General features: G+C 45.5%; 1 protein-coding gene, 1 long non-coding RNA gene and 1 pseudogene across 2 annotated transcripts; all 3 read left to right on the top strand.

Annotated features, from left to right (window-relative positions):
* Positions 1-67,662: 67,662 nt before the first annotated feature.
* LOC144100668 (uncharacterized) lies at positions 67,663-76,400 on the top strand. The gene is made up of 4 exons (XR_013307787.1): positions 67,663-67,764; positions 71,194-71,223; positions 73,364-73,381; positions 76,371-76,400. It is a non-coding gene; the product is annotated as an uncharacterized LOC144100668 (long non-coding RNA).
* Positions 76,401-84,321: 7,921 nt separating this feature from the next.
* Positions 84,322-137,807, top strand: LOC144100362 (uncharacterized). Its single transcript, XM_077633335.1, has 10 exons — positions 84,322-84,425; positions 88,549-88,684; positions 98,931-99,130; positions 102,499-102,733; positions 107,471-107,636; positions 108,766-108,869; positions 120,924-121,086; positions 125,232-125,432; positions 130,255-130,401; positions 137,522-137,807. The coding sequence occupies exons 2-10, from the start codon at positions 88,623-88,625 to the stop codon at positions 137,723-137,725; spliced, it is 1,482 nt and encodes a 493-aa protein (XP_077489461.1). The 5' UTR covers positions 84,322-84,425; positions 88,549-88,622; the 3' UTR covers positions 137,726-137,807.
* On the top strand, positions 90,265-94,004 carry LOC144101509 (uncharacterized; annotated as a pseudogene).
* Positions 137,808-144,179: the final 6,372 nt, after the last annotated feature.

The following is a 144,179-nucleotide window of genomic DNA, read 5'->3' as shown; positions in this document are numbered from 1 at the left end:
CAGACGCTCTGAAAAATATTTCCCTTGAGAATGCGTTTCTTCTGCTAGAGACTAGTGGCGCACGCCTTGCTAACGTGTTGCTACATCTGTTTAGCATTTTTCTCCTTTATTTTCAAATCGTCAAATACCCTTTTTAGAACCTGCGCCGAGTACGCGTTTTAGTGCTATTTTTCATTACCTATTCACACTGACTGGATATGCTCGTGAGAAAAATTTATGCCGATACCTTAAGGAAGCTATCAAAAGCTTCAGTTTCCTCAGCGTATGCATTCCTTTAGCTTACCTGTACAGTCTCTCTAGAACGCAGATGACTCATGTTCTTGCCGAGCGTTTGTTCCTTGCACGGTTGCATTGGCAGCCATACCAATAGTCTCTAGACTACAGTGTTTATACCGCTCAGTCTTACGCAAGAACGTTCTCTTTAAACTGTAGCTTCTAGCGCTTCGTGTACAGGCGCTGCTTGACGCCAAGATATTTCTTCTACGGTCAGCGAATTGTCGCCTTAGCTCATCTTTTTATTTGGTGTTGTGATGCGGTGCTTTTCTAGGACATAGCACAACGAAATCACAAGGCCGTTATGGCCACTCCGTACAATATAAGTTTTTTCCTTTTGCGAAAAATTGTGTTGTGCCTCGTGATCTGTTGTATTTATTTTACTGTTCAATCAGTCGAATACCGGTCTGTTGGACAGAAATGCCGCAAAACCACGACCATCGAATGCTGTGTTGCGAGGATATAATGCGCTTTCCTGCGGCAGTACATTATTCGCAGGAACAACTGCATAACCGGCTACTCTACCTGGATGCATATGCGTACTTACTAGAATTGTGATGTTGAGATGCAGCGGAAAAGATTAGCACAAAAGACTGCTACCTCGAGCGAAAAAAATTAGTACGTGTGCAATGTTGTTAAACCGAGTAGACATCCAAAAGCATACGTCCATTCTTCAATGGGAGGGGACTCTTTAAGCTCCGCCTTAATGTTATGACGCGATTGCTCTAGTGGTTAATGCCCATATATGCCGAGTTGTTCGCTCGCTACTTAACATTCATAGATCGCGGTGAGTCGTTGTACTACTACTACGAGCGCAGTGGCTCAGCGGTTAATTGATGCGCAACTGCACTATCAGATGGCCGTTTCTATCACAGCCACTCGCGGGGATGGTGCGAGCCATGATGCTCTTCCAGAGCAGCCTGTCGCGAACAATCATTAATTTAAAGGCCCGTGCCACACTGGTCAGTTTACTCACAATCCGGTGGGCAAGCTCTCATGACGCCACAAGGTTACGAGGCTAGTTTTATCTTTTTAATGGTGAAAAATGGCTCGCTACAGGGATCCCAACGACGGCCCCTTTGTACGCGAGGCGGATGCTTCACCACAGCGCCATCGCTCCCATCACCTTGTTTCAGATTGCTGCAGCAGGCGAGCGTAATCATGGTACAAACGCGCCGATCGGGATTCAAAGCAAGTGCTTCAGAGTACGCTCATGCCTCCACCCAATTCTTTATTGAAGCGATAGGTACATTACGGTTGCATTTAGAGCCATCAGCATGGTGGTGGCACGTGACCAACCACGTGGTGCGAAGCAGATGCTGCTGCCGGCGGCGTGGCGCGCCAGCGAAGCCGAGCTGCAACAGCTGTGCGCATGCGCGGAGTGACGTCATAGCCCGCAGCTCGTGTGCGCGCCTCACACACCGCCGCTGCGCCGACGGCGGAGCAGACGCCGCCCGCTACGTCAGTTGTGCGCATGCGCGGAGTGACACAGAGCATATAGCTAGTGTGTGCGCCTCGCGCCTACATTACGCTAGCATTTCGAGCCTTCAGAGTGGCGACGCCGTGGCCACCGTGGCAGCTGCCAGTAGCGCGGCGCGCCGGCGAAACCGAGTGGGTTAGGAGTGGAGGTGAGGAGAGGGGGGAGAGAGTGAATCCACGTCCAGGGACGAAGATGAAGAAGGAACGCCCAGCGAATCGGAGCGGCGAAAGACTGACTTTGCAATTCAACTCAGCAAGTTCCACTCGGCCAGTTGTAGGTACCGCGTCACTCGAGGTTTAACCAGAGCTAAGCCACTGCCAATTTTTTTTTTCAGAAATTCCGCACGAGGTTTTGCTGGTTAGGCCCGAACTCGATGGCCATAAACGCAAACTTGTTATATAAATTGCTCTCATAGCGGCACGTTTCACGACATATTAGAGGTGAGACGGAAGCGCTTTATACTAGACGCAGCCGCGGGCAACCCAGTCTTTTTGCAGGAGGCTTCGAAAGCCCACAAGGCACGCTTTCGGTTGTCCGGCGCCGGTTATTATCACTGGCGGATAGAGCGTGTTAGAGAAGTCGCTTCAGGTTCGGGTTCGTATCCACCCTCTATTCCGCAGCGGTTCCTGGAGGACGTTCGATGAAAACGCGAGCTAAAAGCATTAATTTTAAAGTAATTATACGTAATTTCCTACCAGCTCGTCTGAGCAGGAGTATGCTGAACGTAGCAAGAAAAGTTCGAGGTGTGTATTTTCTATCGCGAAACACACACACATGTACTCCGGGGCACCCACACTCCCACGATCAGACAAACACAAACCGATACACGCGAAAGCAAAGAGCCCGATGTTAACACGCGTGCCATTTAGCAGCCTCTTCAGCTATGCTCCACAAACGCAGCTCCGCACATGCTGCTTCCCGATATCTTCCTAAAGAGGCACATCTGCATGCCGAGTGCCAGCAGCGCTAGCTATATGAATTGAAACACGTTGCATGGAGCGAGTGCGGACGAAGAAGGAGGGTTACGCGTGGAATACAAAAAAAAACGTGTTTGCATCTACCCTTAGATCCGGAGTTCCCGGGTACGAAACCGACCGCGGCGGCTGCGTTCTTATGGAGGCAAAACGCTAAGGCGCCCGTGTGCTGTGCGATGTCAGTGTACGTTAAATATCCCCAGGTGGTCGAAATTATTCCGGAGCCCTCCACTACAACACATCTTTCTTCCCTTCTTCTTTCACTCCCTCCTTTTTCCCTTCGCCTTACGGCGCGGTTCAGGGTTCGAATGATATATGAGACAGATACTGCGTCATTTTCTTTCCCCAAAACCAATTTTTATTGTCACCTACCCTTACTACCATAGTAGGACTGTTTTGCAGAATTAAAAAACTGAAGTCTCGGCCCACTGCCTTTCGACTTGCAATGAGACCAACGAACGGCATGTTGCACAGTGAATAAACTACGTACTAACCCAAGCAACATATTCCGTAAGCTGCAGAGGTAGAGCAGCACTCACGCTCTCGTCTATCAAGAAGCACAGTGTGTGCGTCTACCACGGCCATTTTTGTTTAGGCTTGTAGCGCGTTTTCTAGAAAACATGTTCCAGTTACTGTTACAATATTCAATGCTAACTGTTGACTCATTAGTACCTAATGTTCCGTGAGTTTGAAACAAGGGCAAGCCGGGGGGCAACCATTTGCTTCCAGAATGAAGTGGCAGCCCTTTCTATGACAGCAGCATGCGTGAGATACACTGCATGCCAGGCATCAGAAGCGACATCACTGGCGCTTATTATTCGTAATGGAGAACGAAAAGAACTCTGTTTATAAAGATCGATAACCGGATGAAGCTCTAAAGTGCCGGCCGCATAAAACAGCATGACAAGCCAAAAACTGAAAGCTGCTGAACACGCAGGACGGCGTTTGAAATGGAGCCCACACTGCGTTATTTCTAAGGGCGCTTTAGCAAGCAAGTTATTTATTTGGCTCTATACCCAGCCATTCCGGAGACAAGAATTTGTGTACGGGAAATCATTTATGAACGCAATTTTTTTATACGATTTAAGATTTCACTATAAGAGTCAATATATCTACAGATCACTCGGGGGAATTTTTGTACCCGGCGGAAGTTTTATGTTAACGTTTCTGCTATAGTCAAAAGTGTCCCCCATTGGTTTCCTATGACAGTCTTAACTGTTCGATGAGATCGATGAATACACTTAAAGGAAGATTTTGCTACACATCAGAATAACGGACCACTGACTTCAATATTTCCGCAAGAGTGGCTTACAATTTTCCAATTTTTATGTTTTTTGCCCGAGAAAGCTGGACTTGTTCCTGGAGTAGAAAGTTAACAAGGGGTAATGTACTATCAGATACGTGCTTTACTACTGACCTTCATGAAGGCTTGAAAAAAAAAAGCGCCTAAACATATCATGAACAGAAAAACTCATTTCTGCGTAGCATTTCAACGCCCTCATCAGAGATCTTCAGTACTATTTGCGACTCGATGTATTTCGTCGGGATCTGCACGGCACCTGCTCGCAGCTGCATCTCATGCAGATGTGCTAGGCTGATAACAATCCACGACCTGTTTTCTCTGGTTAAGCCGTCGGTCATACCGGAATTGGCTCCACGAGAACTACGGCCCGATGGCAGCGACAAACATGGCATGTTACCTCTCTTCGCACTCCTCCCTCTACGTTAGGAGCCGGATAATATTGGGTTACGTCCGACCGGGCTGCAAGCTCTCTACCTCTGTGGTCCTCCCATATGGCAGGACTAACCTAAGAGCACTGCTCAGTGTGTCTACCTGCCTTCCCTGCAAGGGATACCTAACTAAGCCTATACAGAGAAGCTCCATGGGTCCTTTTCCCCTTTCATCAACATCCTTTCTACATATAGACATCACAATATACGTTTACAGAGGAAACGACGTTTCAAGGATCAAGGTTCAAGGTTCGTTTATTACATGTTTATGGTACAAGGTCAGAGAAAAATATTGGAATACAGAAGGAGGTCCCAAAGTCAGAGACTGTGGACGGGACCTCCTGTAAGAACAATTGTAAAAATGAATTACAGACAGCAGATGCAAAAAAAATTAAAGTTTTTGGCATCATAAATGAGCAGTGAGTGAAATACGAGAAATAATGCAAACCCTTATTTGAATGAAAAATGATTACACACCTAATATCATACAGACCAATACAAAAGACAACTCATTGAATAATATAAATGACAAAACTAGTACCATACACCAAGTAATATACTATTAGGGGGATGGTAAAAGCTGACGGAGAGCGGATTTAAAGGCACAGATATTAGGTGATTGCTTAACGCTAACTGGTAATGAGTTCCATAATGTGGTTGCAGTGAAACGAACTGTTGGCTTTCCATAATTAGTGTTAGGTTTAGGGAGGAAAAAGTTAATGTTATTAGAAAAACGCGTGTCGTCGCGAAGCGGATTTTGATCACTGCTAGTTAACGAAAAAGGCAGTAGATTTCTAACAAATCTTCGGACATTTCTTCGGACATGTGTAGCGAGCTTCCCACTGAAAGGCAGTGTATTGCGGTGCGCCGTTAACAGTGCTGCTTTTGTACTGGACCGCATAGAGAAGACTTCCAAATTATCAGCATTCGTCATATTTTGTAGTTGCTTATGAACCCCACGTCCCGTCGCAAAATCTCGTTCACGGACTTGATGCTTTTCTTGCGGCCCGCGAGTATAGCTCTCTTATTCCTGCTGACAGCGGCTTCGACGGCGCCAACTACAGCTCTGGTTGAATCAGTGGCAAGAGGGACACATGCAGGTATCGTAATTTATAGTTTATAAGGTTTATGGCCTCTTCCTGTGTCATGGAAACTCCATAACATATAAAATGACGGCCTTGGTTGTAGAAAAAGATTTGGTCACCATTGAGTGCTCTGCCAGATTGCTCTCGTCATTCAAGTAGGCGATGGCAGACCATGGCTTTTGAAGGGTTGCATGACGGTACTTGAATTAGGCAGTACGCTGTGCCGGCATCCAAGTACGCCTGTTGGCTACTCAGAGCTTTTATTAGGCACGCTACGTGACATTCCAGGCGAAAATGCAAAAAAATAAATGAACAAAAATTGTATAGAAACAAAGAATGAAATCCAACAGAAAAAATTCAGTCCCTACAGGCACCATGGAAAAAACCCGCGTTCTACAAAGTTTTAAGCCTTCGCATTTCTGCACGTCAGCAGACTTAAGTCCCCCCGAATTTTTTTTTCAATTCCGCGCAGCGTTGACATGAGAAATTAAGCGACGAAGTTGGGAATAAATATTGCAGCCATGCTGTACGACAGTGTGTTCTACAAAAGACGAAGTACAATTTCAAGCAAAAGCTATTTACTTGTACGTTTGTTCTGTAATTTACTGCGTTCTAGTTATTAATGTATTCTTAAAGACTTCCATTGCTTTACACGCAGCGGAAGGCGGGCATGGCCCCCATACTTTCCTAGGAGTCATACCTGCTTGAAATGTCTTCCCCGCGTGCGGACAGAAAAAACAAACACGCGCAACAGCCAGTACTCACGTAGTCCCTTTACTCTGCCCTTCATTAATCCCTGCAAACGTTTTGAATATGCTAAAAGCTCTAGAACAACGAAGTAAAATATGCAGGAATTATTAAAATTCCTTTAAAGAAGAGGTTCCAAAATTACCAATTTTTCGCGTGTTAAGTAAGGGAATTTTCGTTTATTCTATAAAAATTCACTGCAGTGCGGTTGTTGAAGCACAGGTTTCTGAAAATTTCTGTGATAAGTTACGTGTTAAGGAAGGGGTTTATTTCGGTCACGGGCGATAATATTTAGACCTTCTTGGCAATTGCAGAAGATACCGATATCCACGGCAAATTTGCCGAAACTATGCACCTTCCTCCGAGACTCAACACGAGACATGGCCAGAGATCACTGAATACACTTCTTTGCGTCTTTTTCTTTTGTATCGCTGCTTGAGGTTCGCAAGATGAGTGAAAGGCGCCGACTGCGTCACAGGCGCCATGCATTTGGAAGAGAAAGTCAGAAAAGAATTATCTTCACTTTTGCTAAAGATACACAATACAAAGTTTCTGAAACCAACCGAACTTAGGCAGCATTCTTAAAGGTCATACAGTATACATGAAACCAGTTCATTCACTTTAGGAACTGCATATATACAGTGGCCTAAGACCTCAATGTCCGGACCGCGTAGAACATCTGTTACGGGTCCAATTGGACTTATTTTTGGAAATGTGGCGGAGGGTTTGAAGGTTGCTTCACTTCCTCTACCGGTTGGCCCGGTATTGCGCTATCTCCGGGATCGGCCTTGTCTTTAGCGCGTCTTTACTATCTTGTCTTTCTATCCTATCTTTCAAATCTCCTACTATCTGCACGTGGTAGCGATTGTGGCTCGTCTTGAGCCAGTGAGCAGGCCTGTGCACTTTCTTTTTCTTTCTTCCTGGCAGCAAACGACAGACAGACTATGAAAAAGGTACTATGGGTGCCTCGGGTTCAATGAACAACCATTAGGTTACGTGCTTCTGGCACATTTTGACCGCACTAATAAGTATAATTACGAAGCTTTGGCCCCGGTATAACTTGTTATACATTGTCGATCTTCTGGTGTTCGTTCTCAGCCTCAAATTATGCAGTTCTACTGCAGATGTTTTGAAGCATTTCAAACTAGTACTTCCACCTATAACGACCTTCTCGAGGGAGAGAGAGAGAAGCAGAAGGAAATAAAGGCAGGGAGGTTAACCACGGTATTCCCGGTTGGTTAACCTAAACGTCGGGAGGGGAACGCAGGAATATAAACGAACGAAAGAGAGGCGACGAAATGAGCTTTTCACTATCAATCGACCACTATGAGAAGAGGACGGAGGGCGGACAGTTAAGCTTAAAGTTTATAGACGAGAACTCAACCCCGAGTCCTTTAAGAACTTTAGGATGGCCTTCACCGCTTTCCTTTGTGATGAAGGTTCATATTAAGGCCCCAGAACCTTGATTTCTGTGAAAGAACGAGAGTCCAAGTGGCGGAGTGTAGCAGCCAGTAAGGCACGCTCTCGCTCAAAACTAGGGCAGTCATGGAGTAGGTGCCTGATTGTTTCAGCGCAACCGCACTGCTCACACGCTGGAGGGTCTGCCATTGCGATGAAATGGGAATAGGCGTTGATGAACGCCACTCAAAGTCACAGGCGGTCCAGCAGCATAGTATTCTCGAGGTAGATTCCTCTAATTTCTAGGACCTTAGTCTCTACTTTTTATGTCCCCATACGTGTCCAGGAAAAGTAAGTCTATAAAAGATATAGCTCCGGTCGCTGTGAGGTTGACAAAACGGCATCGCTGTTTAGTTTATGGGGGCGACCTTATCAAAACTTCGTCGCAATACTTGGGTGGTAGCTTCAAGGGAAAGGCGGGCAGGCTTGATGAAGGTCGATATACCAGTGCCAGTTCTGTTAGTCTATGAAAGGACGAGACATTCTGTTAGCGTGGAGATCTACAAAATGCGAAGAACCAAGACATCAAAAGAAAAAGTACGATTTTTTTTCCTGATATACACAGGATCGGCCAAACACTATAGAATGCGGGTGCTTGTTTCCGCTGAAAGGCATGACCATAAAGTACCAGTGAAGATGTAAATTATTCTGCGCTATTCCTTCAAAATGCACCCCCGAGAACCTGGCAGTGTGGTTGAACAAGCGAATTCGTTGGTCTCTGGCATTAGTTTTTTTTTTTCAGGACACACCAACCATTACATTACCAATCAAATACCGAAACTCTGACACTAGCTGAAAAAACTTCTAGGCACTTGTTTTTGCGTTCGGTGTCATGTGGTAGCACCTCGGACATAAAGGGTACTTTTGTATGGTACACGAACTGGGATCACTAGACCAGGAAAAGAGTGGAGTTCTTTTCTATAAAAAAATTTCAACATCAGTATGTTAGCCGGCCCTCCCCAGAACTAGCTGCCAAAGAGTTCTTCGTCGTTCGAACCATCAAGAGTCGCTCACCATTGTTTTCGTTACAGAGGATTGCCGTGATATGAATAATGAGGCAGATTCAGGCACAGCAGTGGGCGAACTGTCAAAGCATCTGAAATCTGTTCTAGATACGTTAATCTTTGCCATTTAGATGTGCAGCCGACGCAAATGTCAAGTGCGGTTTGCCGGAAGGATATTTGATTAGCGACCGAGCTGTGCACAAAAACTCACTCCTAGGAGAAATACTTTCATATCCTTCAGCTGTGCCATGTTACAATAACATTCCGCATGTAAAGATTTCTTCCATGCAGGTCCTTTCTTCTCGCCCTTGTCGGTGCACGTACCTGTCAACACGATCCCGTTGACGTTCTCGAAGCGAGACAGTCATTCTGGGCGTTGCCAAACAAACTGAAGGGAACCCTATTCTTTCCGTTGTTAGCAAGAACTACATCCTCTAAGCTCTATTTGGATGGGCTGTTTTGACCACCGAAAACGCGCCGGTTTCGCCTGATTAGCCTAATTCCTGATCTGTGACAATAAAGGCACTGAAACCTTTTTACAGCATTCGGAAATGTATAAAGCGCGTGAAAGCAGCCATTCCTATTGTTTCTGTGCTGTCGTATTATCGTATTTACTGGCACACTTTGCGTCCGCGCATAATTTGCCAACCCCAAACATTCTATAAACATTTTCAAAAAAAAATTCTCATACTCGCTTATTTTCCCAATCTGCTGCGCCCATCAAACCAGCATGTACGCGGGTGAGCGCTAGGCAGGCTTAGGACGATCGGCGCGGCTGCGTCGCCGTGTGTGGGTGCGAAAGGTTGTGTTGGTGAGGGCAGGAATTGCACGCCGTTCAGCCTACTCGCTCGTGCTGGCGGTCGCTTCCGCGGACAAACAGTTGCCCGCGCGCCCGAATCCGAAACTATACGTACCGTTTGCTGTTCGATTTGCCGCAGTCAGCCGGGCCGCAGGCAACCGCGCGGCTTTATCGCCTATTACCTCCTCTGCCTTCAACTGTGGCTTACCGATTATATCCTCGCGCATTTATGGCTTTGAATTGCGGACGCACCATCATGCCCTCCCACGGGGGCGTCATGCCATAATAGGAGCGGGGCGGGCGGGGTATGCGCTTTATATTTTGAATCAACTTTTACCGCGAAACCGCTGCTTCACTACCAACGCTGAAAAACCTGAGGTACCGCCCCCCCCCCCCCGCCCCCCCCCCCCCCCCTTACCTCGCAATGCCTGCCTGCGCGCTGAGAGCTAGACTACGGCAGCGGCCGCCACCACCTCCGCCGCGGCTCACGCAACGCAGCTACGAGAGTGACGAGGAGAGGGGCGGATGCTCGTGCCGAAGGCGCTAGACTGACCATCGAGCTCTCTCTTCTGTTGCCCCAGGGAACTGACTCTTCACCTTGCTTCACGAACCCGCCGCGGTGGCTCAGTGGTTAGGGCGCTTGTCTCCTGAGCCGGAGTACCAGGAACCTGACCGCGATGGCAGCGTTTCGTTGGAGGCGAAACGCCAAGGCGCACGTGTGCTGCGCGATGCCAGTGTCCGTTACAGATCCCCAGATGGTGGAAATTATTCCGGAGCCCTCCACTACGGCACTTCTTTGTTCCTTTCGCCTCTCAGTCCCTCCGTTATTCCTTATCTTCCGTCGTCGTTCAAGTGTCCGCCGATATGTCAGACAGATACTGCGCCATTTCCTTTCCCCAAAACCAATTTTCAATTGCAACTCCTGCTCCGCCGTCCCCAGTCCCCGCTCCCGATTCGCAATCGATCGAAGCCGTAATCACGCCGCGTCCTGGATTTATACTTCTTCAATTGGTCTTCATCTTTCAGTGAGCAAAACCGCGTTCGTGCCAGTCGCCAACTGCTGGGGGCGCCGTAAACTCGCTGCAACACCAATTCCGGAAGTCCGGAATTCCGGAAGTGCAATATCCGGAACTCTAATTGAAAAAAAGTTCGATCGTAAAAATCTTGGCCTTGACAATGCAGGAGTCAGGAACAGAAAGTGCTTGGCTTTATAGGGCTAAAAAGCAAGCAATTCAGGAGTTGGGTCTGATTCGACGCATTGCTTCTAAAACAGGCGGAGGCCGCTCTCATGTTTCACGACAGTTGGTGCGGGCGGTTGTGCTACCGCGCCTCGTTTACCGATCCCAATTCCAGCATTTGACGAGGGCTCAATGGAATCGCCTTGAAGCTGTTAATCGAGAGGCCATGAGGGTCAACACTTGCCTTCCCCGCATCACCCCGATCGTGGCGCTCCAAGAACATGCGCTGCTGAATACGCTAGATGAGCTTGTGCAGCAAACACGCGATGCTCTCCGGCTTAAGTGTAACATTACAGACACAGCGTGTGCACTCATGGCATATGCTTCATCGCACTCCATTCTACAGCCGCTCCACCAGTTGTCCCCCCCTGGCGTTTTGTACAGCTAAGTGACAACAAACCAACTGATCTACGTCGCCCAACATCTACCCTCGCAGCATTGTCATTTCGCGGTCGAATTGCAGAACAAGACGCAATTGCAGAACAAGACTTTGAAACAAGTATCCAGGCCTGCGAAGCAACAACGGCAGTTTACTGTCCTTGCAAGCCTGCGCTGAACAAAACTTCAAGGTTTCACCTCTCAGAAGCTCCTTCCTCCTTCTGTGCTGAGATGCTTGCGGTTCAAGAGGTACTTTGCTCTGTGGTCGCCGTTCCCATGCTACCTACGGCCCGCACTGTCATTCGCATTGACACCATTCACGTCATACGCTTACTACGACCCGTCAGTCGCACCCCAGAAATATGCCAAGACATCCACCGTCTAGCGGCACGCATCCCGCCGCAAATCCGTATAGAGTGGGTCCCGCGTGACCTCCTGAGCGCACAAAGCCGTGCAGATTCTGCGACCAGTCTTTCGACCCCAACCTCGTTTTTGCCTCGAGTCCTCGCTCTGGTGACACCATCCTCCTTTTAACAAGAAAGGAACACCTCCGGCGCCACACACGTGCTCTAATCCCTCCGTGTGCGGTAACCCTCCTCCGTGATCTTACCCGTGCAGAGGAGGTTGCGCTTCGGAGGATACGGGTCGGGGTTGCCCTAACTCCAGCCGTGAGGTGGGTTTCCCGGCGCTGAAGCCGAATAGAATTCGGCACCTGGCGGCAGTGGGTCTCTGACCGAACATCCGGATTCATATATCGCTTGGACACAGGGACCATATCCTCGTTCCTTCCTTTATTTTATTAGATCAGCCAAACTTTTTTCATTTACTTAAGCGCCCTCATCATCCTTCATTTCATACCCTTTATGCCCTGGGCCAATAAATATAGCATAAAAAAGGAGCCAAACTGCACCTCATGCACCGCGCGTAAACGAGACGTATACGTAACAAGGAAAAAAATGTCATTTAGATGTTTAACGTCCCAAAGCGACCCAGGCTATGAGAGATGTCGTAGTGAGGTGCTCCGGAAATTTCGATCACCTGCAGTTCTTTAGAGTGCACTGACATCGCACAGTACACGGACCTCTAGAATCTAGCTTCCATCGAAATTAGGTTGCCCCGGTCGGGATCGAGCCGGCGTCTTTCGGGTCAGGAGCCGAGTTCCATAACCAATGATCTACAGCGGCTGCTCAAGGAAAAGAAAACCTGAGAGACAGAAAGAACGCACACAGCTAATCAAGAGCATTTGCACGTCCTGCTCGATTTAACTACACGAAACCGAGTTTGTGAGTTGACCTACACGCGGCAGCAGGACTCCTAGGGGGATCAGTGAATCGAGAAGCATTATTTTGTAAATTTTTCTCGCATATCTTGGTCGGGCATACGCGGCCCCGTACTCTCAGCGGCGGGCGACTACCATGCCCACGTTTTGTCGTATTTTTTTTAAAAAAGATCGCATTCGAAATGACGCTTGATGCTTTCAGATCCTATTTTAAGATGAACTTGCTTGTTCTTCATGAACGGACGGCATCATAGGTGTACCGTGAAATCATAAGCCTGCTTTGAAATTATTTACTTCCAAGTATTCCTAAGTGCGATAAGCCTACTTTTCACCCCTAGCCGAGTCCAGCTGCGGTGAACTCCCCGTGAGTATGTAAACGCTGTATTTGTCTATAGGCTGGTACGTCATACGAAATACGCAGCCTTGATTGGGATGGGCTGGGAAAAAGTGGTGAAGTGACATTGCGTCGTGGAAACAAACACGGAGGCTACACAGTGGTTCCGCCATGGTGGCTTTATGGTCATGGCACGCCGCAACTTAGCCGGAATTTAAAGGCCGAACCTGCCCGCTGCAGCCGCGTTTCGTCGGAGGCGAAACGCAAAAGGCGCCCGTGTGGTGTGCAGTGCAATGTGAGCGCACGTTACAGATCCCCATGCGGACGAAATTATTCCGGCGCCCTCCACTAAGGCACCTCTTTTTCTTTTTTCTTCGTTCAATCCTACCTTCGTTCCTTCCCTCTCGGAGGTTTTGGACCGCCACTAAGGCAACACTGGGAACTAGACTGTTTACTTCGTGCCTGCGGGCCCTGGAGTCCCTGCAATGTAGTGGCTACGCGATCGAACCGAAGCCAAAACGAAGGACGCCGAATATGCACCTGAAAATACAGATGCCAAAACGGGCCTGTGAGACCCCCAACCCGGCAGTGGCCTGTGAAATGTAAAACTGGGCCTGCCACACCAGAACTCTCGGCCACTAATGCCAATCAGCTTCCGCTAATTAACACACTTAGCTGGTGCCTTTAGAACTAATAATTTTTTCTTGCGCCGGATGCCTTTTCGCTCTCTTTTTGTGCGGCTTGCAACATCTCCTCGCGGTACCTGTGCTGTGCGACGTCAGTGGACGCTCGTGGAAATCGTGTTTCCTCATCCATTTATACGAAACTGCCCCACCACGCGTCAGGACAGCGGCGGCTTTAGCGAGGAGATTGATTTCCCCTGGGCAGAAGTGGGAGGAACGGCGGAGTACCTCGCCGACGGCTGCATGGAGTTCCGCACATCATGCTTGAGCGTCTGCTGGGCCAGCTTCAATAGTTGTTGTGGGCGCACGCTGTCTTCGCCTCCCTCGGAAAGCGCACGAGAAGACCGGTAATTCACTCCCGTTGTCATGGTATGGGTTTTTTTCCAATATTGCAGCGTGCATGGGAAGGCCTGTCCCAAAGGGCCGCTATTAACAGTACGTGCAAACGTTCGCCTGGGAAGTAGCACCTCTGCCCCAACCGGTCAGTTGGAAGCCGTTACATAGTCTCCTACTCACTAGGAATACCTCTGATGCTTTGTAGGGACCTGACCGATTGCGTGCACTGTATGAAGTGCGACAGATAACATCGGAGCCCACACACATTCTTCACTCCTTTGAGCCCGGACCACACCACTGTTGAGCGGGTGAGGGCTACGTCCCAGGAGTTGAAGCGGCATGGAAGAGCACCTCATATCCCGAGAACGGCGTCCAACTTGAGGCAAGCACTTCGGACACACTCAGCTTTGTGCGTGGAATGCCTGCCCGAACTTTAACAGCGTTAGGCCTTAATCGAATGTGGAGTTGCTGCCAAGACAAGTATAGTTTCATGGCAGCGAGGTGAGCTTACAAACAGTGGTCAATGGTAGACGCTGGTTGAGCATTTTTGTGTTCTAGAAAAACTGACAACGTCCAGACATGAGACCCTCAAATGGAGCGCTAGACCCAGCCTTCGGGGGGGGGGAGGGATCAGCCCTCTGTAAGAGAATAAGACATGAAGCCAGAATTGTGGCTCCGTTTTTCTTGTACATAGTCTACATATTGTCTGTTCTTTCTGTTTGAATCTGGTAGCCGGGTGCCGTAATCTGCTGGCTTAGCTGCAGCGGTGAATCGTATCGTTCAAACAACGCGTGAAGCAATAGTTACCGTTTGCTCAGCAGTTCCTGTTGTGGCCGCCACCGAATATGTCCACTTCGGTAGACACCTGGCTAGTGCGGACAAGTCTCGTTCAACTACGAAAAGCATGCTTGGTTCAAACATACTTGGCATTTTTGGCTGCGAAGGACGTGGAAATATTGCGCAACCAAAGACACCAATGCACTTCAAGTGAGCTAGCATTACGATTCCTGGGGACGTACTGAGAATTCTTGTTCAATTAAAGACAGCCAGCTTCGTTCAAATGAAATGAGTGTTTGTGGGCTGTGCAGTTTTGCGCACAAAAGTTTTGGGCAGTTGCATTGGCTTGTATTTTACCGAATGGCCATTTATGAGGTCTACATAGCGGTTATTTAGGGTTTTGGAGATTGCAGGGGAAAAATGCAGAGTCAGGCCGCCATGGCCTGCTGCCATTGTCTACGTTCCTGTCTGCTGCCCTGCTGCCGTGAGTCGTCTGTCCTGTGGTAGCGCTCCCGTACACTCATTCTATGGGAACCGAAGAGAAATTCACGGAAACCGCAAGACGTCATTTCATAACTGAAGAATTTGGAAATCCTCTTTTTCCCTCCGTCTGTGAGCGGCCGACCTTCACGCGTTGGCACAGTGCCGGCTGAGAATAGGAAGAATGAGACCAATTGCTTGAATATTTATATACACTCACCTTTTAGTTTTCCAATTTTTTTCCGAGAATGTTGGACATGAGACATACCGGATATCATTGTAGGTGGTCCAAATGCTGAGCTCTAGAGTGACATATTAAAATCACTGCTTTAGAAGAACATTGAAGTAACAGCGTAGATTATTACATTTCCGCCTGCTGAGGGGAAATACCTTGTCCCTCGTGACGTCTATGCGCTGGTGGGAATATTTATTTTGCGAAAGTACAGTATGTTGCACCGACAGGCTCAATCACTACGATCTATCGTCGAAGTCTTTTTCCTACAGCAGTGCGCTTTGGCGTATGATGTGCATGAGGTGCCGGATTAGGCCGCCAGGTGGCCACAGTAGCTTGAAGAATTTCATCATCATCATCATGATGAGCCTGAATACGTCTGCTGCATAACAAAGGTCTCCCAAGGCTCTCCAGGAACCCTGTCCTTTGCCAGCTGCGGCCTTGCATTCCCGCATAGTTCTTATCACCCACCCACCTAACTTTCTGCCACCCCCTGCTACGCTTGCCTTCCCTTAGAATACACTCCGTTACCCTTAAAGACCAGCGGTTATCTTGCCTTCGCATTACATGACCTGCCCAAGCCCATTTCTTCCTCTTGATTTCGACTAGGATGTTATTAACCGTGTTTGTTCCCTCACCCACTCTGCCCGCTTCCTGTCTCTTAACGTTACACCCACCATTTTTCTTTGCATAGCTCGCTGCGTTCTCCGTAACTTGAGCATGTGCATGTATGCCTCCCAAAGTTCAGATGTGTGTGATGGCATGAAAGGTTCGTATTTTATAGCCCGGTGATTTCAAGGCACAGTTGGCTCGAGTCTTTCGATTCCCGCCAGTTTTCCAGTGCAATAACTAAACAGAAGGCCGCCGCGACTTATTCGTTAACGGCCTCAGCCGACGCTCATTAGGCCAGTGGTTAGAAATTTAATACGGAACTGATTTTTCCTATTGTCGTGTTTAATATTTAAGTGCTCCGAACTTTTTTTTTCATTTTTCCAATCTTCGGTTTCTCTTCTGCGAACTAGGGCCGCGTATAAATACAGAGCTCCCTTGTATGAAAAATAGGCTGCTCTTTTTTTCGCGCAGGTCTATCTTGTACAATGAACCGGTACATCCATTCCTGCATAAATATCATGCCGTTTTATACGTTGAGTTGCACAGATTGACTTCTGTCCAAAGGTGTAGAGGCTCTTATTTACAACTGTTAATCAGCACCGTTGCATTTCGTCTCTTAGAACTAATATTTTGGCGGTTCTTCGCTGGGATTTCAGTATTATTGTTCTCGTTTCAATTCTTTTGAGGTTGCACTCCAGCCCAGATATATGAAAGCATTTTTCTACCGACAGGTAGGAACACCCGATTACATATATCATGCAAATCAAAGGAGTATTTTTCTGGTTAATTGAATTGGTGTTCAGAGAGAGATTCACCTCATCAAAAGGAGCCACGTGGCCCGACAAGTGGTGGTGCTCCTAAGAGCACTGTACGATCACTTTTCATTAGCGGAGACGGGCCGGCCGCTCAGCCTTTGTCCCGGCCTGCCAGCACTAGAGCTGGAAAATTACGTGATGAGGTGAACATGGGATGTGCTCGCTGGTAGCCTTCGGTCTGGCGTACTCGTTTTCCACATGACAGAACTGCCTCGCGGTGTAGCGAAGCCAACTGACTATTATGCCGTGTCGCGCCCGGCGTCCTTTGCTCTATTTGCTACCGCGGGCGTTATGGCAACCAACTGCACCCTAGTATTTTGAGACTGCATTTTATTTATAGTTGCTGGTAACATAACCATACAACTTGTAATAGATAATGAGTAGAACCAAATCTCCACCCATGCGGCTTCTATATAAAGTAGGATTGTTGAACTTTATTGTAGAAAACTTTTTAGTATTAAAAAAATTGTAGGGTACCGTTATTGAAATATAGAAGGTACTGGTTGGTTGCTGCTTATCGCAACAAAATATTTCATTTAAAGATTTTCCGTCGTTCGGATCGAGCAGTCAATACTGCTATAGAAAAACAAGGGGACCGCTTTTGACAATAGCAAAAACATTAATATGAAAAAAATCCAAAGATTAAAATATTGGTTGTTATTAAACTCCCAAACGGGCAGCGTCTACTTACATGCTGCCACTTGACTGATTTAGAACAGTTGCGCAAAAGCCTCTCGTTTTTCAAGCCCAGTTCCTATACTTGACAAAGGCACAATGGGATGGCCTTGCTGACCTAAAACGATAGGCTGCGATAGCCATTAAATTCATTCCCTACATCAACCAATTCTGGCGCAGTTTTAAAGAATGCATACTATAAGACACAGACTTGTGCTCAAATAAAAGGAAACTCCTATACCCTAAAGTCTACAGTTCGACTTGCATGCGGGCACTCATGGGTCACGCTTCGCAGTCCTTTCTGCTACAACCGCCTCTGGTTTAATCTTCATGGAATTTCACAGACATGAGTCGCGAAACGCGCACCGAAATTAGTCGTGCTGCATAAAATCATGCTGCGTCTTTTTTTTTCGCTAAAGCTTTATTGAGCAGGAGTCCCAACTTCGCCAGAGATAAATCGCTGCATATGTTAGATGCCGGCATCCGCGACTCTAAAACATCAAAACAAATTCGCGCTCCTGGCTAGCCTTCTCCTTATAAGACGGTTTCAACTAACGGAACAACAATCCTGGCTTTGCGTGTAGCTGTTAACTCTTTAGAATGCGCTTTCTTCTCTGGCTAGCGTTGCTTTGCTTGCTATGACAAGCTGTTTTATCCGGACCGATGTTCTTGCGCAACGCCTCAATAACATCCCTATGATCTGTGAAAACATTCACTATCTTGCGCATCGTATCCTTCGAGCGATACGTATTGAGTAGTTCCCACGTGACCACCTCAGTTTGCAAAGCGATGCCCATACTACGGTCATCCTGGCGACAACGCACATGTCGTTTCCGCCTCAGCCCTTCATCCAAATCCAAATCCACTTTATTCTTTCCAACCTACAAGTTGGGGTCCCCAGGCAAAAAGCTGTCACAGACAGCTTGACTGGGTCCGGGGGCCTACAGGCAGCATCACGCAGTGGACTACAAAGCACAATCAAAATGAATATGAACATGAAGCTTATACCTAGAGCAAATGAAGCGCTTACACTTCCTAAAGTGTTATACACACAGCAGATGTCAAAAATGAATATGAACATGAAGCTTATACAAATAGCAAATGCAGTGTTCACACTTCCTTAAGAGTTAAAAAGTGATATTTCAATATAATATATTAAATTTCAATACATTTAAAAAACCAATGCACGCTAGCACATTATGATGTAAACAAAACTTAATCGATTAAAAATCAATCAGTTGTACGTCGGTCGAGTAGTGGCCTGAGTTCTTATTGATCGGTGCCATTAATTTGGATCGCAGTAATATTCATTGCGTCATATGAAAATTGGTTAATTCGTGTCTAAATGTGCTAAGCGGGGCAGTAAAGTCAATGTGGGTTTTAAGTTTATTATACAGTGACGGTTTATTATAAAGTGAGTGTCTTTAGTTACCTACGTATGATGTTAGCATGCAAGGGAGGGTGTGATTATTTGGAAGGTTAGGTTTATTCATACAAAGAGACAGTTTGTAATCATGCAATTTAGTTGCTTTAAGCATATTATGCTTATTAACCGGGATCAGTAGATAGCTCGCTGGCGCTTCCATTAAAGTTCTCAAGAACTCGTATCGCCTTTTTTGTAGTCGCTCCAGTTATTGTAATTATGGATGGTTGTAACTCCCCAAACTAAAATGCAATATGAAAGACGAGAGTAGATATTAGCAGAATATATTGCTTTTTGAGCCTCACTTAAAAGTAATTTTCCCAGCGTATAGATACAGCCAACTGTTTTGCTTAATTATCGACAGCTTGCTAACATGCGTGTACCACGCCATGTCTTCTTCGAAACATACGCCTGAAAATTTTTCTGATGTCACACGCTGCAAAGCTGTACCTTGAAAATTTAGGACTAGGTCAGTGTCACTGGCTTTGTTATGTGACTTGAGAATAAAATACTTAGTCTTTTTATCCTTCACGGTTAATCTGTTTTTATGCAACCACTCTTCATGTTTGCAGAAATAACTACTTAATACAGTGTTCAATTGAGGTACGGTTTGTGCGGAGAAAAAAAAAATATTTGTGTCACCGGCGTAAATGAACAGTTTCGGGGAAAGAGGCAAATTGCACATGTCATTAATATATAGAAAAAACAACAAAGGTCCCAGGATCGACCCCTGAGGTACACCATGTTTAACCGTTGTAATCGAAGACGTCAGGTCAGCAAGTTTTACACACTGTATTCTATCTGAGAGATAACATTAGATAAGATCAAGGGCAACGCCACGTATGCCATAATCTTGCAACTTTATATTCATATATTTTGCTTTAGAAGAGATACCTGCTGGGCTAGTTGGTGGCCATACGTAATAAAAAGTGCTTTACCCTCATAAAACAGTTGAAGTGCGCACCCGTGGTGTCGTCGTCTTTCTTGTGTGTGTTGTTTTGGCGCAATAAGTTTTTTAGAATATATTATGGTTTACACAGTCAAATGGTTTCCTGAAGTCAATTAATAAGCCTACAGTGAATTCTTTATTATCAACGTTCTTAAATATTTAATCTTTGATTTTGCACTAAAGCCATTTCAACTGATTTTTCTTTGTGGAAGTCGTACTGCGAATCGCTGAAAGCTTGGTATTCAGTAAGAAAATTTGTAATTTGAGCATTAATAGCATTCTCAAAAACCTTAAAAAATTTGGGAAGAACGGATATCGGGCGATATTTTGATATATCACTAACACTTCCGCCTTTGTGGACCGGGGTTATACGCGCTTGTTTAAGATCAGAAGGAAAGATACCAGTTTCAATCATTTGATTGATTATAAATGCGAGTCGTACGGCTATAATCGGTGCTACATGTTTAATAGAGACACTGCTCAGGTCATCTAGTTCAGCAGCGACATTGTTTCGAATTCTGGCAATGAAGCTGATGACTTCTTGGGAAGTAACTGGGGAGAATATAACTGAACTCTCAAGCCTTTGGCGAAGCATCGAAAACGAATTAGCACGGTCTTCGTTTGTAAAAATGTATTCGCCAACGTTAGAAAAGGACTCATTCATTGCAGCTAACGCCTTTATATCAGTCTTGCCATCAGCAAAAGCTGCAATATTAAGAGGACACTTAGATTTAACGCTATTGGATAAATAATTATTTCCTGCCATAGCTTTCTTGGGTTGTTGCATATTTCAGCAAATAGACACTGATAGTAATACATATTTGCCTTCCTTAAATCGGCATTTAATTAGTTACGAAATGTCTTGCGTTGTTTTATTATAATAGTATCACGTGATTGAAGGAAAGCGTGGAACATTTTGTTTTTTTACTTTTATTCTCTTATGCAAGGTGGTCGTAATCCATGGCTTGCGTATTTTTATCTTCGGTTAGAATTGTGCACTAAGGAAAAATCTTTCTCATAGCAGGCGTTATATTTGCTAAGTAAAAGACTATACGCTTGACTAGGATCGTATCCGGCGCAGATACTTACCCAGTGAATACTTCCTATCGCGGTGTAAAATTTCTCGATCGATGCAGAGCTTATGTCACGATAAGTTGAGCTATAAGTGACTTTCTGTTTGGAAATCGCTGTTGACAAACATGTAAAATCCGGGAGGTGGTCAATGATATCAAGAGAAAGCACACCTGATAAGCACTGGTCAGAAGGTACATTGGCAATGCAGATATCTAGAAGTGTGGCACCGGTATCGGTAACAAGGGTGGGCAAGAAAATTGTATTTCAAAGAGCGAAAGTTCGAAGCGTGGTTTCTAGGTGCTCAGAAGATGAATCTTCACCAAGCATATTGATATTCACATCACTCGTAACTAAGAAGTACCCTTGCATTGAATGGAGGCTTGACAGCAAAGTATGCATGAATTTAAAAAATTAGGACTTGTGTCCTAATGGTGGCCTATCGACAGCTGCTATCAGAATATTTTTCAACCCTACCACAAGGTACTTAACACTGGGTGTAATGCATGTTAATTTGTTGAAAACTTCACCTGTAATTGAGGCCTTGATGAACATAGCAATTCCAGAGCCACGGTTTGTGGGCCACACAATGCTCTGATAAATATAATCTGGTATTGTCGGTGGACTATCAGTTACAGAAGCCGAGGATTCTGTGAATAACATAGCCTTAAATTTATCCCATAAATAATCGAACAACATGCGGAGATCGTGCATTTTATTTTAATGCTTCGTGTATTTAGGTGAAATGCCCTGAAGTAGTGAGACGGTACTTTAAATGCTATGTTGAAATTGTCAGGTTCATAGTATTTACACTCTGGTGCAGTAGCCATATCGCTGTTAGTGCGAAAATTAGTTTGGAAAACCATTGCAAGTCGTACTATTGCATTTTGTTCAAATCTTCTTGGCAGGTGGCTCTTACCATATCTGATGAATCTGTCTTCCTAGCACAAATTTTTCCGCCTCGTGTCCAAAAAAATTTACATCCTGCCTTTCGTTTCAGTGCTACTGCGCTCCCAAAAGCTGTTTGATATGCATAGTCAGATGTTCATTGACAAATCCAGAAGCATCTGTTTCGAAACAAATGTGTTGAGTGGAGAAACGTGCCTTCCTGGCTTTAGCCAATACAGAAATTCGCTTGTCACGTCGCACAAAGCGTACGACAATGTTCATTACATCAATATTGTTGGTAGGTACTCTGTGAAAAATGTCAACATCTTCGTGAATTAACGGCTCCCCTACCTTTTCGCAAATCTTCTGCACAGTGTTAAAAACATCTCCGCTATCAGGCACACCCTTGATTTCAAGGTTATCGGCCTTTGAGTACTGTTCCAATTATGTGATTTGAATGTGCAGTTCTTGATTTTCTGCTGCGAGTTCTTGGTTGCAGTTCCACATTGCGGCAATTTTCTCACCAAGAACCTTTAATTCCGCGGAGTGTGTGTTGGCACCGTCACAAGATGTACTACAATATTCTACACTCTGTTTGAAGGAGCGAAGTTCAGCACGAATTTCCCGTTTGAAATCCTCAAGCGTATTACTAAGCTCCTTCATTTGCACGACAGCACCCGTCCGTCGACCAGAACGGAGCAACACCGGCGCCGCACAAGTGCTCTATAGTCCCTACACATGCGTTAACCCTTCCGGGTAGTAACTCGGGCAGAAAATGCCGCGCTTCGGATTTTCCTGGTCGGCGCTGCCCTCACTTCCGCCGTCACTCGGAGGTGTTATTGTTTCGCTGCCGATGTGTCCAGTACGCCTATCCTGGGAAGTTGAATGCGACGTATAGCATCTGCTCTGCGTGTGCAAGATCGTGGATCAACCGGGAATCCGGCACTTCTCCGCAGCACACATCGCATCGGAACTCGGTACATCATCGGCTGGTTTACTAAACTATACTAGAACAGGCAGTGTTTTTTCTCTTGTACAAAATTTTGAATTTTTTTACTGTCCTATGAGGTATTTATTTATTTATTTATGACATACTGCAGGCCGTGAGGCCCAAGCAGGAGTGGATTACAGAAACAGGTCACCAATTGAGCAAAAAATACCTAAATGCAAACAGAACACGAGCCGCGGGAAAATGACATGAAAAGGCAAAAAACAAGCTAACACAACAAGCAGAAAAAAACAATATTCACTTATCAGGTCAAGAGACCATACACACGAAGCTGCTAAGCTGTTCCAATCACTGATGGTTTGCGGAAAGAAAGAGTGATGAAATAAGTTAGTCTTTGCAAAGGACGGGGTCAGAGAAAGGAACAGGGGGTGTCGAGTTCGTCTGGTGTTTTGTAGTATAAGATACGGTGAAGAATTTATTCCAAGTTTACGGTTAAATAACAGAAAAATAAGAATTTCAACCGAAGGAACTTGCGCCGAGACTGAAGGGTTGGTATTAAATTCGACTGCATTAATGCAGAGACTGAAGAAGTTCGATTGTATTGCGAAAACATGAAGCGCACAGCTTTCCTTTGGATCAGCTCAAGTGCTTTTATGTTAGTGACAGTATACGGATACCACACAATGTACGCATATTCCAATTTAGTCCTTAAAAAGGTTTCGTATGCCAGTTCCTTAACCTGAAGTGGTGTATCTTTTAGTTTATGGCGCAACAAACAAAGTTTACGTAAGGCAGACGAGCAAGTGTTAGAAATAAGAGTGTTCCAGCTTGGGTTGTTTGTTAGTGTAACACAGAGATATTTATATTCGTTTACTTTATTAATTTCTCCGGAACCCAGAAAAAAAGAGCATATGAATGGATTAAGTTTTCTTGTGACACGTAGTAGGACAGTCTTTTCAAAGTTAAGTTTAATGCCCCATCGATTACACCATGCGTGGATATTATTAAGGGACGTGTTTAGTACTGCCTGATCGTCAGCTAACCGGATATCATTGAATATAATGCAGTCGTCAGCATACATGCGAATCTGTACAAGTTCATCAACCACATCTACAATGTCGTTGGAATATATAAAAAACAGCAGCGGCCCAAGCACACTGCCCTGAGGGACTCCAGATGTGACCGAAAGAGCACCAGAATCATCTCCGTTAATAGCTACGTACTGTTGGCGTTGTGTTAAATACATTGATACCCAAGCTATAATAAAATCTAGCAGTCCTATCAGTTGAAGTTTCTCAATCAATTTATTATGGGGTACTTGGTCAAAAGCTTTGCTGAAATCCAAGAAAATTAAATTTACCTGGCCGGCCCCATCCACGACAGAAGCAAGAAGGTGACTAACTGCGTAATCATAGAAAATCCTTTCCTAAAGCCATGCTGGTGTTGCGACAGAATGTTATTTTCTTGAAGAAAATTTGAAATGAGGTTAGCCATGATGTGCTCCATGAACTTGCAAGAAGACCATAATATTGATATGGGGCGGTAGTTGGATAAAGAAAGTGAATCACCCGTCTTCAGGACGGGCACCACACACTCAGTCTTCTAATCATCAGGTATGGACGCAGTTCTAATTGAAGCTTGAAATATAACTACGAGAAATTTGCTCAGTGTTTCGGCGAAACGGCGAAGGAAAGCGCCTGGTATACCATCAGGTCCCGGTGAAGATTTAACTTTAAGTCTGAGCAGCATATTCAGCACTCCTTCATTTGGGAGTTTATGTTTGTCTGTTTTTTTTGCCTGAGGCCAGTTTTGAGGCAGGCTGCTCACCCCAATGGGCGGTGCGCAACCAGCCCAGCGTGTAAGACGGCAGCCCATTTAATTGTGAGAGGCTGCTCGGGAAGAGCAACCTGGGTCGCAGCCCAATCCTAGTCCCACTGATGGCAACACCTGGCATAGCGCCTGCTTTGCGCCACTCCGCCACTGCTCACCTGCCCACCAGTGGCTTACTTGCCAAGGCGTAGCCGGTGGTAACCAGGCGAGAACCTAGGCCACTTATTATCAGGCACCACCCCTAGGCGTACCGAGCTAAGTGGAATGGGCAGCAGCGGTTGGGAGGAGAATGCAATTGGAATGATGCTTGTACAGTAGCTAAACGGTAGAAAAATGACTGGTGATTATGTGGTAGCCTGGTACCACCTAGTAGGTCGTAGCTACAACCAACAATTGACGTCACGCTAGCGCACTTATCCGCATTCAGCCTAATTACCCAAATCAACTTACATTTTTAGTCACTTAGTCATTGCCGTTTTGTTTCCTTAAACAAAAAGCCTGTAAATAAAAGCCCGCCTGTCACACGAAGCGACTCAACTTGGACAAGATATTTTCTGAAGCCAGTTAATCATGTGAGCTGAAGTCAAGGTTTATTTCGTTAAATGTTTTATTCACACTGTGACAGTTTGATTCAGCGTCAGTGCATAAAACAAAAACATGTGCACTCGTCACCGAAATCAACCAGGCTGCATGGCTTGCCTCTGAGTCATAGAGTGGAACATTTGTGCGCCCTATCAAGATGTACAACTCTGTAAGGTAGGGACAACCTTTTATATTACCTTTCAAGACCTTGCAACTTTTAAGGAAGCAGTAGGTGCTCCTTTTTACGAGCGTAAAGCAAACCATGGAGCCTGTTTGAACCATAAAGGGTGCTTGGCGCCTGATGGCTTTATCTGCCTATGGGCTATAAAACACAACGCAATACATGAAGGCTGCTTACTTTTGGCAAAGACGGTACATAGTACGGCTCATACAATGTTTGTAACTTTTCATTTATTACGTAGAAAACACGTTCCAAATAGGAGAGGCAGATAAAATATGCACAATGCATGCCTATACAAAATCGAATGAGATGCATTCCACGAAAAAAAAGACGACATACTGGAAAGGAAACGACACGCAACGTAAACATTACGGCGCATCGTTCACAACACCAAATGGCGGTTCAAACAACTCACGGGTACAAGCAGAAGTGAATAATACAGAAGTACGTTCCAGTTTCATGGTATTAGAAAAAAATGAATAATTATAGACATTCGTACAAGCAAAGATAGGTTCAATATAATGTTCATTATAGAAGGACAGCAGATTGGGCGAGTTGGTGTTCCATGGTAACAAGAAAATGCAAACAGCGCTAGACAGCAGAACCAGAAAGAAAAGGAGGCAAACACAGCGCCGTGTTTGTCTACTCCTCGTTCTGGTCCTGTTCTCTAGCGCTGTTTGAATTTCCTTGCCAATATTGTTCAGCGCCTGTGACAAGTCTCTTTAATTGTGTGCTTAATTATGTATTCACGGAGATCTGCCCTCAATTTCGAAAACTATTGGCGACTGAGAAATAAATTTCAGCGATTTCTTGCCGTGCTTTCAAGCACTCTGGCTGTGCTTCATGTAACGTAGCAAACGGAGACTCCCAGGGGACACACATTTTAGGCAGCCTAAATTAAAATTTAAAGAAAAAAGGTGTGAAGAATACCACGCAAATTAACCGAAGAATAAAGAAGAGGAAGAAGAAGCATTCGTTGAGGTGGAGAGAGATGATTGATGGAGAAGCGTTCGGTGAGGTGGAGAGAGATGATTGGTGGAGAAGAGAAGAAGACGACGACAAGGCTTACGTTGACTAACACCGAGGTTATAAAAGGGCGAGTGAGAGCGAGGCACCAGGGGGGAACAGCAGAGAAGCGGAGGCTCCGGCGGGTCAGGGACACATCTGCTGGAAGAGAGTGACGCCGGCTACTGCTCCGGTGAGCTCGCGTTCTACGACATCGCATCGTGGACTTCCTGCCGTGCCTGAGCCCGTTCCGGGGAGCAAACGGCGGACGCTACCACCTGCTACGGCCAGGGGTGTCTCCAGCGCTGTTGCCACCCATCCGGATGGTGCCCCCAACGCCGACAACACCAGCATCACCTCCACGGGCGCTTGGACCGGGAGCTTGTAAGACACAGTCAGCTACGCCGCCAGCGACCCCAGCCCAAGCACGTCGAACGCCGCCAGCAAAGCCAGCCCAAGCACGCCGAACGCCGCCTCGACGCCGGATACTGGATCCATACAACGCCGCAGCCGCACCGAACCAACCGTGAGCACGAACGCCAACCACGAATAGTAGAACGATAGTAGTAGACGCTGGTAGTAGTGTGCCCGGGTCGTGTGTAATTATAGACTTTTGTTTTGTGGTAGTTGTGTCAGTTTTGTGTTCTTGTGTGTGTGTCACGTAGGCTGTATTAAATGTGCGTTTGTGTAGGTACACCCGTCGCCTAGTCCATTCTTTTGGTCCGAGTGTTCTCCGGAGAGATCCGTGACGAAGATAAGTGGCGAACCGGTGCCAGGATTCATTTCCTTTTTTCTTTTTTGCTTTGTCTCGGATTTTTCCGATCTCTCGATGGCAGAAAGTATGGATTTGGCAAAAACGTTAGAACTGGCGCTCAAGCTAGCGTTAAGCAAGAAAGAGGCGATGCGTCTCTATTACGAGGAGGGAAAGAGGAAGAAAGAGGAGGAAAAGAGGCAGAGAGAGGAGGCAGATAGGCAGAGAGAGGAAAGGGCGCAAGCACGCGCAGACGCTCGCGAGGCAGTAGAGCGAGCAGAGAAAAGAGCTCGTGATGCAGAAGAGCGCGAGGCGAAAAGAGCTCGCGATGCAGAAGATCGAGAAGCTATAGAAGAGCCCGCGAGGCCGAAGAACAGGAGAAAAGAAGGATAGAACGGGAGAAGGGGTTTATTTTGTGGAAAGAGGCGCATGTCGCCGGAGGATATGAGGAGATCACGGACAATGATCAGCGTTCATTAGCGGGTACAGAATCTCCTAGACCGGGCAGAGTTTGTCCAAGAAAGCTGATTGCTCCTTTCGATGACAAGAGAGATGACTTGGTTGCATATCTGCAACGATTCGAGCGGATAGCTTTGGGGCAAGGCTGGGAGCGCAGTGAATGGGCCACGGCATTGAGCATGTGTTTAGTCGGAGAGGCGCTGAATATGTTTGGAAGGATGTCTGCTGCTGATTCCATGGACTACGAGAAAGTCAAAAAGGCACTCCTCCAATGATTTAGGCTTACGGCAGAACGTTTTCGTGAGAGATTTCGCACCGCGAAACCTGAGGATTCGGAAACCGCGAAGCAGTTTTCCTGCAGGCTGACCAACTATTTTGATAGGTGGCTTGATATGTCAAACACAGAAAAGAGTTTTGAAGGGGTGCGTGACAAGCTAGTAACAGAGCAATTTTTAGCGTGCTGCAGCTAAAAGTTGGCGCTATTCCTGAAAGAAAGTTGTGTTCGTTGGAAGAGTTCGCCGACGCTGCAGACCAATTCCTCGATGCTCAAGGGTTAAGAAATTTGAGTAAGGCAAAGGAGGAAACCCAAAAGGTCCTAGACAGATGCGGCAAAACCAAGAGGTTATGGCGGTGCGTCTAAGGCGCCAGTAAGGTGTTTTCTCTGCGGCAAGGTGGGACATCGTGCAGCTGACTGTCGGACTAGTAGTGCTGCCCAAAAAACACAGGTTGTTTGTCAAGGTTGCAAGAGGAGGGGTCATACTCTGGATGAGTGCTGATACAGAACGCAGGACCGAGCTGCATGCGTTGTCGACTCTAGGGTAGACCTTGTCACGCCACCCTAAGTTCTACAGCTGAAAGGAGAGGAAACGCCGCTGGAAAATGAGGCAGTGAGTGGAACACCCAAGTCTAAAGCAGCAATGCCAGTGGAGTGGTGGTTGGGCAAATAGGGGACCGTCCTATGTTGGTCCTTAGAGACAGCGGAGCTAACACAGTCTTGGTTCGTAGAAGCCTGGTGAAGGACGAGGATCTTACAGGGGAAGCGTCGGCCGTCACTCTGGTAGACAGCACAGTAAGGTGCCGTCCTGAAGCTAGGATTCTAGTGTCGACGCCATATTATACTGGGCAGGTAGTGGCAAAGTGCGTAGACCAACCCATCTACGATCTCATCTTGGGGAACATTACGGGTGCAAGAGGTGTCGAAGACCCCGATCCCGAGTGGAGGATGCTCGACATTGAAGAACATCCAAAGGAGGAAAGGCCCGCGACAGCTCAGATGGGTGCAGGTAGTTTCTCGTCGGCAGTGGAGACAAGAGCTCAAGCGACAACCCGAGCAACGCAGCGTCCGCTCTCTACTACTGTTACGATGTGCCTGAGCGCAACACCGGGCGAAATTGCAATTAGGCAAAAAGAAGACCCGAGCCTGAAGACCTGCTTCCAAAGAGTGGGGTAAAGGTGAAAAGAAAGAAGAGTCGGACGTCATTCGAGTATCAATTGGTAAATGGTCTTTTGCACAGGGAATGCATATTTAGTTCAGGGAGGCGGGTCCAACAGCTGGTGTTACCGAGAGATATGCGAGAGACCGTGCTACGCTTAGGACATGACGCCATTATGGCCGGACACCAGGGTGTTCAAAAAACGGTGTCTAGGATCACCGAGGAGTTCCTTTGGCCGGGTGTTCAGAGTGACGTTAAGCGCTTTGTTCGCTCATGTGACGTGTGCCAGCGTACAGTTCCGAAGGGAAGAGTTGGTCGCGTACCTCTGGACAAGATGCCAGCCATCGACCTACCGTTTCAAAGAGGGGCTAATGACATTGCGGGGGTGGGATAAGGTACTAGTACACCGCAATTTCAATGAAGACAGAAGACAATGTTGGAGCGGACTTCATCTGTAGAGCCAACTGAACAGCTCTAGGTATTTCTGGCATGTATCTTGTTGTTGTTGTGCTAATGTATCTCTGGGATTTATCGTGCTGCTGTTGTTGCTCTTGTTAGTGTTATGTGATTATACAAGCGAGTGTGTTGTGGACGCGAACATGTTTATTAAGGACTCTGTACGGACAGCGGCAGTGGTGTGTTAGTGTTCTGAAAACGCAATTTGGTGTGCTGTGTTAGTGTTGTGCGTTTGGTGCGTGCTGGAAATCTGCGGTGTGGTGTGTGCTGGGTTCAGAATCGCCACAGGAGATAGTCGGCTGGCTGGATGACTTGGAGATGAGGGTGACGTGAGCAGTTTTTCATGGAAATTCTCTTGAGAGAGGGGCCCTTGTCACATATATTAATGAGCCTAAATTAAATTTTAAAGTTAAAAGGTGTGAAGAAGACGACGAAAATTAACCGAAGAATAAAGAAGAGGAAGAAGCATTCGTTGAGTTGGAGAGAGATGATTGGTGGAGAAGCATTCGGTGAGGTGGAGAGAGATGTTTGGTGCAGAAGAGAAGACGACGACAAGGCTTACGTGGACTAACACCGAGGTTATAAAAGGGCGAGCGAGAGCGAGGCACCAGGGAGGAACAGCAGAGAAGCGGAGGCTCCGGCGGGTCAGGGACCCATCAGCGGGAAGAGAGCGACGCCGGCTACTGCTCCGGTGAGCTCGCGTTCGACGACATCGCATCGTGGACTTCCTGCCGTGCCTGAGCCCGTTCCGGGGAGTCAACGGAGGACGCTACCACCTGCTACGGCCAGCGGCGTCTCCAGCGCTGTTGCCACCCATCCGGGTGGTGCCCCCAGCGCCAACAACACCGGCATCACCTCCACGGGCGCTTGAACCGATAGCTTGCACGACACAGCCAGGGACGCCGCCAGCGACGCCAGCCCAAGCACGTCGAACGCCGCCAGCAAAGCCAGCCCAAGCACGCCGAACTCCGCCTCGACGCCGGCAACGGGATCCATACAACGCCGCAGCCGCACCGAACCAACCGTGAGCAGGAACGCCGACCACGAATAGTTGAAGGCTCGTAGTAGACGCTGGTAGTAGTGTGCCCGGGTCGTGTGTATTATAGCCTTTGCGTTTTGTGTTAGTTTTGTGTTCTAGTGTGTGTGTCACGTAGGCTGTATTAAATGTGCGTTTGTGTGGGTACACCCGTTGCCTAGTCCATTCTTTCGGTCCGAGTGTTTTCCGGAGAGATCCGTGACACCAGCGTATGTAGCGGTCATGTACAAAATGAGCGACTAACCTCTGAAGTTTTTCTCTGTTTTCGGTATCTACCGTCGTCGAGTGTCCCAAAAAATGCTTGCGTATTGTAGAGAAGGTCTTACTATGGCGTCGTACGCCTTAATTTTCAGGTCACTTGATGACCTTCGTAACTTAGCTTTCAAGACTATTTTTTCACGAGCTGTAGAGGATGCGTTGTCAATGTGTGCTGTCTAAGCTTTGATGTCGTTGCAAAGCCTAAATCCTTTTATTCTTTAATTGCTTAACTACTTTGCCATCAATCTTATATAGAAATTTCGTATTTTTAATACAACAAAACATTTTTTGCTGAAAACACAGCAGTTCACCAAAAGAATTCCAGCAATGCGTACTTTTTGCAATTCCTTTTTTTTGCTCAGTGCCCCTTGCCTAAAGACTCCGCAGGGCAATCCAGCACAGCGCAACGTAAATCTGTGTGGATCATTCGGTGAAGGCGGGAACAGCTTTTCTACGACGACTGATTTGATCAGCGAAAACCCTTGTCAGCCTCTCGCAGAGGCTGACACGGGCCCCCTTAGTTTCCTTCTCAGATCTAAAAAAAAAGCTCTTATAGTTACTTCTCTGTAATTCTTTCGAAACACCGGCATCATTGTCGACATTTGTGCTTGAAGAAGGCAGCGGGAGATCTAAAGAGCAACACGAAAGCGATGAATGTTTCTGCTGGATCATTTATACCGGAAACTCTATAGGCTGCCCTTATTTAGTATTATATTTTGTCATTACACTGAAGTTTCACACAGTCGTAAACTATTTTCTCAATTAGTTCTTCTGACTGCGTGCAACCTCCAACTAACGACCAATTCCAAGAAAAAAACTGCAATCGCGACACCCCAAAAAGTGATAAAGAGTAAAACAAAACGCTGCAACTCGGCAGATTGCACCAAATGCAGTGCGCTGCTATCACCGTGATTTTTCAGGGAAATACACGTTCTGAAGTCCAACGCTTTTAACGTTCTTAAAAGCGATGCTTCGTCTATTCTGCGCAGAAACTCGTGGTATCCCCGCAAAAAAGGAAAATTCTTGCGAACTGGTGTGAAATACCAAGTTGAGCTGAGATGTTCTCTTGACTGCACAAGCCCATGTCCCCATTTCAGCAAGTAGCACCTTGGCCACGCCATCGAAAAACATGCATGTCCTTGCTGTCGAGCGCACGAGAAGCAGTCTAGTATATCTTTAAACCTTAAATTACCTTTTTCCTTGTTCTCTTTGAACGCTGACCGAAGTTTTAAGTAAAGCGGGCTTGTGTTAATTTCATTCGAAATGAGGGTGTCTGTAAAGGTGCCCTTTGTGGTGCATGGAGTCAACTTTTTGAGGTCTAAAGCGTTCTCAAGCTCTTCAAGAGTGTCGACCACGTCATTGGGTGTCTGTATGCTGAGCCTCGAAACGAGCTCGCTCCGAAAATAGCTCGAAAGAGGGATGATTGCCGTCATCCACATGCCATACATAATCCCTCGCAAGAACTTTGAACGCCTTCTGTGAGGAAGCGGGAAAGACGTTGAGTAAAAGGAAGCTATATGAAACATCAGTGAATCGGTAACGCTGCTCATCACCATCACATTTCTTTCCTTCAGGTCAGCAAACACTAAAACTGCCGAGGAGCAAACCAACACTGATAAAAGGAGACCGACTCCGAGCCTAGATTCCAAGAGTACGTCAAGCAACGAGACTAGGACTGGTGGGCTGCTTGCAACGTAAAATGTCTCCTTTTCATTCAGCACCGCGACTGGTAGCGCGAAGAGCATCGCTAGCCATATGCTGCCTATTTGAATGTCTCCGAAAATATCATAGTTGCCTTGCAAGAGATCCTTTTCGTGGAGAATGAAATCTTCGTGGAATATGCGCCGAACTGTAACGTTATACAGGCTAAGTAAATTCCACAGATATTCCGATAGTGGGTACACACAGGTCCCTGTAGACGCTAGCTGCGTGCATGCAACGCGGACTAAACTGTTTCTCAGCTCGCTGCGCTTTTTCAGTCTGGCATCATTGGCTTCCGCACGCTCGCCGCAACCCCTCGAGTAAACAGACAAGTAGGAAGTTCCGCCCGGTCGGAATTTTTGTATTCCGCTGATATCACTTTGTTGTATTTGGCTGCGACCGCAGTAAAAGAATCGCTTCCGAGACATTGAAACAAATCGGCTGAGTGTGTTGCTCGCTCCGTTGCTTTCTTCTATCACTAGCCAGACAACTAAGTAGGTTGATTCCGGTGAGCTTAGGGTCGCTCTAATGCAGGCAGAGTCGCTTTCGTATAGTCTAGGTACTAATACAGTTGTCTTGATGCCGATGCGCCTGTTTGCTTGGACATATCGAAGAAAGTGACGTCTCGGAAGTGTCCATAATGTGACAGGCCAGGGTACTTGGTGGAGCCAGTAATGGTCATTGGAGTCCCAGTATTCTTTGCAAGTTATCAGCGCAGCCCTATCGTGCCGCGAGATTTGCCACTGAAGAGCACGCAGGATGTATGCTCTTTTGTCTTCATATTCTATGAATCCTCCAAGTGAGGCTTGTATTTCAATACACACTGTAAGCATTAAAAAAACAACCACAACTTTTGATATTCGTGGCATTTTTTCAAATCGAACCCTTATGGCTAACGCGAGTGTTCCTCGATGACCACAAGGGGATTCCCTCTAATGTACGGCCAGCCTTACATCATGTGGTTGAAGAGTAGACCGATTGCAAGAAAATAGTATTTGAAGGAGAGATCACGGAACAGAGGTATCGTAACTTGCTAGTTGATGTCCTCTATGGGCATTGTTTAAATGTTGCTAACTGCTTTTGACCTACATTTCCAAGCGGTGTGCTTCGAATCAGAAAATAAAACTCTCTAACTCAAAACAGACAAAGACTTAGGATTCTGTTCTACAAACACAAATCCTGATCGGCGTTCTTAACAAAGTTAAGTAATCATAGAGTGAAAAAGTTACTCACTGCTATCATGGTGCCTAACTAGAGGCAGCAATACTGTAAACATAGGGTATCGAGTTTTTAGTAATCAAGCACCGCAGACAATCTAAGTTTCTTAAATTATCACAAAGCTGAGTGTTCTAAACAATGGATGTTTCGGTGTTTATGCACTGCTCTTGTCCCGCATATCGTCAGAAGGCCCGGTTGTTATCGGCTTGCCTGTCTTCCTGAAGCCTAACTTTTACGCTGTCACGAACACGGCTCGAAGGCGTCAGCACAGGTGGAGGTGACACGACTCTATTTTTGTCTCACACATAGAATCCCTCAGCTACGCAGGATACTTAATGAGCGTCCTCGCTGCATACATGCTCCACGTCACACTGCCAATCTGTGACGACGAGGCGCACAATTCCAAACAATGGATTTATCGACCAATATACCCACACCGTACCACGTTCGAATGGAATTTACAAAATACATTTCGTGCGTTTCACGCACACAGGTCGTCCCGATATGATCATATGCCGCCATCGATCCGTAAATGAGCGTCCATTAAGGGCCTCTGGTAGCGGAGTACCAACCGGAAGGTGGCGCAGGTGGTGGCAGCACGTGCATCAGCATCTTTTATTAAAAGCAGAATGGAGAAGATAAGCCTGTTGCTGTTGACGAGAAAAGATTCGTATTTTTCAGATACTGAGATGTAGGCGAACTCTCTATTGAACTCAAATATGCCGAAATACATTTTGGAAAAAACACATTAAATATTATGGAATAAACATTTTCTGTAGGCGGAACATATCCTGTTTCAATACTCGATGCGTAACATATTTTTAGGCTCTTTGCATACAGCAGCGTAGTTCACTACCGTTTGTTCTCGAAATTACCTGTAATTTGCCTTGATTCTTGGAAAAACTAACTTTGGGACTTAATATAAATCCACATTTTTTTGTGCCAGTTCACGTTTTCTCGTCTTCGCTTTTTAATGTAAACGTAGAGGATGTCTTGTCCTTATTTTTAAACAGTGCATTAAATTACCTTTCAAAAAACGGGACGGTGTAATGACCTCCTTGCATAAGGTTATCCTTCCTGCTCCATGGTAACAGCTCGTTAGCGAGAGTTTGAAGTGGCCGCTTTGACATCGTATGTGCTCGCTGTAAAGAAATGTAATCAGGTCTAGCATATTCTCAGAATACCTCCACAAGGGTCTTCCAAGATATGCGGTGAATTAGTTGTAATAATCAAATGAACTTAAACGCAGACTAAGTGCTAACTTTCTTGGTAACAGTTGCCTTTTCAGGACTTGTTAGGAAGATATTAGCAAAACTGCAGCATTACATGTCTTACTGAAAAATGCTAAGTGCAAACTTCCTTGGTAACAGTTGCCTTTTCAGGACTTGTTAGGAAGATATTAGCAAAATTGCAGCATTACATGTCTTATTGAAAAATGCGGGCTGAAATCAACTATCCTTACTCAAAAAAAGGGCCGAGCATTTTCAACTGTTTTAATAATAATATAACTTCTGCCCTTAATTTAAGCAAACAACTAGTCCCTAGTCTGAGGTAATCTTTGTCATGGTCGTATAAACTGGAGAGAAAAGGGATCAGTCCTCAACTTTGATCTAGTGATCTAGTCTCAAAAGTAGTAACGTTCCCACTTAATACGAGGCAGCTACCAACTTCTGACTTGTCGATACACTTCTTGAAGGTGCACTCATCGTTTAATGCAGCATTCTTGCCTATAAAACGTCTGAATGTTTATGCCCTTGCTTTGTAACGTAGGCCTCCTCCAGGTCTATAAACGACGTAAAAAACTTGCTGACTCTCTAGAATCTGTTCTATCATCTGCATCAGGTCAAAGACCGCATCGGTAGTCGAGTTTCCCGGCATAAATACGACTTGCTGGGTGGGATGCTCACCTGGTGGAATTTACCTGGTTCAGCTAACTATTCTTCTTACATTGCATTCTCAACTGGTTCCTGTCGAATTCTTGTGATCATATGAGTTCCTTTAAAATTTCGCGATCGACCTGCATATTAGCTCGTCGCATTCGCTGCATTTAACAGCGCTGTGAAGTGATACTTCCACTCGATTTCAATTTATCTGGCTTTCTCCGCACTTCTATGTTTATTGCTTCCACCTACATGATGTGTTGGACGTCCTTTGTGGCATTCTCACTATTAGCGCACATCTTACTTAATATTCATGTAGCTCAGAAGTGAGGAAGTAGATGTGCTTCACCATCTTGCCATTTTAATTTCTTTTTCCGGCTCTCAGTCAGTACGAAACTGAAATATTACAGGCATTTAATACTATTATGCACATTAGGCTATTGTCCCGTCTTCCGTCTAGTTGTTAATAGGACCCCGGTCCCTGCATCTTTCAATCTATCAGCCTACATACTATTACTCCTTTTTCCTGACAAAACGTTCCTGTATCCCGCAATTAATCGCCTGTGTCTTGACCACTTCCCCGCAGTGTTATGTGCCAGCATTGTTTGAGGCCAACAACAACAACTTGCGGCCGCTCGGCAGCCTGGAGCTGTCCTTCTGAGGAGCTTCGCTTCCTCGGGCATGTTGTCAGCGCGCACGGTATTCTCCCAGATTCCGACAAGACAGCTGCCGTCTCCAGTTTCCCACGCCCAACAGTCAAAGAGACTCTTCGACGGTTTTTGGGGCTGTGCTCTTACTATCAACGATTCGTCAATATTTCTCCAGAATAACTGAACACTTAACAGCGCTGACCATAGACGACACACCTTTCTTGTGGGGAAGTGACCAACAGGATGCTTTCATGGAGCTCCGCCGCCGCCTACAACGTCTACTGATACTCGCCCATTTCGATGAGGTCGCAGGAACCGACACACACACCGATGCCAGCAACGTAAGCCTTGTTGCGGTCCTGGTAAAGTGGCAGACGGCACCGAACGAGTCATAGCTTACCCGAGCCGCACACTTTCGCGCTCGGAACGCAACTACTCAGCGACTGAGAAAGTGTCTTGCGGTACTGTGGGCCGTCAGTAAGTTCCGCTCATACGTCTACGGTGTAACCTTTCGCGTTGTCAGTGACCACTACTCGTTATCGTGGCTGGCCTGCCTACAAGACCTCTCCGGGCGGTCGGCGAGGTGGAGCCCAGTTTTGGTGGAGTACGACGTAACGGTCGCGTACAAATCGGGGAGTAATCACCAAGATGCGGATTGCTTATCACGTGCGCAAGTGGGCCTGGCTTCTCCGTAGATCAATGAAGACTTCCCTTTCCTTGGTGATGTTAGCGCAACCGATATGGCGCAGCTTCAAAGGGCGGACCCAGAGTTAGCGCCGCTCATCGCGTACCTGGAAGACCGCGATGGTCCCCGTGTTCTGCTTGTTTTCCTTCGTGGGCTGCAATCTTTCACTCTTCATAACGGCGTCCTCTACACGCGCATCTTTGAGAGCAACACCGTAACATTTCTGCTCGTATTCCCGGCACAGATGCGACCCTATATTTTGAGCACTTGTCACGACGAACCATCTACCGGCCACCTGGGAGTCAGTCCTACCTTAGCAAAGATTCGGGAAAGGTACTACAGGCCCAGATTACTTCCATAAGTGTGGACATACGTCGAAACCTGTCGCGACTGCCAACGCCATAAGTCTCTACTCTTCAAACCCGCCAGATTTCTTCACCCCATAGCGCCTCGGAAGGCACCTTTCCAACAAGCAGGAATGGGCCTACTCGGCCCTGTCCAGAAGTCATCCACTGGAAAATGTTGAATTGCTGTCGCGAAAGATTATTGTAACGATAGCTACACTACGCCAGCGACTTCGCGAGGTCAGCGCGCTAAAGGCGCGAATATAGTCCGACGTAACGCAAGCAAGCGCGCGCGCGTGCGCACGCTGCGTTGGTGAAAAAGTTCCGTCTATAGTTCGACGCAGTGCAGCGGCCAACGTAACCGGCGGCTGCCAGCGTGCCCCGCGGGCCCGGCGCAGATTTGGCTCCTGCTCAAATTGCGCGCCGGCACCGATGACCGCGTCGACCCGCAATGCATCGCGCGGAGAAAAATGGCGGATGCCAGTGCGAGCGGTGTGAGTGGCGCGAGCTGCCCAAATATTGAAATTGTGCCGGATATCTTTGTGGAAGGGTTTATCGAAGCCATCAAACAACACCTTTCTGTATACGGCACCAAAAGGCTGGATTGCAGAGACCACCAGGGCAAAGAGAACGCTTGGCAACAGAAGGCGAAGCACCGGTCTCTCCACGGGTGAGTTGTTCCCGTGGTGCGCAGCAGATGACGGCGGTGCGGCGGGCCGGCGAAACCGTGTGGGGGAGGAGTGGAGAGGCGGAGAGAGTTAATCCACGTCCAGGGGTGAAGATGAAGAAGGAACGCCCAGCGAAACGCAGCGGCGAAAGACTGACTTTGCATTTTGATTGAGCGAGTCCCACTCTGCCAGCTGGAGTTCTCGCGTCGCTGCAGATTTAACCAGACCTACACAACAGCCATTTTTTGAACTGGTGCTCTGAGATAACGGCGCTTGCAAACGGAACTGCTGTCGAAGCAGCCATGTTTTTTTGTACACAACAACGTGCTGCGTGATGGCGCCCCTGAGGTTATCATTACTGACCGTGAAGCTGCCTTCACGGCCCGCTTGACTCAGGCATTTTCCGATCGGACCCACACCACCAATAGGCGTACTCCGGCGTATCACCTACAGTCAAATAGCTTGGCGGAAAGCCTTTACAGAACCCTGGACGACATGCTGTCCATATACGTGGATGTGGAGTATAAAACGTTGGACCAAATTCTCCCATGCGTAACATTCGCTTACAATACGTGGATGTGGAGTATAAAACGTTAGACCAAATTTTCCCATGCGTAACATTCGCTTACAATACGGCCCTGCAGGAGATAAGGCGGCTCACGCCCTTCCAGCATGTCTTCAGTCGTCCAGTTATTAGTTCTTTGGACGGCATATTGCCCGTCGGCCCTGAGGGTGATCGCGTGCCTCATGTTGACGTCGCCGCTTTCGTTTAGCGGGCTGAAGAAGCACGTCATCTGGCCAGGCAGCGAATACACTGTCAACAGCTATTCTACACTGACCGCTACAATCTCGGAAGGCGATTTGTTACGTACGCGCCAGGCGACCATGCGTGGGTTTGGACGCCAGTTCGTCGCCGTGGGCTGTCTGAAAAATTACTGCGCCGATATTTCGCTCCTTACCGTGTTCTCCGCCTCATTAGCGACGTGACGTACGAAGTTTCACCGGCAACCTTAACCCGCACATTGCGCCGACTACCGCGTCTGGACGTTGTGGATGTCGTTCGTATGAAGCCGTACAACGACCGTCTTTCTGATTGTACTTGAGGCTGAGTGCAGCCGGTTCTGTGCCGTGGTACCTGTGTTTAACCTTGCGCATCTAACCCCTTTTTCCCACTGTGAAAGCAGGCCACATCGAGGCGATGATGCAGAGAAGAAAGCAATGATACAGCTCAGAAGTGGAAGTAGAAGTACATCACCATCTTGGTTGCGGCCGCTCGGCAGTTCTGGACCAGTTCTTCTGTCCTCGATTGTGTGGCGCGTAATATTCATGACAATATTTTCTTCTTTGCTTCGCTTGTTTCCATGGCCTCATCACTGGTTATCAGCTAGATTCTGTGCGGCATAAACTTTTGTAGCGATAGCTCCACTACGCCAGCCACTTCGCGAGGTCAGCGTGGCTGCGCGCTGGGCCGTGGCACCAGCGCTCCGCCAGCTGTGCGCATGCGCGGAGTGACATCATAGCCCGCAGCTGGTGTCTGCGCCGCGAGCCTAATTTACGCTTGTATTTCAAGCCTTCAGCGTGGCGGCGCCGTGGCCACCGTGGCAGCTGCCGGCGAAACCGAGTGGGTTGGGAGTGGAGGGCAGGAGAGGGGGAGAGTGAATCCACGTCCAGGGTCGAAGATGAAGAAGGAACGCCTAGCGAAACGCAGCGGCGGAAGACTGACGTTGCATTTCGAGTGAGCGAGTTCCACTCGGCAAGCTGTAGCTACCGCGTCACTCCAGGCTTAACGGGAGCTAACGCACAGCCAATTTTTTTCTGGTCCCTTTGATTTTACTTTTGCTTGAACCTGACCATCCGACCACTAAATTTCGATGGCTAGTCGGGTTTGCTGAGGTGTCTCGAAAGTTCGCTTCCAGTGCTGCTAATTGCGACTGTCTTCGAGAATATCGCATTGGCCAAATATTTCGACGTGAAGTGCCTCAAATAACTGCCATGTGAGCTGATCACGGTGAATAAAGCGCTTGTGGTCTTTGAATGGAGGTAGAGTTGGACGAGAGACGAATTGCGAGGTCAATGGGTTGATGCGTGTTTTGTTAGCGACAGGAAATGCTTCCGCAATTATTTCTTTTGGTACAGCCCATTTTTCCAAGTTGCACTTGCCATATTACAGTGGGATGCTACAAAGCGCACTCTCGGCGCATGAAATATGCTTGCTTTTGTTCGCCTCTGCCCCATAGATCCAACTGCCGGGGTAATTACAGCAGGGATGGTGGCCTGGCTCTTCTTGGGAATTCTAGCGGCGTTTCCCTCATCGAGACCAGCACAGTACAGGAGCATCGGTTTTATGAACTGTAGCTGCAACTGCGCTCTAACGCTTTCTAGAGGCCGTGTTTCTTGCCAAATATTTGATCGCTTTATCTCCTGCCTTATTGCTAATACGTTATCACGAGTTTTATACAGCGTACTGTTTTGATTTCACCAATCGCGAATTTCCATTTCCCGACGTCAAGGCGCATTTATTGCTCCCGCGCAGGTTGAGAGAGCTCTGGTGCACATTGCAGATTGGAATGCGCCATTCGAGCACTGGGTTACTGCACGAGCATTACGGAATGTGTAGACGTATTGGATTAAAGCCTTAACACGCTACTCTTTTCCCAAAATACCAACTTTCAACAATTCTTCCTAAAGCTTGCTCAGTCCGGCCTCAGTCGTGGGCGACCACAGCGGTCGCACCGGGCGTGAGTGAGTCGGCGGCACCAATTCTCTGCTGCGAGTCTTTCATCCTTCAGAAGAGACATTGAAGATGCTCTGAAACACTCCAAAACAAGGACCGCTAAAGGCGAATTGACTGGCTAGAGAGGATTTGGGAGGTACCGTGGTTTTCAACCCCCTTTATGGCGAGCAGGACGGTCTGGGCGACACTATATATCCCCACTCGTTAGCATCCGAGCGTTGGGAGGGAAGAGGCAAGTAGGAGTGTAAGTAGCAGAGGTAATCCGCCCTATATTGGTGATAGATGGTTTCATTCTGGTCGTTAATAGGACCGACCGTTACCAATACGTTTCGAATACGGGGCCGATTAGTCTTGATGTTGTCGATTGCTACTGCGCACTGCCTACTGCTTAGCCCCATGCTTTCTCGGCTGCGCTATTTCTTTGCGTCATTCCCTTCGCTGCGCTTTCTGCCTGCTCTCAATATAAATAATTATGTGCGCACCGTTTCTATTGTGGCGATAGCTACACTACGCCAACCGCTTAGCGAGGTCAGCGCGGCTGCGCGCTGAGGGTGGCACCACAGCTCCGCCAGCTGTGCGCATGCGCTGAGTAACGTCATAGCCCGCAGCCGGTTCGCGCGCCTCACCGCTTCGCCGTCGGCGGAGCAGACGCCGCCCTCCTGGTCAGTTGTGCGCATGCGCGGAGTGACGTCCGAACACGGAGCTGATGTGCGCGCCGCGCGCCTACATTGCGCTAGCATTTCGAGCCTTCAGCGTAGCGGCGCCTTGGATACCATGGCACGCCGGCGAAACCGAGTTGTGGAGGAGCGGAGAGGGGTGAGAGAGTGAATCCACGTCCAGGGACGAAGATGAAGAGGCACGGCAGTGGAACGCAGAGGTGAAAGACTGACTTTGCAATTCGACTGACCGGGTTCCGCTCGGCCATTGTAGCTATCGCGGCACTCCAGGTTTAACCAGAGCTATTCGTTCTCCATGCTGTGCTGTGTTAGCATTTCGTCAGATCGCGCAGATTCGAAAAAAATCACATGGGAAGGAAATTGTGTACTTAGACGTCGACTATGTGCCTTGTTGATCCCCGTCACTGTGGAGCGCAGCATTTTCTCTGGTGAGCATAGAATTACTCGGTCATAAACATCTGTCTCGGTCTAAAGAAAAGGTTTCAATTAATAATGTTTAAAAAAATTGGTACACAAAATTCATTTCAATTTAATTTTTCATACATAACGACTTTATGTGCTGGTACTGTTACTATATTCACTGATTTAGACATCTAGTAGTGTGAAATCTCTATTCCGATGAGTAAATGCCGAGCAAGGTCTTGCGATATTTGCGGGTTTGGGGAAGTGAAATCAATAAATAAAAATTAATAAAAAATGGCGGTGGTCTAGCTCTGGTTTGACCTTGCGTGACGTGATAGCTACGGCTGGCCGAGTGGGGCTCGCTCAGTCCAATTGCAAAGTCAGTCTTTCGTCGCTGCGTTCCGCTGGGCGTTACTTCTTTATCCTCGTCCCTGGACGTGGATTTACTCTCTCCCGCTCTCCGCCTCTTCACTCCGCCCCCATTCGGTTTCGGCAGGCCGCCGCGGGCAGATGCTCCGCACCATGTGACCAGCCACGGCGCCGTCAGGCTGAAGGCTCGCAATGCTAGCTTAATTTAGGCACGTGGCGCGAACACCAGCTGCGTGCTCTGACGTCATATCACGCATGCGCACAGCTGACGAGGCTGCCGGCGTCTGCTCTGCCGTCGGCGCAGCGGCGAGGCGTGCGGCGCGCACGCCAGCTGCGGGATATGAATTCACTCCACACATGCGCACAGCTCGCGGAGCGATGGTGCCACGGCCCTGCGCGCAGCCAGGCTGACCTCGCGAAGCGGCTGGCGTAGTGTATCTCTCGCTACAAAAAAATCCCCGACTCTGATTCAAACTCGCGGCGGCGCGAACAGACCAGCTTCGCTGGTGACGGCGCGAGAGCATTAGGCTATTACCGCAGCCGAACACACCTGGTGTTTAACCGCAACACTCCCGCGTTGCCCATTGCATATCGTATTCGTCATCAACGAATACTACTCTAAAACTCATATTCGCACTTATAGGTATGTGGTGATAGCGGCCGAGAAGTGCGCGCTAGCCATGCGCTGGCGCGGACAATGTTGTGGCAGAAACGTGGCAGTAGAGCAATGCGCGTTGTTCGCAACATCGCTGCAGAAACGCGGCACTGGACTAATAGGCCGCCTGCGTACATTGGGAAAATTGGCACTGAAGAAACTTTAAAGGCGTGCATACGTGGCTCCACTGGGTCCGTGGACAACGGCGTCGCGCTTTCAGGTAGTTGGCGGTGGTACCCAGCTGATAAAACTGTGCTTTCACACAACATCTCGTTCTTAGGAATGCTTAGGCACCAGCAACTTTTTCCAATGGAGGTTGAATTTGCTTTGTCTGGTATTATTTTAAGCACGGTCTGTTTCGATTTTGAAATCTCGCTCCCTCGTTGAAATTAGAGTGCTGAAAACTAACGCTTCTTACGAAAACCCGTGTCTATAGCTAGGCTGTCTTACGCACAGTTTTAATTGGGAAAATTTTTTAAAGCAAAGGAAGGCAAAAATTGTGAAATTAAGTGTGTGGTGACAGGTCTCAAGGGTAAAGAGAAAGCACTGAATATTCTCTTTTAAAACGCTCAACAAGGAACCAAATTTTTGTTGTAGGGCTTCACTAAGCTGACCTAGCTTGGTTAATCTCACATGGCCTACAACATAACATGAGCCAGCTCAGCTCAAAGTTTCAACAGTCATTTCCCCCGATAAACGTTTTCCTGTGTGTAAGAAGAAATGCACGACGCAAAACACTCCTCATACCAGTCTGCAGCGAAGAAATGCAGAATGATGAATATAATGCTTGGGATATTTTCTACGTTAAAGGCCGAAAATACGCCTGAACAACACTGTCACCCAGTTTCTTCTTCTTCACCCCAGGTATATGGCACATACCCACGCCGGGGATTGGCCAAGGTGTAGTTTAACCCCTGCACTTTGTCCTTCTCTCAATACTTAATCTAGGTGATATGCTGCATTTTGGAAAGTATTTATTAATTATAAGAAGACTAAAGAAAAATAAAGCCTAAAAATGCATGAGGCTAGATAACTGACTGACAAAAAGTGGAATTGCCCAGGAAATCACGACTCGTTGAACTGCGCGAATGCCTGAGTCAAGCGGGACGTGAAAGCAGCTCCACGGTCAGTAATGATTACCGCAGGGGCGCCATGACGCAGCACGATGTTGTGCACCAAGACCGTGGCTACTTCGACAGCAGTTCCGTTTGCAAGCGCCCTTGTCTCAGCATACGGCATCAAATATTACGTCGTGACCGCAATCTAGTTTTCCTGTGGATGACTTCGGGACAGCGCCGAGTAGGTCTATTCCTGCTTATTGGAACGTGCCTTCCGAGGCGCTATGGAGTGAAGAAATCCGACGGGTTTGAAGGGTGGAGACTTATGGCGTTGGCATTCGCGACAGGATTCGACGTATGTCCGCACTGTTGGAAGTAATCTGGGCCTCTAGCACCTCTGCGGAATCCTTGCTAAGGTACGACTGACTCCCAGGTGGCCGGCGGATGGTTCGTCGTGACAAGCGCTCAAGATATCGGGTCGCAGCTGGGGCAGGACAACGACCAGAAATATTGGGGCTGTTGCTCTCAAAGTAGCGCTTGTAGAGGACGCCGTTTTGTAGTCTGCAAGATTGCAGCCCACGGAGGGAAATGTTGTATTGTGTGGTTCATGTGAAGGAGCAGACAAGTTTCTAGGGGCGAAGCGAAGTTTATTGCCGCATGTTCGTCGGTGCGTGGCTGGTCGAGATAAGCCCGCACGTTGGTTGCGGCGCATGTCTTTTATTCGTTTTTCGCGCCTGCGCAGTAACGACTGCGGCGATAGCCGGACACCACCTTCTTCCCATTTTGTATTGGCTAATTTAACAAGCTAAACTCCAGCTTGATATCTGCCCGGTGACCGACGGTCTCTAGTCGGGTAGCGTCTTGCACCCGCCGTCCGGATCTCTTGCGAAGCGGCAGGACCACTGGTGGCAGGGGCGGAGGATGTTACTGGGTCGGCGCTTGGTGGAAACGCCAGGAACCCGTATTCCTCCTGGTCAGATGCCTCGCGGTCCGGATCCGTGGTCCGCGCGAGCAGCTGGTAGTTGTGACGACGCCATGTTAAGCGGCCTCTAGGTGTAGTAACACGAACGGCAGAAGACCAAGGGCCGGACTGCCCTAACACAACACCAGGGACCCAGTTTGGTCTGCCTCGATAATTGCGAGCCATCACTCGGTCACCGACTGCTATGTGACGAACACGAAGTGGGCGAGCCACGGGTTGCTTGAATTGATTATATGCAGCCCTTCCTCCAACCGCTGGCTTCACCGCATCGAGTCGATTTCGCAGCTGTCGTCCTAGTGCTTGTGAATGAATTGTTGTCGCATGGGGCGAATTGTGATAGGTAAGAAAAACTTGTGAAGCCTCAGATGCAATTGCGTCCTCTCCGCTAGATTTATGAAGTGCGTTTTTAAGTGTGAATAAAACGCCGTGCTAGCCCATTGGAGCTGAGATGAAACGCTGCTGTAAGCACGTGACGACGGCCCAATTCTTTTACAAAAAGTTTAAACTCTTCGGAAGTCAACCACGGGCCGTTATCAGTGACAATGGTTTCTGGGAACCAAAACCACGCAAACAGCTCTCTCAATTTGTCGACTGTAGCATAACAAACTCTTCCGGCCACTTGGAGTGCGCGTACACGACTACAAGAAACATTGCGCACAAAAAGGAGTCAGCAAAATCTATATGTACGCGCTGCCATGGTCCTGTCGGTCAAGACCAAGGATGCGGGCGCGCTTTGTATGGCTTGCAACGTTGTTCTTGGGAACTTGCGCCGGCCTTGACACGATGCTCGAGGTCTGCCTCGACGGACGGCCACCACACGTAGCCACGCCAGTTGCTTGCTGTGCACAATGTCGGGGTGCCCTTTGTGGAGTTCGTCCAGCAGCAAGCTTCGCAACTTTGCCGGCGCGATCACTCGAATCCCGAACATGATGCCGCCTTGGTAAACTGTGAGCACGTTGCGTCTGTCAAAAAAAAAATGGCTTCAAATCTTTTTGAGTCACAGACGCCGGCCACCCCATATTTATACAACCTATCACTTTACAAAGCAAGGGGTCCCGACCGAACTGTTGTTAGAGCAATGTTCTGGCTTGACACTGGCTTTGATTGCAACCGCAATGAATAAAAAGTTTCCTCTTTCTTGTGTTTCGTCTTTCACCATTGATAGTGGCATGCGCGAACGAAAATCGGCTTCAGCATTGTAGCTTGATTTTCTGAAGATAAGCGAATACCGGTTGGTTGGCTGGTTGGTTGGTTGGTAGGTCGGTCAGTCGGTCCGTCGGGTTGGGTTGGGTTGGTTGGTTGGTTGGTTGGTTGGTTGGTTGGTTGGTTGGTTGGTTGGTTGGTTGGTTGGTTGGTTGGTTGGTTGGTTGGTTGGTTTATGGGGTTTTATGTCCCAAAGCAACTCAGGCTATGAGGTACGCCGTAGGGGAGGGCTCTGGAAAGTACCGGGCGAATACCGGTAAGCTAACAATGTGACAGCCCAGCGCTGCAAACGCGCTGCCGCGATAGTCGGAATGCTGGTTGTTGCTCCCAAGATTGTTTGAAGGGGTTTATGGTCGGTGACTAATGTGAACGAACGACAGTAAACGTAGAAAGGAAACTTCTTAACACCAAATAATATTGCAAGGGCCTCTTTCTCAAGCTGGCGGTATTTCTTTTCGGCATCGGTCAAGGCACGCGATAAGAAAGCGATTGGATTTGTGTTGCCATCATCCAAGACATGAGAAAGAACCGTGTCTTAACAATAGTCGAATGTGTCGCATGATAGCTGCAACGGTTTGCACGGGTCGTAGTGCGCCAAAGTCGGCGGAGAGGCTAGCAAGCTTTTTATCCTGGTGAAGACTTCCTGGCAACGCTCATCCCAGCACCACAGGGTGTTTTTACGCAGCAACTTGAAAAATGGTTGCGCCACCGTTGCTAGGTTTGGAAGGAACTTGCCGTAGAAATTCAAGACCCCCAGGAACGACTGCAGCTGCTGCCTGTCTTTAGGTTTATGGTTTGGTTTATGGGGGTTTAACGTCCCAAAGCGCCTCAGGCTGTGAGGGACGCCGTAGTGAAAGGCTCCGGAAATGTCGACCACCTGGGGATCATTAACGTGCGTTGACATTGCACAGCACACGGGTCTCTAGAATTTCGCCTCCATCGAAATTCGACCGCCATTGCGGGATCGAACCCGCGTCTTTTGGGCCGGCAGCCGAGCCCCATAACCACTCAGCCACCGCGGCGGCTCCTGTCTTTAGGGGCTGGAGCCTTGAGGAGTGCGTCAACCTTCTCTGTCGTTGCCGAGATGCCGTGTGCGCCAATTCTGTGCCCAGAGTAGCGAAGTTCCTGTTGGAAAAACGAACAACACTTCTCTTTCTTGACACGAACGCCTCTTTCAAGAAGTCGTTTTAACACCACTTCGAGATTGATGAAATGTTATTCGTCGTTTTTACCAGCCACCAGAATATCGTCTATGTGGCAGCAAACCTCGTGTAAGCCCTTCAGCATGGTGTCAATTATTCTTTGGAATATCCCAGGTGAGGACGAAACTCCAAACGCGGGCAGATTAAAATGGTTTCTAGGGAAAGGAAATGGCGCAGTATTTGTCTCACATATCGGCGAACACCTGAACCCCACCGTAAGAGAAGGGATAAAGGAGGAAGTGAAAGAAGAAATGAAGAAAGAGGTGCCGTAGTGGAGGGCTGAGGAATAATTTCGACCAACTGGGGATCTTTAACATGGCCTGGCAAACAATCCTTTCTACGTATTCAACGTGAGGTATTGTTTTGAAGACTCAGACATGACCACTTAATGATAGGCCCGGTGGAGATCAAGGTTCGAGAAATGCTCTTCCCGGCAAGGCTGTTAACTTTAGGAATCTCGGCTTCATATCAGATTTAAGAAAAAATTCGGCGCGCTCTTCTGTTATCGTGACTGACTCGTCTTTGAAAAGGGGTTGGTAGTTCGCCAGCAATGCGTCAAACCTCTCTTTTACGCTGATATGAGTAGGAGTGTCTGACCTTGTAATCTTGTTCAGGTTCCATATTTTCGCCCACTCCAGCCGGACGGCGTGGAGCCACTCCCGGATAGTAGAGGTGGTCCTTTGTTGTCTACGGCGTAGAGCGGAAGAATTGCAGAATGGTCGCCGTGCTGCGCGCTGACCGAATAGATCCCATGGGGTCGTGCCAGTGCTCCTGTGTAGGTACGAAGTTTAAGTGTAGTAGGCTCCAGTACAGCCGAAGGAATGAGCTGACAGATCTAAGTCTTTGACAGGACGGAAACCGCCACTTCCGTGTCTAGCTCCATGTTCACCAAGACACTGACAACGGTCATCTGTGCGGTGACAGGGGCGCGCTGAGCTTCTGACACGCCGTTTAGATTGAGGGTCGAAGCTTTCCGCGACACAACCGTCAGCATCTTCACATTGTTTTTCATCTGCGTCTCCTTAGAAAAAGTTTTACCACTGAAACAGGTTGCGTCCAAGAGAGGGCATGCTTCACTCGTGTCTTTTGGTGAAACAGAGCGAAAGCAGCTTTTGCATGTTTTCTGCGCCTTAGGTTGCACCTTGTGCACATCGCCGACTGCGGCGTCGGTTTCGCATGCCTCAGGAGCACTCTTCTCAGCCTCTTCCATTGCAAGAGCCCGCTCCACCATTTTGTGGAACGTAAGCTTCCTATCTTCCGTGAAAAGCATTCGCTGCATGTCTTCTCGTAGAAGGCCGCACACGAAGCGGCCCCGAAGGGACTCGTGAAGGGCGCTTCCAAACTCGCACGTTTGCGACAGTTCACAAAGCTCGGCAACATACATAGATAAGGATCCGCCTTCTCGCTGACACCTCCGGTGAAACTTGGCCCGTTCTCCAATGACGGATGACTCCGGGGACAGGTGGTCACTCAAAACTTTCTTGAGGTCTTCGAAACTCTTCGTAGAAGACATTTCTGGAGCAGTTAATAACTTCAACAACCCGTAGGTCTTCGGACCGATATTGCTCAAGAAGGCTTGTACGTTTTCGCCGTCGGGTACTCATTTGACAATCAGGAACGACGTATGCCGCTCTTCATACTAAGCCCAATCGCTGGTGGACTCGTCGAAAGGTTCCAGCCGGCCCAGTCGCCCAGCGAAGTGCGTCGCTGCTGCCTCGGCCGCAGCCATGACGACAGTCACAAGCTCCGCACACTGCAAAAAGACAGTTTTCTTCACCAAGTGAATTTCGGAAACGCTTGCCTTCCAAACTGAAGAACGCCGTCTTCAAGTCCCATCCTCGTCGCCAGTTGTTGTATTGCGTGGTTCATGCGAAGGAGCAGCCAAGTTTCCAGTGGCGAAGTGACGTTTATTTCCCCATGATCGTCGGTGCGTGGCTGGTCAAGATACCCCTCGCGCAGGTTGCGGCGCACGCCTTTCATTCGTTTTGCGTGCTTGTGCATTAACGGCTGCTGCCATAGGCCGGACACTACAGGAAACACGAAAAACACGGGGACCATCGCAGCCTTCCAGGCACGCGATGAGCGGCGCTAACTCTAGGTCCGCCCTTTGAAGCTGCGCCATATCGGTTGCGCTAACAGCACCAAAGAAAGGGAAGTCTTCAAAGATTTCCGGGGAAGCCAGGCCCACCTGCGCACGTGATAAGCAATCCGCATCTTGGTGATTACTCCCCGACTTGTACGCGACCGTTACGTCGTACTCCTTTAAAACTGGGCTCCACCTCGCCGACCGCCCGGAGGGGTCTTTTAGGCAGGCCAGCCACGATAACGAGTAGTGGTCACTGACAACGCGAAACGGTACACCGTAGACGTATGAGCGGAACTTACGGACGGCCCACAGTACCGCAAGACACTTTCTCAGTCGATGAGTAGTTGCATTCCGAATGCGAAAGTGTGCGGCTCGGGTAAACGATGACTCGTCCGGGGCCGTCTGCCACTTTACTAGGACCGCACCAAGGCCTACGTTGCTGGCATCGGTGTGTGTGTCGGTTCCTGCGACGTGATCGAAATGGGCGAGTATCAGTGGACGTTGTAGGCGGCGGCGGAGCTCCACGAGAGCATCCTCTTTATCGCTTCCCCACAAGAAAGGTGTGTCGTCTATGTTCAGCGCTGTTAAGGGTTCGGTTATTCTGGAGAACTCTTGGCGAATCGTCGATAGTAATAGCACAGCCTTAAAAACCGTCGAAGAGTCTTTTTGTCAGTTGAGCGCGGGAAACTGGAGACTGCAGCGGTCTTGTCGGAATGTGGGAGAATACCGTACACGCTGAAAACGTTCCCGAGGAAGCGAAGCTGCTCAGAAGAACAGCTTTAGGCTCCCGAGCGGCCACAAGCAAGATCGCGAAGCACAACTACTTCCTCCACTTGTGAGCTGCATGAATATTAAGTAAAATATGAGCTATACAGTTAGAATTTAACAAAGAATGTCCACCACATCATGCTAATGGAAGCAATGAATAGATAAGTGTGGATAAACCCAGAGAAATTGAAAGCTAGTGGAAGTATCACTTCACGGCTCTGTTAAATGCAGCGAATCTGACGGGCGACTGTGAGCGTCGATCGCCAAATTAAAAAAAAAAAACTCATACGATCACAAGAACTCGATAAGAACAAGCTGTGAATGGAATGTAAAAACAATAGTTAGCTGAACCAGATAAATTCCACCAGGTGAGCATCGCACCCAGTAAGCCGTATTTATGCGGGGAAACTCGACTACGGAGCTATATTTGACATCACGCAGATGATAGAGCAGATTAGAGAGCGTCAGCAAGTATTTTACGCCGTTTATAGACCTGCAGGAGACCTAAATTACAAAGCAAGGGCATAAGCATTAAGACGTTTTGTAGGCAAGAATGCTCCCTAAATTAATGAGGACACCTTCAAGAAGTGTATCGACAAGTAAGAAGTTGGTAGCAGCCTTTCTATATTGGGAACGTTAATTCTTTTGAGACTAGATCAAAGTTTAGAACTAATCCCTTTCCACTCCATTTCATACAACCGTGACAAAGATGTACCTTTGACGACACCTTCGGCCTTTCGCTTTTGCGGTTTAATTTTTGCGGACATCGATGCTTAAAACTAGGGGCTAGTTATATACTTAAAATATGGGTAGAACTTATTTGATTACAAAAAAGTTAAAAAATTCCCGGCACTTTATTTAAGTAAAAATATTTGATTTCAGCACGCAGTTTTCAATAGGACATGAAATACTGTAGTTTTGCTATTATCTTAAGATATCTTGGAAAGGCAACTGTTACCAAGAAAGTTTTTACGCAGTCTGATGGTAATTTGATTTTCATATTTCAACTAATTCACCGCATACCTTAGCGGCCCATTGCGCAGGTATTCTGCGCCTATGCTAGACCTTATTTCGTTTATTTACTCCTGGCACATTCGATATCCCAGCGGCCACTTCAAGCTCTCGCTAACGAGTTCTTACCAAGGAGCAGGAAGGATAACCTTATGGAAGGAGGACATTACACCATCCCGTTTGCACCTATGTTTTGTCTCTCGCTTCTTGAACTCAAAATCATGATTTATCAAAGGTTAATTTAGTTTAGTGTTTAGAAGGGCACAAACACTTTATTTATTGAAAGGTAATTGTAGGCACTCTTTAAAACAAAGGAGAAGACATCCTCTACATTTACGTTAGAAAGTGAAGCCAATAAATCGTTAACTGACGTGAACAATAGATGGATTGTTATAAAGTCACAAAGTAAGTAAGTTTTCGAGAATCACGGCGAATTGCAGGTAATGTCGAGAAAAAACGGCAGTGAACAGCGCTGCTATAAGCCAAAAGCCTAAGAGATTGTTGCGCGTGGAGTTTTGGGAACAGCATAAGTTCTGCGTACAGAAAATGCTTATTGTATGACATTGAACGTATTTTTTCAAAGAACAATTTCGCTATGTTTGAGTTCAATAGAATCTCCCTTATGTCTCAGTATCTGGAAAACACGAAATTTCTCTCCTCAACAACAAGCTTATCTTCTCTATTTTGCTTTTAATGAAACATTATGATGCACGTGCCACCACCAACAGTACCACCTTCCGGTTGGTACCTAGCTACCAGAGGCCCATAATGAACCCTCATTCACGGGTCGGTGGCAGCGTATGATCAGATCGGGACGATCTGTGGAGGTCGAATGCGCGAAATGTATGTTGGAAATTCCATTCGAACGTGGTACGGTGTGGGTATACAGGTCGATAAATCCATTGTTCGGAAATGTGCTCCTCGTCGTCACAATTGGCAGTGTGACGTGGAGCATATATGCAGCAAGAACGGTTATTAAGTCTTTTGCATAGCTGAGGGATTTTCTGTGTGAGACGAAAACAGAGCGGTGTCACCTCCATCTGTGCTGGTGCATCCGAACCGTGTTCTTCACAGAAGCAAACAGTTTCGCCTCACGGCCACAGGCAAGCCGATAGCTACCGGGCCTTCTGATGATATGCGGGACAAGAGCCGCGCATGAGCACCGAAAGGTCGATTGTTTAGAACACTGATCTCTGTGATAATTAAAAAAAATGACATTGTCTGTGGCGTTTTATTGAGAAAAAACTCGATACCCTATGTTTACTACAGCGCAGCCTCTCGTTAGGCATCATGAATGCAGTGAGTAAATTTTTCACTCTATGATTACTAAACTGTGTTAAGAACGCCGATCAGGATTTATATTTAGAGAACACAATCCCAAGTCCTTGTCGGTTTTGAGTGAAAGCCTTTTATCTTTCTGTTTTGAAGCACACGGCTTGGAAATGTAGGCCAAAAGCAGTTAGCAACACTTAAACAATGCCCATAGAGGACATCAACTAGCAAGTTACGATTGGTCTGTTCCGTGATCTCTCTTTCCAATATTATTTTCGTGCAATCGGTCTACTCTTCATCCACATGATGTAAGGCTGGCCGTGCATTAGAGGGAATCCACTTGTGGTCGTTGCGGAACATTGGCGGTAGCTATAAGAGTTCGATTTGAAAAAAAAAAATGCCACGAATATCACAAGTTGTGGCAGTTTTTTTAATGCTTACAGTGAATATTGAAATAAAAGACTCACTTGGAGGATTCATTAAATATGAAGACAAAAGAGCATACATCCGTCGAGCTCTTCAGTCGCACATCTCACGACACGATAGGGCTGCGCTGATAACTTGCAAAGGATACTGGGACTCCATAGACCATTACTGGCTCCACCAAGTACCCTGGTCAGCCACATTATGGACACTTCCAGAACGTCACTTTCTTCGATATGTCAAAGCAAACAGGCGCATGAGCACCAAGACAACTGTATTAATACCTAGACTATACGAAAGCGACTCCGCCTGCCTTTGAGCGACCCTAAAGTCACCGGAATCAACCTACTTAGCTGACTGTCTAGTGATAGGAGAAAGCAACGGAGCGAGAAACACACTCAGCCGATTTGTTTAAATGTCTCGGAAGCGACATTTTTACTGCGGTCGCAGCCAAAGGCAACAAAGTGGTGTCAGCGGAATACGAAACTTCGGACAGGGCGGAACTTCCTACTTGTCTGTATACTCGAGGGGTTGCGGCGAGCATCCGGAAGCCAATGATGCCAAACCGGAAAAGCGCAGCGAACTGAGAAACAGTTTCGTCCGCGTTGCATGCGCGCAGATGGCGTCTACAGGGACCTGTGTGTACCCACTATCGGAATATCTGTGGAATTTACTTAGCCTGTATAACGTTACAGTTCAGCGCATATTCCACAATCATTTCATCCTCCACGAAAAGGATCTGTTGCAAGGCAACTATGATATTTTCGGAGACATTCAAATAGGCAGCATATGCCTAGCGATGCTCTTCGCGCTACCAGTCGCGGTGCTGAATGAGAAGGAGACATTTTACGTTGCAATCAGCCCACCAGTCCTAGTCTCGTTGCTTGACGTACTCTTGGAATCTAGGCTCGGAGTCGGTCTCCTTTTATCAGTGCTGGTTTGCTCCTCGGCAGTTTTAGTGTTTGCTGACCTGAAGGAAATAAATGTGAGGGTGATGAGCAGCGTTACCGATTCACTGATGTTTCATATAGCTTCCTTTTACTCAACGTCTTTCCCGCTTCCTCACAGAAGGCGTTCAAAGTTCTTGCGAGGGATTATGTATGGCATGTGGATGACGGCAATCATCCCTCTTTCGAGCTATTTTCGGAGCGAGCTCGTTTCTAGGCTCAGCGTGCAGACACCCAATGACGTGGTCGACACTCTTGAAGAGCTTGAGAACGCTTTAGACCTCAAAAAGTTGACTCCATGCACCACAAAGGGCACCTTTACAGACATCCTCATTTCGAATGAAATTAACACAAGCCCGCTTTACTCAAAACTTCGGTCAGCGTTAAAAGAGAACAAAGAAAAAGGTAATTTTAGATTTAAAGATGTACTAGACTGCTTCTCGTGCGCTCGACAGCAAGGACATGCAGGTTTTTCTTTTGTGTTGTTAGGGTGCTTCTTTCTGAAATGGGGACATGGGGTTGTGCAGTGAAGAAAACATTTGAGCTCAACTTGATATTTCACGCCAGTTCGCAAGGATTTTCCTTTTTTGCGGGGATACCGCGAGTTTCAACGCAGCATAGAGGAAGGCTTGCTTCCAGGACTGTTAAAAGCGTTGGACTTCAGAATGTGTATTTCCGTGAAAGATCAAGGTTTATTCAATCTGCCGAGTTACAGCCTCTTCCTTTACTCTTTATCACGTTTTGGGGTGTCCCGATTGCAGTTTTTTTCTTGGAATTGGTCGTGAGTTGGAGGTTGCACGCCGTAAGAAGAACAGATTTAGAAAGGAGTTTACGAATATGTTGAACTTTAGTATAGTGACAAAAAATATTATTAAGGTCACTCTATAGAATTTTTGGCATAAATGATCCAGCAGAAAAATTCATCGCTTTCGTGTTGCTCTTTATATCTGCCCACTGCCGTCTTCATTCATAATTGTCGAGAATGTTGCCGTGGCTGCGAAGAAATTACAAATAAATACCTACAACAACTTTTTTTTCGATCTGAGAAGAAAATTTAGAGGAAAATGAGCGTCTGCGAGAGGCTGACAGGGGTTTTCGCTGATCAAATCACTCCTGGTAGAAAAACTATTCCCGCATTCACTGCCTGGTCCAACATATTTACATCGCGCTGTGCTGGATTGCACTGCGGAGTCCCTAGACAAGGAGCACTAAGCAGAAAAAAAATGGAATTGCAAAATAACGCATTGCCGGGAGTCTTTTGGTGAACTGTTGTGTTTTCAGCAAACAGTTTAGAATACGAAATTTTCATATAACATTGACGGCGAAGTAGGTAAGCGAGTTAAAAAGTAAAACCATCTAAGCGTTGCAACCACATCAAAGCTTAGACAGCACACATTGACAACGCATGCTCTACAGCTCGTGAAAAATTAAGATTGTTGAAAGATAATTTACGAAGGTCAATCATGTGAGCTGAGAGAAAATCAAGGAGTACAACGCCATAGTAAGACGTTCTGTACAATACGCAAGCATTTTGTGGGACCCTCAGACGACGGCAGATACAGAAGAAACAGAGAAACTCCAGAGGTTAGTCGATCATTTTGTACATAACCGCTACATATGCTGGGAGTCTCAGTTTGCTACGTTACATGCAGCAAAGCCAGTGGGCTTGAAAAACGCCAAAAAATCGCTCAAATTAAATTTCTCAGTCACTAATAATTTGAGGACAGATCTCCATGAATCCATAACTAAGCACGCAAGTAAAGAGACTTGTCCTAGGCATGAACCATATATTGAACCTTTCTTTGCTGGTACGAATGTGTATAATTACTCATTTTTCCCTAATTTGATGAGACTGGGATATACTTGTGTATTATTAACTTCTGCTTGTACCCATGAGTTGTTTGAACCGCCGTTCGGTGTTGTGGATGATGCGCCGTAACGTTGACGTCGCGTTTTGTTTCCTTTCTAGTATACTGTCTTTTTTGCGTGGTATACATCTCATTTGGTTTTGTATAAGCTTGCATTGTGAATTTTTTTATCTGCCTCTCCTACTTGGAACGCATTTGGTCCGTGATAAATAAACAGTGGAAAACAATGTATGAGCCATATTATGCATCTGCCAAAAGTAAGCATCCTTCATGTGTTGCGTTGTGTTTTATGACACATAGGCAGCTAAGGCCATCATACGCCAAGTACCATTCATGGTTCAAAGAGGCTTCATGGTTTGCTTTTCGCCCGAAATGAGGAACGCCTACGGCTTCCCTAAACGTCGAAAGGTCTTGAAAGGTAAGGGAAAAAGTTCTCCCTACCTTGCAGTGTTGTACAACTTGATAGGTCACACAAATGCTCCACTCTACGAATCAGAAGCAAGCCATGCAGGCTGGCTGATTGCGGTGAAGAGTGTACATGTTTTTTTTATGCACTGACGTTGAATAAAATTGTCACAGTGTTAATAAAAAATTTAACGAAATAAACCTTGACTTCGGCTCACATGATTAACTGGCTTCAGAAAATATCTTGTCGAAATTGTGTCGCTCCGTGTGACAGGCGGGCTTTTATTTACAGGCTTATTGCTTAAGGAAATAAAACGGCAACGACTAAGTGACTAAAAAATGTAAGTTGATTCGGGTAATTAAGCTGAATGCGGATGAGTGCGCTAGCATGACGTCAATTGATGGTTGGAGCTACGACCTACTAGGTTGTACCAGGCTACCACATAATCACCACCCATTTTTTGTTTTCGTTTAGCTACTGTACAAACTTCATTAGAATTGCATTCTCCTCCCAACCGCTGCTGCTCATTCCGCTTTGCTCGGAGCGCCTAGGCGTGCTGCCTGATAATAAGTGGCCGAGGTTCTCGCCTGGTTACCACCGGCTACACTTTGGCAAGTAAGCCACCCGGTGGGCAGGTGAGCTGTGGCGGAGTGGCACAAGGCAGGTGCTATGCCAGGTGTTGCCATCGGTGGGACTTGAGTTGGGTTGCAATCAAGGCGCTCTTCCCGAGCAGCCCCTTATAATTAAATGGGCTGCCGTCTTACAGGGTGGACCCACCACCCGGCGGGCAGGTGAGCTGCCTGCCACGAAACTTGCTTCAGGCAAACAGACAAACATACAACGACCAAATGCGGTGAATGACCACTATACCTCATAGGGCAGTAAAAAAATGCACACTTTTGTTCAAGAGAAAAAAACACTGCCTGTTCTAGTGTAATTTAGTAAACCAGCCGATGATGTACAGGTGTCCGATGCGATGTGTGCTGCGGAGATGTGCCGGATTCTCGTTTGATCTACGATATTGCACACGCAGAGCAGATGCTATACGTCGCATTCAACTTCCCAGGATAGGCGTACTGGACACAACCGCAGCAAACCAAGAGAGAGAGAGAGAGAGAGAGTAAAATTTATTGTTCCAATTGAGAGGTTTGGTTGCGTGCCCGGAGACTGCCGATGTCTTCCAGGCTGAGCGTGGTTGGCGCCCCTAGTCCAAGGCACCACTGTCCCTGGCCATCCGGCATGCGTGGCTCACTAGGTCCCTTTGGACCTTAAGCTAACCAGCAGCAAACCAAGAACACCTCCTAGTGACGGCGGAATTGAGGGCAGCGCCGACCAGGAAAATCCTAAGCGCGGCATTTTCTGCCCGAGTTACTACCCGGAAGGGTTAACGCATGTGTAGGGACTATAGAGCACGTGTGCGGCGCTGGTGTTGCTCCGTTCTGGTCGACGGACGGGTGCTGTCGTGCGAATGAAGGAGCTTAGTAAGATGCTTGAGGATTTCAAACAGGAAATTCTTGCTCAACTTCGCTCCTTCAAACAGATGTGTGAAATATTGTAGTAAATCTTGTGACGGTGCCAACACACTCTCCGCGGAATTAAAGGTTCTTGGTGAGAAAATTGCCGCAATGTGGAACTGCAACCAAGAACTCGCAGGCAGAAAATCAGGAACTGCACATTCAAATCACATAATTGGAACAGTACTCACAGGCCAATAACCTTGAAATTAAGGGTGCGCCTGATAGCGGAGATGTTTTTAACGCTGTGCAGAAGATTTGTGAAAAGGTAGGGGAGCCGGTAACTCACGAATATGTTGACATTTTCACCAGAGTACTTACCAACAATATTGATGTAATGAACATTGTCGTACGCTTTGTACGACGTGACAAGCGAATTTCTGTACTGGCTAAAGCCAGGAAGGCACGTTTCTCCACTCAAGACATTAGTTTCGAAACAGGTGCTTCTGTATTTGTCAATGGACATCTGACTATGCATATCAAACCGCTTTTGGGAGCCGCAGCAGCAAAGAAACGAAAGAAAGGACGGAAATTTGTTTGGGCGCAAGGCGGAAAAATTTGTGCTAGGAAGACAGATTAATCAGACATGGCAAGAATCACACGCCAAGAAGATTTGAACAAAATTCAATTGTAGGACTGACAATGCTTTTCCAAACTCCCTTTCGCACTAACAGCGATATGACTACCACACCGAGCCACCACCTTCCGCACCAGAGTGTAAATACCGCACCAGAGTTCCGCACCAGTGTGTAAATACTATGAACCGGACATTTGCAACAAAGAAGTTAAAATACCATGTCACTACTTCAGGGCATTTGACCTAAATGCTCGAAGCATTAAAAATAAAATGCACGATCTGCGCATGTTCTTCGATTATTTATGGCATAAATTTGATGCAATGTTATTCACAGAATCCTCGCTTTCTGTGCCTGATATTCAATTCAAGCTTTATTTGCATCTATACATGTACAGATGACGGGAGTACAGACAAAAAGCCAAATGAATTCGGCTTGACGGGGTCTGTATCCCCTACAGAAATGGCACTGTGCACAATAAAGAGAACACAAACATACAATACTGGATAAACGAGAAAAAAAGCATTAGTGAACATTTTATAACAGAAATACATACGGGTAAACAAATCAACGATAGAATGCTGCAAGGAAGTATATTACAGAAAGCGAATAGTATAAAATGATGCAAATAATAGTCTTGAAATTCGCATCTATAAATAATAAGTTAGGTACAAGCAGAGAAAATCGGTCAAGCATTCATGGCGTCAGTGTATACCAGGGAAAAAAAGGGAACCACAGTGAGCCCAATAAAGGAGAGATAGGTGTCTATCGAGTTTCTAATGAGTTTAACAAAGATGGCAGTGCGTGGCATAACATTTGTTGACCGTAGTTAGTGCGGCGCTGTAGGAACGTACCATGTTTCTCTGTGACGTGTGTTGTAAATGTTAGAATTCATTGTGAATAGAGATAAATGCTCGAAAATTTTCGCGGTCTGTTTTTTCGCAATAGTGAAACGCTTGAGTAAAATACTACGATATATGGAGGTGACCGGTTGTAAATTAAGGGCGCTGAAAAGAGACTGCGCATAAGCGTCATATGAAGAATTGGCGATAGCGCGCACTGCTTTCTTCTGCAATAGAAGAAGTTTTGTGATGTTAGACATCGTGGTGTTTCCCCAGACTAAATGACAGTAATTCAGATGGGACAGGAAGAGAGAGTTATAAAGCAGTTTTTTGACGCTCAAGGGATGTGCCATCTTTTGATAGGCTAACAACAACAACAACAACAATTTTGTTAGCAACTGAGTCTGTATAAAGATTCCAAAGTAAGTTTTCTTGAAATACGACCCCGAGGCATTTAATGGATGGCACAAAGTTGATAATCGAGGAACCCATTTGCAAATGGCCGTCAATGTGGACACTTTTGTTTCTAGGTTGAAAAAGTGCAGCCTTTGTCTTGTTTTTATTTATAGACAGTGGATTCAATGAACTCCATCGATTAATTTCACTTAACGCAGCGTTTGCAAGATCCAACAGGTCCCTTGCACAACCAGATGTAAAGAACAGACTAGTGTCATCAGCGTATATGATGAATCGGGCAGGGGTGTCAATATTCATTATGTTGTTAATATAAATATTAAATAACAAAGGTCCAAGAATGCTTCCTTGAGGTACACCAGAATGAATGGGTAAGTTATAGGAAATACAGTTATTTATTGAAATCCTCTGACACCTGAACTGCAGATAGCTTTTGATTAAGCCAAAAAATGGGCACCTAAAACCGTAAATTTCAAGTTTTGTTCGCAGAGTGGTGTGGTTAATTGTGTCAAAGGCCTTTGAAAAATTGATGAAAACGCCTAGTGTCACTAAATTTTGCTCAAATGCTTGTAGTATTAGTTCCTTTTGTGTTAGTAGAGCTAACTCTGTCGAGCGACCCTTTCGGAAACCGAACTGGCAGTCACTAATAATACTGTGCTTCTCGCAGAAAGCGGTCATTCTCAGTGTTATTAGTTTTTCTAGGCATTTTGAAAATACACGCAAAATGGATATTAGTCTGTAGATAGACAGGTTGTTTTTATCACCGGCTTTGAAGAGCAGTGTAACCTTTGCGAGTTGCATGCGATTGGGAAATATACCATTTATAAAGCACAAATTATACACATGCTCAAGAACTGGGCATATCAGATCTAAAACGTGTTTTACGGGGCGTATTTGCAGGTCATCAATATCGCAGCTTTTACTATTTCGCAGAGCGGAGAACGTGAGATAAATTTCTTCGGCGCTGGTTGGAAGCAAAAAAGCACTATCACAATTTCTGGAATTGAGGTACTCTGCGGAGCGTGGATCGTGAAAAGTATTTACAAGGGACACAAGATAATTATTAAAAGCGTTTGCTAAATGCACGCCTGGTGAACGTTCCCCGTTAATTATCAATTCCCGTACGCCCTCTGAATGCTGACGTCCAATGTTAAGCCCTGTGGTAAAGTTTCTCCACGTGATATCCGTTCGCTTTATAGCTTCAGGATTAAACAACCTATGAAGGTAATCTTTCTTGGCTTGTCTGAGAGCAGCAGTTAACTTATTTCGAAAGTTCTTAAATTCGCATAGATGGCACGTGCATCTTGTGTCTAAAAAACGTTTGAATAGAGCATATTTTTGTTTGATTAGTTTCAGAAGTGCATTGGTTATCCAAGGTTTTCTAGCTTTACTATGCTTCAGTGTTTTAGGATGAAAATATTCCAAGTAAGCCTTTTTGAAGAGACGCAGAAATGACTCGTATGCGGCATATACGTCAGACTGATTGTACACCTCAAGCCAATTTATTTTTGATATTTTTGTGCGGAACTCAAGTGTAGCCGGATTAATATCTTGAATAGTTACTGGGGGACACTGCTTCGGTTCTTTAGCCGAGACATACGATTCCAAAAGAAGAAATACTGGCAAATGATCACTAATATGAGCGCTTATTACTCCGGAGTTAATCGTTCGAGATTCAATGTTTGTAATAAAAACATCAATCAAACTTTCACAGTCGTTGCTAATGCGAGTTGGAGCAGCAATTGTGTTAAAACATGCATTAGCTTCTAATAGTCAACTGAAATCAGTACGTAGCTGTGTTTCGTTCAACATGTTAATATTTATATCGCCACCCAGGACGAGTTCATAACTGTTTTCATTTATCCAGGATAAGAAGTTTTCCATATATGTAAAAAACTTTGCCACGTTCCCGCCTGGAGGGCGATATAAAACAGAAAATATGCTTTTTTTATGAATGACAATCAAAATTTCAAAGTCCCGTGTGACCGCCGTAAACTCGTCGATTTTTTCACACTGAGAACTTTCTCTGGCCATGAAAAGTACTCCTCCACCGTTCTTGCCTGAGCGATTTAAGTAGTGTCTTGTGTAACCCGGGATCTGTATTACTTCGTGTTCGTGTCGGTACCATGTTTCACAAAGCATAATAACATCAAATGGAAAGCCAAAACATGAAAGCAAGGCACACAGCTCATCAGACTTATTGCGCGCTGACTGAGTGTTTAACAGGATGAAAGATGTGCATGGCTTCTTACGATAAACTTTAGTCATATCCGCAGCGTTCAGCGACTGACTAGCCATCGATGTGAGTGGCGGTTCGAAAAAATGCTCGGATTCCTAGATCCTTATTTCATCTTATCGATGTCTGCAACGCAAGATATGCGCAGCACATTCGAAGTGTCTGTCTTGCGCGAGAATTTTGCCGCCCTTTGTCCACGCGTACTTCCATTCTTTTTCCTTCTTTCGCTCCACAACCTGTCCAAGAAGTTTCTTCAAAGCGGGGCAAAGGTGTTCATTATTTATACCGGTGGAGAATGGGAACCATCAGCACTCTGTAACCAAAATCAGAGGTTAAAATTCGATTCTTCCTGGCCTTTTCAATCACCGCTTCCCGTTTCGCACGAGAGCGGAACTGCACGACAATGTTAGGGCATTCTTTGTCTTTCCTTGGCACACGATGGCATATGTCTACATCAGAATCAGAAATGGGTTCACTTATGACGTCGCCTAGTTTAGTCAAGATTGAAGGCAGGTTTTCATCGCCGCTTACCGGAACACCTTTAATCTGAATGTTCCGGTTCCTTGAGTACTGTTCTTGGTTTGTCATCCGGTCTTCAAGGTCAGATAGTTGTTGTTTCAGTCCTTTGCATTCCTGTGATAGTGCGGCATTTTCTTTCTTTAGCGCTGAGTTTTCCTTTTCTATTTTTGCACTGCGCTCAGCCATAGCATCAAATTGTTCAATAAAAAAATCTACGAATTTTTTCAGGTCTTTATATTTTTTTTGAAGTTCTTTCTCTAGTGCACTGCGCATATCTCGCATTTCTTGTTTAAAATCTTTCAACAGTTTTGTCACTTCAGAAGGCATTTCAAATTAGCGGTTCAGCAAACACTTGTACAAGAGCTTGGCAGCAGCGGTCAGGGAAAAAAAATAAAAATTGGCTACAAATGATTGCACAAACCTGTGTATAAAATGCGCAGATTTAGTGAACCGGTCGCCACAGCCGCTGCTGCCAAGTGAGGATCAGCGGTGAGGCACAGTTCCTTTTGCAGTCGGCGCCTCTTTCAAGCAGCCAATCCTGGTCCCCGGCTCGCTGACGTCACACTGGAGGCCACGGCAGTTTATATATGAGCGGCGAAATTTGCGATAGTCGAGGAGATACGGCACGTGCAACGGTGATCCGTCGAAGATGCAGACCCAAAGCCACCGGGAAAAGCGATGGTGTCCTGTGTAAAAAATGCGCAGATTTAGTGAACCGGTCGCCACAGCCGCTGCTGCGGACAATACCAGATTATATTTATCACGGCATTGACCGGCCCATAAATCGTGGCGGTGGAATTGCTATGTTCATGAAAGCCTCAATTACCTGTGAAGTTTTCAACGAATTTCATCGACCTTCACAATAGCTTGTAAGATTTGCTGCATTAAACAGCGCCTTGAAGTGCTACCTCAACTGGGTTTTTATTTGACTGGTTTCTCCGCACGTCTCTAGTTATCGCCCTCACGTGAGTGATGTGGTGGACGTCTCTGTTTTTTCTCGTGATTCTTAATATTACCTTCTTTTCCTCGATTGTCTTCATATCCTCATACACAGTTTGTTACCGTATGGATCTTGCTTGCGCTTTCTTCTTCTTATTTTTCCTTCTAGCGCATAACTGGCTTCCTGGGTCAGTGGACACCTGAATCGCGCTTTCAGGTACGTGGTGATAAGGTCCGCCTGCAAAAAACTATGCTTTCGCACAATAACTCGTGCTTAGCAATACTAAACTGCCAGCCATTTTTTGTCAGACAGAGGTGTGGTTTGCTTTTTCTGGAATTATATTTAACCATGGTACGCTTATTTTTTAAAATATCCTGCCTCCCGTGTCGCAAATATTCAGAAGAAAATTAATGTTTCTTACCAAACGCGTAGCTACACCTGCCTTGTCTTACTCACAGCTGTAAAGATGGTGATTTGTGAAAGCAAAGGAATGCAAAAATTCTAAAATTACTAGTCGCCGGTGACAAGTTTGAAGAGTAAAAAGGAAGAACAGAATATTACCATTCCTTAAAGCTCGAAAACAAGCCTTATTTTTGCTGTAGGATCTAGCTGATCTAGCCTGGATAACCACACACCGCCTACAACATAACTTGAGTAAGCTCAACGCTTACTGTCAGCAGTCATTTCCGCTGCTAAACTTTTTTCCCATGTGTACAAGGAAATGTGGTACGCAAAACTGTCTTTGCACCTGTTCGCAGCCAGTGCACTGTTTTTACTGCAGCGAAGAAATTTCGATTGATAGATATAATTACCGAGAAATTTTCTGCGTTACAGCCGCAAGTATTCCTCAACAGCAGTGCCATCCAGATTACTGCCTACACTTTGCCCTTCTCTCGATGTTTTGTTAAGATGATATGTTTCCTTTTAGATAAATGCTATTAAGAGCAGAGCAGAGAAAAGGAAAGCATAATATGCATGAGTTGGATGATTGTGCAAAAAATTGCGGAATTCAAGAAAGAAAGCAACAACCTTTGAACTAAGCGAAGCAGAGATGGATTAAAGGAAGTAGAATGATAGAGGGGGAATACTCGCTGGACTACTAAACTAAAGCACCACGCAAGAATCCTCATAACACTGCTGTGTTGGTTAAGGGAGACGTCCCACCACAACCCTTGCTAACTGCGATGACGAACAGTATAGCACACCGAAGAAAATCCAGCCGGTCGTGCTTTACGACACAATATTACAGTATTTATTACATTTTCCTTACTCGACTGCGGGTACGGTCTGAAGGGTCCCGCTGAGGGGCCAGGGCTGTATGGGGACCTAGCATTTCTTGGATACTTTGCGGCGAATAAAATGGTTCTTCAATTTAAGATTTTTCGGTCCCATTCCCCGCTCCCCTCCTCCAGCATCCAATAAAATTTAAGCAAGTCCTACTCAGCTCCATTTCGCCCGAAAATACCCTAAATGACATGGCTCAAATAAAACCGCCCCCTATCCCAAACAGTCTCCTGGAAAACCGACCCATTTATGGTCCCTTGCTCCCTCCTCTAAACGCGCCCTTTTTGAGGTGCCTGCAGACATACACTGAGGTATTTCTCCTAGATGAGCGCGACCACCTTTGTTGAGCTACGCATATGGAAATGCACGTTGGTAACGGCGAGGTGGACAAGCGGAGCTAAGTCTTTACCTTTATTTCTGCAGACACGGAATTCAGTATTTGCTGGACGCTCTGTGGCAGTAATTCGAAGTCGTCAAAGGCGAGCACTGGATCGAATGAGTGGAGGCACATCGAAGAGATTCTTCCGAGGAATGAAAAGTAATAAAGTGGCAGGCGGGTTAGCCCTCATAAGCACGAAATGTGTGAAACCACGGTAGGCCATCCAAACTTTCGGGATTGGCCAAACATATTCCGGGGGTGTCCCTGATCGGTTAATTTCATGAGTTAACTCAGACTTCAAATTCTTTGCGATAGGCCAAGACAATTTGGGCGTGCGATGTCGCTTTCAAACATGGCTCAAAACAATTTTAAAATTTTACATTGGAGGCCGCCAAAAAAGCGAGGCGGGCAACCCCGTTTTGGGAGATCGGCCAATTTCATTTTGAGACGTTGTCAGTGCCATATTAGCACGACAGCGTTAAAGGCCCCGTTCCCCAACAAAATGCGGTGTCAGCGTTGTCGGCGCTGTGAGCGAGAAATCATGGGCCTGATTCTCGCAGGTGGTGCCCATCGAGCAACCTAGGAGCCAGGTGGGCCACCTATAGGTCACGTGACCGTGCGGCGTCGTCACAACCTGCCGACCGGACAGCGAGTTAACTACACACCGTGGCAGGTGGTGGTTAAATTAATGATTGGTCGCTCGGGAAGAGCAACCTGGGTTACTCAAGGCCCACCGCTGAGAGCACCTGCCATCGCAGGGCAGTGGCGCTCCACTTAACAGCTGCACCACTGCGCCACGAGGGGTACGAGGACTCCCAGGCATCGACGAATGTAAAGTAGAGAATGACCTTTGAAGCAAAATGGTGGTTTGAGCTAGTTGGTACATATTCACAATTTCACCAGCGCTGCGACTAGGAACAAGAACAGAGAACAGAACAGAACAGAAGCGCTTGTCCTTGTCTTCCTTCTCTGTTCTTGTTCCTAGTCGCAGCGCTGGTGAAATTGTGAGAATGACCTTTGCATCAATGGCAATTAACCCATTTCGCTATCGCGTTATACATTTAAGGCGGAGCTGAAGTGTTGAGATTTTTCTAGCCATGGGCCAGAGTGAGGACGCGCCGTTCTACCTGTCACAAAAATGACAATGAAAGTTGGTTTTTGGGGAACGGAAATGGCGCAGTATCTGTCTCACATATCGGCGGGCACCTGAACCGCGTCATAAGGGAAGGGATAAAGGAGGGAGTGAAAGAAGAAAGGAAGAAAGAGGTACCGTTGTGGAGGGCTGCGGAATAATTTCGACCACGTGGGGATCTTTACTACTGATCCGGAGTTCCCGGCTTCGAACCCGACCGCGGCGGCTGCGTTTTTATGGAGGAAAAACGCTAAGGCGCCCGTGTGCTGTGCGATGTCAGTGCACGTTAAAGATCCCCAGGTGGTCGAAATTATTCCGGAGCCCTCCACTACGGCACCTCTCTCTTCCTTTCTTCTTTCACTCCCTCCTTTACCCTTTCCTTACGGCGCGGTTCAGGTGTCCAACGATATATGAGATAGATACTGTGCCATTTCCTTTCCCTCCAAAAACCAATTAAAATAAAATAAAAAATCTTTACCTTGCGTTGACATCGCACATCACATGGGTGCCTTAGCGTTTCGCCTCCATCGATACGCAGCCGCCGCGGTCGGGTTCGAATGCGGGAACTGCGGATCAGTAGCCGAGCGCCCTAACTAGTAATCCACCGTGGCGGGTGCTGTCACAAAACCAACATTCACAGGCCGAACATTCAATTTTCGGCGCTTTCAGCCACGGTAACTTCGATATTAAATCTCGAGTGGTGCATGTCACATTTGAACATGCACCGCATTGGTGGCAGAGCTTAGGACATCTTAATTTTTACTTTCCAGTGGCCTTACTATCATAATGTTTGTGTTAGAGAACACGTTGTAGCAATTCAATTTCGGCATGGACTTTGCAGGCACGCCTTGATGCGCAAGAGGCCACAAAAAATAAATATCCTTGAGCATGCAGAAAGCGGGAAAACAACATCATATTTAGTATGCGCAAAGAAGCATTTATTACAACGTTGGTACCAAATGTTCTGTAATGCCCTCGTCGGCTGTCTTCGGGAAACCTGAAACGCGTATGTATTTAAGTTTATGAGGTTTTAATTTTTGCCGTTCAGCACGCTCTCAAATGTGAAATTGAATACGCGGGTGCCACTCATCGATGATGCCACTGACAAAAAAAAAAGGTGAAAATGAAGTGCCGCCAAATTCAGCTCCTGTGACTGCTGCACAAAACGTACTTTTTTGTACGTCAATGTTGCTGTCGCAGAAAAATAATTGTCACTCCCTTCCCCTATCTTAGATAGATTAGATTAGATTAGATTAGATTAGATTAGATTAGATTAGATTAGATTAGATTAGATTAGATTCGATTCGATTCGATTAGATTCGATTCGATTCGATTCGATTAGATTAGATTAGATTAGATTAGATTAGATTAGATTAGATTAGATTAGATAGATAGATAGATAGATAGATAGATAGATAGATAGATAGATAGATAGATAGATAGAAAGATAGAAAGATAGAAAGATAGAAAGATAGAAAGATAGAAAGATAGAAAGATAGAAAGATAGATAGATAGATAGATAGATAGATAGATAGATAGATAGATAGATAGATAGATAGATAGATAGATAGATAGATAGATAGATAGATAGATATGTTTATTTGAGTGTGCCTCAACAGCCAAGTGGCCTGAACGAGCGCACACTAGGTCAGATACATCAAAAACACCACTTCAAAAGATTTAAAAGCAGGCACGAAAACAACAATTAGGCAAATATGTCCATGTCATTAAACGTTTTGTTATATAAGATTTGTACACGAGTCATTGGACAGATGGCGTGCAATCATCGCACATCAGCTATATCAGTCAACCTCTGCGCACCAATCTAAGAATGAGCCACTGTAGAGTCTTCGGCAAGTGCGTGTGCAAAATGGCAGCGCCGCCACATCCATGACAGCTTGCCGCCTTCAGAAGAAGAGGAAGGCGAAGAGCAAACGGTTCTCACCTTTTGTTCCTTTCTTCTATTAGCGCTGCGCTTGGAATTTCGCCGAACGCATCTTCGAAGGACTTGTTCCGCTCTCAGCCCAACCTCCGGAAGCAAAATCTTCAACCATGTGGCGTGAGTAAGCTAGCAGCATTTATTTCATGAAGGCTTCAATCAGAAGCGAACGCTGAGCACAAAACTGAAAGACATTTCGAAACTCAGCCCCTCGCTAGCTGAATGTCTTCTAATTCGCCACTCAATCGCCCTTTAGCAGTTTTTATCGCGAAATAGAAAACGGTGCTTGTTCCACATACCCGCCGCGGTGGCTCAGTGGTTAGGGCGCTCGACTACTGATCCGGAGTTCCCGGGTTCGAACCCGACCGCGGCGGCTGCGTTTTTATGGAGGCAAAACGCCAAGGCACCCGTGTGCTGTGCGATGTCAGTGCACGTTAAAGATCCCCAGGTGGTCGAAATTATTCCGGAGCCCTCCACTACGGACCTATTTGTTCCTCTCTTCTTTCACTCCCTCCTTTATCTCTTCCCTTACGGCGCGGTTCAGGTGTCCAACGATATATGAGACAGATACTGCGCCATTTCCTTTCCACCAAAAACCAATTATTATTATCGTTCCACAGGCAATACGCAACTGAAGGACAAGCGGTCAGGAGAAGAAGAATCAGGAGTAAAAAAAAAAATGCACGCCGTAGAGTTACGACGAGCAGAAAGTAAAAATGCCTTAATGGGATTTCAGGATCCAGTAGTTAGGCATAATGGACTGTCCTCAGTTTCTCTCCGTAGGTGACGAGATGAGGTGGCCCGTGCGCATGTTTCTTTGCGGTGTAAATAATCCATAATACTGTGCTATAGTTCGTGAAGTAATAGTAATCACAAATCCAGGAGAAGGGGACTCTTGCACAAACTCGATGTTTCAACGAGGGGTGCGTAATCGTTGTAATATTTAAAATGTGACAGTCGATCTCTCATAGAAAGTTTATGTAAGCTTTTAACGGATGTTAGGAAAGCCGCAGGGCTTTCTAGAACGCTTTGTCCTTGCTCGTATCCACACTCGCATATCACCTTAACCTTATAGGTGTTGACCGTGTCACCGCCTATGCTAGCTTGTGTTATTCAAGCTGGACAGAGAACATCGATTGTGCCGACCTGTGTTCGCGGCTCGAGGAGCCTCAACCGTCAGCCGCTGTTGTTAGTAGGGCTGAACGTTGAAACTTCTTTGCCACTTTCGGTGTTTTACCTCCCGTCGCGTTCAGCAGCTCTTCTTTTCGTTCTCAGCCGCACGCTTAGCGTCGCTGGCTACCGCTTAGAGCTTTCCCACGTGACTTAGAGCTTGCCCGCCCTGCACAGGCATAAGCAGACATTATAAGCGGAGAATGACGTAGGTACGAAGATAAAGGCGGCAGTTTTAACTCACATCATGCGAGGCCACCTGTTAAAGCACCGAGTTGGAGGTTGTTTCTGTTGCAGCTGTCGGGAAGAATCAATGGGAAAGTGCACGGCCTGCCCACTGGCTCAAGCTGAGCCCCAACCGCTGCCACGTGCTTAAAGTAGGAGAGTCGAAAGAGAAGAGAGGAATGATTGGGAAAGGTAATATGTCCCAGACCAATCTTGACCGGGCCAACCCGTGCTGGACTACTTAGAGCACTCCGCCATATTTCCAAAAATAAATTTGCTGTCTTGGGTCCACATGGAACCCGTAGCAGATATTAAATCGGAATCATGCGGCGGCAATGGACAAGTAGTCTGAGGCATCGGCAAACTAAATGTTGCTTTGTTTCCGCCGAAACTTATTCAAATCACGCGCAGGGCTGTAGTATTCTAAACTTTTATTTTTCTGCCGGCGTAATTCTGACGAAGTTATTTTAAGTTATTCAGTTATGCTTCCTTTTATGTTCGGCTTCAGGTTGACTTCATTTTCCGGACGACACTCTCGTTTGTTTACGGACAAGGAGATCTAAAAGCATTTCATGCTTAATGAATTCGGAATGCACTAGATGTGGATAACTGCGAGACAAGAAACCGATAGTCATACGCTGTGAGCTCATAATGATGAAAAATTTGATCATCTTCTAAATTTACACGCATAACGCGGGGTTTGAGTGTTTCTAACACTGAACATTATTTTAACGAATGCTATCTACTTTTGAGTAAGGCTTGATTCTGTGCTTTATACGTAGTTCGGAAATCGTAAAGCAGGTGTTCTTAAAATGCATGTTGCCTTGACGCCGCAGAGCGAGTTTCCAGCGCTATCTCTGCGATGTACAGAAGAGCGGAGGAACACAGCAACCCTGCAGCATTTGTGGCTCAAAGAGACTTTCAATGGGGCTGTTCGATGGAACGTTGTCGTGACGAAAATCGGTTTACTACGCAATGACAAGAAGTAGTACGGACACGGCATACTATGCGGGTAAAAAGGCAGAGACTGCGTATTAGCTGCAAGATGGTGGCAATCAGGTGGCCTGAGAGATTGCGCACTAGTTAATATCACGCATCTCGTCCACTTAGGGCAGGTAGTGGCCGCTGATCCGGATCATGACAAGAAAAAAAACTAGAAGAATAAGAATGGGGTGGAGTGCATATGGCAGGTTCTCTCAGATCATTGGCAGTAAACCAATATGCCCTAATATAAACGTATACAGAAGTTGTATCTTACCGGTACTCACATATGGGGCAGAAACGTGGAGTCTTACGAAAAGTTTTCAGCGTAAGTTGAGGAAAACGCAGCGTGCAATGGAAAGGAAAATGATAGGTGTAACGCCAAGATACCGAAAGCGGGCAGAGTGGCTGAGGGTACAAACGCGGGTTAATGACATTCTAGTCGAAATCAAGGAAAGAAATGGGCTTGTGCTGGGCTTGTAATGCGGAGGCAAATAAACGCTGCTCCTTCACGGTAACGGAGAGGATTCGAAGGGAACGCAAGCGTAGCAGCGGGCGGCAGAAAGTTAGGTGGGCAGATGAGCTTACGAACTTTGCGGTGATAGAGGACTAATTGGAGAGAGATGGGAGAGATATTTCCCTGCTGTGCGCATATTCAGGCTGGTGATGATGATGATCTTAATCATAAGTGTACCTGACGAATGTCCATTTTGCTATCGTATGAAAGATGTACGCATCCACCTAAAAAACTAAAGGTCCTGTATTTTTCTAAGCCGTTGAATATCTGCAGTAGATAGGAAATAAATCAAAGTTATATAGTTCACCCAGGCAACGAACCTATGTGATTTAATGCTCTCATCAGCAATATATCGCTATATTCTTAAATGCATTAGGAACTTATTAAGTCATCGAAGAAGCTCACGTGCATCAGCTTCATTGATAACGACCTAGATTACAATTATAGTGAAGAATACAACCATTGCTGTATCTAGAACACAATCGGGCTTGCCAAACTTGTATTTTCGATGGTAATTTCTGTAATCAGGGCAAGAACTCATGCTGAAAAACCCCGTGCAACATGAGTGTACTCTGTGCAACATTTACCTGTGGTTTAGTACTTGTTCGGCTGTTGCAGTTTCATGAGTGCCATAAAATTGTTTTCTTTTTTTGTAGAGACATCCTGGTTGTCCCGTTTGTCCTCGGGTAAGTACGGTGTAGGACTGTTTCATAATACGAATAAAAATTTGTACACACAATCTAAAGAGTTTATGCGCTCATTCAGAATCATTGCAAATTTGACAAACCTTCCACTTAGAGGTAGCCTGTACAAATATGATAGACCTTTCGAACTTTGTTCATTAAGCCAGACGCGCACCAATATTCATGCTCACCAAATGAGTAGTCAACCATCAGTATGCTATTAGATCCCATATTGGAGGTGACGCTGGAAATACCTACCAGCAATGTTTCCTGATCATGAAGAAGCAAAACTGTTGAACCTGCAACACGTGTGAATAAACCTGCTAGGCGGTCGCAAAAGATATATTTCCACCTCTGAATCTGCATCGTGCAGCTTTCGTTCAGCTGCCTGTGTTTGTCGAAGTATTAACAGGAGGCACGGCTACTCTCGTTTGATTTTTGTTTCCTTAAAGGCCCCCTCCCTTCCGGGAGTGTTACATAAAGGGTGGTGTTAACATAAGTGCATACAACATACTTTCATGATGAGAAGTGCAGTTTGACTTCGTCTATGAAGGTGGATGGGCAGGTGATGGCTGCAATTTCGTAGACAAAATATGTATTTAATTGCTTGCTTGAAACTTCGATTACGAATTTAAACCATGGGAGGCTTATATTTTGATGATTAATTGCATTTTGTATTATTTTCGTATTTTACCATTGGTCGCTGCTCCCAGTGGCGCAAGACGCAGGAGAATATGTCACACCCCTTTTGAGAGACACGCACTGCCTTCGGGTATGTTAACCTTGGGTGGAAAACACACACACAATACAGCGTACGGGAGGACCGATTTTTACCATGTCAGAAGAAACACGCCAACTAGCCTGACAATGCGTCCTCCTTAAGTAGTTATACTCTGGTCCCATCTTTACGTGTTACGTAGTGCGCTGGTCCCGCAGCCCGTTTTGTGTGAGCTTTTTTGCAGCGCAAGTTTACCATCTCAGAACAAATACGCCAACTAGCGCGACAACATGTTCAACCTAAACACTGTGCCGCTTATTTCCACAAACTTGTACCACGCCCATGTCCGACCGGCAGACCGGTGCTACACCGAGAAATGACGCAGCAGTACGACACGTTTTACACGCCAGCCAAGATTTATCGGCGCACAGCGTACTACATTCATGATACCCATGCGTTTGGAACTATTTTGCAGAGCTACTCTACAGCGTTTCTCTCTTTTCGCTCTCTCCTTCATCCCTACCTTCATGTCACTGTTCGGGTGACCACCGCGAAGTGGGAGAGTTACTGCGTCCCTTCCCTTCCCCTAAATGCTCACTGTTTAACGCGATCGCGTACACAGCTCGTTAGGTCGAAAAGCCAACGACGTAGTAGTAGTCGGCACTGCGTGTCGGAAATAATCGGGGGCTACGCGAATAAAAATCAAATCATGATAGTTTGTGGTTCTAGTGATTGATAATTGGGTGCTGTGTGATAGGCTATGATGAGTTCAAGAAATCGTAGCAATTGGTTGATCAATGAAATAAAAAAAATAGGAAAAAGGGGGTTCTAAGGTGTTAAGCCACACAATAAAATTCTAATGCTTGATGATGCTAATTAAAGAAGAGTGTATAACTGATCAAGTAATTAACTGAAACAATTTAAAAACACCAGATTACGGGTCAAATAGCCTAAACTGTCACATCAGCATCAGATGACGCACCAGACTGCGTACGCTATCGTATCAACTCATAAGCGCAGCAACGTTTTCCGTTCTCGCTTTAGGCATAGAAACTGGGCGCCGAATGTGCGATGACAACGTTAAGCCTAGTTTGAGGGAATCAGTCGGACAGGATGCGGCGACGAGAGTTGTTAGCGGTGGCAGCGCGGCAACATCACCAGTGTCTGTGATTGGCTGTTTGCTTTCAGCACTCGCTTTTGATTTCGTCACGAGTAGCGTCACGGTGAAATTGAATTGAATGAATGGTTAAAAATACAACCACTGGTGTTACAGAAGAGATGTACGCGCTATCTGTTGTTCCTATCGGATGAAAGCTGCATCGCTTCTCCCACAGCATTCTATGTGGCTGTAGTCTGCGCACATTATGTACTGTGATTTATGTTTTCATATGTGACAATTCCTTTCCCTGCATTTTTTTTTCTCAGCCAAGACTGAGCAGCAAGGTATGTAGTCCTTAAGCAGTGATGGGCTTGTTGCAACTGCACGTCTTTAGTGTAACCACTGCCATTGTAACCACTGCCTTGATTAAATGCTAAAATCCTTTGCTTTGGAGTGCTTCGCTGATGGCTATCGTCGATTCGTTTTCCTTTCTTAAGTGCTCGATGTTATATCAGTCGTGAATATGTCGCAGCGGGGTCACGTCAGATAAGATACTTGGCAAAGGCAGGGAAAGTGCTATGGCAAGGAAATTAAAGAAAAAATTCAATTTCGTCTCCTCTATCCTCATGGGGCTAGCAATATATATTGAGGCTTGGGTGGGGGGGGGGGGGGGAGACACGTGAATCAAACTACAAAAGTAAAACACACACTTCAAATGAAACTGATATCCTTGGATACATCTTTATAACAAGTAAACGGATACAAAACAGAAACAGTTTCATTTCCTGATCATAGTTGGTACGGGCTTGCCATAGAAAGAGCGAATCGAAAGTGAACGCGGCGACGCACTGCAATTTAAAGTAATTTATTTGGATTTGTAAGTTGGTCTCGCGATCGGCATTCACAATTTTCGCCTCTGAGGAACGCAGTTTATTTAAAGGAAAAATTATTAGCCAAAACAAGAACTGGTAGCTCAAAGCCTTAAAAATACTGGTCCGTATAATCGTACATGAGTGAACCTACCCCGTTGCCTCTTTACGCACGACTAGTTTCCCCCAGTGTAACGCGATCACGCCTATCCGATACTGTATGGCGTCCTTATTCCTAGAGGCTTTGTGCAGCGAAGGTCCTTGAATGCGGGAAATTAACTAGAAGTTAGGAAACATACACTGGGCGCTTTTAAGAAATTATACTGGGATAATTTAGACTTTTGCTAATAACCATGCACCTGTTTATTCTTCTTAGAACGCCTTTTTTTATCTTGGTTCTACTTAGCCCGATTTGCGAGTAAACTGAGCAAACAAATAGAAGCAGAACAATCCAAAACCGCTAGGTGGTTACCAGCAGCTTTATTCTCAATGCTCGTTTTTAATTCTTGTTCACAGCAAATCCAGCTGAGTTACTAGCTTCGTTCTTTTCAAATATGCAACGGTGCCCTTAAAGTGACATGAGGAGAACTCTATCAATTTTTTTTTGTTAGCAAAATCTGATCGTTCGGCACTGCATGGCTTTTTGCCGCTTGTCCGGGGGCTAAAGATGCATTTATTTCAAAGGAATTTCGATTCGAAGTTGAAAAAGTTTTTCCCGCCGTCCGATTCAAACTCGGCGCCCTCTTATGACGTCACGGCGTCCTCTTATGACGTCACAAGACGGAGTGACGTGAAACGTGACGTAAACGCAGACTCCGCGATTTCTCGCTGCTAGCGGTGTGGTCTAGCAGCAGCCGAAATGAAAGCTACCGCCGCCGCACGTTGAAGGCGAAGGCATGTATCGGGGGTCGCTACTGTCGCTTCGTTTACGTTTGCACCGGCGTCTTGCCAGCGTTACGACGGATCCCGTTCCCGAAACCGCCAACGAAGTTCTCGCAAAAACTCCGGCCTGCATTTTAGCGACCTCAGCCCCACAGAGCGTGCGATGCTTTTGCGGGAGCACGGCTAGGTTAGGCGTCGGCGGGTCGTTTCCCCCTTTCTCAGTGAGCAGGTGTTGCTAATTAAACATCTTAATCCCAGTGCGGGGAGTCGCGAGTGGCGAGGACAAGGTCGGCACGTCGCGCCCATCGGAGGCTGGCCGAGGCTTTGGGGCCAACAGATTGTGATTCCTTGAACGGCGCTGTTGCACGGTGCAGCAGGCGGCGTCGTGGAGGTTTCTGACTGTTGGAAAAGCTGCGTTATTTATTTTTTTTTTATAATAACGCATGGGTCCTCAAGGGCGCTCGCGTTTGAAGTTGGTGGCTTGAAAGTAAAACCGAAGCATGACCCTTCAACGGGTTCCGCGCGTTTCCCGAGGTACGGGGTCCACTGGATCGAGTTCTCTCGCCCACTACTTGCATGTACCTTCAGAAGTGTACTGTTAATGGATGAAATTAGCCGAGAGCTCGAAAAGAACAGCTTCGGCCTGCCGAAGCTATTGAATGGAGCCGCAAAAAAACGAGTTGGAGGAGAGCGGAGTCACGTCCTCTGCAGGTTCCAAACTTCTTTCATAGCGAAAGCTTTACTGGCCGCGAACTTGCGATTTCGCCGTGACGTGACAACGCGCTTCTCGCTGCGGAGCCGAACTGGCGGCGGCTGGCGCACTCGGCGCGAAATAGAGACGAGCTCCAAGTCTCCGCCAGTGCGGTCAGAGTGCGCCGAAGCCACCGAACGCGTCGGCGGTCAAGCGCAGTTGGAGTATACAGGGTCTCGTTTTGGCCGACGTGACGTCGCCGTGCAGCGCGCGCGCGTTACGCCATTGTATAAACGCGCCTTAACAGAGCCTGCGCTTAACCGCTATCCAACGTATTCGGTGGCGGCATCTATGGGAGCCACTGAAACCCCCCGCACACTCAGTGTCGTTAATGTCAAGCGCAGTGTATTCATTGGTTAGCCATTCTGCATTTCATTTCAATAACAATAAATCTCTTGACTGGTGACCGTATACGCGATAAATCACTTCATGAATGCCCGGATGTACGGTCGGACGCTTCGTGTTATTAGTTGCTTTTGTACTTTTAAAATATCTCTAAATTTGCATACCATTGCTCTGAGATAAATAAATATACTTTGTGGAGACCAGCGCTCAGTGTGACTGGTGTGGCTTTGTGGCACGGGCAGGGACAGTATATTTTTGTTTCTTTTTATAGTCCCACAATTATTTGCCCCAAACGTGACAAATAAAAAGAAATGTTATGCCGAAAACGCTCTAACTGCTCTAAAGGAATAGATTAACAGCCATGCGACTGGGCTCAGAAAGCCTAGTGTCACGCATAAGAACGAGGTCCCTTAATGCAGAGATGCTTTGAAAGTTGTGTTGCTTGCACACACAATAAAAGCACTGCACCTGATTTCTTTTACACAGGAGGCAGCCAGATCACCGGCGAGTATCCCGGTAAGTTCTCTAAGCGAAAAGGGTGGTAACGGTGGCATTATTCCTTACAAACTTCTGAATGCTTTCAGTGTACGGTTTTTGGATGGTATTTCCGACCACAAAGCAGCTTTCCTTACCCGGTCCCGCTTCACCAGTAGCCCACTGTGTACGTTCACGTCATTTCTGGATTTCCATCATGCTTACGATAACGTTGTAATCGACAAACTGGCCGAGTGCATTGGCTCCTTCTGCGCGCTCAGCCGTGACGGTGATGTTAATTACCTTGCTGAATATTTTAAAAATATTGTTAGACTGTGCATTAAACTGTTTTTTCCCGTCAAAACGAAGAAAAGAAACCCTACTCTCCCTTGGATTAATCGCGATGTTTTGCAGATGTCACGCCGTGTGTCTCGGCTGAGGCGCATGACACGTAACAATAACCTTGATGCTGTTGCTCAATTTCAAGCTGCGAAAAATGAACTTCGTAATAAAATGCACTATGCTAAATAATAATAATAATAATTGGTTTTTGGGGAAAGGAAATGGCGCAGTATCTGTCTCATATATTGCTGGACACCTGAACCGCGCCGCAAGGGAAGAGAGGAAGGAAGAAAGAGGTGCCGTAGTGGAGGGCTCCCGCATAATTTCCACCACCTGGGGATCTTTAACGTGCACTGACATCGCATAGCACACGGGCGCCCTAGCGTTTTTCCTCCATAAAAACGCAGCCACCGCGGTCGGGTTCGAACACGGGAACTCCGGATCAGTAGTCGAGCGCCCTAACCACTGATCCACCGCGGCGGGTTAAAAAAGCGAATCATGAGCAAGCCCGAGCTAGCTAGCTAGATTTCTATTTTCGCTTTAAGCTCCAAGGGCTGCTTAGCGATAACCCTCGTAAATTTTGGCGCTCTGTTCTACCCTCCGGCACTTCACCCACCTCATTCGTTATTAATGGAGAAATTGTCACCGACCCTGCTCAAATATCTGATGCATTTAATGTTTGCTTTCATTCTGTCTTTGCACGTGATAATAACGTGATTCCACCTTTAAGTCTTCCTAATCATGATCGTTCAACCTCTGATATCCCAGTTAGCACTCAGGGCGTTTTAAATGTTATCTTGCACCTTGACTAAAAAAATGCGCTGGACCGGACAGTATCCCAAACACCTCCCTTGCACGTTATTCTCTTTGGTCACGTCGATATTTCTCAATTATTTTTCAAAAATTTGTCTACTGGCGTTGTCCCTTCCTCATGGAAACTTGCCAATGTACTTCCGCTCTATAAATCCGGGGACAAACAACTTCTTTCTAGCAATAGCTCTGTCAATGATCACTTCCTTCTGAATCAGTCTTTTGGTATGTTCTTTGACTGATGCAGCACGTGGCACATGAAAATAAATTTCAGCAAAACAGTTGTCTTGTCTTTCAGCAACCGCCTATCACCTTCTAATTACTATTATTCTTCAATAGAAAGGGTACATGAATATAAATTTTTCGGCGTTGTTTTTTCCCACAATATGACATGGTGAAAACACATCGATCACATCAGAGCTAAAGCTCTTAAAAAGGGTAGGTTACTTGAGGCGCACAGTACAGGATGCTCCAAAGGAGACCAAATTGCTCATGTACAAAACTCTAATTCGCCCTATTCTTAAATACGCTTCTAATGTCGGGAATTCATATAAGCATTGGGAAATTGACCAAGTAGAATCTGTACAACGAAAGGCTGTAAGATTTATTTTCCGCCGCTACGACTTTCATTTTTCACCCTCATCTGCGATGTCTTCGATAAACTTGAACCCGCTCGCATCCCGCCGGAAAACTGAGTCCTTAAAACTTCTTCACTCAATAGTGCATTCTACTAATTGCCTTTCAGAGGGCAAGCATATCTCGTTTTCAAAACCATCTGTAACCAGGAGCCATCACGATCTTAATATCCAGCCTTTTTTTGCCCGTACTAACGCTTTCAAATACAGCTTTTTTCCGCGTACCGTGGAAAAAAGCTCTCTTTCCTTTACCTTCCCCCTCCCCCAGCACGGCGCAGCGACCATTTCCTCGTTCCAGAGAGAAATTACTGCACGCGTCAAGCGGTCCCAACTTTCTATTTTTTCATTCCTTCAATAACATCCATATTCGTGCGTTACCAATTTCGGATTTTGCGTCGGCAATTGAGTCGTAGCATTGTATGGTGTTGTGTGCAGCGTTTATAGCTGTAAATTCTTCTCATGTACCCTTTTATGCGTGGAATTGTACCACATTATATGTAACCACTCCTGCTATAGCCCCTAGAAAGTTGCTGCAGTATTTTCAAATAAAATAAATAAAATGTGATTGCCGCCAAAAATATGCCTTATCATCACTGCCAGGCGAGTATGGTTCTTTTTATAACAAGTTTAGGAGTGCGTTACGGGCTGAGCCGTCAAGGCAAGCATCATAAGATGTTTTTAAACGGCACACACATTATATGTATGCGTGTATATGCGTGTGTGTATGTGTGTGTGCGTATGCATGTGTGCGAATGTATGCATGTGTGTGCATGTGTGTACGTATGCATGTGTGTGTATGTATGTGTATGCGTGTGTGTTTGTGTGCGTACGCTTGTGTGTGCGTATTCGTGTGCGTGCGTGTATGCGTGTGCATGCGTGTGCGTGTGTGTATGCGTGTGCGTATGTGTGTACGTATGCGTGTGTGTGTGTGCGTGTGTGAGAGAGAGAGATTCGCTACCACCCCTCCACTATGCTCATTTCTTCCCTGACACAAGCACCTGCATCCATGTTTGACGATTAATGTTCTTGTAGACAACTTCCGTAAACAGTTTTATTGAAGCAAAAGAAACCAACATGCTTCGCGCGTTATAGCATTGCACACATTCATATCCTCAGACCTTTCCTAGCTCACATTGTCTTGGCTCAGAACAGAACAAAAGACAAATGGTCCAGTCCATAGAAAGGCTCACCCCTGCTGGCTTTTTTGCCTTCATTTTCAGAGCACACCCAGTAAGTATAACTGCTTCATGAAGAACTTGGGCATGTTGACATTAACTGATTAAATAATGAGCCTCAATTTTTCTTCATCAGCGCTCGCTGAGTTCCTCAAACTTGTAGTAAAGAAACAAAATTTAGGAAATTATCCGCAATAAAGTTTTAAGTAAATATAGATTTCGTATTGTAGACACTATACAAAGTCGGCAGCATTTATTACGAAGCAACTCGTATCACATCAGTATGAGTTCAGTACAATACATGAGAAAATAGAACGAAAAACAGATCTCATAAAATAAGCAGCACTGAACAGCAGTGCATTCAAACCTGTATTTCAAAATGCCGGCAGCGACAAAGGAGCTATCGTTGTGCACTAGCAAATTTCTTGTCACTTACTAGTTAATATAGACTTAGGCCGCTTGTTTTGCTATGTAATGGGAAAGGAATATAAAGAGGCTCGAATCCTACTTTTCCGGCGTGCAACCACACCTGTTATGTTTGTATGCGGAAGGTTTGTGATACGAGAAGACACGACTTCAGATAAACGTGGGAGCCAATTGAAATCCTATCATGCTCCGTTTTACATAAACTTGGACATATACCCATCCTACCACGTATAGCAGACAGTTCCTAAGTGAGCACATTTTTTAGAGCGGTAGCACTACTGCTAATGTTATGCGGGTTTGTCAAGAATCGTTCGCACTGATTTTATTCGCCTTCCAATTTTTTGTGTTGGTCTTGGATTCAAAGAGCCAAACTATAGTACAATATCGTAAAAATTAGGCCCACATTATGACAAAACGACAGTTATGCCTGCGCTTTCCCAAAAGATATTTGAATTGATTGAAGATGTCGCACAGCTGTTATTAAGAAGCGATATACGTGAGTATACCAAATTCTTTCGAAAGAAAGCCTGGCGTACACATCTTTTCCGCCTGCGTGCACATTATTCATGACTTTGTCAGTAATAGTTGCACTTTGTTGTATCTCAGCTGCATCGTAGGCGTAGGCGCTTGCGATTGACCAAAATATATTGCCACATGGTAATTTAGTCATCTCTAAAGGAGCCCGCAAAAGCCAACACTACTATCTTACACATTCTAATGCTTGTTGACAGAACGAGCACTAATATGGATACGAAGTATTCGACACATATTAAGGCGAGAAAATAGAGAGCTGTATTTTCCATTGCGCACGAGCAAATTTTAACTATATAGACAGGAATAGATAATAGTCAGAACTGTGGCACATCCCCACCGTTTCATTTGAGAATGAAGTGGTTTGGTGAAGGAGGAAAATTTAAATAGACAGCAGTATAGCGTAACACCCTATAAAATTATTTGACCACTTTTCAACACCTCGCTGACCAAGTTACGCTATCGGAATCCGCTCAGCGTAATGTGGCAACGCGTCTCGATTTACGCGTTCCTCATCATCCTCAGTCAACTTTCACGAACTTCCGGTCAAAGCTCCAGTATATCCCGGTCTTACAGCTTCCACTTAGCATCAGCTGTGATCGCTTCACTGTCCAGTGTTCATGGTGCTAGCACTTTACATGCCCTTCAGCTGTAATGATATCAGGTTTAGCTGTATTAAAGAATAGAAGAAGCAATGCATGCGTGTGTGCGACGCGCGGCAGCAGATGGAACCACCACAACAGCAGCAACGGTGGCGTCTGGGGTTTTAATAAAAGTACACTCCCCTAACTGTGGAACGTGTGGCAAGATGAGGGCCTATGTACACTTGGGTCAATTGCGGGACTGTTCTTGGTGACAGTTGTTTTCCACTAGGTTGTTTTTTTTTTGCCATTGTCTCAGTTTGGTACCTAGTGAAATTTTCTTCATAGCAGCACTTGGCATGCAGACAATTCACAATCTGGAGTCCGTTGCACTGCTTGCTCTATGGTGAAGCTAACTGCCCCCTTGTCCTGGCTCTGTTGCATGTTTTCTCGCATATTTACCTTGTTTAAGAAACCGCATTGGAATCTGAACCTGGCAACGTTTAACGCTAGAACTTTAGCTAGTGAGGCTAGCCTAGCAGTGCTGTTCGAGGAACTAGCGGGAATTAAATGGGATGTCATAGGGCTTAGCGAAGTTAGGAGGACAGGTGAGGCGTATACAGTACTAAAGGACGGACACATACTGTGCTATCGCGGGTTAGAGGATAGACGAGAACTAGGTGTGGGTTTCCTCATTAATAAGGATATAGCTGGCAACGTAGAGGAGTTCTACAGTATTAACGAGAGGGTAGCAGCTATAGTAATTAGGCTGAATAGGAGGTACAAGCTGAAAGTGGTGCAGGCCTACGCACCCACATCCAGCCATGATGACCAGGCCGTTGAAAGCTTCTATGAGGACGGAGAATCAGCAATGAATAAAGTAAAATCGCAGTACACTGTACTGATGGGTGACTTCAATGCGAAGGTGGGCAAGAAGCAGGCTGACGACCACGCGGTAGGTGACTATGGGATAGGCTCTAGAAATAGCAGGGGAGAGTTATTAGTCGAATTCGCGGATAGAAATAATTTACGGATCATGAATACCTTCTTCCGCAAACGAGAAAACAGGAAGTGGACCTGGAAGAGCCCCAATGGTGAGATTAAAAATGAAATCGACTTCATACTATGCACTAAACCTGACATCATTAAGGATGTGGCCGTCCTCGGAAGGGTGCGTTGCAGCGACCATAGAATGGTAAGGTCTAGATTTAGCTTAGACTTGAAGAGGGAACGGAAGAAGCTAGCGAAGAAGAAGACCATTAACGAGTTAGCCGTAAGAGGGAAAGCACAGGAGTTTAGGATAGCGCTGCAAAACAGATACTCGGCTTTAACTGAGGAAGATGATCTTGATGTTCATTCAATGCACGATAACCTGACATCAATAATTACGGAGTGCGCAGTAGAAGTAGGCGGTAGGACAGTTCGAAAAGATACCGGGAAGCTATCTCAGGTGACGAAAGATCTGATTAAGAAGCGCCAAAACATGAAGGCATCTTACACTACCGATAGAATAGAACTAACGGAGCTATCAAAGTTAATGAATAAGCGCAAGGTAGCCGACATAAGGAAGTTTAATATGGAGAGAATCGAGCATGCTATAAAGAACGGAGGTAGCCTAAAAACAGTGAAGAGGAAACTAGGCTTAGGTAAAAACCAGATGTATGCATTAAGAGACAGGCAGGGCAATGTCATTAGCAATATGGATAAGATAGTTAACGTAGCCGAAGAGTTCTACACAGACCTGTACAGTAGCCAATGTAATCAGAGCGCTAATGAGAAAGACAGCAGTGCACAGCAATACGTCATCCCGCCAGTTACGAAAGATGAAGTAAAGAAAGCCTTAGAAGCAATGAAAAGGGGAAAAGCAGCTGGGGAGGATCAGGTAACAGCAGATCTGTTGAAGGATGGAGGGGACATCGTGCTAGAGAAACTAGCCACCCTGTATACGCAATGCGTTATGACCTCGACTGTACCAGAAGCTTGGAAGAATGCAAACATTATCTTAATTCATAAGAAGGGAGACGCCAAGGACTTGAAAAATTACAGGCCGATCAGCTTACTATCCGTTGCCTACAAAGTATTTACTAAGGTAATCGCTAATAGAGTCAGGGCAACGTTAGACTTTAATCAACCAAATGATCAGGCAGGCTTTCGTAAAGGATATTCCACAATAGATCATATTCACACTATCAATCAGGTGATAGAGAAATGCGCAGAATATAACCAACCTCTCTATATAGCTTTCATTGATTACGAGAAAGCATTCGACTCAGTGGAAACCTCAGCAGTCATACAGGCATTGCGTAATCAGGGGGTAGAAGAGCCTTATGTCAAAATACTGGAAGATATATATAGCAACTGCACAGCTACTATAGTCCTCCATAAAGTCAGCAATAAAATTCCAATAAGGAAGGGTGTCAGGCAAGGAGACACGATCTCGCCAATGCTGTTCACCGCATGTTTGCAGGAGGTTTTTCGAGGCCTGAATTGGGAACAGTTGGGAATAAGAATAAATGGAGAATACCTAAATAATCTGCGATTTGCTGATGACATTGCCTTGCTGAGTCACTCAGGAGGTGAACTGCAAATCATGATCAACGAGTTAGACAGGCAGAGCAGATCGATGGGTCTAAAAATTAACATGCAGAAAACCAAGGTAATGTTCAACAGCTTAGCAAGGGAACAACAGTTCACAATTGGCAGCGAGAGCCTAGAAATGGTGCCGGAATACGTCTACTTAGGGCAGGTAGTGACAGCTGATCCGGATCATGAGAGGGAGATAACTAGAAGGATAAGAATGGGGTGGAGCGCATATGGCAAATTCTCGCAGATCATGAGTGGCAGTTTACCAATTTCCCTCAAGAGGAAAATGTACAACAGCATAATCTTACCGGTACTCACCTACGGGGCAGAAACGTGGAGGCTAACGAAAAGAGTTCAGCTTAAGTTAAGGACAACGCAGCGAGCCATGGAAAGAAAAATGATAGGTGTAACGTTAAGAGATCGGAAGCGGGCAGAGTGGGTGAGGGAACAAACACGGGTTAATGACATCCTAGTCGAAATCAAGAGAAAGAAATGGGCTTGGGCAGGGCATGTAATGCGAAGGCAAGATAACCGCTGGTCTTAAAGGGTAACGGAGTGGGTTCCAAGAGAAAGTAAGCGTAGCAGGGGGCGGCAGAAGGTTAGATGGGCGGATGAGATTAAGAAGTTTGCAGGCAAAGGGTGGATGCAGCTGGCAAAGGATAGGGTTAATTGGAGAGACATGGGAGAGGCCTTTGCCCTGCAGTGGGTGTAGTTGGGCTGATGATGATGATGATGATGATGATGATGATGATGATGAAGAAACCGCAGTCTAGTGAGCGTTGCGACAAAGCGATACCAATTTTTCATCATCATCAAAATCAAGCGCTACTACTACTACTTCGATTAATCAATGTCTCTCTGTTATCATTTTCAGTCGCGACAGATTCTGGGCGACCCGCCTGGTACCGGTCATCGCCTGCAGCCTGCTCCTTGCGACACTGGCTTCCCTGTACCTTGTAACGGATAGCAGTAGCCAGGACGACTGTAAGGACACCCTTGATTTTCCCAGCAGTTGTTTTTTGCAAGTCAATTTCTTCGGCTCTCAAAGTAATAGCGTGTGTATGCCAACGGACTGTCTCAGTTCACTAGTGATTCGATCCTACTGCTTAGCTTGCCCTCTATCGAATATAGTGCTAATGGCTCACTGATAACTCTGCACGGCTTCTTTGTAAACCACTGTTGTATTCCATTCGGTGTAGAAAGCGGAAGCAAAGTTGAGTGAGAGGAAAGGTGGAGAGGTCGGCCTTCAGTAATGTGACCCTGGTCGGCTTTCTCACTCAGAGACAGTGGATTGTGCCAAACGGTCTTAGTACTGTTTCTCCTAAAAGTAGAACAGCAATTAGGGCTCTTTTTCAAGAACAATGCTGATAATGGTTCTGGTCAGCATCATTATCATAATCATCCATGTCAGCCAGGTGAAGTTGACCACGGGTCTACGACAAGTGCCACAGGTCCTCAGTCAGCTGTGAGCAGCGCGATAGACAGCCAAAATATCGAAACAATTTGTGCATCTCTTCGTTTCCTGAATAAAATCACGACGAAAGAAATTCAAACACCCCAGTGCTAGTGCGGGAATAGCTAAGTGTTCAGACAGCCTGTCCGCCCATTACTGCGGTCCCTATGGAAGCTGTACTCTCTCCTCCAGGTGCAGGTTGTGCCTTTTTTCCCGCTCACCACGTTGTTCGTTTCATAGTGGTTGTCTTATCCGGAACCGAAACACGTCGAAGATATATGAACAATTAAGGATCGCTTAGTTATCTAAGTGAAGCGGATAGCGCAGTTGTGCTTTAGTATGCTTGATCTCATGTAAAATGTTTAACCCGTAGTGTTTTCTCACATTTTTCCTGAGAAAAGAGACGAGAGAACTTTTAAACAGAAGAAACGTTTCTTATATAATGCATGCAAGATGTACATTTTAGGAATTTCAAGCAAATTAGTTTTTGTTACTGTTACAAACATGCCATCGCCTTAAAGTTTAGTGCGAAATTGTTCCTCGTAACAAGTTAAATGAAAAATGTAGATATTAAACTTGGTACAAAAAAGCTGCAAAAATGTTTGAACAGGCCTCGGCTTCTATCGCTGTACAAATTTAAGTATAATCGGTCTGGAACAATCCGCGTGCTCTGCTGCCGAGATATTGTGTCAAAACAAAAACATGCTGGCACACCCCATCCTCGTAATAAATGTGTGCAGGAGGGCTGAACTAGTTGGGGTGCTCATTAATTCATTGATTGAAAACGCATTACTGAAGGAAAGGTAATTGAAAAGGTTCTTGAGTAAACCTGCTTGTCGCCGCCGCGTTGGCCCTCGCTACAAGTTCTTCCTGGTGGTGTCCAGGGTTGGCGCTGAGAACGGCCGTCCATTGCTCTTTGGACCGTTTCGGTATGAGGTCAAGGTAGTGATTGAAACGTTATGTCCAGATCATCTGGTAGAGGTTGGCTGCCTGTCCGTAGAAGCTAGCGGAGCGTGCAGCGTTTCTTTCCGTTGCTGTAGTTTAACGACATCGGGAAAGTGTTCTGTTTTTTCTTTGTGCTTTGTGTGGCATGGGGTAAGTTCGCCTACCTTTTTTGAAGTGTGCCAAATAGCCGGTGTATGAAATTCACGCAACTAAATCCTTACAGTGTGCGTTATCAGCCTGGAGATTCTTCCCTTAAAGAAGAGCTCGGCCATGCCTGTTAGCTGCTTCGTTTCCTCCTGGTGGTCTCAGGTGAACCGGTTCTTAACAAGAATACTAGGGTCATACGAACCACTGCTCAAGGTCGGTTTATACTGGCAAGCAAAGATGTGAACAACTCTATATAGAACGGAAACAAAAAATCACTTATTCCTCAACAAAAATTTTCGTTCGTTAGATACGACACAAATTTCTTCAAGCAGCAGTGCAAACAAAAAGAAAATTCACTCCATTTTTTAAAAATAAAAACAAGTGCATTCAGCTAAAATACACTTAATTGCTATAGTTGGAGAGATAAAACTACCAATTGGTACTTAAAGGCAGCAGCCGGACTCCTGGATCCTAAGCTCTATTTGTCGACGCCGCCCTTCAGGTCCTGCGAATTTAAACGCAAGCAGGGTGTCTGAAACATAAGCTTTGTTTTAGGACCTGAATGACTAGACATCATGCACATGTGGAAAGTTGAGTCCACGCGTTGGGAGCACGGATATTCCTCCCATTCATCAGCGTTAAAAGTTCGTTTTCGTTCGGTATAACTTTCAACATGTGCAAAGAATAAAAAAAACGCCATTTTGTCCCCATTTTTCAGCATAAGAAGGATGGTTATGCGTGAAGAGAGTCTCGCAATATTTCTGAACGTGCTTTTAACTTCAAACATCACTTTCTTTTCAGTGTATCCGCCCGCATTTAAATAGCAGAAAGGGACATTACAGAGCAATGAAACCATAGTGTCAGTCTTTATGGCTGCCTTAAGCCCTCTGGTCGAGAAAGCTTTGGGCTATATTTCTTGAGGGTGGAGTGGCTGTTCGCACAGATCAGGGCAGCGTTCAAACCTTCTTGTGCTGACACGGACCTCTCTGTCGTCGAGAACACCGATACAACCTTCTTTTATTATCCCCAGCACGCAAGGCGCGCAACGTTGCTTGTTTCCACCGAATTAAGTGCTGAATCTCGCCTCTGTACAACCATCTGGCTGCTAATCACGATATGCATCGCATTTCCTGCATGATAGAAGATTCTCCCAGTCTCATCTGAACCCATGAGTAAATGCGACAATTGCACTTGAACGCACCTCCGCATATACATTAGCACGAAGCGCACATACCTTAGCGGAAGCGTTGCACCATAGTTCCGGCCCCAATAGTTTAAAGCCGCAATAAAAACCTCTTCATCCATGAAAGGCACTTTAATGGTAGTCACTGTCCAAAGTGGCCCTCATTAGTCAAGATTCTGCTTAAACATATTGGCAATCAAAGTTGTTCCTAAACTCTAAAACTTATCCCATTAAGTCTCACATCTGTAGCGTAGACTTAAGGTGTTTTAAAATAAAGAAATCGTTAAGGTTTTTGGGATTCTGAAATATGCGATCATACTACGCATACATGTATTAAAATTATCGCGATTTACGTGTCTACCTGGAATGCAGTCCAATTGGAGACCACATATCGAACAGCACAAACTCTGCTACATAGAACGTGGAAAAATTACTGAGCTATGAAGTGCAAAATGCTATTCTTTGTAAAATGTTCCAAAGAGACATTCCATTTTCATGGGAAGATAAATAAACATAGTGCTGTCTTCGAAATAACCTTTGTTGATGGCTTAAAGATCAAATGCACCGGCTTTACAAATTGACGAGCTTAAAAGGGGTCGAATGTGTGAAACTCGAAGGTAAGGCATACGAAATCTATTTGGGCTAGCATTCGAGATGGTGACGTAATCACCCATTAAAATCGGGACAGTCTTCAAGCTTCTACGCTGCGCCCAGCGCCAAGCAGGGGGGTGGGGGGGGGAGGGGGGGGGGCTCATGATGACGCCATCGAATGTGCCGGTACGTTTCCAACGCTGAATTTGAAGAAAGAAAATCAATGCCATCGACGACAAAGCCCGCCGAGCTTTGTTTGACAGCATCCGACAAGGCAAAGTCAGGGTATGCTTCACGGCAGCAGATATTTGAAATCTTAGATTCCGTGACGTCACACCGAACGTCCCGCACTCCTCCTTAGCTTTGAGGAGAAGCGCAAAATTCAGTCGTTGATTACGTCACTATTGTAATTGCTAGAGCGAAAACACTTGGCATGCTTTGTCTGCAGCGTATATTGATTTGAATCCTTGAATATCGTGGAATTCTCAAAAACTGGTGCCTTTGCCATTTAAGCAAGTGTACTCTAATCCCCTATTGCTTTCAATCAAATGTACTTTTTATCCAGCGGAGAAGAATACTGAAACATTACGGAATCGAAACAGCGACATTTTTGGAGCACGCTCCGCATACACGATTTGCAACGCAGGAAGAACTGTGGGCTCGAAAAAACGGCTTTGCTCTGCACTACTCTCGTAGGCACATTCGCTGTGAAACATTCACATCAGACGCTTGTGTGACAGATTAAGCGATGGCTTTTTTTTTCTTACACACCGTTCCTGACGGTCCAGCTGAAACCGACCCAGGGAAAAACAGCGAAGTTTTACGGGAGTTCGACGACGCCCCACCCCCAGCCGTGACATCCATGAGCACACACCTCACACGTCCCAGTGGCTCTTCGAGGGGCAACGACGAATCCACAATAAGGTAAAAAGCTGCAGTGTCGCGCCGCGGCTACTAATGTCAAAGTTACGGACGTTTCAGTGTCTTTCAACTTTTGAAACACCCTGCGATTTTTTTTTTTAGAAACCTGTACAGTGCGCTCCGAGAGTAGTAGTTTTGAACTGAGGGGTCAGTTTGTAGGCGTGGTTACGTTGTGAAATTTCTGGTGAAGACTTAAAACTATAGATTTATTTAAAGCTGAGGCTGCAGCCCCAAATTTTCAGAGCTTCCCGAATGCCTCAATATGATCCGGTGTGAAATCTAGTTAAATGCTTTTGGGTAAAAATTTTTAATCTGGAATAGTATGAACTGAAATGTTCGAACCATTCCCGTTTTGTATCACAGATTTTAAGCGCAAGACATGCTAGCGTCGACTGACAGAACCGCTACGGCATTCAGTGGCGTCGAAGTTAAATAAAAATGATGCCCTTATGAACCCTTTCCTGGCAATAGTGGCGGGAAATGGAGCGGCATTGAAAACTTTTCCATTCCAATATCGGCTCGCACGGAAAGGTTGAACTTCGTAGTATTAATAGTATGTTTCAACGTGGACATTCGTAAGCGGAATGTCACTTGGGTGAAGTGAACAATAAAGGAGAAAAAATAAAAGCCGCCCCCGAGCCTCAGTGGTTATGGTGCTTGAATGCTGACCCCATGGCCGCGGGTTCTATCCCGACGGCGGCCCCATTTGGATGGAGGCGAAATTTTAGAGGCCCGTGTACTGTGCGATATCAGAACACGTTAAAGAACCCCAGGTGGTCGAAATTATTCGGAGCTCTCCACTACGACACCCTTAAGAGGCACTCTCTTTGTGACGTTGAATCTTTTAAAGACAAGTGAACAATAAAGGAGAAAAAATAAAAGCCGCCTCCGAGCCTCAGTGGTTATGGTGCTTGAATGCTGACCCCATGGCCGCCGGTTCTATCCCGACGGCGGCCCCATTTGGATGGAGGCGAAATTTTAGAGGCCCGTGTACTGTGCGATATCAGTGCACGTTAAAGAACCCCAGGTGGTCGAAATTATTCGGAGCTCTCCACTACGACACCCTTAAGAGGCACTCTCTTTGTGACGTTAAATCTTTTAAAGACAATTGTAAATTTAAAAAAAAAATGAGGAAGCTGTGAAAAGCTGAGAAGGAGAAGGCCAGAACACCGAGGATTCACTGTGGGATCTAAAGTAGGTGAACAAGTTGCCTGCTTCAATGCGTGCCCGCTTAGCGGAATAATAGCAGACCACTGTAGTGCCCGGCGTGGTACGTTGCACCAGAAACGGTACTAATGCAAACACTTTTTATTTGTTTGGCAACTGTAGAAGAACTTGTACCATAAAACAAGTACCCTATTACAATAGTTCAAGACAGATAAACGGGATATTCAAGTTCATTATATTTCTGTTGTCGATGCTGAACAAGTACTGCTGATTTCATATTCGGCACCCGCGGTTTCCACAGGTTGGACAAAAATTACATAAAGCGCATTTGAAACATAATATTCTGCAGAAAAATAAAAATTACCACTGCTTAGAAGGAACGAAGCCCAGTTATAATATAAGAGTCTATAACAGCTATGCTCGAGAACAAAGAGTTCAAAATTTCCTCGTGCGTGATGCCAAGTCGGTAGCTTAGATGAGGGAAAATTACGAATTTTTCTGTCGTCTGATCTGATAGCACTTAGTGGTCACAGAGGGACATCTTAAGGTTGTGCTCTATACAATCTTAATCTTATGCATTTATGTTTTTGTCAGTGAGGTAGCATAATGTGTATTAATGACGACTAGAGGATGGTAAAATGAAAAATCTATAGTGTGAACAAACTATTCGTTGTTTTGAGTGCACGAGTTTTATTGTTTTAGTTTTAAGGAATAAGCTGCGAGTCAGGCTGTAAGCAGAGCTTGATCAAAATCCTGGTAGGCCATGTAAGCTGAGCAGCAACTAGTAAAATCATTTTACAGCAGGCCGAATACACCTCATTTTTATAGGAAAAAGAGAACGAAATAAAAAATCACAAAATATTTATATTCCAGTCGAACGCCTGTCTCTGCCATACCATTCCCGTGGAGCCGGGCTTGGATCTGATAAAAGGGAAGCTCATACATGCAGTGCCAGTGGTGGTCCATCTGCGCTGTTTGCTCCATTTGCGCCATTTTGCTACAATTCTACTTCTCTGCGCCTTGCTGCGCCCAACGAAGTGCAACTTGCGCTAAGTGCGCCAAAGCGCCACTTTTGCCTTGCTAACACAAACATAACACAACCGTAGAACGCTTATAGCCTCTATTTGTTCTTGGTCTGGCAATCGGCAACGTGAAACCGCCTTCCAACACACGGTTCGGAGAACGAGCAAACGTAAGTAAGGTCTCTTCATTAGGCGCTTGCATTGTTATCGCGGAAGCTGTTATCGCAAAGTTAAAACGAGCCGGTGATTACATTTCAGCAGCCCAAACAAGTTGTCGGTGAATCGCATCGTGCAAACGCTTATTACCGCGTTGGTACTAAAGCGACAGCGAAGAAAACGTCGTGAAACAGCATAGCCTGTGGCATATATTGCGTGAAGGAGTAGTATTATAAAACAATCTCTTTGGCGATACTTTCACGCGATTAGCACCGGGCAGGTCGTCATCTACGAGCGAAAACATTTCCGGTCCTGTTCGCTCGTAGCCGCTGATCGCTCGACAGCGCCGATATCGTCGCTAGGCCTTTTCTGGTTTACCTCAAAGCGAAAGCTGACGGCGCTTCGGAATTAATCACCGACGCTCACTAGCCCCAATATTTTTTATCGTTGTCGCTCATCGCATTAATTCTATACAAAAAAGAAAATACGCTTATATCGGCGGCGCCGTCGGCTGCGATGCGAGCAGAGGCTGGGTCGCCTGCCGTCGATATCCGTCTGCTCAGCTGAGCTCGAGAAGTATCGGAGCTCGCGTTCGTGTTTAACGTTTGGCTGTGGATATCGTTTTTTATAGCATGTGCAATTTAGGCATCACTTTATCTAGCGGAAATGATTTTGCTTGAAACAAGCTGCAACCGACGTTTGCGTTGCCGGCGGCGGAGGTGCGCAAATTCGCGGTAGTCTAGAGTTACTCTATAGGCTCCCTTATACAGTGACTGTACGGTAGTAGATTGGCCCGTCGGTCGTGCAGTGCGTCGGCCGAACTTTGGACACCTCTCGCGCGGCAGACGTTCTACGGCACTGGAGACCGTTTCTCCGTTACGACGTCTGCCGCTAGCGTGAACGTTAGTTTCAGACTACAGTACGCCGCTAGATCTTGTACGTCGCGTACTTCGGGAACGGTTGATATTCTTTCGACGGCGTGTTGCTTTTTCTGCGCAAGAATTTATATGACGTTCAAGAGTAATGAACGTAGTGTAAGGAAAGAGTATTCATATAATTCACTTTTTAGCTTGGTGTACTGGGAAAGAATGTCGCCAGTGCAATTATTGGGAAAGGTGATTTTTTTTTATTAGAGTTGATGGTGTCCTAATTATAATTTCGAGAAAATAAGTTAGCTGGTGTGTTTTCTTTTTCTTTTTAGGGCGAAGCACCGAGTTCAGGGACTCTGTGACCAATGAAATCGATATCAGTAATGACCACAACCATCTTTGGTGCAAAAATGGAGTTGAAGACACAGAAACACTCTGTGTTGTCTGCAATTGCACTATTGATTGCTCACGACACGGTATTGCTGCAGGAAAAGGTCATGTGATAATGAAGAAGCACATCCATGCGACTGCAAAGAACAGAGACAAAAATGGAAACCTCCAGCCTCCTAAATTGGCTCGAACGGCTTTTAACTTTTCACTGGAAGCATCTCGCACCTCACTACAAGATCAAGTTTTCAAGGCCGAAGTAATTTTCTTCATGTCTATCACAACCAAGTGCGTCCCATTTTCATGGAGCGACACCGCAACGGAACTACTACGCAATGTTCCCAGACAGCAGTGTTGCCATGGGCTTCAGATGTGGCAGGTCGAAGCTGTCACGCATTGTGTCTGATAGACTAGGCCCATATTTCAAGTCAAAAGTGGTGGATGAACTATGTCATCCGAGTGTTTTCTATTCTATCATGGTGGATGAAACTCAAAACCTGGCCAGCGAGTGCAGCAACCTAATGTGCTTGTAAGGTTCTTCTCTGAAGCAGAACAGCATGTTGTCGTGGAACATGTCCAGTCGTATAATTTTGGACGGGCCATCGCTGATATCATTCTCTGCTGTGTAGAAGGTGCACTTGTTCAGCTGCCACGACAAGGCATCTTTTGTTTCTTTAGTGACGGTCCTAACGTCATGAAGAATGTGAGAATAAAGCTAGAACAGGGTCTGACATCAAGCATTGCCGATGTCGGTCCCTGCAGCTTACACAAAGACTACAATTCTTTTGCAAAGGGCTTAGATGCTATAGGATCTGATGAAGAAGGAGTGGTAAGAAATGTTTACTATTACTTCAAGTCTGCTGTTCGCTCAGAGCTATTCAGAGAAAGGCAGGAAGTCCTAGGTATTCCGTCGCATGTGTTTTTGCGACATGTGTCGAACAGGTTGCTCACTTTACAAGAATCACTCTGCCGAATTCAAGAGCAGTTTGATGCCATTAAGGGATACTTTGAAAAAGCAAACAAGACTGGCAAGCGGTCTGCCATCCAAAGTCTTCATAACAAACTGGCCGCGGCATTCTCGCAGAAACCACTCTATGCTAAGAAAGTTTTCCTGAATAACTGTGCTGAGCAATTCACTGGCTTCCAGAAGCTGTTTCAGGAACAAAGAAAGTTTTCCTGAATAACTGTGCTGAGCAATTCACTGGCTTCCAGAAGCTGTTTCAGGAACAAGAAGCACTTTTGCACACTCTTCATGCGGAATTGTTGTTAATAGTTCAGCGAGTTCTTAGCCGCTTCTTATGCAGGGAAGCCTACCTGGGCAAGACTGTTGATGATCTGAAGAGCCTTAACCTGCAAGATTCCACACTGTGGAAGACAAAGCCCGAGTTGGGTATGGATAGAGATGATGCAATGCTGACTTGGGACTTCCCTGAAAGAAAGCATTTGCGGCTTGGAGCCCGTGCTTTTTACATAGCGTGCTCACAAGACTTGCTGCAAAAGCTACCCCTTGAAAACAAACTGCTGCAACATGCAAGCATTCTTGGCTTGAACTTCAAAGATGCAGACTCGGAAGCCCGCTCACTGCGATACCTTGCTTCACACCTGCCACGAGTGCTACAGCTGAGTGAAGTGTCTTTATTAATTGACGAATGGTACATGCTTAAATGCGATCCAATGAAGTGTAGTGAAGTTGCATTGCCTGAAAGGACTGACAGCTCATAGGCTAAAGTATTTCAACGGAAATCTGCTGCTAGTGAGCAAAAGTACCTACTGCTTGCAAGACTCGTGAAAGCCCTCCTGTCTCTCCCGCATGTTAATGCAGACTGAGAGAGATGGTTCCGTAAAAATAAGCGTCTGCTTGAGGGCCGTGCCTTTCTGTCTCTTAATAGCCTGAATGGACTACGGTAGGTTAAGACGTATTTGCAAAGGTACAACGGGGATGCCACAAAAGTACTTCTGTCATCTCAGTTGGTTCGATGTGTAAAGAAGGTAAGGACAGGTTATGCAGATAGGCTTGAAAAACAAAGTGAAGTATCGGAGGTGACGAAGCCTGCAACCGCACAGACCCAGCCTAATGCCATTAATGTGGAACGAATGAAAAAAGTGCTTAAATGAAAAGGTTGCGTCATGCCGTGCATTACTTAAAACGCGCAGAAGAGAGAAGCTCTACTGGCTTGGCTCACAAGAGCATGGAGCAGGTCCAAAGTGGGCAACAGTTGTTAGCTCAAGGGAATGCGAGCCTGGCTACTGCACTTCTCGAGCTTGACGAGCTGAAAAAAAGAAGTAGCAAAAGCCACTGACTGAAAGAACTTTCCACGTATTCATTGTGCAATATGTGTGAGTTAAATAGAAAGAATTCATTATTTATGTTTTAAAGCTTATTTTACAGTGTAAACAACACATGCTCAGATGGTGCATGTAGGCACATCTAAATAGCAAAATTATTTAAACTTTTGATACAGCTGTGTATGTCTAGTCATTGTGTTATTGCTGACAGAACAAAATTGTGTTTCGGCACTTCTAGTCACTTTTGTTTGATGTTTTATTGCATAAAAACGTTCAAACTAGTGTAAGAGTGCTATTTACATATCCAAATAAAGTCTGTTTGCAACATACCATGGTTTCCTGCTGTGGGCACACGAGCTAAATGGCTGCGCTACGTCAGTCTGTCTTCCTTTTGCCTATTTGCTCTAATGAAATACTAAACAATTCTGCAGTAGAAATAAGCTGCACCAAATTTCATGCATTTGCTTTTTTCCTGCTCCAAATGATCCAAAAGTGAAAATTTCGTGCTTCAGAACTACTACAAAAAGCTAATGTGGCTGCTCCTAAATTGTTACAAAAATCTTTTTCCTGCTCCAAAAATTGGTCCAAATCTAAGATTGGCTAGACCACCACAGTAACATCAAATCGTCTGATAATTTGGAGAAGTTTGGATTCTCTAGCAAGTTCCAGCAGCGTTTTCCGTGTTCTAAATTGCTGGAACAATGTAATAGACAGATATATTCAAATTCACAATGCATGAAGGCAAACCCAAAGTTTAACAATGATGGTGAAGTAGCAGCCTTCACCAATATGCCAAAAATACTGCTTTTGCCATTTTGGCGTACATAGTAATGCGTGTCTTTAAAAGTAGAACATTGCTTATATCCTGCAGTATTCTTGATGTCGACGTCTTACCAGAAGCTCAAGCAAGTGCTGACAACCGAGTTCTGTAGAAAAATAAAAGATCATTGCATATAGCCTGGTTTCTATTCGCAAGTCATCTGACAACAGCTCACTTATCTGGAGTTTGCCTGCATGTACTGCTCTCTTTCTCTGCCTCAAACATATCATGATGGACAAGGACTTTTATCTAGAGGAGCCGATATATGTGGCTCAAAGCTACAGGAGGCAGAAGAGCGGAATACCCTTCGCTTTTTTTGATACAGTGTGTGCAGGCTTTACTTCTCGTCTCCAACTAACGAGCAAGCACGACAAGAAACTCTACAGGCGGCTCTCCTGAAGTGAATGTCATAAAAAGTAACGCAACGCACTAAGCCTCACGTACTTCGAGGTCAGAGTGTATTTGGTGTCTTCGCTCTACAGTGAGGTGGCTTACGCGTATAGGGTTGCAGATGTAGGGGGTGGTGGCGCAGAGGCTAGGCTGGCATAACATCGCCACAGCTGACAGCGGACAGTACTATTTTGTGATCAGCAGCAAAGTACTTCCGAGCTGAGTGTCCGTAGACCCTTATAGCATCGAAGAAGGAGGCTCCGAAAACAAGCCAGTTCCTCTCGTTGATTGATGCCTAGCGAAGCTCTGAATCTAATGCAAGGTAGCATAGGAAATATCTTTTTAAGCAAGGTACAGTAATCGAATAGATATTTTGTTTTTTTTTCAGGCCTCTCTCCAGACTAGCGCATAATTATTACATTAACTTCTATGCTTTGGGTTCACTAGAAGTCAAGAGGCACTGGGTATACGTAGTCACACGTATTCCTAGCACACATCTATACCAGTCGTTTTCAAGTTTTGAGACCTCTGCATATGCACTGACTGCCTTCTTAATATAGCTAAACTTGACATTCCTTTTACGAGGCCTTTTCTCTATCGCTAGCTCTATGACCGCTGCGGCTATTGCCCACATCGCTGCAGGGTTTTCCTGTTGGTTTGTCTAGGGTGCCTCAATATAGCCTTTGTATGGTGGCGACACTTATTGACCAATCGTGAGACACCATTTTGCATCACATGCGTCGTGGTGAAACCTACAGTAGATAGAAGGATTGTAAAGTTTATTTTAATTAAGACTTCGATGTCAGAAAGCAGTACTGATAACAATCTTGTGTCAAAGGCACGAAAACGTGAATTTCCGCAAAGATACATTGATGCGGCTTAATTAGGATGTGCTTCAAAATGGCTATAACGTCACCACACTAGCAACTGAAGCTGCATCGAGGTATCCTACGCGACCTATGCTAGGTATATATCGGCAATGACTTTTTCATTCTCTTGAAGAACATACATGTCTTTTGTGTACGTGTCCTATTTTCGCTTTGTGGCCTTCAAGCTTTGTCAATGCATTGTTTCTTGCTAGTTTCTTTCGTTGTATTACTTCTTTATTTGTAACCTTTGTCCCTAAGTTTGCCCCTTTTTCTCGAGCCGTCGTAAAATGATTTTTAATTTTCTAAAAGAGTTCAGTGGCCCACAGTTATACTTAAGCGACTTTCGTTTCCTGCCAGCCCGCTGAGGTCGATATACTTGGTTAAGCCGGAATTCATGTAGGTATACTACGTCGTGATCGTAAACTAGACTACATACCCCTTACTTTTTGCTCTTTTTATTTTCTGCTACTTATGCACTACTTTTCCCCACGTGTGTGAATGGGCATGTTGGTGACTGGGGAACATGAATGGGAGACAGCGTTTAAGTACGTGATGCGAAAAGAAGTGTCATTCGTGGTCACCCGTGTCAGTTCATCGTTTCGTATCCATGATTTTCTGCTCCCCATTAGCATTTTATATTGTAGGCTAATTCTGGGCTTCAAAGTTGCACACTCATTACACTTCGCTTTTCCTAATGAATCTACAACCTGCACGATGAAAGAAAGTGCACCAAGTATGGCGATGATTTCATACTTAGTATACCGCTGAGGCATTTACAACTCTTCCAGTTCACGTTCTCTCATTTGCAGAAGACGCTGAGCAATCTTTAACTGCTATTCCTGAAACTTACGCCACAGGTCCGTGGGGCCTGCTCGCATTCGAGCTTTATTCTACATTCTTAACTAAATCGCCACTCAATGCGTTTTGTTAGGTTCTTACACGATTCGCCGCCCATGCCATGACTTGACGCGATATTCTGCTCATCGCGTCATCCCCGGTGAACATCAGAACCAGTCTTATAAAAAGTGAAAATGCAGACGCCACCCCTAAAGTTAAGATCAATGATAACAAGACGGGAGCCGAAACGTCTTGTTTTCTTTTTGTTTATCTTAGGAGCAGTGTCTGCGTTTTCATGTTTAATTACGATTGTTATCTACCAGACGAGTTTTCATCAAACCAATTACTTTATTCAAGCAGCTGCCAACGTTACATTGAAGTTTTTCGTGTTTTTAGTTAAAAATAATGAGTGCCAGAGTCTTGTTAATGCTACCGCTCTACTGACTACACCACACTGATAAAACAATCCTAAGGAAAGTTTTCTTTCTGCTATCCTCTGGTAGCAGAATAGGTGCTCGTTCTTTTCCTCGGTGTATGACTTACTTTTGCTTCAAGATTATCCAAACATTATGGCATCCCATTTCGTTCCTTACGCATCCCATTTCGTTCCTTACAACTATTCAAACATCATGGCCATGCCTGTCGCATTCGATAGCTCCTGTGCGTTAGGTCAGCACAACTTTCCAGTTGTTGCTGGTCCGGGTATAAAAATTGTTAACGGCCTACGCTACGTCTCGCATAGAACACGCATAGAACGCATCATCATACGCGCATAAAACGTGACTGGTGAGGTTTAAGCGATAGGCTCATATTGAAACTTGGGCATACCAACGTTTTCTGCGCCACACTCTGGGAAATCTTTAATCGTGTGTGCTTCATTAGTAAAGAATGTCCATATCTTTCCTCTACAGGATACTTTGGAACGTTGTGTTTTGTGAATACGGTACTATGGGGCCCATGGTAGACGATTAAAGGTGCTGCAACAAGTCACACGAATTATTTTCCTTGTAATTACCGGAAGGCAGCAGAGCGTTTCATACACCTAACCCCCCTCCCCCCCCTCCCCCCCTCGATATTTCCCCCATGGCGACACCGCCCATGACGATTTGCCTAACTGATCCACTTTCTTGCCAAAGGTGTTCTGTAAATAGAGAAACGTACTGATGATATCCTACTGACGATATTTGATCAGGATACTCTCATCGCTATTACATCGTATGCGCCGCTAAATAACACGCTGTATGAAGTGAGGAACCTCGTTTTTCAATCCTCACAAAGCCCTGATCCCGCGTTGCTATTCGATGACGACTAGCTCGACAACGCGACAACAGACGACCGTTGATAGTAGCTCTGCCATTAATTTTTTACTAAGCCGTCTGTTCGCAGCAAGTAGTGACAAACAATGACATACAGTCACGCGAGCCTGCTTTTTTTCTGCCTGAACAGAGATAACACGGTCACGACCACACGGAAGGCCGATAGGACTGTTTCTTTGACCTCAATTACATCCTGTACGACAAGGTCAACGGCAGCAAGTTCAACTACAACGAGAAAATCAACCTCCTCTACGACAAGGTCAACTACATCAAGTTCAACTACAACGAGAAAATCAACCACGACTACAAAAGCAACGACAAGGAAAACAAGTACGGCTTGCTTACCTGATTGCTACATGAGACGATATTACTTGTCTAGGGCTTAAAACTCGCTGCGGTTTACACGTCATGAGCGATGCCTGTAGGGGCGCCACTGCAATCCCTCTTGCGGCCGGTTCTGAAAACAGCGGCGGGGTTTGCCGGCCACGCTGCCGGATTGTCGCCGCCATAGTGGCTCAAGTTTGTGGGTAAGGATTTCTTCTTCCTGTTTTCTAGTGATGGATATTTCTATAGCTGCAGAGAAAAGAACAGGAGGAATATCGGCACTTAACGAGGGTGCTAGCATCTTCGACACCACTGCAGTATGGCGAGCCCAATGTTCATGTGCGCTATGTGCTTGTGGCAAAACTAACAATGCCCTACTATGAAGTACAGTTGATTGCAGTTACCTGCTTCCCAAACTGCTACACAGCGCATATACGCTGCATGTACTTTGAAGCCCCGGAAAGCCAAGCCACTGTTGAATGTGTGTCCGTCTTATAGCCCGGCAACCAGGCGCCACGAACCGCCGGCTATGCATAGCCGCCTGCCACGCTGCTAATAACAACTGAATCTCTTGCCAGTAAGTTACAACGCCAATTGAGAAATGAAACCTTTCGGCGCCGTTCCTAAAGAGTTTTGACAAAACTCTCTGATGCTCGACGAAATTATATTCTGTGGTAGAACCGTAACCCGGTCAGTTACTGACGCCTGAGACCATTCAAGAAAAGCGGGTGAGGGGAAAATGGTCGCCTTCGACTGTGCATTCAGGGTTCCGTCACTGAAGTGCTTGTTTGAAAAGCACTGCAACAGGGTATCGTAGGTAAACGTAACATGCGAGAGCATCACTGTTCAACACTTTGCGAAGCAGCTATAACATTTGTTTGCATTTGATTGCCACACTAGCAAAAAGATACAAGATCGGAAGAAATACCTTATGGTAATATGACATGCCTTGTAAAATATACAGTTCTGGTACATGGTCGAAAATTAGGCTGGTTTGATGCGTGCCTCTTGATGTTCGATCTTTTGCCGTTAACAAAACGCTAGCTGGAGATTTCGCTCTTTTTCGTTTTATAATACGGGACTAACGTAGTGCTTGAGGGGGCTAGAAAACCTCCATAAATTACCCGCTTAGGTGGTTTCGCGGCTTCACCATTTCACAATAGATTGGTTTGGTTTATAGGGGTTTAACGTCCCAACGCGACTCAGGCTATGAGAGGCGCCGTAGTGAAGGGCTCCGGAAATTTTGCCCACCTGGGGTTCTTTAACGCGCACTGACATCGCACAGTACACGGACTTCTAGAATATCCCCTCCATTTAAATACGACCGCCATGGCCGGGATCGAACCCGCGTCTTTCGGGCCAGCAGCCGAGCGCCATAACCATTCAGCCAACGCGGCGGCCGAAAGGAGACATTCGGAAGAGAAACTACCATAAGTGTGCAAGCTGCTGCTCACTGGGCACAACCAACAATTTCTCTCGCGTGCATTGCACACTGTCTATTTCGGACACATTAGAACGAAAGGGTGACAGTGCGGAGCCCTGCGACACGCCCAGTTCAAACCAAGGAGGCGCGGAGAGAGTCCCTGAAACGCGAACACTCATTCGGCGCCCGCTCAAAAAGCCCTGGTCATAGCGCAGCACCTGCCCGCTAACTCATGGCTACTCAGCCCAAAGTCGTCGTATCAAGTCCTGACTGCGGTGGCATCATTTCGACGGAAGTGGAGCTCCGAAAGCATTCCCGCAGTATGCAATGTCAGAGCACGTTAAAGAACCTCGGATGATCAAACTTAATAAGGATCCCCCACTACCGCATCCTTCACAGTTTACTTGCGGTTTTGGTATCTCACACCTCACATAAAATTGCACGTCTCCTTTCTCACAAAAAAATTAACAATGATCAAAATAACTAAAGCGACGTCACTATCGTTTGACAATACTAATATAGTATATTATTTCAAAACAAAATTGTTGCGAGGAAATAGCTACACTATGAGCTTCAGTAAATTTGCCTTTTGAGCTGCGGAGCAACGTTAAGATATCACTGGCATAATTGTGCACAGGCGTCGTAGTGAAGCCTGTGGTAGTGAAATCCAAAGGGCATCCGCATGTTGCTGAGATAAAGTCGCCGTTCAATAGAGCACGCCGGAATGAGACAGAGGCACAGAATGTCACGGTACAATACATATAGGCTGCATAAATTGGTCACGATTCATATAACTTCGTTTTCAGCTGCTTGCGACTATTGCCTCTTTGGTTCTGTTGATGCGCAGCTTTCCTCATGTATGCCTGATATACTTTCTACTGCCTTTAATTTGTATAACTTTTTTTCCATGTCCCCAGTTTTTGTTACATAACGCATAGTTTTCTTTTACTTTTACCATGTTTTGTCAATTGCCATATCGTATCTGAGCTCACCTGTTTTTTGTGTTTTGCTGTACTTAACTGTTTTTTTTTTATTCCTAATCTATTTTGCGCAAACTCCTTTTTTTGACCCCTTTTACACAATGTCTCTCTGGAGGCCTGTAAGGTATCTGTAAATAAATAAATAAATAAATAAATAAATAAATAAATAAATAAATAAATAAATAAATAAATAAATAAATTGTAGTGGTCCCGTGTCATTCATAGAGAGCACTGAAGCTTGCTATACCAGTGTAGTGAACGGTTAGGAGTTTTGCACAAAGTTTAGCAGCGTATCGCTGCTTACGCGTAAAAGAAAACCGAGCGAGGGAAAAGCACAGATTAATCACACCCTCAGAAAACTTTTTTTAAACAACTTTGAAATTTACCCAGGGGTTGGTTGCGATTCACGTCTTGAATCTAGCCAGCGCACCTAAATTCGGTAGGAAGGAAAATCGTCTATTCCGAGGCTAAACACACATCCGAAATTAAAGAGGCTTTGAAACACCTTCTGCGGAAATACTTAAACTCCACGATCTGTAGAATCTCTCGCCGTGAACACCTGAGAAAAATAATAGTTTTACACGTAGCACAGAACACACAATCGCGTGCGAAGTTTGCGGAGTCCTTTCCGGCGACTCTTTTCAGGCTCGTGTCTTTTTCCGTCGCAAGCTGCTAGTAATTCCTTTCAGAGCAGGCTAGCGGTAAGACTCTTTCAGGCCTTACGCAGCTACCATGGCCGTGGCCAATCGGAGGTCGCAGCTTAATTCACTGAGTGCTCTAGAACGAAGTGCGCTACGAAATGACAGAATCATCAATGCAGGTGCGAGTTACCAAAAGCACCCGCTCATTGAAGGCAATGAAGAGGCTAGAATGCAGGCCTATACGGCTAAGTCAAAGAAATATTAGTTTCGCCGCCGCATGTGCTAAGCCGCTAAGACTAACTTTACGATTTTTACTTTCTTCTTCCAAAGCACCTACGAAAAAACTCAACAAGCCTGTGACAAAAACATCCATGATCTGCACCGTGGACTGTGACATGGTTTTAAATTTGCCTGCCGACGGCTTGTGCGACTTCGTCCTCTATGACTCGCTCTACAAGTGTCATGCAGAGCTGGAAACATTATGGCTCCTGGGGAACCTTGCCGACTTCGTAAGCTTGGCGAAATCAAGCAGCGAGACGCAGTATGGCTGCTCCATCGATGCCATGTGAGCCTGCGCTTTGTCTTGCCGTCGCTTCTTCAGGTGCCATGTGGGAGGGGACGGAAACAGCCGCTTCATTCATTCTTTCACCACTAATTATTTATGAATATTTATTAATTATGTATTAATTGATTGATTGATTCATTCTTATTTTCACGGATGGAGGAAGCCGAGGTACAAGCTGCATGCAAGCAGTTTGAGGAACCCTTGACTCCCATACAAGCAACAGCAGCGGAACCATACATGCACTACATTGAGCACTTTTTTACAGTGTGACAGATCATAATGGGTGTAATACCATGAAAAAAATGTTTAAAACGCCAGGATCAAAAGGCATGATTGCTTTAAAAGAAGAGAAATAATAATGCAGCGTAAAATGTATAGCAAGTGGTGAACATATTGATTAGAAGTAACATTTTACGAACAACTTGAATTGTGACTGAGCTTGGTGAGAATTTTGATGCCTCTATTGTGAAAAATATTTAGAAGTTTGGGTAGGATATGAAGCATTTGATCACCATAATTTGACGGGACCTGGGAACTTTCTACAAAGCCGTATGATGGATTAGTCGTTCTGATGTAGACTCCTCCATGTTTGCTATTTCAGCGAATGGAATGCAAGTTTTCAATAATACCCAAGATTTTTTTTGCAATAATAGAAGCTTGTTAATATTGAATTCCGTTGTCGAGCCCCATACGAATAGGCAATGCGGTACGTGAGAGGCAAATAATTTATTATAAATCAAAAGATTGACTGACGCAGGAAAGGTGTATCTATTCGTACTCAACAGGCCTACAGCACGACTGTTTTCGAGCAACAAAACTAACTTGATCGTTCCAAAATACATGGCATGAAAATACACACCAATGGTCTTGATAGTATTCACAATTTCAATTAGTGCAGAGTTAAATGTTACGTTTAGATCTATTGAAATATATGTACCTTTAGTGAGAAAAATAGCTGATGTTGTTTTGCTGGTATTAACCGTAGAGAAATTTTGCATGGACCAAGTGCCCAACTTGCGGAGGAATACATTCGTTTGATGAAACAAATTGCCAGGACGGGCACAAGATATATATATGCTAATGACGTCAGCATATATTATGAGCTTTACATTTTTATGTATGCACGCTATGTCATTTACGTACAGGTTGAAGAGCAAGGGATCAAGAACGCTCGCTTGAGAGACGCCTTAGTCTATTGCCTTTATATGTGATTTAAGTTATTTTATTGATACAATCTATCGCCTGTTTGTGAGGTAGGACCTGAATAACTCGAATGCAAGGCCTCTTACACAATTTCTTTCAAATTTCGAAGCAATACATTGTGATTAATAAAATCGAAAGCATAGGTAATGTCTACAAATATACCAATGGTCAGAAGTTTTGTGCTCAAAGCAATAAGGATGAATTCCTTTTGGTCAAGGAACGCAAGGGCGCCTGAGCACAAGAATTTCGAAAAGGCGATTATCCTCGGCGCTGTGGCTCGACAAAATTTTGTGTTTTTTTACTAGTTCCATGCACTGGAAAGGTTGCTTTGCCTGCATGCTTTTCGAATGCACATATATTTTGGCATGATGTAGCCATATTTTGTTGAGCCACAGCGCCGAGGATAATCGCGTTGTCAAAATTTTAAAAACTGATATGGCTAGTACAAGCGACCAGCTACAAATCTCTATTTGCAACTAGGCGCCTAACTCTAACAGTGAAAATGTTAAATTAGTTTTCAAGCTTACAAAAGACAATTCACCAGCTTTCCGGTGTCCGCCAGCACTGGTAATACTTTGCCGAAAAAGCCATATTTTTCCACCAGAAAGCTTATTTAAAAAACTTTTCTGTCTTTCATGAAGCGCCTGGTATACGTTAAGATAGAAAGGCCGTCTTCAACTGATGTGGATCTCTCCTTTCAGAACAGCCATTAAATTTGGAGCTAAGCAGAAAACGATTGATACACTTTGTGAAGACTATTAAATAAGTGAACTACTGAACATAAGCATATTTTCGTGCAGGGAAGGTAAATAACAAAACAATGCAACACGGAGACCATTCAGGAGGCAGACTGAAAGAAGGCTGAAGGCAGCAAACAGGGAGTTGGCATGCGGCGTAAGGGTGTACGGATTGCAGTAAATTTCGTGGCCTACTGGGTTATTATAAAAGAGCTGCCGATAGTTCGCACACAGATACGTGCAGTAGTCAATCAATGACGCCAAACGGCGCAGCGGTGGAGTGTAAATCACGATATGAGGTCGCGCGCAATATGAATTGTTTTTACCCAGTCTTCGGTAGGCGAGTTCTTTCACGGCCGCTGCTATGCGCTCTTGGTGCAAGTTGGAGGACCCAAGACGAGCTCTGAAGGGCTGACAACCTTGTCAAAATAAGTTCTTCGTATCCTGAAACGGGTAGCGGCCAAAAAAATAAAGATACAGCACATGATCTCTCGTGATTTTACTGCTGCCCAAAATCGAGTTTTATTCTACGAAAATCGTTGTGATCTAATACTGGAAAAGCATTACGGAAGCAAGGCCAACACTGACTGGCAGCTAAAATATCAGTCAGCTTTCACCTAAGAAGAACTAGTGTTCATATGCTGGTTTTGCTTAAAGTACCACGAAAGTAGTTAAATTCTTAATATTTCAATGAATTAATTTGTGAATGGTGTGAAGAAAAGAAACCACTAGGCTAAATGAAGTCCCATGTCTGCTATCTATTTGAATAATTTCTAAACTTGTATTATCTACCACCTGAGTGGGCAAGAAACAATTTTGTACTGTCTCATCGTCCAGAGTATGCATGAGCATGGATTTTTTATTTTTGTTGCCAGTTCTGTGCACTCTTCGTACATCATATATTTGCCTTGTACCGCTTCGATTGGGCTGTATGCTTTGAAGTGCGTATCTTGCATACTATACCCCCTCATACTATACTATCGTATCTATACTGTAGTATAGACACTATATTATAGATACTGTAGATACTATACTATAGTATCTTGCACACTATATCCCCTCAACAGCGGTCCTCGGGGCACCAGAGGTAAGAATAAATAACACAAAAATGTATTGTGGCAAAGGCAGAGTACTTTTTAAGACGGCTCATATATGGTGGAACCGGCACTTTTTTACCAGTAGTCTTGGCCGTTTGAAGTACCGACACCCTTGACCGCTTGTGTTCTTTTACCTATCCAGCGTGCATGCTCCTTATGCCTGGTTTCGCAGAGTGAAGACCGCTGCTATCATCTGCCGTTTTTTTTCTTCTAGATAGGCAGCGCGGTTGGTGTCTGCCACCGAGCTTCGGGAAGCGAAGAAGTTTCAAAGTTCAGGAAGACGACCTGTTTAAGCAGACAGGCCGATAAGCTAGCACCCAAAACACTTTGTGAAAGAATCTAAGGCGATGACCGAGTGGCCGTACGTTCAAATCCGATGGTTCAAATCCCGCAGGAGGCTATTGTATGGACAAGCTGTCAATGCCAAAACTGATATGGCCGAACAACGATCGGCTGGAAATTTCTAATTTGAACTAGGCACCTAACTCTACTAGATAAAAAGTGAACTATTAAAATTAGTCAAGCAGCTTACTACCTAAGACAATTCACCGGTTTTCTGCTGTCCGCGAAGACTGGTAATATACGTAACGAAAGCCATGCTATCGTCCCAGAGATCCTATTTTTGAATTTTTTTAAAGTGTTCGCCGGTACCACCGGTATATTGTGTCTTTAACTGCTATGAAGTTGCGGCATTATGGGGTCCACAGCCTTGGGTAGTATACGCTTGGCGGCTACGTCGAACGGCGTCCCTCATTGCCTCGAGTCGCATTGGGGCGTTAAACACCCATAAACCGAACCAAACCTTCGGTTCTTTACTGCCAAGGCTATTGTTTCTGTAATAGATAACTGGCCTCGATAGGCCTCACATATTGAAGCACATGAAAACACATGTATAAGTAACCAAGTAACTAACTAGTCAAGTGATGTGTCAGAAGATATAGTTTCGGAAAAGCTACCTTGATCTTATATAAGATAGGAAAATATCAGCCAGACCAAACCCAAGCTGTACTTCTTTGTTTGTTTGATTCATTGATTGATTCGTTCATTCATTAATTGATTGATTTCCACAAACAAGCAGGTACAAGGTTAGGTGAAAAAGAAGGGGCAACAGCTTCGAAGAAGGCAGCTTGACTGGCCCCAAGTTCCGTTTACAGTGGCGGCAGAAGGGCAGGAGCGAAACTTGCTAAACAAATTCGAGAAAGAAGAACGAGAGACCACAGGCAAAATTCATAAAACAATTTTAAAATATGCAGAAGTGCAAGAAAAAAGATAGAAAGGAAAGGGAAAAAGTGCTAGTAAAACCGTGCGCAGACATGAGCAAAAAAACGAAATCCACTTTGAGTCGGACCTCCCGTTAGTTTTGATATCATGAGGTTCTACCGCCCCAAAGTAGCTTAGGATATGAGGGACGCCGTAGTTGTGGGCTGCCGATAATTTAGACTCCCTGGGGTTCTAAAACGGGTCTCTGGTGCACGGGTCTCTGGAAGTTCGCCTCCATCGCGATGCGACTGCAATGGTCAGGATAGACATTCCACTCGTATTCTTTTCACATGTAACACACGCCACTGCGACATCAAATAGAAATGTGCTACATTTTTGCAGTGTATTTTCACGTTGCTTGTCTTCATTACTGCGTTTTCATGTACGCAGCGTAGTTTTTGTCTTGCACTGAAATGTTTTCTCATAAATCTTGCCTTCAGACACGTTCGGAATTTTACTGACACCTTGAACAGTCAGAGATCAAGAGACTGGATTGTAAAGGAGCTGTTTAGCAAAAAAGTTTACCACTGGGGTGTCATGAATGCCCACAAAGTGTACCTTGACGCATATCAAACTTTGCTCAGGCATGCTCTGGAAGCACTGAAGGTTTGTAGCCCTCTCTTTCACTTTATTTTAAATTCTACAATACACTCTGGCACCTATGCCCACATGTTAGTTATCTATCTCTGTGTTCGCCACTGGTCGCATTCTTTCTATGCACCGCGGTTTCCAGATGGAGTACGTATCATGAAATCGCCATATATGGTAACTAAGACACCCTTTTAAACTTAAGATTTTTAAACCTGCGGTTCTTTTAAACCTGAGGCAACAAAAAGAAGGCAGGTATTACCAGCGAAAGACATGCGGCACCTCATTAATGGATTTGATTTAAATCCTGGGATATTTGCTTCGTGAATTTATACGAGAGTGGAAAATAATCATAGACGACATTGGTAGGCCGCCACTGAAAGAGCCGCTGAGTGTAATAATACATATGCATCAATCTGTATGACCTAAAACAGGATAAATATGCCACATAAATATTTTTTCTGCAAAGAGTGCAATAATGCTGACATGAATGGATGCAAAGTAGAATAACATGAATGTATTTATGTTTCAAACCAAAAACATTAAATTGCGATAGTATTTTTCTTCATGTCAACCGAAAAATTTCCACTTCGTAAAATTCTCTGATTTTTCGAGAGGGTACTCACATCATCAAGACCACCTTATTTCAAAATCTGAGAACTATTATGTTCGAGCATCTTCCAATAAAATTCTCATATAGGAATATACTATAATGGTCACTGATCCTCACTAATCTACCTTATTTATTCAGAAGTACACCTTAACTCTGAATTATGTCCACTCATGGACCCACTAAATCTCAGTAATCCGGCTTAACTATTTTTGAGGTGGGCTAACTTTCCAAATTTTGGGGATCTTCTAGAATTTTTGGGTAGGTGAAGTTATAAATACGGTCGCGTTTTCTTTAATAATGTGGTTTATTAATCCCGCTCAAGCGATCCTTTACTCCTGCAATTCTCACGACATCCGACGAAAGTGGCTTTGCTAGCGAACCTTGAGCACCAGGACTCTTTGCATAGGCAACACTTGAATCAACTGATGTCGTCCACTTACGTGGGCTGATGTTGCGAGCTCCTCGTTAAATAGTAACTTCCACGGAATTCCTTTAGGCGGATGATCTTGACGAACAAATGCTTTTTCTTGGCAGGAGGCGGCAGCTTTCTCAAAAAGAATACTTGAGAAGAGAAGATTTGCATCATACACTTTTCTTGGCTGTTACGGCGGGTGTGAAATGATCGCCAAAGCCATTAAGTAAGTATTCGTTTTACAACGCTTAAGAGGAGGAGCCCGAATTGGCAGCATAAAGCTGGTGCAATGGTAGTCGCAGCACGAGTTCTTCCAGGTGCTGTTGTCGTTTGGAAGTTAAAAAATTTTAATGCGAAAGCATTATATGACTCATCTGCAACGGTACCCGGCGTAAGCGTTGACCATAAAGAAGGGTCCCAAAAAATCCCAGATGATGTCATAGTAGTATCAAACAAAAATCAAACTGCTTCTGAGCGTATGGGGTAGGGGAGAGGGGATTGAACACAGGGCTTTCAGTGCGAGGCAAGCATGAAACATACAGGTCACAAAACCCCGTTGCTTCTTGGCCAACATTATAGAACCCAGCGTGTGCGTTTCCTTACGACTGTAGAAAGAAGTGAAAAATTTGCGGAATAAATAAACAAAATTTAACTGAAATACAATCAAAGCTTTAGCATTCAGAGCACGTAAGCGTTTTAGGTGCCCTACGTAATTTTTTAGCCGAGCTCTGTCAGGTACGTTGAATTGTGCGAACTACAATGAAAGGATGCTTCCGCAGAACGTGCTCAATATTTACAAAGTACAAAAGATCTAAAAATCGAGCTCTGAACTTTGAAAGGATGCTTCCGCAGAACGTGCTCAATATTTACAAAGTACAAAAGATCTAAAAATCAAGCTCTGAACTTTGTCAAAAGCACGATTTAGCGAGAAAAACGTGACAACGTTATTTGTTTTAATTATTTCACTGAGCTATGAGATTACATCACATGCACCACTTCTCCCGGCTCGGGTTTCTCGAGCCTGTAATTTGCCCTAGATTATCACTCGTTAAATATCTTGGTCACATCTTCCGGCTGGGCATTATTGAGCCTCTAGTTTTTCCTAAATTATCACTCATTTTTGACGCCCTGGTCACCTCTTCCGGATGAGAATTATTGAGCCTCTAATTTCCCCTAAATTGTAACTGTTTTAACGTCTTGGCCACCTCCTCCGACTGGACATTACAGAGCCTCGAATATTTCCTAAATTATCACTTTTTTAACGTCTTGGTCACCACTTCCGGCTGGGCATTACTGAGCCTCTACTTTCCCCTAAATTACCATTCGTTTTAGACGTCTTGGTCACCTCTTCTGGCTGGGCATTAGTAAGCCTCGAACTTCTCCTAAATTATAACTTGTTTAACATCTTGGTCACCTCTTCCGTCTGGGCACTATACAGCCTCTAATTTTGCCTAAAATATCACTCGTTTTTTTGGTTACCTTTTCCGGCTGGACATTATTGAGCCTCAATTTCTCCTAAATTATCACTCGTTTAACCTCTTGGTCACCTCTTTTGGCTGGGCATTATTGAGCCTCTACTTTCCTTTAAATTATCACTCGTCTAACGTCTCTTCACCTCTTCTGGCTGCGCATTATTAAGCCTCGAATTTCTCCTAAATTATCACTTGTTTACCATCTTGGTCACCTCTTCCGTCTGGGCATTATGCAGCCTCTAATTTTGCCTAAATTATCACTCGTTTTTTTTTTGGTTACCTCTTCCGGCTGGACATTATTGAGCCTCCAATTTCTCCTAAATTATCACTCGTTTAACCTCTTGGTCACCTCTTTTGGCTGGGCATTATTGAGCCTCTACTTCACTTTAAATCATCACTCGTGTAACGTCTCTTCACCTCATCCGGCTGGGCATTATTAAGCCTCGAACTTCTCCTAAATTATAACTTGTTTAACATATTCGTCACCTCTTCCGTCTGGGCATTATGCAGCCTCTAATTTTGCCTAAAATATCACTCGTTTTTTTGGTTACCTCTTCCGGCTGGACATTATTGATCCTCAATTTCTCCTAAATTATCACTCGTTTAACCTTTTGGTCACCTCTTTTGGCTGGGCATTATTGAGCCCCTACTTTCTTTTAAATTATCACTCGTCTAACGTCTCTTCACCTCTTCTGGCTGCGCATTATTAAGCCTCGAATTTCCCCTAAATTATCACTTGTTTAACATCTTGGTCACCTCTTCCGTCTGGGCATTATGCAGCCTCTAATTTTGCCTAAAATATCACTCGTTTTTTTGGTTACCTCTTAAGGCTGGACATTATTGAGCCTCCAATTTCTCCTAAATTATCGCTCGTTTAACCTCTTGGTCACCGCTTCTGGCTGGGCATTATTGAGCCTCTAATTTTTTTCTAAATTATCACTTGTTTAACGTTTTGGTCACCTCTTCCGGCTTGGCATTATTGAGCCTAGAATTTTCCATAAATTATAACTTGTTTGACGTCATGGTCACATCTTCCGGCTGGACATTATTGAGCCTCCAATTTCTCCTAAATTATCACTCGTACCGCAGCGGTGGCTATGTGGTTGAGCATCCACCTCGCATGCGGGAGGTGCGGGGTTCGATCCTCAGTGCCGCCGTTTACCCACCGGTGATACAATGGGTACAAGCTTTCCCCTGGTCTGGTGCTCGGCTTATTTAGGATGAAATGCTTGGGAAATGGGTCTTTGATCCCACCTTGAGAAATCGAGAATACCTTGTGCCACGGCAATCTTTGGCCATGGATGCCCTTGCACCATAAAAATTCATAATCGCCATAATCATCATAAATTATCATTCGTATAAAGTCTTGGCCAGCAGTTCCGGCTGGGCATTATTGAGCCTCGAATTTTCCCTAAATTATCACTTGTTTAACGTCTTGGTCACCTCTTCTGGCTGGACATTATTGAGCCTCTAATTTCTCCTAAATTATTACTCGTACCGAAGCGGTGGCAAAGTGGTTGAGCGTCCACCTCGCATGCGGGAGCTGCGGGGTTCGATCCTCAGTTCCGCCGGGTACCCACCGTTGATACAATGGGTACAAGGTTTCCTCTCGTCTGGTGTTCGGCTTATTTAAGGTGAAATGCTTGGTAAATGGGTTTTTGACCCAACCTTGAGAAATAGAAAATAGCTTGTGCCATGGCGGTCTTTGGTCATGGATGCCCTTGCGCCATAAAAATCCATAATTATCATGGTCATCATAAATTGTCACTCGTTTAACGCCTTGGTCAGCAGTTTCAGCTGGGCGTAATTGAGCCTCTAATTTCCCGTAAATTATAACTCGTTTACCGTATTGACCACCTCCTCCGGCTGGGCATTATTCAGTCTCTAATTTTGCCTAAATTATCACTTGTTTTTGACATCTTTGTCACCTCTTCCATCCGGACATTATTGAGCCTCTAATTCCACTAAATTATCACTCTTTCAACGCCTTGGTCATCTCTTCTCGCTGGGCGTTATTGAGCCTAAAATTTTCCCTAAATTATCACTTGTTTAACGTCTCGGTCACTTCTTCCGGCAGGGCATTATTGAGGCTTCATTATCTCCTAAATTATCAATAGCTTAACGTCTTGGTCACCTCTTCCGGCTGGGCATTATTGAGCCTCTTAACTTCTCTAAATTATTACTCGTTTTTGACGTCTTGGTCACCTCTTCTGGCTGGGAATTATTGAGTCTCCAGTTTCCCCAAAATTATCACTCATTTAACATGTTGGTCAGCTGTTCCAGCTCGGCACTATTGAGCATCCGATTTTCCTTAAATTATCACTCGTTGAAAGTCTTGGTCACCAATCCCGGGAGGAAATTATTCAGGCTCTAATTTGCCTAAATTATCACTCGTTTTTGACGTCTTGGACACCTCTTCCGGCTGGGCATTATTTGGCGTCGATTTTCTCCTAAATTATCACCTTTTTAACTTCTTGGTCGCCTCTTCCGGCTGAGCATTACTGAGCGTCTTATGTTCCTTCAATTATCACTCGTTTTTGACGTCTTGGTCACCTCTTCTGGCCACGCATTATTGAGCCTCGAATTTCCCCTAAATTATCACTCGTTTAACGTCTTGGTCAGCTCTTCTGGCTGGGCGTTAGTGAGCCTCGAATTTTACCTAAAATATCGCTTGTTAATGCCTTGGTCATCTCTTCCGGCTGGAAATTATTTAGCCTCCAATTTTCCTTAAATTATCCATCGTTTTTGACGTCTTGGGTACCTCTCTCGGCTGGGTATTATTGAGCCTCCAATTATCCCTAAATTATCATTCGTTTTTGACGTTCTGGTTACCTCTTCCGGCTGGGAATTATTTGCCCTCCAATTTTCTTTAAATTATCACTCGTTTAACGTCTTGGTCACCTCTTCCGGCTGGGCATTATTGAGCCTGTATTGTTCTCTAAATCATCACTCGTTTTGAACATCTTGGTCTCCTCTCTCGGCTGGACATTATTCAGTATTTAATTTTGTCTGAATTATCATTAGTTTTTGACGTCCTGGTCGCCTCTTTTGGCTGGGAATTATTGAGCCTCGAATTTCTCCTAAATTATCACTTGTTTAACAACTTGGTCACCTCTTCCGGCTGGGAATTATGCAGCCTCTAATTGTGCCTAAATTATCACTCGTTTTTTTTGGTTACCTCTTCCGGCTGGACATTATTGAGCCTCCAATTTCTTCTAAATTATCACTCGTTTAACCTCTTGGTCACCGCTTCTGGCTGGACATTATTGAGCCTCGAATTTTTTCCAAATTATCACTTGTTTAACGTTTTGGTCACCTCTTCCGGCTTGGCATTATTGAGCCTCGAATTTTCCATAAATTATAACTTGTTTAACGTCATGGTCACCTCTTCCGGCTGGGCATTATTGAGCCTCCAATTTCTCCTAAATTATCACTCGTACCGCAGCGGTGGCAAAGTGGTTGAGCATCCACCTCGCATGCGGGAGGTGCGGGGTTCGATCCTCAGTGCCGCCGTTTACCCACCGGTGATACAATGGGTACAAGTTTTCCCCTGGTCTCGTGCTCGGCTTATTTAGGATGAAATGCTTGAGAAATGGGTCTTTGATCCCACCTTGAGAAATCGAAAATACCTTGTGCCATGGCAATCTTTGGTCATGGATGCCCTTGCGCCATAAAAATTCATAATCGCCATAATCATCATAAATTATCATTCGTCTAAAGTCTTGGTCAGCAGTTCCGGCTGGGCATTATTGAGCCTCGAATTTTCCCTAAATTATCACTTGTTTAACGTCTTGGTCACATCTTCTGGCTGGACATTATTGAGCCTCTAATTTCTCCTAAATTATTACTCGTACCGAAGCGGTGGCAAAGTGGTTGAGCATCCACCTCGCATGCGGGAGCTGCGGGGTTCGATCCTCAGTTCCGCCGAGTACCTACCGTTGATAAAATGGGTACAAGGATTCCCCTCGTCTTGTGTTCAGCTTATTTAAGGTGAAATGCTTGGGAAATGGGTTTTTGACCCCACCTTGAGAAATAGAAAATACCTTGTGCCATGGCGGTCTTTGGTCATGGATGCCCTTGCGCCATAAAAATCTATAATTATCATGATCATCATAAATTGTCACTCGTTTAACGCCTTGGTCAGCAGTTTCAGCTGGGCGTAATTGAGCCTCTAATTTCTCGTAAATTATAACTCGTTTAACGTATTGACCACCTCCTCCGGCTGGGCATTATTCAGTCTCTAATTTTGCCTAAATTATCACTTGTTTTTGACGTCTTTGTCACCTCTTCCATCCGGACATTATTGAGCCTCTAATTCCTCTAAATTATCACTCTTTCAACGTCTTGGTCATCTCTTCTCGCTGGGCGTTATTGAGCCTAAAATTTTCCCTAAATTATCACTTGTATAACTTCTCGGTCGCTTCTTCCGGCAGGGCATTATTGAGGCTTCATTTTCTCCTAAATTATCAATAGCTTAACGTCTTGGTCACCTCTTCCGCCTGGGCATTATTGAGCCTCTTAACTTCTCTAAATTATTACTCGTTTTTGACGTCTTGGTCACCTCTTCTGGCTGGGAAATATTGAGTCTCCAATTTCTCCAATATTATCACTCGTTTAACATCTTGGTCAGCTGTTCCAGCTCGGCACTATTGAGTATCCGATTTTCCTTAAATTATCACTCGTTGAAAGTCTTGGTCACCAATCCCGGGAAGAAATTATTCAGCCTCTAATTTTGCCTAAATTATCACTCGTTTTTGACGTCTTGGACACCTCTTCCGGCTGGGCATTATTGGGCTTCGAGTTTCTCCTAAATTACCACCTTTTTAACTTTTTGGTCACCTCTTCCGGCTGAGCATTACTGAGCGTCTTATGTTCCTTCAATTATCACTCGTTTTTGACGTCTTGGTCACCTCTTCTGGCTACGCATTATTGAGCCTCAAATTTCCCCTAAATCCATGATTTGGGCCAGCATAAACTTTGGGACACAAACGAAGAGAGACACGTGTAACACGGAACACCAGCAGTGTGTTCCGTGTTCCACGTGTCTCTCTTCGTTTGTGTCCCAAAGTTCATGCTGGCCCAAATCATGGATTCATACCAACTGGCCCAGAAAAATGCCATTTCGCAGTATCTTTCCCCTAAATTATCACTCGTTTAACATCTTGGTCAGCTCTTCTGGCTGGGCGTTAGTGAGCCTCGAATTTGACCTAAAATATCGCTTGTTAATGCCTTGGTCATCTCTTCAGGCTGGAAATTATTTAGCCTCCAATTTTCTATAAATTTTCTCTCGTTTTTGACGTTTTGGGTACCTCTCTCGGCTGGGTAATATTGAGACTCCAATTATCCCTAAACTATCACTCGTTTTTGACGTTGTGGTTACCTCTTCCGGCTGGAAATTATTGAGCCTCAAATTTTTCCTAAATTATCACTTGCTTAACATCTTTGTCACCTCTTCCGTCAGGGCATTATTGAGCCTGTATTTTTCTCTAAATTATCACTCGTTTTGAACGTCTTGGTCTCCTCTCTCGCCTGGACATTATTCAGCATTTAATTTTGTCTAAATTATCAATATTTTTGAAGTCCTCGTCACCTCTTTTTGCTGGGAATTATTGAGCCTCGAATTTCTCCTAAATTATCACTTGTTTAACATCTTGGTCACCTATTCCGGCTGGGAATTATGCAGCCTCTAATTGTGCCTAAATTATCACTCGTTTTTTTTTTGGTTACCTCTTCCGGCTGAACATTATTGAGCTTCCAATTTCTCCTAAATTATCACTCGTTTAACCTCTTGGTCACCTCTTTTGGCTGGGCATTATTGAGCCTCTACTTTCCTTTAAATTATCACTCGTGTAACGTCTCTTCACCTCATCCGGCTGGGCATTAGTAAGCCTCGAACTTCTCCTAAATTATAACTTGTTTAACATCTTGGTCACCTCTTCCGTCTGGGCACTATACAGCCTCTAATTTTGCCTAAAATATCACTCGTTTTTTTGGTTACCTTTTCCGGCTGGACATTATTGAGCCTCAATTTCTCCTAAATTATCACTCGTTTAACCTCTTGGTCACCTCTTTTGGCTGGGCATTATTGAGCCTCTACTTTCCTTTAAATTATCACTCGTGTAACGTCTCTTCACCTCTTCTGGCTGGGCATTATTAAGCCTCGAATTTCTCCTAAATTATCACTTGTTTAACATCTTGGTCACCTCTTCCGTCTGGGCTTTATGCAGCCTCTAATTTTGCCTAAAATATCACTCGTTTTTCTGGTTACCTCTTCCGGCTGGACATTGTTGAGCCTCCAATTTCTCCTAAATTTCACTCGTTTAACCTCTTGGTCACCGCTTCTGGCTGGGCATTATTGAGCCTCGAATTGTCTCTAAATTATCACTTGTTTAACGTTTTGGTCACCTCTTTCGGCTTGGCATTATTGAGCCTCGAATTTTCCATAAATTATAACTTGTTTAACGTCTTGGCCACCTCTTCCGGCTGGACATTATTGAGCCTCTAATTTCTCCTAAATTATCACTCGTACCGCAGCGGTGGCAAAGTGGTTGAGCATCCACCTCGCATGCGGGAGGCACGGGGTTCGATCCTCAGTGCCGCCGTTTACCCACCGGTGATACAATGGGTACAAGCTCTCCCCTGGTCTGGTGCTCGGCTTATTTAGGATGAAATGCTTGGGAAATGGGTCTTTGATCCCACCTTGAGAAATCGAAAATACCTTGTGTCACGGCAATCTTTGGCCATGGATGCGCTTGCGCCATAAAAATTCATAATCGCCATAATCATCGTAAATTATCAGTCGTTTAAAGTCTTGGTCAGCAGTTCCGGCTGGGCATTATTGAGCCTCGAATTTTCCCTAAATTATCACTTGTTTAACGTCTTGGTCACCTCTTCTGGCTGGACATTATTGATCCTCTAATTTCTCCTAAATTATTACTCGTACCGAAGCGGTGGCTAAGTGGTTGAGCCTCCACCTCGCATGCGGGAGCTGCGGGGTTCGATCCTCAGTTCCGCCGGGTACCCACCGTTGATACAATGGGTACAAGGTTTCCCCTCGTATGGTGTTCGGCTTATTTAGGGTGAAATGCTTGGGAAATGGGTTTTTTACCCCACCTTGAGAAATAGAAAATACCTTGTGCCATGGCGGTCTTTTGTCATGAATGCCATTGCGCCATAAAAATTCATAATTATCATGATCATCATAAATTGTCACTCGTTTAACGCCTTGGTCAGCAATTTCAGCTGGGCGTAATTGAGCCTCTAATTTCCCGTAAATTATAACTCATTTAACGTATTGACCACCTCCTCCGGCTGGGCATTATTCAGTCTCCAATTTTGCCTAAATTATCACTTGTTTTCGACGTCTTTGTCACCTCTTCCATCCGGACATTATTGAGCCTCTCATTCCTCTAAATTATCACTCTTTCAACGTCTTGGTTATCTCTTCTCACTGGGCGTTATTGAGCCTAAAATTTTCCCTAAATTATCACTTGTTTAACGTCTCGGTCACTTCTTCCGGCAGGGCATTATTGAGGCTTCATTTTCTCCTAAATTATCAATAGCTTAACGTCTTGGTCACCTCTTCCGGCTGGGCATTATTGAGCCTGGAATTTACCCTAAATTTTCACTTGTTTAACGTCTTGGTCACCTGTTGCGGCTGGGCACTATTGAGCCTATAATTTCCCTAAATTATCACTCGTTGAGCGTCTTGGACACCTCTTCCGGCTGGGCATTATTGAGTCTCTAACTTACCCTATATTATCACTCGTTTTTGACGTCTTGGCCTCCTCTTCCTGTTGGGCATTATTGAGCCTCTAATTTCGATTAAATTATCACTCGTTTAACGTCTTGCTCACCTCTTGGGTTGGGGCATTATTCAGCCTTTTATTTTACCTCACTTAGCGCTCGTTTTTTTACGTCTTGGTCACCGCTACCGGCTGGGCATTATTCAGCCTCTAATTTCTCCTAAATTATCACTCGTTTAACGTCTTGGTCACCTGTATCAACTGGGCATTATTGAGCCACGAATTTCCCCTAAATAATTACTTGTATAACGTCTTGGTAACCTCTTCCGACTGGGTATTATTGAGCATCGAATTTTCTCTAAATATAACGTCTTGTCGCAGCGGCGACTGGGTAATACCTCAAATTTAAATTGATAGTTCTCAAAAATAAACGCATATCTCTGTGCTCATTTAGCTCCACCAGGGTGGATTTACACCAAGGCATCAATTTTTTTTTTTAAAAACGACTCTGCACTGATTTTCTTGTGTCCGCCTATATAACAAGCAGAAGAATCGGTAGTTCGAGGCAACTGCAGTGGCCTGATCACGGAAGTTTGTGTTCTGGTTGAATGCATCATGGCCGTGATTTAAAGTCACTCTGATCCCTACTGTCGAAAAACGCCTTTACCTCTATCGCACCGCCAAGTTGCTTTGCATTTCAGGAAATTTCCGCTCCCTTGTTAGGTGGAATTGCGCTATTTTTTGTATCGCCCACAAGTGAGCCTGCGCGTCAAAGCTATTTGAATGGACGCAAATATTTGAGATCCGAAAGAGTTGGAAATGCATTCAATCTTGCTTTTGTTCTCGCTGTAATTGGCGTGAATTTTTCTGTTGCCTCCAATAGACACCCAGGAACGCAGCGCCATCGCCCAGCCTACAGTCGGGCGGTTAATGGCTTTGGTGCTAGAAATTCATTTACCGCGAGCTCCATTTGGCCGTAACTACCGCAGTTTGGTAACTAAGGGCCAACACAATTGCGCAGAGCGGTCTGGCAAAAAGAGACATATCGGTAGAAAATTTTTCCGTAGTGCAATGCCTCTGTGTTTCCGCTGGCAGAAGTGGCTCATGGATGATGTGTACTGCTCCTATGCATGTTGAAGTTTGCGCCTCAAAGAAATCCTCTGAATAAAAATAGGGAGGTCACTTACGTTTCGCCTTAAGAGTCTTAGACGTGATATCGCATTTTGTTCTTTTTTCATTTCTTCTCTTGTCTTTCTAATTTCTCACCAATTACCAATTTACAATCACATTACCAATGAAGTTAATCGATTACAATCACAATTACCGATCACGTAACGAATTACCATTCCCTGTTTAGGTTGCATTTAGCGACATACTACGCAATTTCATACTCACATACATATACACCCTTTGTTTCCGTACAATGAAGCCTAACAACATCGTATTTTCAATCCGTGCAATATCTGAAGCCTACTTGGCATATTTATAATTGTTTTCATTTTTTTTAATCACTAGGACGCCAGTGCACATCCAACTAGCCCGTCAGTTCACGCTGTTGCAGACATCCCCTACGCACATTTATGACATACGCACCACATCACGTTCACTTGGTACCCCTCCAACCCGCTTGAACCAACGCTTCTTTGTGGCATATGCGTTGCGTGCCCGGCTTGCTGCAACTCAGAGGGCGTGGGTTCAAATCTCTAAGCGGGCGATTTTCTTTTTCATTTGTAACTTCTGAGAATATTTCCATCACTTTTCTGAGGCTTTTATGCAAATCTTATGTCGCGGCGACGGCTTTTCGACCGAACGAGCTATATACACTATCGCGTAGAAGCTAATAACTGTAGTTTTCAGTTATACCGACATATCAGGGTTACCTTCCCTACGGTGGTATATGCCTCATACTAGCTGCAGTTATGCGACGTATGAATGAAGTCCACCCACTCCAGGCCTATACTACACTGCAAAGATATCTTCCTTCCCGCGGTTTTCAGCAATCTTTCGCTTAATATTGTTTTAGGTTTTAAAAATATTCGCCTAATTGTGCCCCATATACCGGCCTCAATTTACTTGGAGCAGATATACAGCTTCTGACAAATACAACCATCTTTCCATGTATAGATCTGAATTCTGCGTGCCTTTACACATAAGAATCTTTGCACACAGATTTGTGAACTGTGTATTCATTCTGACAATGAAATCTGGCAAAGTGGATAGCAGCAAAAGCTCCGCGTGCACAACTGCAAAGGCATGTAAGAATAGTTCCAGAAGCTCTCAGTGAGAAATTAACGCACCCCTTACGTGACCATGTGGAGTTTGTTACGTCTATCCCAATGGTTTTTGGCGTCTTTTGCTTCCTCGAGACACCGGGGGTATTTTCATATTTCAAACTAAATAATATGGCTCCAATTTTCCACATTGCTCAACACTTGCTTTTGCTAACACTAGATTGTTTCTGTGTTCGCGTAAACCACGTTTGTGCGTAATCAGTACCATCTGTCAACTAATGTGCGCTTTCGGGAGCTGGACCAACATTAGAATCTATGCCGTTTATTTAGGGTTCTCTTCCCTACTTTGAAAGATGGCACTGCTCTGGATTGCATTATATAAAATCTAAACGTTTTCGTTATCAATATATATATATATATATATATATATATATATAATGTTTTGTATCTATCTTTGTAGCGCTTTAACTTTGTTTACTGATCAATCATCTATTCAAAACAAGAAGCTCGAATCATTTTGCATTATTATGCGAACATTTTTTTTGTTTGCACACTTCTATTTTTCTGCCTCCTCTTCTCTTAAACCTTATCGCACCATCCTGTTTGTTGTTTAAGCGACATCAATGGCGCCACCCGAAAAACATCGTAATCTGAGAAATGTGCACCACACAATAAATATTCGAAATTCTAATCATTTGAAACTAATCGAAAAAAACCATGTATAATCGTGCGGCTAGCCGAGATGCGCCCAGTGCCGACAACTAGGTATCTCGGGTGTCCACATTACATTATATGGTGTGATTTCCTCAACATCAAATGCTTTTATGCGCAGGGCCGTCTTTAAGCCTGACGCCATTGTAATCCTGGGCCACGTCTCCTTCGGCCCAATCGCAGTTTCGAAATATATTCCTGACTTCAGGTGTATCATGCTCCCACCAAATCTATACAGGATACCCGACGATGTGCGGAGCATTGCGCCTTACGCGCACACTTTCGTAAGTGTACTACACCTTCTTACAGTTTCGACTTTTTAGAACGCGCACACAGTGGTATTCAACCTGGTGGGTACGGACCCGCTCTTATACAGCGTCTTCGTTTATATTGATACGTGATTCTTGCAAATGTTGAATAAATATCCTTGCAAGTAACTAAACTTCTGATTCATGTCCTGGTTTCTCGGGCAAAAATTTTTAAAATCGGGAAATTGTAAGACACTGCTGTGGAAATATTGAAAGGTAATAGTTTAATATTTTAAAATGTAGCAAAAATTTTCTTTAAAAGTGTTTCCAGCGATAGCATCGAACAGTTAAAGACTGCCATAGAAAACAAATGACGAACGCTTTTAAAAATAACTACACGACTGCCGTTGGTTGATCTGCGGATATATCGACTCTTATAGTGAAATCTTACATTATGAAAATTTGCGTGCAAAAACAGTTTCCCGCTCAAAAATGTTTTTGTGCAGAATTTCCGGGTTAGGATTACAAAAAGGATCGCTGCGTGACACTTGTATATAATATTTTTATGTAACGGCTTGCCCACTGCGGATAACGAATCAGCAACTATTCTTTCCCCCCCAAAAGCAATTTCATAGCATACAAAATGCATATTTAAACATGTGGACTTCCGCGCCTATGCGTTCTTCGGTTACTCAAACCATTAGTTACGAATAACATCTTATATAATGAAGAGATTCCTGCAAATTCTAAGAAGGGTTGGCCTAGCCTGCGTCGTGGTATTGTAGCCGATCTTTAATATGTGTTATTTACTCTGATCAGTGTTTCTTCGAAAAAGTTTTTGGTAATGTACGCGCACAGAAAATAATTCTGGTCAGTTTGGATGTTTGGTTTATGGTTTATGAGGGATTAACGTCCCAGAGCAACTCAGGCTATGAGGTACGCCGTAGTAAAGGGCTCCTAAAATTTCGACCACCTGGGGTTCTTTTACGTGCACTGACATCGCACAGCACACGGGCCTCTAGAATTTCGCCTCCATTGAAATTCGAGCGCCGCGGCCGGGATCAAACCCGCGTCATTCGGGCTAGCAGCCGATCGCCATAACCACTGAGCCACCACGGCGGCTTAGTTTGAATATCGTAGTCATAGAAAAAAGAGAACTATGAATACAAATACCTTAGGGTATATTGCACGAAAACTTTCGAAATACAAACTTGATCAACATATTAATTACTGAAAACAAAGGGGCTACATCCCATAAAGTTTTTAAAGGGGCAGATTGCCAGTTTATGAATTTTTGTATGTTTTCCCTAGGTATAAACATGAAGAAACATACCAGAACCTTACACAATATTGCATAATAATGCTTCTGGGTCGTCCTGTTTCGCGATCTTAAAGAGTTTCGTTTGCGAGACTCCCGTATCTTATGGCAGTTTTTTCACAAACCATGTACCAAAGAACCTATAGTGTATTCCACGAAAGTGCCTGCTTTTCTTTTAACCCAATTTTTTTTTTGCAGCACAGTATGCTCAATTGTTGTTGACAGCCCGCAAAATGTGTTGTTTTCTGTACAACTTCGCAAAAAAAGATAGTTTTTGCTTGAGCTTTGGAAGATTCAAACATGAAAAACTATAAATAGCACAGGTTACAATCTATGTAAGCTTATCTACTAAAAACTTGAAATTACGGTTTATATTTTTAGACCAATGGAAATAATATTGCACAACATTCGAGAAAGCACGGAGCAGGAAAAATTTTGGGAAGATATAAAGAGGTATTTTCGCATTTCTTATACAGTGTCCAGATAGTGTGCATTATCGGAGCATTCCGAAGCATTTTATGCGACTGTCAAGGGTACTACTAATACAGACTTTAGGAATAGATTAGGTTCATCTCATATCAAATATGTAATTTTTACGGACAACAACGCTTTTATAAGGTAGAAAAGTTCGTAAGCCTAGGTAAACGTGGCGCCCCGACTTCAAGATTCGAGCAGCGGCATCAAGTAACGTATTCGCGACCTTTCTAAGGAAACGCTATTTCGCTGTCTCCGTGGGAAACGACCTTCGAAATAAGAGGAAACTAGTTCGGCGAGCATGGCCGACAGTGCAAATAGTCTCGCTATTAAAACTGCGCAAGACAGAAAACGGAATGAAATGTTAGTTGCAGACACGAGCGGTGAAACTTTATTTTCGCATTCAGTGCACTCAGGCTACGCGTAGTAATTATATGCGGCCAGTCCGTTAACGAGAGCTCTCAATGAAATTCCGGCAGTGTGTGCTAGCTGTGCGGCCTTCGCGGCTGTTTTGTTCTCACTTCAGCCGAGGAATTGGCAGCTTTGACCATGCTGCGGGCGTTATGGAATTACAAAATTCTTTTCTCTTTATTTTTAGCACGCGCACTTGTGGACACCTATGCGAGTGCGTGGTCTTCTATGTTTTCTGCCATGTGTAAGGGCGAATACACTTTCAGATGTGCTGAAAAAACGTATAATAAGTGATACGCGTGAGCACCACCACAACTAATTTGGCTCAGAGAGCACTTCGCGAAAGTAGAAATCGCCCCGACCATTGCAGAGTGCATCTCAAGGCTTGACTGAGATCGGACCTACTGCGTGGTTAGTCAACAAACACGCTACAGTCGACTACATATGGTGAATTCCAATCGCAGGCCCAGAGCGGTCTGCATGCACTGTGACAGAGCGCCTGAATCAGGCGCAGAGCGCGCGACCTGAAATTGCGATTTGAGTACACTTGCTCTGGCCAGAGCATGTAGGCCAGAGCATGTAGGGCGCCGCTACCGCCGCTGAAAAAGAACGTCACGCAAACTTCCGGCCGGATCCGCCGATTTCGGCGGAGCAGTCCCGACTGCTCCACGGAGCAATCTCGGCGCGGCAACCGCTCCCTGTCTACGATTAGAAGACGCGATCCGTGGCTCAGATCTGCGTTTGGAATACAGTTGCTCCGAAAAGAGCAAGAAACGTTGCTCCAGAAGTGCTCCAACTCTGCGATTGGAAGTCACCAATAGTGTGCCGCTGATGGGAAACGAGCGTGAAACTATTCACTCAGGTGTGGTTTCGGATGAAATAAGTTATTGGGTCACTGCTCCTCTCATCCTTCAGAGGATTCCATGAAGCTTACGGTGCTCGTCACGACAGTACAGAACGCAGGGAAGGCCACACGCTCGCGTTATCGTCGACGTCACATGCGTGAGCGCGATGAGCAGTTTGTTCCGCAGTGGGCGGCTGCCCTCAGCAAATTGAAGTAGTTACTTTCGCACTCACGGAGCCTATTTCTACTATACGTGCGCTTGCAACAGGGCGCAGACGCAAGTGATGCAAAAAAGAAGCGAAGATCCCCCATCGAAGTAGTGAGGGGGGGGGGGGGGGGAGCGGCCAGCACTTCCACCTTGCCGGCGTGAGCATTGCTCTGTTGACTTTCAGGTTTAGGATTTTTGGCACGTCTCCAGTCTTTGGAAGTGGCGCCTCTAATGGGTCGGATTGCAAATTAGTCGTAAAATGACGTCACGGCAGTTCACTAAAGCAGGCGCTTTGAATATTGAAGGGTTCTGGGGGTGTAGTTTGTGTTTTTCTCAGCCAAGCAGCCACCTTTCCGCGTAGGAAAAACGTCTGTAGTGTTCCCGAGAAGTCATATATCCGTCTTAATTAGTTCCATATATATCCTTTTAGGGTCAGTTTAAACCCATAATGCATTGTTCTTACTTCGATGGTACAATTTGAAACCTACGCATGCGTTGTTCATAACGCTAAGAGCCCCGCGTACGCATAAACTGTATGGCTGGAAATTTGGTGTGAATGCACTACCCTTGTCATATCAGCACTATACGCAAGACAAAGATCAAAACAAATTAAGACCCTAGTAAGGAAAGTTCTTTGGATAACCGTACATCGCTTCCACAGCCCCTTAAAAAAGAAGAGCGTTATAGGCGAAGACGAATTATGAACGAGGCAGAGCGGAGAATACAGAGCTTTATTTGTTCTAGTGTATAGAGGTGTTCTTTTTGTAATGCAAGAAAACCAACCAGCCCAACTTTCCACCCTGACTTACAATACAGAAGCCCCAATCTGCACGTTGCAGATTTCGCACATTTTTGTGTAAATATTACTGTTGTCTACAATTGGCAAATCTCCGGTTTACCTGGACTATATCTTGCCATTTCTATAGTATGAAGGCTGCAAGTTGGCGGAATGCCTGCGATGGATTTACGACATCTACGTCCCACTGGGCGTCTCGCTGACACTGAAGGGACGCTTGTTTGAGCCGAAAAGCGACGATACAGGTGCCACATCCTGGGCCATGGGCAACTACGACGTGTTCAAGGAGTGCGACTCCGAATTTCGGGACCATGATCAAGCTCCTGCTGTGGTGAGTGTGGAACACTCGGAGCGGCCACGTTGAACTGGCCGTAGCAGAAGCAGTAACATTTATTACAGGCAGACGGTTTGGGCTAATCATTACCTAACCGCAGCCATGAGTTCTGAGACAAAATGCAAGCTTGCACACTAGACGAAGATATCTTCACACTTCCAAGTTAAAGCCACTTTTTCCTGCTCTGACGTTCAATCCTCATATCTGGCGAGTACTGCAGGGAGATTAGTAAACCATTAACTTTAAACAACTTGTCCGGCAGCTCGGGTACCAGCTCGGGTACCTGCTCCTCGCAGTAGTTTCCGGCGTTGTTATTTGCTTTCTCACAAGAGTGCCCTTAAGTCAAGATAAGCAGCAAAATAAAATATCCATCAAACCCACAGTTCGATTAACAGATCCATGGCGATGACCGGTTTTTACTGCCACCCCTCTTAAGAGGACCGAAATATCTTTGGCGGACCAAACTTACTAAATAGCGTTGCACCAGCGCCGCGGCATGATAGATTACGTAACCTGAGTCGAAATGACTGTCCGGCAGCATGACCACATGTCACCTCACGTTACTACAGTGTCTCGTTGAGAGTTGTCACGCATGTTTTCACCAGTCTTCTTGAGGCCACGCAGTTCGTCTTGTCTCACAGCGGCCCACGTCTTAGAACATATTTCGAGAGCTTGCTCAGCTGCCAGCATCCGTTGCATGTTCGAGGTGCAACTATTATACACTTTGTCGCAGGCTTCACTCTCATATGGCAATTAAACTTGCTGCAGTAAGGCCCCAGTAATAAAAGCGACCGCTTTAGTAAAGCACTTACTGATCAAGCGGATCTTGAAAATAGTAAAGTTAGTCTAGCAAGGACTACCAATGCTGTTATTGGAATTGAGTGAACATGTTATTTCTGTAGAAAGTTTGGAGCCTGTATACATTAGTAATTCATTTTCCAATCGCTGATATTAAAACATGTGACTGAGCTGAAGCGTTAGAACTCGGGGCATAGTGGTTCAAATACTTAATGCAATCTGTTTCTTCGGCCAATACAGATAGAACTCGGTTATATTCTTTAACGCGAATGCGTATTAATATTTTTACTGTATAAATCGTTGTCTTCGTCTTTCCTCATGCATAGATACACAAAAGATGTTGACTGAAGTAAATTTAACTTGTTTTTTTTTTCTCTCTGAAGATTGTACAAATAACCCGTTGCCGTGCTCTACACAATGAATCGAAATACTTGAGGGTGTTAGGCAATTACCCCGCAGAATCATCTCTCTGAATACTTTTGACAGAAAGCCCCAACACTCCTTCCGTTAAAAGCCAGTGTCTGTGTGAAATAGGTAAAAGAGACAGCACAACTACTTGATAGTTCAGGAGTGCACGTTGTTGGGCGAGTCGGTCGTACATACTTAAAGAAGGGAATTGCGCTAAAAAAGACATGGACGGCGCCCGTCCTTGTCTTTTCTCGTCCATGTCTTTTTTAGCGCAATTCCCTTCTTTAAGTACTTGATAGTTTATTGCTTACTTGAAATTGCAGGAGCGAAATTTTATAGGCCTAGACATGTTTGATTCAAATGTGACTGAAGAAAACATACAGTCGCGAAATGAATATTTTAAAACGTGTCATTTCACAACACATACGCGGGTTCATTCTTCACCACTCAAATTGAAATGCCTGTTCGCACGAACAAAACACAAATTCATAGAACCAAATTGAGCCCAAAAATTCTTCTCTCCTGTTCTGTTGCTTCCATTGTTGAACCCCCGTTTCGAATTACACACGCTTTCATGACGTAAACTTATCACGAAAACGATTTCGTTCCACTTATTGAATACCTTGGTGAACTCTGGCGAATAACAATAGACGACGCGAATTTTATTTCTCTGTTGTAAAGCAGAAGAAAGGTCTGTACGTTAATGCACATTTCCCGATATAAAGATTAAGCTCCAAGCGGAATTTTGGAGTTTAACTTTTGTTTTATAATCCATGTAGTGTCATGTCTGTGCCTTAAAACACAATATTCTTTATCGTGTAATGCATATTCAGTCCCTCTGATCACTTATATATAGTGTCCCGTATATCACTCACTGTTATAAATTCAGGGACACGCTTGACTGTGTTAATATTAGGTAGCTGAATCGTTCTACGCTCCAAAGAAAATGTAGACGTAGACAAGATATTTTAGTGCGCTGACAAGGGTCGCGAAACGAGCTGCTAGTTATTGCGTACTTTTATCGAAGCCAACAGTCGCCTAAGCTAAGAAAAGTATTGGGAATGTTTCCGAAGTTTTTTTTTTCATCCGCGGTGTTTAAAACTAGAATAAACAAATTCATGCGGGCAGTGGGATCCGAATCCACGAACATCGTATATATCATACGGTGCTCTACCAACTGCGCTATAGCTAAGGCTATCCAATCTTCTACTTTTAGAGGTTGTGGGTTTGGATCCAACCGGCGGTGTGTGGTTGTTTTTCTTCTGCGTTCTTATCAAATATCTTTAAGCGATGAAATTATTCAAGTATTACTCTTTAATTGATCAACACCACAAATTCATAAAAAAAAATCCCCTATGCTTCTTGGTTTAGGTGACTGTTGGCTTCCGTCGTGTATATCTTAACGATAATATTTTTCCCTCGCCTCTTCTGCTCAATAGTTAAACGAGACCATCTATTCTTGTAGTCTTGATGTCGTAGGTAGCCTAAAAGGGTTTTCGCACAGCTTCCGCCCTCACCATTCGATCACGTTACTACGTGCCGCTCGCGCTAACATAGGACGTACTACGTCCGCTGCTATGCACGAGGGTCGTGCTGGTCAGCACTCAAAGTTCAGTTACAATACACAACGTAGGGGTAGTTTGTAGAGCGTCGATTGCCAAGTACGAAGCCCTAATTGGGTTCTAATACCACTAAAGGCATTTTGGTGTTTTTATTTTCTGCTTGCTTATCAGTTGTCTTTAAGCATTAAGATAATTACACTGTAAATTTGTTATGGTTCAACACCATAAATCGTAAAAAAATATATCTCTTTTGCTTCTTGGTTTAGGTGACTGTTCGCTACATCAGGTATGTTATGAAGAGCTCCTCCTCCTTTCACTTTGTCTGCTGAAAACTTTCTACTTTCGGAGGAGTTTATTTTGCATGAAACCTAACTCTAAAAGCATTCACCAGCGCCCCCTCGGCCATAGCGGCGGACATAGAACACCTTATGTCACCTCGACTGTCACTTGCAACATGATAGAATATTGAGGTTGGCAGCTGTGCAACAAACCTCTTACGCTACCTATAGCAGCGACACTGCCAGGATGGAGACCCTCACTAAACTACTGAGCAGACAAGGGTCGGAAGTTTAACGCTTCACACTTTACAAAGTCAAATGGGAAAGTAACTATTGGTCCTGCGGCCACGAAAAATCAGAAAACGAAGTGATTGGGATGGCGGTGGGCTCCAGAGTCACGAGGTCTAACCGGGTTTCTAAGAAGGCTTGCAGTGACTGCCGAACGTGCTCTTTTGCGAACTACCTTAACCAAGCCTTTTTCCCTGCCAAGCAAAGCTATAGGTCTTGTCATTCGGAGGTTTTTCACACCCGATATGGCAGGTGGAACACAAGACCGATGCCAAAAACATACATACGAAATTTCCCACGGCAGAGTAAACGTATCAGCTCCCTATGGAGGCCACAATATTTGTATTTGCGTTCCGTCCTCCGCTCAAACCTTTATTTGGCCAACTTGATCACGTAGCACGAAAGCAGCCGTGCATCGCGGACAAGTGTATTCCTTCATTCCATGGGGCATTTACCTACGACCGGAAGTTCAATGATGTACTTACACTTTTCATGCTTACCTTTCATGTCCGAGCACACTTTCGATTAAACGTAGTTTTTGGGTAATCACTCAGTAGTTTATGTCACGTTTCCTCATCTATTCGAAAAGGCTGTGTTAGAGGCTACTAGCGTTTCTCACAAATCAACAAAGGGCGCCACACCGCTTCATGGAGAGTGTTGGCATAACTTCTTTATACAGTCTATCTTGTAGCCTGCGGGAGTGGACGAAAGTCATACTTACGTGGGAAATAATTTGGTTTTGTAGCCACAATTGAGAGTCTAGGAAGTGGGGCTGCTCTAGCTAGAGTGCCGAAAATGGCAGCTGCATGCAACAATGGCGTCATTCTCTTATAGCTTGGGTGCTTAGGAGAGCAAAACGGCGGACCTTCGTGCAACTCTGCACTAGCATGTAATGTCAGGCACAAAAGTTCCCGGAACACGCTAACGGAGCCGTAGTTCGGGACCACACTTTCGGGCATGAAGGTTGGACTTTCTATAATGTGTGCTTGTAGAATCAGGAATTCTTTAGTCCACTTTTATATTATAACACCAAAACCGCCAGGTGTGCGTCGTGGAGAATTAGGTCCTCGATATTATATTAGCCGTGAACCTCAAGAAGAAGGTGAAGTGAGGTGGGAACGCTACTTACGGTCTTTTACTGGTAGCTGGCCTATTCGGATATTTTACTGAAAGACATCAACATATATTGGGAGCATAAGCACATGTGTTAACGATCGGTGTGCCTCAAGTGCATCGGTGGTGTTTTCTTCCTGGCGACTGCTCTATTGTTTTTTTCTCGAAGGTTGTGGATTGGTTGTGAAGAGGCGTTTTATATTTAGTGATATAGGCTTCTATGCTAGGCAGCTGTTCGAATAAGGATTTGAGCTGTGCACGGAGAATGAAAAAAAAGGTTCCTTTTTACTTTTTTCGCAAGCCATAGAGAAATAGAATCTTCCACATTTTCCATTTTCTGATACTATATTTTCCTCGTTCTTCTCATCAAAGGTCTGCAACTTCACAACAACGGATCTTTTCAAGAATATGGTGCATGACGAAAATTTCGAGATATTGAAGACTTTCGACAGAGCTTTCTTGGGTGGCAGCAAAAGACTCACGCTCGCATTTGACAACCGTTGGACATACCGACGAAAGGTACCCGTGCCATCATGCTACGCATTGCCGTTTTTGTTTGAAATCACCCGATATTTACTTCCAGAGTTACGATATTTAGGAGCGACAAAAGATTAGGATAAATTGAAGTGAAATCACCGCCTGTGCCAAAGGTTCAATAATGGTAGACAGCAACACATTTTTATAATGCTTAGCGCCTGCGAAATAAACGAAGAACGCATTGTAATTACCTTTCTCTCGCAGCGTATGACATTTATATTTGTTGCGGCAAAGCTCTACTTCGTACCCTGCCACGGGCGAACAAGACTGAAACAAGAACTAGTTCTGATGACCATGAAATATTTCAGTACAACTTCTATCAAACAATTTTAACGATTTAAGCATAAACAAGTTTCGAGCTGTACGCAAAAGGGTTAAATGCGTATGTAAGCGAAAGTTAAGTTTACATTTTTGACATGAAAGTTAAGTTTACGTGAACATTAATGTCTCTTGTTACTCCAGACAACGTCTTGTTAAACCAATTTAGTATGCAGCATACCTTGAATCAACGGGCTTTGCGCACATATCTACCTTGGCATCGGATGAGGATATTTTTGAAAAGCTTACAGTGCATACACAGATGCTGACTGATGATGGTGGCGAGAAAAGTATTGTCAACAACTGCTGATTGATTTCCATCCTCGCCAGCATTTCGGAACGCCTTAAGACATCCAGGCACTTTCTGCAACACTAGCGAGGTGGCTATTGAGGACTGGATTTCGACAGAGCTATTTTACTTTGCCGAAACCGCATGCTTACGGTTCGAAATCCACGAATGAGATCTTACATCTTGGAGGTATGCGCACCGAGACTTGTTCGGGAAGCCCTTTGTACGACAGCTCGCTGCTAGGAAGTAACTTGCTGGTCACGTCCAGACGCGCAAGAAATACTTTATTTCCTATATTCAGGACGTCATGGCCCTGTCCAGAAGAGTTGATAGGAAATACCCGGGGCAGCCAGCGTGGGGCATATACTGAAAGGCATTGGTGACGACGCCTTAAACCTTCTCCTCTGTAAAGACTGCTCCTCAGTTGATTCCGTTCTACAGGTGCGTCGATGCTTCGAACATGCTAAACACCGAATAATTGCACACCGTTTGGCAATCTACCAAACGACCCTGCCAAATACTTGTGCGAGGATCCGAGGAACAAACCCTGCAGTAGCCTTCGAATTGTAAAAACGTGACTCGGACCATGTCCCGTGAAATAGAGACCCTGACTCCCTTTGCTTCCTCCGTGCCTTTGCCGGACGACACGCTGGCCACTATATCTTCATTAAGGCCGTTGTTCGCCAGAAGGTTGCAGACATGGGCATGCCTTCTAGCTGCACCAACAAAAAACCGGAACTAAACTCCCGTCCCTCCTCTAATCGTTGCCACTACGTCCACCAACACCTTCATGGCACATCACCGGTACCGCAGTCATGCGGGGTGGCGTACCCCTGACGATCAGCCCATCTGTTTCGCGTGCTCGCACGTCGGTCACACCTCTCGCCACTGTCGCAGGCGTGGGTGCTCTCCTCCCGGATCCTTCTCCTATGTTGATCATCGTTCCGACTACAGACCTCACTGTTGATCGCCTGGCTATGAGCCGCCCCCCTCCGACACCACTCCATCTGGCCATGGTTCCAGCCACTCACCTTCCCCGCATTATCACCGTTCTCGTTCCCCTGTTCCTCATCAAAGCTCCTCTCCCTCTTCTGCCACCCGTTTCTCGGGAAACGCAGCTCCCAGAGGTGATGCTGTGTTGATGCCCCAGCTGCAAACCCTCTGTTGACCGCGTCTTTTCTCTGCAATCTCATCGACATTATTGTGGATGAGGCTCCTGTCCCTGCCCTTCTTGACACAAGTGCCCATGTCTCCGTACTCAGTTTTTCGCCGCTGCCTCAACAGAGGTGACACCCGCTGCTCTTCGTCCATTGTTCAAACCGCAGATGGCAGTTTTGTTGTAGTTACTGGAACGGTTTATCGTTTAACGCCCCAAGGCAATTCACGCTAATGAGCAGATAATAAGTTGATGTAACAAAATTTCACTGCCCACCTGCAAGGCGAGGAAGGGATGCTCGTCTTGAACTATACAGATCTGTCGGTTGCTGCTGCCACTGCGATGTCAGAGTTCGATGGTTGTTTCGTCGTTATGCCCTGATGCGCCTCGCGGCCGGTTGTGCAAGCCAGGTGACGCAAGCCGTGACGTACTGTTGGAGCCAAATTCACGTGGTGAGCTTGCGACGCTAGACTTGATCACAATCGGCGGGGATAACAGCAGGGCGAAGTAACCTGTAAGGCGAGGAAGGGATGCACGTCTCAGCAACATAGTTCTATGGGTTGCTCCTGCCGCTGCCACTCCCTGTTGGTCGAACGTCCATTGTTACTCAGTTAATTGACACCGGCGATGCCAGGTCTATACGCCGGAAGAGTTACCGTGCGTCTCTTTCTGAGCGCCACGTCATTAAGGAGCAGGTCAACAAGATACTGGGCAACGACGTTACTGAGCCTTTCAGGAGATCCTGGGCTTCCCTGGTCGTGTTGTTTAGACGAAAGATAAAAGCTGGCACTTTTTTGTCGGCTATCGGCATCTGAGTGCGATCACCAAGAATGATATCGATACTGTTCCGCGAATTGATAATTCTGCTGATTGTTAACACGAAGCCCGCTACTTTTTCATCATCGACCTTCCTAGCAGCTACTGGCAAATCTCCCTCGACGGAAGGGACCGTGAAAAGGCCACTTTTGTCGTCTCATACGGTCTCTACCAATTTAAAGTAATTCCTTTTGGCCTTTGTAACGCCCTACCAGATTTGAACGCATCATGGACTAGTTGCTCCGCGACTTCATGTGGTCAACTTATCTATACCACTTAGACGATATGAATATTTTCTCTCCCACATTTGAAAGCCCCCTTCTTAGACTTTTGTCCATCATTACGCTCTTCCGCTGCGATAGAGTTTACCTTAACTAAACTAAATCCAGTTTTGTTCACCGCGAACTTACAGGCCTATGTCAGGTAGTGAAGCCGCCAGCGTTAGTCGCAGTCGCTGCAAAGTTTGCGCATTCAGTGCCTTTCGCACTGCCCATTCACCCAATGACGTGTGCAGTTTCGTCGCGCTGTGTTTTTCTTTTTGCCGGCTTATCCCCGATGTTGCAGAAGGCGCCCGAACTCTAACCAATCTGCTGAAGAAAAGCGTCCCCTTCTTTTGGGATCCTAAGCACACTGATGCTTTCTCCACCCTCACTGCTATCCTCAATCCCCCACTATCTTGGCCCACTTCAACCCTCTGCCCTATAGGTCTTCGCAGATATGCCACCGACCACGGGATTGACGCCAACCTTGCTCAGCGGCAACGCGGCCACCACCGCGTGATTGCTGATGTAAGCCGCCTCCCTCCTTCATCGAAGAATTATTCCATCACAGAGCGGGTGTGCCTGGCCCTCATTTGGGCCACTGCAAGTTTCGGCGTTTGCGTGTTTGCCCGGCCGTTCACTTTTGTTACCGGCCACCATGCTTTGGGCTGGCTGTCGTCCCTCTAGGTCCCTACTGGCAGCCTTGGGTGCTGGGCGTCGCGCTCGAAAGAGTACACAAATTCGGTCAACTTCATTAAGATGTAGATTGCCCGTCCCGTCATTCCGTCGATCCTCCTTCCCCTTCAGACTGACTCTGATACCTGTGTCTTCTCTATTTCGGCCTTCTTCCACATTGCCGACGAAAGGCGCCTGGATCCCACTTTACGTTCCATCATCGACTGCCTCAACACCATCAGTTCGTAATCAACCGGACCACGCACTACCGCCGCAAAATGCAACCTGATGGCGCTAAGCACTAGCTGGTCGACGTGCAACACCTGCGTTCTGCCATACTTGAGCAATTTCATGACTTTTCGAAAGCTGGTTATCTTGGTGTCTCTTGCACGTGCGCCCGCATTCGCCGTCGTTTCTTCTGGCCTTGCCTCTATCGCTCCGCCCGACTCTCTAAGGCCATTTGCGAGCGCTGTCAACGCCGGAAGAAACCGTTGGTTTTGCCTCCCGGACACTTGCAGCTGATTGCCATCTCGGCCGAGCCATTTTCTAGTTTTGGCTTCGAGTTGTTTTGGGCCCTTGCGGTGTTCACCTCGGGCAACAAATGGATCGCTGTTGGCACCGATTATGCTATACAGTACGCGATCACGCGTACCGTCCCGACCATCTGCGCTAGTGACGTGGCTGTCTTCATTCTGCACGACGTGCTCCTACACCACGGCGCCCCCTGACAACTGCTCACCGACCATGGCCACTGCCTCCTCTCCCGAGTGGTCGACGAAATTCTTCGTTCGTGCACCGTTTGGCACAACTTCGCCACTTTTAAACCTTAGCCGGATGGCCTTGCGAAACGTCTCAACTGCACGCTCAACGACATGGTCTCTATTAATGTTTCCGGTGATCACCGGGATTGCGGCAGTTAGCCTACCATTTCTGACATTCGCTTATATTTCTCGTCATGATACCGCTGGGTAATTGCCCGTTTGTCTTTTCTACAGACGGGGCCAGCTACTACCCTTCGATACCCAACTTCTCGCAGCCCACTCCCTCAGAACTTATGCCTGTGATGTCATCGCAAGCGCTGACGCTTCCCGCAAAGTTGTTCATCACTTACTGTCGGCCTCTCAAGGTTTACTAATATGCCGCTGTGACTGTAACCACTGTGATGTACACTATGCTTGTAGATCCCAGGTCCTACTCTGGCTCCCATAAACTAGTGTGGGCTTGTGCAAAAACTTCTGCCTCGTTACATGGGCCCTTACCTTCGTTTACGCCAAATGACCGGAATGACCAACGACAATGCGCCACTTCATCCCGAGACCACATCCGCTAGATCTCCTTCCGCAATAGTCCAAGTTGCCAGTCTTAAGCCATACTAAGCCTACTCCAGCTCGCACTCACCGCGACGCTGACTTCCCCGCTGTGGTAGTGTTACTAGTCGACAATGAAGTGACTGTCAGTGCTCTTGAAAAATACGACGCTGAGTCTGTGTGTGAGCGTTCTCCAAGCCTCAGCAGTAACTCTCTGCGCTGCACAGTTCTTTGTGGAGACCTCCCCGTAACAACGTGTAGCTAAGAACCGACGAGGAAGTGACTAAAACAACAAATAGGAACGGTGGTAGCCAATTTAATCTCTGTACCAGTTGACCTGAAATGCTAATGAGTGCTTCAAAAATCGTATGCGCCAGGCAGTTAGTTCATTGTGCACACTATGCACATGGGAGCCACAGAGGGCTCGGAACGTCAGTTTCAGTGACCTGGGAATTACATTCGCTTTACTTCCTAACCAAAATAGTGTGCGATTGAATCTCTAGGTTACATGAAGCTCACCATTTCAATTGGCAATGGATGTTCTGATATAAAACATCGTGGCATATAGATGTAAAGGCGATGAGAGATGAACTCACGAATCTAATCGCACTGTGCAAGGGCGAGGTAGGAAGAAGGGCAAATAATTCGATTCACTTTGAAATAAGTTTATTCGCATGATAATTATACAGCTTTGCACCTTGACTAACCAGTAGGACTGAAATGGACAAACGTTTCAACTTCACAGACAGCATCACTATAGTTAGAACGTAGCTCTTCATAAAAGTCATCAATGAACTTTCAGTTAACATGGTCTCGAGCTTACTGTGAATATGTAGGTCCAAACTAAAGTGGATAGTACACCATGGCAATTTTTGAGCCGAACTAATGGTCACCCTCTAAACCGCTGCAGCGTGAGGAAATCCGGCGCTTCTCTTCGCACGGAACCTATACTGTCCGCAGGACATTCGTTTCAAGCGTACCGCGCACTGATCGAGTGAGCGGTGCCTACGGCTCCCACTGCGAACTGCTAGCCCCATTGTACCAAGCCAAATACATTATTTCGCTTCTCCGCTTTGTACAAGAATCATGAAGTCATCGCCAACTTTTTGGTTGTTATATTGGAGAGAGAAAGAGGAAATGCATAATAAGCTGCTATGAAACAGTCTTTTCGAAATCCCGTTTGAGGCTTTAGAGCACATTATTAGCGGACGATGCATTTGCACCGAGCTGTCTGCGCTACTAATGAGTTCAGTTAATGATTTTTGTTTTTAAAAAAGAGAGCGCCGAATGTGGAGCACTGCGGACCTGAGGGCAATGGTTCTTTTTTTCTTTGAAAATCCCATATAGCAACTAGTCAAGAAACCGTGCTTTTTAAAAAAATTGTATTGGCAAATTTTAGACCGACCGCGGCGGCTGCGTTTTTATGGAGGAAAAACGCTACGGCGCCCGTGTGCTGTGCGATGTCAGTCCACGTTAAAGATCCCCAGGTGGTCGAAATTATTCCGGAGCCCTCCACTACGGCACCTATTCTTCCTTTCTTCTTTCACTCCCTCCTTTATTCCTTCCCTCACGGCGCAGTTCAGGTGTCCAAAGATATATGAGACAGATACTGTGCCATTTCCTTTCCCCAAAAAACCAATTATTATTACAATTTTAGACCATTGGGTATCTGAGCAAGGTGATAATAATTGGTTTTTTTTGGGGAAAGGAAATGGCGCAGTATCTGTCTCATATATCGTTGGACACCTGAACCGCGCCGTAAGGGAAGGGATAAGAGAGGGAGTGAAAGAAGAAAGGAAGAATTAGGTGCCGTAGTGGAGGGCTCCGGAATAATTTCGACCACCTGGGGATCTTTACCGTGCACTGACATCGCGGTTGTAGTTTTCGACCCCTGTCTGGAAGGAGAGTTTGTTCCTAAAACGCTTCTAGTTCAAGCTCTATATTTTCAAAATTTTTTGAATGAGTTTGCTCAAACACCCGGTATAATCGTTTATTATACGCAAGTGAATAAGTAAGTCTTATTATGCGGATGACGTCTGCCGTAGCAGCTAACATAATCTATAGAGCTTCACAAGGCTACAGACAATCATGGGCAATAAATTTCACAAGAATGGCGCAGCAGTAACAGATTTTTCACCCCCTAGTTGACAAGTAATATTCAAATGTGTGAAAAGGGCATCAAATATTATTGCTATGGTTATTTAAGACTTAACAAGACTTCGAAAGAGGACCCACGCTTTCTGCTTCACTAATGGCTTGTTTCTCTCTTAAACGAACGCAGATGTGCGACGCCAAGTACAACCTTACGCATGTGCAGTTCAGCGTGGCTGCCTACGACATCAACTTTGACAGTGCCGAGGGCACGTGTCTACGGAATATGCTCTTTGGATTCTTCAACCGGACTCTCATGCTCAAGAGGTTTTCCTTCTTACTCTCCGACAAGTATAGCACACTAAAACACGAGGACTGCATTGCGCACAATTGATTTTCACTGCCGCCTTTTTATGTCATATTGATATTTTCTTTCTCTCATCCGTGTGTTAAATTTTATGTCAATCGACGTCTATTCCACCTGCGTACTGGTTGAGCGAGACCATATGGATAACTTTAACATCTCCTTATGGGCTGTAAGGCAAATCAACCTATATTAAATGAATGTGCCACCATGCTCCCAGTTTAATTTGAGAGTTTGTGCACGCCGTTTTTTTTTCATCTAATACATCTGCTTGCTGTTGCTGCGTAGCTGTTTCCAAACCTTCAACGGCAAGGGCACAAACTCAGCCGCACCACTTAGTGCAATATAGAATATTTCTTAGAACAGGTAAGTGCGTAATTAACACCGCTGTTTACCTTTGTTTCTATGGCGCAATGAATTAAAGCACTGCTTATATTAGTTTGAATCCCGTTTCAACTTTCTTTCTTTTTTTTAGTATGTGCACCACGCGAACTCTTTGGTCTTTTCCCCTGGGGGTGTGCTGCCGTTTAGGTCGCATTCCGAGATGCGAGCGAAAATCACTTTTTAAGCCACTCAATACAAAGCCAATTTTACTGGTCTTTTCCTTACGTGAACAAGCAGTTACCACATTTCGGAAATAATTTAGTCTTCCCATCAGCGGTGTGTTATACCTTGCTCATAGGTTCGCATTATGGAGGACTCTGGAGCAGAAGTCGCCGTTTGAAAACCTTTCAGAGCAGCCAGGCGCCAAGACCAGGAGCTGGGGCACTGTATCGTCGACAGAATAAATATGCTCTGCTGCGTACCATGGTGCTGCTTGCATGACGTTCTGGATTTAATTTTCGCTTACAGACTTATTATTGTTGAATGTACTTCTTGCGGAGAGGGAAATGTTTTTATTGTCAGAAGTTTCAGCCTCACGTTTTAATCTCTGAAACGCCTTTCGTTCTTGCACGGTCGCCTGTATTCTGGTGAAATCGCTTACGGCATTTCCGGGGTAGATGAAAGCCACGGCTACGGGAGAACATAATTTTTCGCCATTGCATGTATTCCCTTTGTGTGCGTGGAATTTTTGCGCCCGTTTTGATCTGAGCGTCAATGACTCCTTTGGTTAACCTTAGTGCTAGTTCCAGGAAATGAAATAAAGTTTATAACTTTTGTTTCACAAGACTCCCAAATCGCGAATTAACGATTTCTCCCTTCTCAAAGACAAGCTTGTTTTTACGGCCTGGCTTGGTCACCACACATACTTGGCCTTCCTTCATCTTGAATGCTTCACAAAAGCAGGGGTGCTCTCATGAACACCTGCTGTTTCGTTATGATGGCCTATGTAAATGATGCCGCAAACATGTTTTGTCAGAGTGGTCTGTAAAGGCTAGAATCATAGGCTACACGTCGTGAGCCATTCGGAAATGTGCACAGCCGTATCGTGAATTTTTTTTCGGTTTTGCGTAATATATGGTTCGCAGAAAAACTGAGACATTCCCATCTCGACGACCAGTATATGCGAGTCATTATCACCACTTTTCGTTTCGTTAAATGGCACTCGTATATCCGCACTTTGCCGGCATACCCCTCGCGTACGTGCGTGTCTCCTATCGGCCCAATCACATTAGACAACAGGCAATGTGCAAAGAGATGGCCGCGAAGATGGCGTTAGGCTTTTTCCTCAAATTCGGGAGGCGAGGAGGTTGCTCGCCTGACATCTTTCTACGCATGCGTGTACCCTCGGACTGTTTTTTGCGTCGTGATATGTGCAGCATTCCTTAAAACTGCACTTTTCGGCGACCGACTAGCCCGAGGCCTAACCAACCGAATGGCCGACCCCGCGCATCTAGTTGCTCTTGTTCACGCTCCGCACACATTTGCCGAAATCACCAAACACCACAGAGTGACGAGAGCCAATTCCCGCCTTCCCACCTCAACTTAAATCGATCGCAAGCCACCATACTCCACAGTTTGTAGACACACTCGATCCTTAACCATTCTAGACAGTCACTCGTCACAGACGAAGAATAAGACCCCGCCTTACAAAATTGTAACCAGATAGAAATCTCCACCACGGCGTATATCCTTTGGGGTTGCGCGGGAAACATGCCCTCACGAACCTTAGTGCCAGCTCCCTCTGAGAAGGGATGGAACGATCCGGAGTTCCGGGGTACGAACCCGACCTCGGCGGCTGCGTTTCGATGGAGGCGAAACGCTAAGGCGCCCGTGTGCTGTGCAAAGTCAGTGCACGTTAGAGATCCCAAGCTGGTCGAAATTATTCCGGATCCCTCCACTACGGCACCTCTTTCTTCCTTTCTTCTTTCAATCCAAGTGTCCAACAATATGAGACACACACTGCGCCGTTTCCTTTCATAATAATAATAATTGGTTTTTGGGGAAAGGAAATGGCGCAGTATCTGTCTCATACATCGTTGGACACCTGAACCGCGCCGTAAGGGAAGGGATAAAGGAGGGAGTGAAAGAAGAAAGGAAGAAGAGGTGCCGTAGTGGAGGGCTCCGGAATAATTTCGACCACCTGGGGATCTTTAACGTGCACTGACATCGCACAGCACACGGGCGCCTTAGCGTTTTTCCTCCATAAAAACGCAGCCGCCGCGGTCGGGTTCGAACCCGGGAACTCCGGATCAGTAGTCGAGCGCCCTAACCACTGAGCCACCACGGCGGGGCGTTTCCTTTCACCAAAAACCACTTTTCATTTTCATGGAGCCAACTCCTCAGCAGGCCAAAGTGATCCAACAGGAACTGGTTTCGTGGTCTCAGGAAGTCGCCCCCACCTGTGCACCACACTGAGCCCACCTGCCCTAAATCCTGACATTCTATTGGCGCGGTTCAGGTGTCCAACGATATATGAGACAGATACTGCGTCATTTCCTTTCCCCCAAAAACCAATTTAAAAAAAATGACAACGAAGATGCATACAACGAAGTCGTCTCTTTCTCTCTCTGCACCACATGCTGCCAGGCTTTCTGCTTGTCCGGCCGCAACCTCGCGGTGACAAGCAACATCGCGCGTGTATTAGTTTGGGCTATGGTTACTAGCTGCAAAAGATTAACGTGCACTTCTATGTGCAAAAAACGACACTCACTTCTATTACATTATCACGCAATCACACGAGGGAAACGTCGCTAATAGACAGCGGAACATTTTTATCAACAATTGTTTTTCTCAAATAGGCTGAAATATGCTCTTAATTTGCATCTCCTTGTGCGCTGAGCGGGAAGCTGTGGTTTGGCGAGTGCACGAAGCATCGACTTCTTTGGCACTCCGCTCGTCTGATTTCCCTGTGTACTCTTAAAATAGCAATACAGCTGGTGTAGCCACACAGAATACATGTCATCGTCATTCATTAATATAATGAAAACACATCTCTTTCGAGCTCTCTGTGTGTACTCCAGGGTCGAAAGAAGCACCTGCAGTAGTGAAGGGGTTTCTGTGCAGTGCTGCCAACACTGCTAATTTGGAATTGTCTTGTTCCAAGCGCGGGTGCGAGCGCATACGCTGCAAGGCGGATTTATAGTGGTGGCGAAGGCTGGGCCGAAAAGTGGTTTAGCGCGACTGCAGCACAACCAGAGGATGGGGGGGCAAAACACTCATATAAATAAATAATAAAACTACAAAATTGGAATGTAATCTGCCAATAGAAAAGAAAAAATATATTAGCACCTTGTTTTATGAAAGAGGTAAGTCATTTTAATAAAACCTGGCAAATTTTGTATTTTTGCAACACTCTTGACCTGCCCCCTATTCATGAGTGGGCGGTGCATTACAGCGCGTCTTTGCAGGCCTTGTTTCGATACCCGGCTAACCCGGCCACAGTGGCGATTTCTTATCGCCAGCTGTCTGCGCCTGGTAAAGCGTATAAATTTAGCTCGCCGGTCTCAAAATGCTCCTTTTGCGAAGTTTTCGTCGTCCTTGCACGTCGCTTCTTTGTCACCGTTCGGTAAGATTTGCACCCCGCTGCACCGCTGCGGCAGTTTTCTCGGTTTTGTCGTTTCCTTCGGCGTGCGGCCAGTGCGAAGTCTTTTTCCCGTCTTTGCACGCTTCGCGCTCTTCTTTTGAAGCTCTTAGCGCTTCAATTCAAGATGAGCTTGCGGCATGTGAAGAAACGATGCTCCGTGGTACACTGCGACAGCGTGGATAGTACCATTGGTGTCACGCTACACCGATTCCCGCTGGACTTTGACAGGTGTGTCGTCTGCTCTAGGTATGCGCGATAGCTTCGGTATGGTTTCGCCGGGCTGTTCGCTCGTGTTTCATAGCTGTAACCCGTTCGTGCGTACTTGGCTTCATGTCTTTTTCAATGTATGGAATTTGCTCCTACGTTTAGCACGTTTGAGGGTGCTAAAGCTGGCTTTAACATTGTCTTGCAGATGTAAACGCACCTGCTATATTCTTTCAGCTGAAGAAATTAAATGTGAAGAATAATCCCAGTGTGCTCTGTGGTCTGTGTTGATGCGCCTACTTATGTCATGTTATGTTTGCTTCAATTGAAGCTGTCGTAGCATTGTTTTCTATACTTTTCAATTTCCTGACAACGTTCGTGGCACTTCAGGGCTTTTTCCTATCTGCACTGTGACTATTGAGATGATTAGCCAACTTAAACAATACTGCTTGTGCTGCCTGTGACATGTATTTTTTGTTTGTGTGCCAAGGGTGTGCTTTGTGACTGTATTTGTTTGGTTGCTGCAATAAACAATGAATATGAAACTATGAAAACCATACTTGCCGTACTCTCTATTGCGAACTGTGCACTTGAGCCAGTGTTTTGTGCATCATACCTTGCTGTACTCAAAAGCTCTCAAGAGTACTAGCACCAGTATTTGCACTACGAATCATGCATGCTTCGCCAGTGTCTGGAAGTGTTGCTGCCTTTCTATGCTGCCCCTCCTTTACCAGTCACTTTCATTGCGTTCCCAATTGCACATTAACAAGGCCATAACTAGCAGGAACTCGAGCACATTTGACTGGCAAAGGTTGGGGCGCGCTGAAAGGCAGCAACCTTCGAGAGATACGGGCTCGAAAACGCGGTTTCTACAGAAAGACCGCTTTATAATTCGCACCAAAAGCATACGTATGCGTGACGTCATTCTACGTCACGTTTGCGTAGTTTGCCCCCCAAAATCCAGGGGGCGCTGGAGTGCCCATGAGCCGCCATTTTTTGGACCAATGGGCGTCTATGGAGCCTTCGCTACCAGTATACATCTACCTTGTACGCTGCAGCAGCGAGCCGCCGTCCGGGGTGCGCGGTGAAGCCGGTCGACGTGATTCAGTGCCCTGCGCGCTGCTTGGAGCTAAAGTTGCCATGCTCCTGCCTGGGCCAACGTTGCGGCGCACTGCGAGTTTTTGGGCAGGGCTAGCCACACGCACAGGTACTTGCGGTGCTGGAGCTCGAGGTTCTTCCAGCTCGGCTTGCGCATCGTGACGAGCGGCCGCGCATAGAGCACAGCCCCCAAAGCTTCGGTATTGTATAGCCGCTGCGCGGCTTGCGGGGAGATGCCCTGGCCTCGAGCGGTGAGCTTGTGCACGGCGGCTATGATCCTCTTTTTCTGCCGACAGGTCTCGGTCGCCGCGGGGCGGAAGGAAAGGCGCCAGTCGATGTTCAGGCCAAGGTACCGCACCGATTTACGCCAAGGAATCGGAGTCCCGTCCAGTGATAGTGGCGCAAGGTGCGCGCGAGCGCGAAACGCAGGCCATGGCCACTGATTTGTCCGCGCTCAGCGGCAGACCAAGGCCGCGCAAGCTGGCATCGATTGCGGTCAGGGCTCCCTGAAGGCACCCCCGCACGCGGAACGCCTCGCCTGGTGGTCCCCGGCACCACAGAGCTATGTCGTCTGCATATATAGACATGTACACATGGTGTCGGCCACTCGTGGGGAGGAAGGCCGGCACCACCGACATGGCCATATTAAACAGAAATGGGGATAAGACAGAGCCCAGCGGCGCGCCCATGTCCAGCGGGCGAGGCTTGGAGAGCTTACCCCCTACTCGTACGCGCCTGGTGCGCCCGTTCAGGAAGCCATGACCGTATCGCAAAAGGCGCCCGCTCACACCAGCCGCTCAAGCGCCGCGAGAATTGGTGCGCGGGGAACGTTGTCAAAAGCGCCCGAGACATCCAGTAGCAGCAGCAGCGCAACCTGGCCTGCCGCCCTGGCATGATCCAGCGCTGTAACAACGTCCGATATAGAATCAGCCGTACACCGCATCCCACGGAAACCCGTCTGCCGCTCGTCAAACAAATCAGCTTCCGCATTTCGCTCTTTCAGACGTTGCAACGCCATATGCTCCATGAGCTTACCTGCCGGCGATGTTAATGCCACTGGCCGGTATCCGCTCAGCTCCGTAGGTGGGCGTCCTGCCTTTCGGATGGGACAAACGACCGTGGTTTGCCAATCCTCCGGTAGCTCCCCGCGTTCCCACACCAGGTTGGTCTGCTGCAGGACGATCTGTCGTTGCTGCGCGTCCAGGTTTCGCAGCA

The sequence above is a fragment of the Amblyomma americanum genome, chromosome 8, assembly GCF_052857255.1.
Source record: "Amblyomma americanum isolate KBUSLIRL-KWMA chromosome 8, ASM5285725v1, whole genome shotgun sequence".
Lineage (NCBI taxonomy): Eukaryota > Metazoa > Arthropoda > Arachnida > Ixodida > Ixodidae > Amblyomma > Amblyomma americanum.
This window is presented reverse-complemented; position numbering and strand designations above follow the sequence as displayed.

Excerpts from the sequence above, each read along its gene's own strand:
- LOC144100362 (XM_077633335.1), top strand. The coding sequence starts at position 88,623 with ATGAGCACACACCTCACACGTCCCAGTGGCTCTTCGAGGGGCAACGAC. Across the intron at positions 107,637-108,765 it reads ATGCTCTGGAAGCACTGAAG|GAGGCGGCAGCTTTCTCAAA; the intron begins GTTTGTAGCCCT and ends TTTTCTTGGCAG. Across the intron at positions 125,433-130,254 it reads ATGATCAAGCTCCTGCTGTG|GTCTGCAACTTCACAACAAC; the intron begins GTGAGTGTGGAA and ends TTCTCATCAAAG.